This window comes from Apodemus sylvaticus, chromosome 20, assembly GCF_947179515.1.
Source record: "Apodemus sylvaticus chromosome 20, mApoSyl1.1, whole genome shotgun sequence".
Lineage (NCBI taxonomy): Eukaryota > Metazoa > Chordata > Mammalia > Rodentia > Muridae > Apodemus > Apodemus sylvaticus.
The window spans coordinates 16053131-16196718 of NC_067491.1; the positions used below are offsets into that span (position 1 = coordinate 16053131).

The 143588-nt window shown below is 44.8% G+C and overlaps 2 protein-coding genes and 2 long non-coding RNA genes across 7 annotated transcripts; 3 read left to right on the plus strand and 1 right to left on the minus strand.

The window, feature by feature from the left end:
- The first annotated feature begins 13625 nt into the window (after positions 1-13625).
- On the plus strand, positions 13626-38833 carry Mdm2 (MDM2 proto-oncogene). 3 transcript variants are annotated; one of them, XR_007974711.1, is made up of 13 exons: positions 13632-13722; positions 14245-14320; positions 14480-14564; positions 19178-19252; positions 21600-21733; positions 22405-22454; positions 27367-27431; positions 27746-27842; positions 28530-28684; positions 34724-34879; positions 35983-36060; positions 37190-37816; positions 37997-38833. XR_007974711.1 is itself a non-coding variant. In XM_052165996.1 (12 exons), exons 3-12 carry the CDS (start codon positions 14484-14486, stop codon positions 37763-37765), a joined length of 1467 nt encoding a protein of 488 aa, XP_052021956.1. In that variant the 5' UTR covers positions 13632-13722; positions 14245-14320; positions 14480-14483; the 3' UTR covers positions 37766-38833. The 3 variants fall into 3 exon arrangements, 2 of the variants coding, with proteins under 2 accessions (XP_052021957.1, XP_052021956.1); XM_052165996.1 differs by having other exon boundaries at positions 37190-38833; XM_052165997.1 differs by lacking the exon at positions 14480-14564 and having other exon boundaries at positions 13626-13722; positions 37190-38833.
- Positions 38834-41673: 2840 nt separating this feature from the next.
- On the minus strand, positions 41674-100404 carry Cpm (carboxypeptidase M). 2 transcript variants are annotated; one of them, XM_052165998.1, is made up of 9 exons: positions 100370-100404; positions 100004-100166; positions 69154-69251; positions 60966-61138; positions 58893-59077; positions 57091-57261; positions 53189-53341; positions 48513-48661; positions 41674-45768 (listed from the first exon to the last, which is right to left on the minus strand). In XM_052165998.1, the coding sequence occupies exons 2-9, from the start codon at positions 100161-100163 to the stop codon at positions 45526-45528; spliced, it is 1332 nt and encodes a 443-aa protein (XP_052021958.1). In that variant the 5' UTR covers positions 100164-100166; positions 100370-100404; the 3' UTR covers positions 41674-45525. The 2 variants fall into 2 exon arrangements, with proteins under 2 accessions (XP_052021958.1, XP_052021959.1); XM_052165999.1 differs by lacking the exons at positions 60966-61138; positions 69154-69251; positions 100004-100166; positions 100370-100404 and adding an exon at positions 59198-59288.
- LOC127671273 (uncharacterized) lies at positions 60653-65702 on the plus strand. Its single transcript, XR_007974712.1, has 3 exons — positions 60653-60909; positions 64184-64284; positions 65380-65702. It is a non-coding gene; the product is annotated as an uncharacterized LOC127671273 (long non-coding RNA).
- A 1069-nt stretch (positions 100405-101473) lies between the features above and the next one.
- LOC127671015 (uncharacterized) lies at positions 101474-115132 on the plus strand. Its single transcript, XR_007974657.1, has 2 exons — positions 101474-101557; positions 114913-115132. It is a non-coding gene; the product is annotated as an uncharacterized LOC127671015 (long non-coding RNA).
- The last annotated feature ends 28456 nt before the right edge of the window (positions 115133-143588 follow it).

Here is a 143588-nt window from a genome sequence, read left to right on the forward strand (position 1 = left end):
TGTTTGAGAAGACAAGCCTTCTTTTCACAGGCTAGCAAACTACATTCCTGTAGCCTTAGGTCTGATGGAGGAAATTACTCAAGTTAGGAAAGAAGTGAGGCCTTCAAAATAACATATAGAACTTTACTAAATCTTTAATATAAGCATAAGGTTAAATATTACATGTCTTTTTAAAAATTAGGACAATTTTTATTTACATTTATTTTGCATATATGTACATGTATGTGTATGTGTGCATATGTGTATATGTAGGTATATATGAGTATGTATGCATTCTGTATGTATATGTATATGTATGTATGTATATGTGTGTATATATTTGTGTATATGTGTTTATGTGTGTCTATATGTGTTTCTGTATATATGTATATGTGTTTGTATGTATTTATATGTATGTGTCTGTATATATATGTATGTGTATATGTATGTGTGTATGTATGTGTTTTTGTATGTATATGTGTATGTGTAAGTGTATGTATGTATATGTCTGTATGTGTTTGTATATATGTGTATATGTATGTATATATCTATAAGTGTTTCTGTATATATGTGTATGTGTGTACATGATTGTGTATATATACATCTGTGTGTATGTGCATACTGAAAGCAAACATGTGTTGGTCAGAGGAAAACTTGCAAGAGTCAGTCGCCCCTTCCACAATGCAAGTTCTAGGGGTCAAACTTGGGTCATCAGGTTTGGCAACAAGTCCCTTTACCTCCTGAGCCATTTTGTTGGCCTTGAATGAGAACAAATTCAAATAAAAAGATTAACTGGGCAAAATAAATCATAACTGGCACAGTCGGATGCCCAGGCACCCACATTAGAAAGCGCAGCAGGAGAAGTGACTCCGATGCCTTTTGGTGCCTCTCTGTGGCTCATCACAACCCTTAATCACATATTTATTTATAGGTAGGGTAGCACTGTAGACCCTCCTACACAGAGCAGGCTAGCCTCGAACCTTCAGCAATGAGAATTGTAAACAGCGATTGAAATGAGAAACGTTCCTCGTAGGCTCACATCCCCATGGGAAATGATGGGACCTTTAGGAGGTGCAGCCTTGTTGGGGGAAGCCCACCGCTCAGGACACCCAGCCCTCTGGAAATGATAAGCTAAAATATACTGGTCTTTACATTGCCTTTGGTCGTGCTATTTTATCGCAGAAAAAAAACGAAAACAAAGTAATTAATACATCCATCCTCCTGCCTCTGCCTCCCAAGTGTTGGGATTACAGGCTCCTGTCACCATATCAGCTCATGTTTATGAATCTCTGATTGTTTTTTCAGTACAAGGCTGGAACCCGGAGCCTCACAGGCAGTAGATACACCCTCTCCTGCTGAGCTGCTTCCAACTCCATATCTATTAATCCCACTCACTCATTCACTGATTCATTGATCCATCTCCATTCATTCATTTGACTTTTCTATAATGTTGTGATAAAAGCTTTATCAATTCTTTCTCCCAGCCCTTTCTCTCTCTCAAGCCAGCCTCACACCACAGATCTTGGGGCAGACAGTCCAGTCCGAAGACTTTGGGTCACACCTGTCGGGAATTCCAAAGCCCCTTGGAAGCCTTGGCATCATCTAGTCCGACATCTGTATGCTGACATCTAATCAGTCAATGTTCTGGGACATCTTCTGCAATAAGTATTGTAAAAGAACAGAAAGGTTTTTTTCTTCTTTTTTTTTTTTTTTGTATTCCGTTTGTTTGTTTGTTTTTGTTTTTTAGATTTGGTTTTTTTCAAGACAGGGATTCTCTGTGTAGCCCTGGCTGTCCTGGAACTCACTCTGTAGAACAGGCTGGCCTTGAACTCAGAAATCCACCTGCCTCTGCCTCCCAGAGTGCTGGGATTAAAGGTGTGCGCCACCACAGCCTGGCTGTTTTTTGTTTTTTTGTTTTTTTTTTGTTTTTTTGTTTTTTTTTTTTTTTTGTTTTTTCCAAGACAGGGTTTCTCTGTGTAGCCCTGGCTGTCCTGGAACTCACTCTGTAGACCAGGGTGGCCAACTGCCTCTGCCTCCCAAGTGCTGGGATTAAAGGCATGTGCCACCACTGCCCGGCTAGGTTTTTTTCTTTCTTTCTTTCTTTTCTTTTCCTTTTTTTTTTTTTTTTTTTTTTTTTTTTGGTTTTTGGTTTTTCCCGAGACAGGATTTCTCTGTGTAGCCCTGGCTGTCCTGTAGACCAGGCTGTCCTCGAACTCAGAAATCTGCCTGCCTCTGCCTCCCAAGTGCTGGGATTAAAGATGTGAGCCACCACGCCCGGTGGTTTTTTTTCTTTTTTAAATAAGTGTTAAAGATGTAGATTTTAAAAGGTGGGACCTGCCAGGCAGTGGTGATGCATGCCTTTAATCCCAGCTCTTGGGAGGCAGAGGCAGGCAGATTTCTGAGTTCGAGGCCAGCCTGGTCTACAGAGTGAGTTCCAGGACAGCCAGGACTATACAGAGAAACCCTGTCTTGGAAAGCAAAACAAAAACAAACAAACAAACAAACAAACAGAAAAGATGGGGCCTGAAGAGATAGCTCAGCAGTTAAGAGCACTGACTGCCCTTCCAGAGGGCCTGAGTTCAATTCCCAGCACCCACCCAGTGGGTCACAACCATCTGTAATGAGATCTGATGCCCTCTTCTGGTGTGTGTGGAGACAGTGATGGTGTAGTCTCATACAGGAAATAAATAGATAAATAATCGGGGGCTGGGGATGCCGCCCCAGTGGTAGAGTTCTTGCCTGCCTACGGTGCATGAAGCCCTAGCATCACAGAAAGTCTGCTGAGGTGACGCCTTCCTGAAATCATCCAGGAGTTCACAATTATTCTCAGCTACATGCAAGTTTAAGACTAGTCTGGACACTACAAGAGCCTTGTCTGACTAAAAATACCATTTTTTAAAGATTTTTTTTTATGCATATGAGGGCACTGTTGCTGTCTTCAAACACACCGGAAGAGGGCATCAGATCCCATTACAGATGGTTGTGAGCCACCATGTGGCTGCTGGTATTTGAACTCAGGATCTCCGGAAGAGCAGTCAGTGCTCTTAACCACCGAGCCGTCTCTCCAGCCCCATGAATCTTTTCTGTTTTGCTTCCTGTCAGCTCATCTTTGTCCTAACTCGGGGGAAGTGACAGCTGGAAAGGCCATTATCAGGCAAGGTCAGACTTAGACCGTAAGTTAAGACATTCTGTCCTGTGCATTATAGTGGAGCAGCGGACATTGTTGCCTTCGGAGAGACCACCATGTCCAGGGTTAGCCTAGTAACGGACTCGAGCTTGTGTACACCAGAACTCCCGGCTCTGAAACTCGGTGGTTAAGTTATGGGCATACATGTCCCCTTTCCCTCCGACAGAAAAGCATTCAAGGTCTGCTGAGTCTGTATTCTCTTCGTCTCTGACTTCTTTAATACCCATGGAATGATAAGCTTTATGAGGGCACAGCCTGGTCTATTGCTGTTCACCTTTGTAGCCAGCCCTGGAGCAAAGCCTGGTGCAGATATGTCCTCAGTGATTGGCGATTGTCTGATAAATCAGTGTGGGCTTCAACTGGTGTCAAAGTCTGTGTATATGCTTGGGCCAGGGAGGGGCACTACTTGGAGGTGTGGCCTTGGAGTGGGTGTGGCCTTGTTGGAGTAGGTGTGTCACTATGGGCCTGGGCTTTAAGATCTCATCCAAGCTGCCTGGAAGTTACTCTCCTATAGCAGCTTCCAGATGAAGATGTAGAACTCTCAGCTGCCGTGCCCCCACCTTGATGATAATGGACTGACTGAACCTCTGAACCTGAAAGCCAGCCCCAATTAAACGTTCCTTATAAGACTTGCCACAAACTGGGCGGAGGTGGCGCACACCTTTAATCCCAGCACTTGGGAGGCAGAGGCAGGCGGATTTCTGAGTTCGAGGCCAGCCTGGTCTACAGCGTGAGTTCCAGGATAGCTAGGGCTACACAGAGAAACCCTGTCTCGAAAAACAAAACAAAACAAAACAAAACAAAACAAAACAAAAAAGAGTGCCCTGCAATGCTCTCAGGAGTGTTTCTGAGGGTTCCAGGCTTGCCTGGTCTGAATACTGGGGCTACATAGTCAGACCCTATACCAAAAAGGGGGGTGTTACAGGGTAAACTACACAACAAAAAGCCTGTCCCACATGCAGCACGCTGCACTACACCCAGAAAAGTGAAGGTGTGCTCTTGTTTTACTGAGCAGAACAAAGTCACATGCTAATCTGCTACACGATGACACACAGGAGAGATGACACTGACGGTGCCAGATGCTGTGGCTCTGAGTCACCAAGGGAGCACGACTCACAGTGCCTCCAACAGAGTGTTCATTGGTCATGCTGCTTTCTCTCTCTCTCTCTCTCTCTCTCTCTCTCTCTCTCTCTCTCTCTCTCCTTAATATTTTATTTATCTAAGTACACTGTAGCTGTCTTCAGATACACCAGAAGGGGCATCAGATCCCATTACAGATGGTTGTGAGCCACCATATGGTTGCTGGGAATTGAACTCAGGACCTCCAGAAGAGCAGTCAGTGCTCTTAACCACTGAGCCGTCTCTCCAGTCCTAGGCTGATCTCTTAAGAACCCAGTTTCTTTTCTTCAAATGCCTCATTGCGGTGTGTGATTGGATAGCAAGAGAGAGTCAGTTTCCCCCTTCCAACCCTTCGAGCTTTGAAGATCATATATACATATACGTATGTATATATGATCAGGTGAGCTTCCAAATGCCTGCACTGTACCCCAAAATACAAGCAGTATATATAAAAAAGGCCACGGCCAAATTCCTTCTCAAACTCTGTGCTGCCTGGCTAGGATTGCAGAAGCCATTCAAGAAGCGGGAGAGGGGTGTACTCATTACACGACAACCCCATAGGCCATGTGTAGTCATAACCAGACAAGTGACAGTGGTCATGTTTACAAAATAAACCTCCAGTTCAGATCCTCTTAACTTTATTTTCAACTATGATGGGAACTGAAGGTGACTTTTAAAGCAGACTACTGTTTGGTAATATTCGTGTTTTTACGAAATGCATTTGGGTTTGAGCCTTCAAATAGCACAGATCTGACCAGACACACACGTTTAAGAAATGCCAATAGAGCCGGGTGGTGGTGCCCACCTTTGACCCCAGTACTCGGAGGCAGAGGTGGGGAGATCTCTGAATTCGAGGCCAGCCTGATCTACAGAGTTTCCAGGATGTCCAGGGATACAAAAAGAAATCCTGTCTCAGAAACCAAAAAGAAAAAACATGAGCAGAGACCATGAATATGTAGCTATTCAGGAGGGTTTTGGTTTTGTTTGTTTGTTTGGTTTTGGTTTTTTTTTGGATTTGGTTTTTTTCGAGGCAGGTTTCTCTGTATAGCCCTGGCTATCCCTGGAACTCACTCTGTAGACCTGGCTGGCCTCGAACTCAGAAATCTGCCTGCCTCTGCCTCCCAGAGTGCTGGGATTAAAGGCATGCGCCACCACCACCTGGCTTGTTTTTGTTTTTTAACGACATGGACATAGTTTTCAAATCACACAACGTCCCCAAGCATGGGAACAACCCCCCAGTCTGGCTTTGGTGGGCGTTAGGTGGACCCACGACTTTCTAAATCTAAACCTGCTAACAAAGAAACTACAAACTTCCTCTCATGCAGTCATTTTACAACCAAAGTCTCTTTCTCTTCCCACTTCCTCCCTCTCCCCCTCCCCCTTTAAGACAGTTCTCACGGTGTGATCCAGGATGTCTGTAAACTCCCAGGCTCAAGCAATACTCCTGAGCAGCTGGGATACAGGTGCCTATTGCCACAGATGCTTTCTATTTGAGTACTGTCTTTTTTGTTTGTTTGTTTGTTTGATTTAAAGATTAAATCTTTAATCTTTAATCCCAGCACTTGGGAGGCAGAGGCAGGCGGATTTCTGAGTTTGAGGCCAGTCTGGTCTACAAAGTGAGTTCTGGACAGCCAGGGCTACACAGAGAAACCCTGTCTAGGAAAAAAAAACAAAACAAAACAACAACAACAAAAAAACAACAACAGCAAAAAATGGGGTGGGGGGTGGGGGGGAGAGAGAGAGAGAGAGAGAGAGAGAGAGAGAGAGAGAGAGAGAGAGAGAGAGAGAAGTAGCTTTGAAAACCAGAAAAGGGGCTGGAGAGATGTCTCAGCGGGTAAGAGTACTGTCTGTTCTTTCAGAGGTCCTGAGTTCAATTCCCAGCAACCACATGGTGGCTCACAACTATCTGTAATGGAACCTAATACCCTCTTCTGGTATGTCTGAAGACAGCTACAGTGTCCTCACATACATAAAATAAATAAATCTCTGAAAACCAGAGATGGGGTGCATGGTGTGTGTGTGTTCTCACATATATTAAATAAATCTCTGAAAACCATCTGGGTGCGGGGTGTGTGTGTGGGGGGCTTTATTCAATGTGGCTACATTAGAAAGAGGGACTGATCAAGAGACTTCGTGGGGCTGGAGAGATGGCTCAGTGGTTAAGAGCACCGGCTGCTCTTCTGAAGGTCCTGAGTTCAAATCCCAGCAACCACATGGTGGCTCACAACCATCTGTAATGGGATCTGATGCCCTCTTCTGGTGTGTCTGAAGACAGCTACAGTGTACTCACATATAATAAATAAATCTTAAAAAAAAAGAGAGAGAGAGAGACTTTGTGACCGTCTAAGTCCATCTCTGAGGTCCTGTCATGAAGCTTAGGTTTAAATAGAGGGCAAAGTGCATGCGTTGACCGATAAGCAGTCAGTCCTCCTTGTCAGGATGGAGCGCTGCCCATCACCCACCCATTACTGTCTGTCTCCGTCCCACCGACTCACCTATGACAAAATGGTGAGAACATGCCGGAACGGTGGTGGAATCTCTTTCCAGGAGACAAACTCCAGGAGACTTCTGGGGAAATTCCAGCTTCAGTGCTGGTCGGACTCTAGAGTCTCGGGATTGTATTCACTCCTACCAAGACACACATCAGTAAACAACATTCATAGGAAACCCAAACGAAACCCAGCCGGCCAAAGCATAGGCCGCAGCCTGGCAGTTGCCCAGTTAGCTGGTTATAGAGTCAGAGACAGAGGAGGGAATCTCCAGGACCGAATAATGTTGTTCTCTTTTGGTTTGGTCCGTGAGACCCAAGGCAGGTGTCCAGAGCAAAACTGTGAACTCCTGCAGATTTTAATGGCATTTAACATTGCTTTGTAGCGAAGTAAAATCTCTTAAACTGGAGAGGACTGCGAGAAAGAAACACATGAAATGTGTAACCAGACACGTTGCTCACAGGGAATTAAGCTCACTCTCAGACTTATCTGAGAGGCTGGCAGGACTCTGCTGGTTTTAATCAGCACAGTGAGCAGTTAGAGATCCAGGGAGGCAGTTTAGAAGGAAGAAAGGCTGCCGTCTGAAGGTCAGAACATTAAGGTCTGGGTGACTTAGCAGCTTGCAACACGCGCGAATTATCTCTTTTCGGAGAGAAAACATTCTATGTGGCTTTCTCGTCTCAGCTGTAATTGTAACTGCTTTCATTTCCTCCTCTGGCAATAATGGAAGCTGTAGTTGCTAAGTATTTGAAGGAAACATCAGACAGAACAACTATATAAGGAAGTGCACAGGCTGGAGCAGAGCCGGGATGGGAGAGCCTTACTCTCTAATTAACCCTTGCTCAAGATATTAAAAGTGTCTATAATAAAAGTGTCTATGTGCCACCATGCCCAGCTCCAGCCTGGAATTCTTTTCTGTGGTAAAATCCCAAATCGGAGTTTTGTCCGATTGGAAGTTCCAGGAAAAAAAAAAGGGGGGAATGCTTCATATTCCTGGGGGTGGGGGCAGGGGGTGGGGGAGAATGGCACAGGCTGTGCCTGAGTCCCCGTCTCAGCTGACAGGGTGACTCAGCAAGTCCAGACAGTGACCTCTGCCTCCCTAAGGGACTGACACCCTCAGGAGGAAACGTGTCCAAACATGTCCAAGCACAGTTCTCTGGGGTAAAAAACAGAAGTCCTGTTATGGTCAGTCAAATGACTGGCGTGGCCGGTCTGTTGTGGTGTTGTTGTACATCGTAACTACAGGTACGATGCTACACCTTAAAAGAATACACATTAAAAGAATGGGACAAGGAGGTTCTCTGAGCATGGCAGTCTCTCTCTCTCTCTCTCTCTCTCTCTCTCTCTCTCTTTCTCTCTCTGGTTCTATCGTGTTTAGATCTCCAAATACTATATTGCTTCTTTTGTCCAACATGTTCCCTTCTGCTAGAGGCTCAGGCATGACCTGGAGGTCCTTCTGGTAAACCTCACTGAAGAGAAAGACATACCATCTTCTATTCAAGTCCAGCAAACTGCTGCTTTACCTCTTTATAGTCAACACCACAAAATCCAGCTTGGCACAAGGATGAATTTATTAAGTTTACTTATAGAAGTTGGGTGAGATATTACTTATAGGAGAATGAGTGCCCCCCACGCCGCGACCCAGCAGTGTTAGTGTACAGGCCTTATGGATGCTGCCATCCTTGGGTTGGTTGATGTTCTGGCTTCTATAAGACAGCAGCCTGATCAAGTCATGGGGAGCAAGCCAGTAAGCAGCACTCTCCATGGCCTCTGTATCAGCTCCTGCTACCCAGGTTCCTGCCCCCCAGGTTCCTGCCCTGCATGAGTTCCTGACAACTTCTAATGATGAACTCTGGCAGTATAAGTCAAGTAAACCCTTCCTCCCCAGCTTGCTTTTTGGTCATGATGTTTCATCAAAGCAATAGAGAAACCTTAATGAAGACATGTACTGTATATTCTAGCCTCTCCCCAAGTCACTTGCTGCTGAGAAGAGAAAAAGAAGGGGTAACACTCTCCCATCTTCCTGTCTACTAAGGAGTATGGATAAATCCACTGCATCATTATAGACCTTGTGACTTCAGTTAGTTGCCATGGCTACCAGGCGACGACAACGACCCACATTCCAAGATGGTGAACATGTTATTCGTGATGGAAAAATGCCACAGGAAAACATTCTGCCTCCCAAGTGGCTGAGACTACAAGCATATACCGCCAAGCCCAGAAGAAAATCACAAGTTTTCATTATCCAACCACCGCCTTCTTTCCCAGGGTCTGCTTAGATGGGAGGAAGATGCGGGGACAGACGGATGGACTCCAGCAGCTTTTCCATCTTCAAAAATGAGTCTGCTGCCCACACTCACTGTGCTTCAGCTTCTTCAGCAGCTGTCCCTTCAGGGGTGATTTTACGTCGTGGATTTATGGGGCATACCAGAGATTATAGACACTGTTTCTTCAAAAGATGACTTCTGTCATTCCTGTTCCTTCCTGGAGAGGGTTGTGTGAGAGTGGCCCCATCTGTTTGAGTGCTTGATCTCCAGTTATGGCAGTGACTCTCAACTTCATGCTGGGACCCTTTTAATATACAGTTCTTCATGTGGTGACCCCAACCATAAAATTATCATTATTTCTTTTTTAATTTTTGGTTTATCGTGACAGGGTTTCTCTGTGTAGCCCTTACTAGCCTGGAACTCACTCTGTAGACCAGGCTGGCCTCGAACTCAGAAATCTGCCTGTCTCTGCCTCCCTAGTGCTAGTATTAAAGACCGGTGCCACCACTGCCCGGCCATAAAATTACTCTTGCTGCTCCTTTATTTACTTATTTAAGATTTATTTATTTTATGTAAATACATTGTAGGTGTCTTTAGACACACCAGAAGAGAGCACAACGGATGGTTGTGAGCCACCATGTGGTTGCTGGGAATTGAACTCAGGGCCTTTGGAAGAGCAGTCAGTGCTCTTAAGCCTAGAGCTATCTCTCCAGCCCTTTGCTGCTACTTTGTAACTATAATTTTGCTACTGTTATTGTTAGGGCTCAAGAATCACTGAAGGAAGACCTCAGACTCAAACAGTATGCAAAGGCCAAGAGCATTTGTTCTGCAGAAATTCCCCAGCATGCAGGGGTCAGCCGTTCATCAAAAAGGCAACCCTGGACAAAGAAAGGCACACAGGCTTTTTAAATAGGGAACTAAGGGAATTTTACCAAAGGTTAGATAATCTAAAATTTCACTGGCAAGTAAGTGCAGGGAAATTACATGGGTCGGTTTCTGGTTGACTGCTTTATTAGTTACACTACATCGGGTGAGGCCTTGAGATTCCCGGAACTGACTCATCTCTGGCCTTACCCTCACTTTGTCAGAGCCATTGATGGCTGACAGGCCATCCTCAGCAGCTCCCTCTGAGGAGCCCTGTCTGCCTCCCCGGGGAAACCAAGACTTTTATTTTACATAGTGAAGTCCCATCTCAAAAAAAGCCAAGACCTCCCAAGCAAAAGTAAAACAAAAAGAACAACATTTTAAAAATAAGCATCAACTCAGTCCCAGAAGAGCCTCAGGCAAAGTGCTATCGGATGGAGGGAAACAGAAGTGGGTCTGTTTTCCTCCATCTTCCTGGTACTGGGAATCAAAACCAGGTGAGATGTTTCACCTGGGTTTGGGGCTCAAGGGGAGGGGCAGGGGGGGAGGAGGACATTGAGGCAGATTTTCCATTTGGATAAGAGATTTATTAATGCATTAGACAGGTAGATAGCATGGCTAGGGAAGGCAGTGATTTCTGATGAGACTTTGGACCCACTAGACAGATGGGTCTCTTTTTGTCTCTCTCAGAGGAAGGGGAGAATTTCCTGTAGTCAGGCTGTCTGATTCCCTTGTGGGTGTCAGGGGAGGGGAAGGAGAGTCTTGCTAGGGAGAAATGTGTGACTTCAAAGATGGCGTGGGGGTGGGAAGAAAGAGCACATCTAGCTAAAGTGTTCCTATTATATAGGCTAGGGGTATGCATTACCACCTGTAGTCCTCGGGTGTCCCGGAGTCCAGTAGCCTGAGCCTGTAAACTTGTTTGGGGAAGTGAGAATGGCTTCTGCCCTCTTCTGTGATCCTGACACCCAAGAAGTTTGAACTGGTCTACTATGGGAGGGGAGACAGGGGTGGGTGGGTGGGTTGGGCCTTCTAGAAGCAGGTGGCTGACCGTCAGTGGGGACAATTAAAAGGTTGTCTTTCTGTGCAAAATTTCTGTTAGCGTTGCCCTCAGAAGAGCAGTGATGGCCTGTGGCAGTGTCACTACGAGCAAGGATCCTTAGTCTCCAGAGCTGTGAGCTGGTCTCCTGTAGATTGTCTTAGGCAGACATGTCCCATCAGATAATGCCACTGCCTGTCGTCTGTGAGCGGTAGTGTACATAGATGTCCATATATCACAAGAGGGATGGTTCCCAGCGTGATACTGGTGTCTGCCCTCCCTCTAAGAAGCCACCTCAAAATATGACATGAAGTCTATTTTGGGGAGGCAGATTTTGGTGTACCCTTGTATACACGGGTAAACATCGAGAACTAAATCCTTGAAAGACTGAAGACTGAAGCCAGGAATTTACAGGATAAACAGGCACACTAGTCATAACCATTAGGTATTGCCAGCAAGCCTTTGGTGGGTATTAAATCCCCCACCGACCCCCTCATAGTGTTTTGTTTTGAGATGTAATTTTGATATAGTCCAGGCTGGTCTGTGTTTAACTTGGCCTGGGTCTCCTCACCTCAGTCTCTTGAATGCCAGGATTGACAAGTATTACCAGGCCCTGAATTTTACGCATATGTATCTCTATCTGTCTATCTATCTATCTATCTATCTATCTATCTATCTATCTATCTACATTCTATAGCTTTCTCAATGTGCTGACATTACAGGCATGTGACATCACACTCAATTTGAGGTTTTCACTCATCTAGTATTTAGAGTCCGACCATCAGAAATCTGTGTTTGATTTGTTAAAGGCATGATTTAAAAGCTACACCAAGTTCCTGAGGTTAGTAATGCAGGGGAGTTATTTTGATACAGGATTTTGTTTTCTTTTCTTTTTTTTTCTTTTCGAGACAGGGTTTCTCTGTGTAGCCCTGGCTGTCCTAGAACTCACTCTGTAGACCAGGCTGGCCTTGAACTCAGAAATCTGCCTGCCTCTGCCTCCCAAGTGCTGGGATTAAAGGCTTGCATCACCACCACCCGGCCAGGATCTCGTTTTCTTGGCTGGCCTCAAACTCACTGCAGCTAAGGATGACTTTGAACTTCTGATTCTTTGTCTTTACCTCCTGAGTGCTGGGATTGCATGCAGCATCATGCCTGGTCATGTGCTGGGGAGGGGACCCAGGGCTTTACGCATGCTAAGTAAGCACTCTCCTACCAACTGAGGTACTTCATCTCCCAAGGTTTGGCTTTGTTTCTCTTGAGACAGGGTCTCCATATGCAGTCCTGTCTGATCTGGAGCTCACCGTGTGGACTTGTGGACTCACTATCTTGAACTCACTGCACTATCCATCCTTAGACGTACCTTAAAAGGTGGACCCGGCCAGCTGCTGCTCCGTACCTGGGATTACACATGTGCACCATGACATCTGGCCTTATGATGATTTTCTTCCTTTTACCTTCGTCTGTACCACCTAAAGCAGCGTCAAAGGCCCAATTCCAATAACCTAGAATGCTATCTTGGGCACCTATGATAATTACCAATTAGAAAGTTTGTAAACACTGGAGAGTGTGTCTTGAAAAGGCTAGGCTGATTCCATGACAAGCTTCAAATTGGCAGTTGAGACTAGGCCTAAATTTCTGTTTCTAAGAACTGGGCAATGCCGGGCAAGTCCAGGCCTCAGGAGCTGCCCCGCCTGAGACAGGACAATGGGTCAGCAGCAATTTCCAGACTTCCTCAGCCAAGAGTTTCCAGCCCTCTCACCCCGGGAATGGAATGTCCCTAGAGATGTACCCAATAAACACAGAGGTCATTGACCCCCAAATTCCCTAATGTGCTTTCTATCAGGCCTGCAAGCTCACCTGGGTGTCTATCTTGGTAATAGAGATTCCAGCATGCTGGACTTCTGCAAAATATAACATTCTTTGCGTTTACATAGTATGAGTCCGATGTCTCATGGACCCTTACCAGTCTTTGAATTTTTTTTTTAATTTAAATTTTAGTTATGTGTATGTCTGTGCAGTTGCCCATGGAGACCAAGAGTGGGTTGAGTTCCCTGGAATGACAGGGTTTGTGTGACGTGGGTGACTGAAAACGTAAAAGGGAGCAGTATGCACTTTTTACCACGGAGTCGTCTCCTCAGCCCTAGTTTTATTTATCTTTATTATTTTTACTTAATCACTTTACATCCCGCTCTCTGTCCCCTCCCACAATCCTTCCCTCCTCCCCTCCTCTAAGCGAGTGGGCTCCACCCCGCCCCCAGCCCCGTACCCCGTACCTTGCCTATTTTTAAAGTCTGAAACTAATTCATTTGTATACAACTTCAGCTGTTGGAGGGATGGATTTTAAAATACTACCCAGCTGTTTTTCTTGCTTCCGTTTTGGTAGCAGCAACAGTCGGATATGAATTTGCCTAGTTACCATTGAGATTTGAATAGTAAACACAAGAGCGTAGCTCCGGACCGCGACCCCGCCCTGCCTCCTGCGCGCTCACGCACCACGCGGCCGCTGAGCCCGCCCCCCCGTCTCCTATTGGTCGGGCGTGCGCGCGCTCCGGTGCCCGGATGGCCCGTGGCTTCCGGCGCTCTGTCCGGGGGCGGTAGGGGGCGCTCGTCACGGAACTCTGCTTTGTTAACGGGGCCTCCGAAGCCGGTGTAGCCTAGGAACGGCCGGTCCGGAGCCGCCGTCGCTTCGCTGGAGCTCCGGAGCGAAATGGCCGCTCAGGTCCCGGCCGCCGGGCCTCCGCGCTCTCCGTGAAGGGTCGGAGGATGCGCGGGAAGTAGCAGGTACCCGCCGGGAGCGAGGCAACGTGCAGGGCTGGGCGGCGGAGAGTCCCGATCATTCCCTCATTCCCGCGTCCTCCGGGGTCCACACTCGCAGCCCGGGTCGGCTCGCGGGGTCGCGGGGCACGAGGCTGGGCGGCCGTTTGCCCGTGCTGGGCCCTGATGTCATTTTCCGGCTGTGTGTGTGTGTTGGGTAGGGGGAATGGCTCAGTTAACACGGCGCACGCGCGGGACATGGGAGGGAGGGGAGGAGAGGAGAGCCAGGGTTTCCCGCCAGGCCCCGCGCCCGGGACTGGTCCGGGGTCGCGCTGTGCTCCCGGCAGGGGTCGCGGAGGTAACAGGTGCCTGGTCCCTGGCTCGCCCAGACGCGCCTTCCGGGACGGATGGGATTGGGCTGTGCCGAGTTGACTCAGCTCTTCCTGGGGGGCTGGTCGAGTTGGGACATGTTCGGCGTCGGCTGTTGGAGGAGCTAAGTCCTGACATGTCTCCAGCTGGGGCTATTTAAACCCTGCCCTGTTCCCGCAGCGGTCTGCTGGTCAGCGGAGACGGACGCCTCGGGGACCTCTCCGATCGTCACCGCGCTTCCCCTGCGTGCCTCCAGGTAAGGAACAACCCGCCGATGTCGTTTTTGCCGTTGAAAGCTAGTGTTGAAAGACGTTTTCTGTCTCCTTCGTAAAATGCATTTACTTGCCCCTTGCCGCAGACGTTTTGCCATTTCAAGTTTTTATCGTGTGTGTTGTTGTGTTTTTTCTACTTGTAGGCCAATGTGCAATACCAACATGTCTGTGTCTACCGAGAGTGCTGCAAGCACCTCACAGATTCCAGCTTCGGAACAAGAGACTCTGGTTGGTATTTCTGTCTTGAGTGTGTAAAAATAGCTCGTTTTACCAGGTAATCGAGGAAACAGAATTTAAACCTGAATTATCTCACAGTCCTTTTAAGTATTTACCTACAAACTTAAACTTTCTCGGTTGTAATTGCATTAGAGAGTGGTCACTAAGATTTCTGTATTTCCATAGCCCTTCACCTGATGCAGGCTTTAGAAAGAAGTTGACATTGCGTGGATGCTGCCGTTTATGACATATTCTATCACTGTTTAACTTTCTAAATGGTAAACTGAAAGTCATAGAAGTATCTGTGCGGTCTGCTGGTCAGCGGAGTATCTTTTTGTGACGATTTTAAGTATGAGAGGAATGTATAAAATATATAAAGTTCCAGTTTTTGCTCTGTATCTCTAAAGTTTTCTACTTTACATTAGCATAGAAAGTATGCTTAAGCTTGTCTGTAAATTACAAAATTACTTTTAATAGCTGCATAGGATTTGATAATGTGATTGAACCTCACTCAGCTTTGTATGTGTGTGTGTGTGTGTGTGTGTGTGTGTGTATGCAAGTACTGTACTACCGAGCTGAGTGACAGCTTTAGTCTCAACTGGTAAATGCAAAAGTTGCCCATGTTTTTAAATAAAATAAGGGCGTGATTATTCTGTAAGGAAGATAGGGAAATAGAAATCCTAAGTTCTGAATAAAGGCATTTGATCGCAGACTGCTAACTCTGCTCAGCAAAGGTCCTACCAGCACTGAATATCACCAGACTTCTTTTTTTCTTTTTGATGTATTTTCGTACATATTTGTAGAAAATACATGTATGCACATTAAGTAGTTTTCCTTTCCTTTCCTTTCTTTTTTTTTTTTTTTTTCCGAGACAGGGTTTCTCTGTTTAGCCCTGGCTGTCCTGGAACTTAATCTATAGACCAGGCTGGCCTCGAACTCAGAAATTCACCTGCCTCTGCCTCCCAAGTGCTGGGATCAAAGGCATGCGCCACCACCACCTGGCTTAGTTTTCCTTTTCTTTAAACATTTAGCATTTTTTTTTTGTTGTTGTTGTTGTTAGAAATCTTCAGATTTCCAGGCAGTGGTGGCACGCCTGTAATCCCAGCACTCTGGGAGGCAGAGGCAGGCGGATTTCTGAGTTCGAGGCCAGCCTGGTTTACAGAGTGAGTTCCAGGACAGCCAGGGCTATGCAGAGAAACTCTGTCTCAAAAAAAAAAAAGAAAAAAGGAATCTTTAGATTCTAAATATGCCCTAAAACTGTAAGTCAGTTCTTACTGTTCTGCTCTGTAGAGTAAACCGTATTGCACTATTGTTTCAGTGGACATGTCCTAGATCTCCAGTTAAATAGCCTGTTTGTCCTGGGTTTGCCAATATCTGTTTCCTCTCCCTGTTCCTTTCCTCTCTTTCCCTGCCCCCATTCTTTTGCATATTTTTAGTAACTTGCATAAATCTCTTTCAAGTATAGTTAACCTAAGATTTTTTTTTTTTACAAGGTCTATAAATTGATGTCTTCTCCACTGAGGATATTTTTAAAGAGTCAAATTTGTTTATTTAGATACTTTTTGAATTTTCTTATAATGCTTTGGAGGAATTCTTCCATTTCAAGATTATGCACATATTTAAAGCATTTTCATGCAGCATTTTAAAAAACTTTTCCATGTAGATCTTCATTCAGAACTATCTTTGTTAAGTATAAGGTTACAGTGTTGCCTTTTTATAGTAGTTTTTAAAATCAGCTTTAACTTGTAAGCTTTGATAAGAAAACTGGCTTTCCATTGTAGAGTTTTGATTTGAGTTAATTTAATATGTAAAAATTTAGAACTTCTTGCTTTGGCAGTCTGAATGCTAACATTGGTACACTAAGGAGAAGATTATCATGGCCTCTATATAAGTTACATGAAAAAAATTAAGGATTAAAAAGTAATTGTCAGCTGGGCGGTGGTGGCGCACGCCTGTAATCCCAGCACTCTGCGAGGCAGAGGCAGGCGGATTTCTGAGTTTGAGGCCAGCCTGGTCTACCGAGTGAGTACCAGGACAACCAGGGCTATACAGAGAAACCCTGTCTCGAAAAAAGCAAATACAAAAAAAAAAAAAGTAATTGTCAAATCTTGTAAGAGTGAATTACTTAATCCGAAAATAAGGTTCATAATACCTTTTTTTGGTTTCCATTTCTGTTTTAAAACTGATTTCTATAGGCTGGAGAGATGGTATTGAATAACCAGTTTGTGTGCTCTTCAGTAATAAAGAACTTTTAAAGCAGCATTTTAAAATTGTCCTAAAAGTAGTTGTAAAAAAAAGAAAAAAACTTTTTTTTTTTTTTAATCATTTCAAAAGCACTCAACTTCCATTCTCAGCAGTGAAGCGCTTTTGCTGTTCTTACAGAGGACCAGGTTTGATTCCAAGAGTGGATAGGGGGCTCAGCCCTCTTGTAACTCTAGTTGCAGAGGATCTGATGGCCTCTTTGGCCTCCAAGAACACTCTTTGTACATGGTGCACTTAAATACATCAGGTGAAATACCAGTATACATAAAGTAATAATAAAAGTCTTCAAAATACCAATATATATATATATATATATATATATATATATATATATACACACACACACACACACACACACAAAGATGATGGTTTGTGTGCTGGTGTCAGACTAAAACAGTTGAATTTGCAGATCCAAAGAGCACAGTCACATTACATGCCTTCCAGTTCGCCGTCTTCCAGCTTAGCTCAGTGTACTTAGTACAGCATTTTAAAAAGAAACTAACTGTAGCGGTTAGTCCTGTTTGTCCTCACACTCTGTCATGAGGCCACATTCTAGCCATGGAGACAGAGGGCCTAGCATCGTGGGAACTACAACCATTGCAGAATACCTGTTCTGATGACAGAGACAGATGGCTAAGCAGCTAGGAGCATGACTCCTCAGAGGACTTGCTTCTGTTCTCAGTACCTACATGGTGACTCCTAGCCATCTGCAACTCCAGTTCTAGGGGGTCCAACACTCTGTTGTGGCCTCCCTGGGGACCAGGGACACAAGTGGTGTACAGAAGTACGTGCAGGCAAAACATGCATATGCATAGAACAAACGACCAATTGGACATCCGAAAGTTACAGGACACAAGCCAATAGGAGCAACAATCACCAGAGTTGTGAAGCTCGGGCATCTTTAGAGTCTTTATGGCCGAGGTAAGAAATTTAGAATTCAGATTCCAGTGGCTGTAGGAGTTCAGTGCCACTTTATCATGGTATCCTTGGTGTTGGCTGCACTGGCTGCCTGGCTGGGCTCACTCGCAGTTTTGTGGGGAACAGCCTGCTAGTTAGGTAACAGCTGTCCAGTTTTTATTTTTAAAGAATTCATTTCTTGTTTTATATATGTGAATGTTTTGCCTGCATGTGTATATGTGTGCCATGTGGGAGTCTGGAGCCTACAGAAGCTGGAAGAGGGTGTCAGAGCCCTTGGAACCAGAGTTACAGGTTGTTTTGATCTATCATACCGTTCTAAGAACTAAATTCAGGGTCTCTATATGAGCAGCAAGTGCTCTTAATCTCTAAGCTTCAGCTCCATCTACTACCTCACTATTGGGGAAGCTAGATTAGAGTCAGATAAATTGTAGCTGGCTACCTGTTTTTATAACGTTTATTGTTACCCTATAGTTTATGTAGTACTTTGCTTTTAAGTTGGCTAGACATGGAAAAAACACTTTCTGGCTCTTCTAATCTTACTAGCATGCTCTTTAAAGATCATTTGTCATAGTGTGTGTGTGTGAGAGAGAGAGACAGACAGACAGACAGACCCACAGACGGACGGACACTAAGAACTGTATCTAGCCTTTTAGAGTGTATGGTAAGTGATACATTGATTATGAGTGCTGTTGGAGGCACAAGCCACATACAGAGAAAACAGTGAGTTGTAGCTGAGGCCGTGATTGTACTCTTTGAAGTACTCATTACCTTGTGACTTGGGTCTGTTCTCTAGCAGTCAGGAATGCGGTACATGATAGATTGGTGATAGGTTTTATCCTAAGATACATTCTTTTCTCCTGCATTCCATAAGTTCCCTTTCAGTAGTCTCACAGATTTAGTAAGCAAACTGGATCTCAACCAGGTTGTGTGGCAGTTAGCAGATGATAGAGCTGGAGGAAGAAATCCGTGCTCTCTCCCGCGTGTGTGCAGTTCCTGCAGACGCCAAAGTAGGCGTGGGTGTTAGATCACCCAGACTGAGCTGGAGTTTTAGGCAGTTGGAGCTGCTTTCTGGTGTCCCTTGGCATCTGTACTTGGGTCCTCTGCAAAAGCAGCAAGTGCCTTTACTCTCTCAGCCATCTCTCCAGCCTCCTTGGTACTGTTTTGATCACAACAAATTGTATTTGATTATTTGATGTGACATCAAGGATTTGATGACTTCATGATAATTTCATAATAGCTTTTCTCAAAACATTTTCTGCCCTAACTCTTAGTGATATGCACTTGTACTTAGTATAAAACCCAACTTTTTGAAGTACAGCTTGGTAACAAATTGTTAAACATGGCATTTGCTGCCTGTACTGGGTTTCTTTCTGGTCATACTTAAAGGGCTTCTGCTGTAGAGTTCGTTCATGGTGTAACATCAGCTCTGTTTTTTTCTTTTACAGGTTAGACCAAAACCATTGCTTTTGAAGTTGTTAAAGTCCGTTGGAGCACAAAAAGATACTTACACTATGAAAGAGGTGAGCAGAACTGATGTCTCAGTGGTTACAAAGAGGCCCCTGGTGGGGTTTGCAAGTTTGCGAGTGAGATTGGTCATAGAGATTTTGTAATAAATAAGGACGTTAAATTTTGTGATCATTTGAACTATATTTTGAAGCTAAAAATTCTAATTTACATGAATTTCTCCCTCCTTCTTTCTCTATCCCTTCCTTCCTTTCTTCCTTCCTTCCTTCTTTTGAAATAAGGTCTTAGTATATAATATAGCCCTGGCTGTCTTAGAACTCACCAACTGGCCTCAAATCAGAGAGCAACCTGCCTCTGTCTCCCGAGTACTGCGATTCAAGGCATGTGCCACCACACCTAGCATTTCATTTGATTTCTTAACTAGAAACCCAGATAGAATTCTTGGTGTTTTTGTGTTGTGAATTTATTTGGCAGGCTGGTAAAAGTCTCAGGAATAAAAGAATTATATTGATGTGTTTGTTTCAGGCATAGTAGAAAAGCATTTTGATGTTTAATGGTGACAAAAATCAGAAGGCACTACAAATGTTAGACTTTGTTGCCTATTATTCATAATCGAGGAGAAAGCCAACCAGTTCAGATTTAGTGAAATGAAGATAACTTTCCCCCATCCAAATTATTGGATTCCCTCAGTTTTATCTAAGGACTTCTTGGGCACCCCTGGGTCCCAGGTTGGAACTTGTGTATCTGTGCTGGAATGCTCAGGTGGGCTGATTCACAGACACAATGTTGTATTCTTTGCCTTAATGTTTATTAGTGAAGTATTGCTTTCAGCTGGAGGTTGGGCAGTTGTAGACAGAATTTTCATGTGGCTGAGATACAAGTGTCTCTCTCACTAAGCTTAAGGCTTGTTAACTTAAAGCTCTCAAGTTCTATGGCAGGTGAGTGGCTTCTCAGCTACACTTGAAACTTCTCAAAGGATACTTCCTAGGAGGAGCCCAGGTATCCTTTAAGACTGATTGGCTCAAACAAAGAATATAGAAAATAAAGAATTAAAAAAAAAAAAGACTGATTGGCTCAAACAAAGAATATAGAAAATAAAGAATTAAAAAAAAAAGACTGATTGGCTCAAACAAAGAATATAGAAAATAAAAAATTAAAAAAAAAAAAGACTGACTTGCTCCTGCCTAGCTGATTAAAGTCTTGTTATATGTTAAGTGTTTTTAAGGTTATTAACTTTGGATTGACCTTTATAAACGTTAGACAGGTGTTAAACAGGTACGGACTTAGCAGTAGATAGATGAAGGCCGTCAAGAAGCTTTGATGCTCATGCTAAGCCGTGTGCTCAGCAGTCTTCCTTTCCCTGCAGGGTGTTGGTTTTAGGACACTGCCTGCCAAGTCTCCTACTTAAAACATGAAGCTGTCTTTGTGTGTACATAGTCTCTTATATTTTAAATTATCTACCTATAATACACAATATATATAGTTGTTATACTGTATTATTTAAGGAAAACATTTCTACATTTAGGACGGATGTCAGGAATCATAGTCAAATGAATCTGTGGGGGTGGGATGTTCAGATCTTCCTTCTGGACTTGAGACAGTCCCTGTGTGGTAGACAGTACACTGGGATACGGTCAGGTCCTGGGTTAGTTTCTCATCTCTTATGGTTTTTTCCCCTTGTGGTACTGGGTGTCAGACCAAGGAGCACATTTTACTACCGAACAACACTGGTGGCCTTGTTCTCACACAGGAATAACAATTCCCCGGGGTGTCAGGATGGTGACACTGTACTGACAGCACTGCACTGTGCACTGTAAAGTGCCTTGTAGAGTTGTGTTGTTGGTGGGCTTGTTTGGGGATAACAAAGTATGCGGCTTAACTGACGTAATGGAGCACATGGAATACAGTTTGACTTGATAGTGACGGTTCCGGATGTGGACTGTTTGGTGTAGACTACACTAATAATAACTGAGACTATTCCATTGGGAGATGTCACTGATGATGTCCTGTCTCTGTGATGACTGCAGAGCTGTGAAGTATGTGTTCGTGACATGCCACTATTCTAATTCATTGCTGTATTTTACTTAATTTTTTTTTAATCAGTTTTTTTGCATTTTTACCTCTTTTTCCTTTCCTAGTATCTTATGTTAGTATCTTGGTTTCTGGGCAGAGTTAAAATAAGAAAAAGAAGAAAAACTTAACGTGGAGAAACAGTTATTTCTCTTTTCATCAACTTGGAAGTATTATACAATACTTGGAAGCTTATACAACATGTTTGGTCTTGTATGAGGTCATGGACAAGATTGTTAGTGTAATCATGTTCAGATAAGTGTGGTATTGCTAAATGTATATGAAACGGACATGTAATTTCTTTAATACATAGAAACCATTTTTCTATTTCAGATTATATTTTATATTGGCCAGTATATTATGACTAAACGATTATATGACGAAAAGCAGCAGCATATTGTATATTGCTCAAATGATCTTCTAGGAGATGTGTTTGGAGTCCCAAGTTTCTCTGTGAAGGAGCACAGGTAAGCCTTCTGTGTGGTCGGTTAAGAGCAGTGGCTGCTCTTCCAGAGGACCTGGGTTCAATTCCCAGCACCCACATGGCAGCTCACAACTGTCGGTAATGTTAATTCTATAGGATCTGGTACCCTCACACAGACATGCATGCAAATGAACATCAATGCATATATAAAATACATATATAAAAAAAACACATCTTTAAAAAAAAAACCACCAGCTGGGCAATCATTGCATCTCACCTCCATAGAGATAAACTGACCATATATACAAAATGCTAAAATTTGGTTTCATTTTTGGGGCCCTACTACTATTAACAGTAGTTGTAGCATATTGTGTGGGGACCTGAACTCTGGAATTGTAACCTTTTTGTTGTTGGGGTTTTGTGTGTGTGTTTTGCACATGCGCATGCCAGTGTGAGTGTGGCAGTCAGAAGGCCACACTCAGGAGTCAGCCCCTCCTTTCACCATGCGGATACTGGTATTGAACTCAGGTCACCAGGCTTGACCTCTTGAGACAAGCTCTGTCGTTAGTGTGTGGGTGTGTAAATGATTTAACATCCCTGTCTTTAGTGTGTGGGTGTGTAAACTAACATCCCTGTCTTTAGTGTGTGGGTGTGTAAACGATCACGATCCCTCAGCTGTAGGTTCTCTACTTACAATTTTTTTTTCCTTACAAGGAAAATATATGCAATGATCTACAGAAACTTAGTGGTTGTGAGTCAGCAAGGTAAGTTAATTTTGAATATTATAAAATACTATAATTTAAAAATAGTTCTTTTTGACACAAGGTCTTACATATCCTAGTCTAACCTCAAACTCACTATGTAGCTAAGGACCCTTGTGCTTTAAAAAGAAAAACACAAAAAAAACCTTTGAGTAGCTTTTTGTGTGCGTATATGTGTCTGTTTAGGGCGGGACACAGATACCATGGTGTACATGTGAAAGCCAGAGGACAACTTTGTGGAATTCATTCTACCTTTTCCGTGGGTTCTGGTATCCAGCTTAGATCTTTAGGCTTTGGCAGGCACTACCTGAACCATCTTGCCAGTCCCCTAATGTTTTAAAGGCTTGGATGTATCCTTAGTGGTAGAGTGCTTTCTGAGCATGTATGCAGTTCTAGCTTTAATCCTTAGCACTGTAAAATAAAAAGGCAAAATAAGACAACATTGTTATTGTGTGCTGCTTTCATTTCTGTTTGTTTCTGGCTCTATTATTTGTTTGTTTGGGTTTTGTTTTTTTTTTTTTTTTGGTTTTTTGTTTTGTTTTGTTTGAGACAGAGTTTCTCTGTGTAGCCCTGACTGTCCTGGACCTCACTCTGTAGATCAGGCTGGCCTCGAACTCAGAAATCCACCTGCCTCTGCCTCTGCCTTCCAAGTGCTGGGATTAAAGGCGTGCGCCACCACCGGCCGACTCTATTATTTTTTAAATTATCTCTTTTTTTTTTTTTGTAGTTAGTTTGGGAATATTGGTGTTTTGTCTGCATGTATGTCTGCGTACCATCTGTGTGCAATGCTTGTGGAGGGCAGAAGAGGCCATCAGGTCTCCTAGAACTTGTTATGGACGGTTAGGAATGCTGTGTGAGCCAGGGCGGTGGTGGCACACACCTTGAATCCCAGCACTTGGGAAGCAGAGGCAGGCGGATTTTTGAGTTTGAGGCCAGCCTGGTCTACAGAGTGAGGTCCAGGACAGCCAGGGCTACACAGAGAAACCATGTCTCAAAAAAAAAAAAAAAAGGAATGCTGTGGGTTCTGAAATTGAAGGCAGACAGACCCACTGGCCGAGTAGCCAGAGCTCTTAACCTTGGAGCTGGGTTTCCAGCCTCTACTTCTTTGTTGTTTTGAGATCTGATCCCTGTAAATTATCCAGACTTATTTGGAACCCCCATCTTCCTGCTCTCCTCCCAAGTGGCTAGATTTGTTCATTTACTCAGCCCTGCTGGGAGTTGAACTCAGGCTCCCCCTTGCTTTTAGAAAGTCCTGTTAGCTGCCCCAGTCAGTCATTCTCTCTTTAAAAATTAAAGTGACTTCTTTCATTTCACTTTATTTGTATGAGTGTTTTTCTTGTATGTATGTTTGTATGTGCACATACATGTGCACCACGTATGTGCAGTGCCCAGCAGGGTCAGAGGAAAAGAGCATTGGCTCTCCTAGGACTGGAGTTAGACTATTGCGAGTGAGCTACCACCTCTGGAAGAACACCCATGCTCTTAAGCACCAGAGTCATCTCTCCAGCCCCTCTTTGGAAAAAATAATTTAATTATAGGACCTGGTGTGGTATACTCATACCTTTAATTCCAGCCATTGGGAGGCAGAGGCAGAGGCAGATGGACTTGTCCAGCCAAGTTTACATAATGAGACTGTCTCAAAAAAGAAGGAAGTTTTTATTATGCATGCTTCCCTTTATGTGGGTATGTGCACATGAGTGTAAGTGTCCATAGAGAGCAGAAGTGTTAGCTTGCCTAGAGCTTGAGTTACGGTGGTTCTAAGCTGGGACAGCCGGCCGGGAGCTGGGCTTGGCTATGCTGTAAGAGCACTGTGTGCTCTCCGTCACTGACTCATCTTGGTTCCTTCGCCCCACGATTTTCCTTAAAACTAAAAGGAAGCACACATATTCATGTTTATGAGCATTCTTATGCCATGATGTGCATTGGGTAGTCAGAATTGAATGTCCTGCTCTCTCTGTCAAAGCCTTGGGCTATCAGGATTTCTTCTGAAGAACAGATAATGTTAAAAGATGCTTGGTAGAAGCGTGATCAAACCTTGAAATGCATTGAGATGTTTCGGGAAGTAATATAATTAGGTAGGACCTGGAAAGAATGGGGTTTCATCTCTTCTCTTCCCTTGCCCCTCTTTCTGTTCTCTCTCTTGTTGTTTCTCGAGTGGACACTTACCATTTTTAGGTAAGCATCATTTTAGCTCTCTCCTTGGCAGTTCGTTTTTAGTGAATTGAGCACAGGTCCACAAGTACTCTGACGTTTACTACATACCTAGACTGATGTAATTGGGATTGGGATTTGGCCTTTTTGAGAATCTAGTAAAGGTACTTGATTTTAAGTATATGTGCATGGATAGTGTTTTGATACTTTTTTTTTTTTAAGAAAGAGTTTCTCTTTTCTCTTTAAAGACAGGCTCTCACCATGCAGCTATGGTTGGGCTAGAACTCACCATGTCGAACTCGCATCCACCTGCCTCTCCCAGGCTTACACACCGCCATATCTGTTAGGAGTTGTATTTGAGCTGATAGGCATGGGCTCTGAAACACCTTAAACCTTACTGTTTTCCTTAAACTAACTACTGTGTTCAGACGCTTGCTTGTTTCTAGACTGAATCAGCTACTCTGTTGTGATCCCACTATTCCATTCAGGAGTCACTGGGTATGTGCACAGTGTGCTGTAAAAGGCACCAGGATCTTCCCTAAACAAAGAACAAAGTAATGATTGGTTTGGAAACTGAGACCTGTGATTTTGGGCTCATGCTGAGATTACTGGAACCTGCTAAGGCTTCTTATGTTGTCAGATGGCACAATATACAGTTACGGATTCTGATAGTATTTTGATTTTTTTCAAATATCTAATAGTCGGGCTGGAGAGATGGCTCAGCAGTTAAGTACACTGACTGCTCTGCCAGAGGTTCTGAGTTCAATTCCCAGCAACCACATGGTGGCTCACAACCATCTATAATGGGATCTGACACCCTCTTCAGGAGTGTCTGAAGACAGCTACAGTGTACTTACATATAATAAATAAATAAATATTAAAAAATATATATCTAATAGTCATTATTTTGACAGATTATTGGAAGAATTAAAGGATAACCTGTAGATTGCTGATATTTTCTTTTTTGACTTTATGTTTCAGTTTGGTTAAAGTAATTTTGAAAATCCTAGATGAGTTTTGCCAGCCTTGTCACACCTGTTACTTCATTACATCTGTTTTATAACTATTACATATCATAAGACAGCGTTCTCAGATAATATAGCCTATCTATGTATTCACTTTAAAATTCGTATAATGCCATAATACAAGACAATGAACTGCAGTAACTCATTGTTTCAGGGCACTAAGCCCTGGATGGCTTCACGGTTGATGGATGTGCTTAGGGTGGTAGTGATTTTTGAGTAATTTTGTCCACTTCAATTCTGGAACTTGGATGTTTTGAGAGCTTGGTCTGTAAAACTAAGTACAAACTACACCTGTCTATCTGTGTAACTCATTTACATTCATTGTTTTTCCAAGCTAAATCTTTACCTTCCCACAGCCCTCTCTTGGTGAGTGGTACCACACAGTTTTCTTCTAGTTAGACTCTTGGGAATCCTCTTTAATCCTTTTCCTTACAAACACCTGGTCTTAACCAGTTTTTATGTCTTAATTTTTCTCAAGTTGATTGTGTTAGTTAAGGTTTCCATCACTGTGAAGAGACACCATGACCAAGGCAACTCGTATAAAGAAAAAACATTTAGTTGGGCTGGCTTATACTTTAGAGGATAAAGTATCCTCCATTATCCCCATGGTGACATGGTGATGGAGGAGCTGAGAGTTCCCACCCTGATCCAAAGGTGGGAACTGGCTTTGGAAGGCAAACGAGGTGGGTTTCTTCCACCCTGGGCGGAGCCTGAGCAGGGGAGCCTCAGCCCACGACACAATGACACAGTGACACACTTCCTCCACCCAGGCCACACTTCTTGCTAGTACCAAGCACGCACAGAGCACCACGTGCTTTAATACTGGTTGCTTGCCTCTGCCCTCTGCTCTTGGTTTCCCCTGTGGACACGGGGTCCAGGACCTCCCACATGCAACCGAGATCTCCCCAACTGAAGCTCTACAGCTCTTTTTTCCCTTTGTTTGACAGTCTCACTGAGTTGCCGAGGCTGGCCTGGGATTTGTAATCCTGTCTCAGCTTGCTAGGGATGATTGGTCTAAATCACTATGCCCAGTGGGTTTGTTGTTGTTTGTTTCTGTGGTTTTTGTTATTGTTTTTGTTTTTTAAATTCTGTGTTGTCAGAGTGGTTGATGGGTTCTTATTTATTCAAACAGGTTATGTAAATAGCTTATTAAGGAGTTATTTAAAACTCCTTATTTAGGAGTTTTATGATTGCTTCCTGGGGGGAATAGTTCTGTGAGCTGGAAATTAGCTTTATTTCTTGAACTAAAACCCTTTTAATGGTGAGAGGTTGTAAGACGGCCTCAGGCAGGATTATATAACTGTTGAGAGAAGGACATTTTATGCTGTTGGGCTGAGCACACATGGCTGCATTTTATACTGTTTGAGTTCACATGTTGTGCCCCAGGAACTGTGTGCGCATGACTTCTCGCATGCTGCCCCTGCAGTCTGGAGGGCCTCATATACCAGCCTCAGCACAAGCTGTTCCAGAATCCGGCTGCATAGCTCCTCAGAGCTCCTTTCGCCCATGTCTACTAAACAGTTCTTTTGTTTCCTCTGCTAGTATATCTTAAAGTTTGTTTATTTTACTTCATAATTCCTGTTGAATTTATATCTCCAGCATGCAAATGACACTTGACACAGATGGTTAATGCTTGTTAAAAGGTAGAACTTTGCACAGGGCATGTGTTAGACTGGTAAATGTTGACTGCTTCCTTTCTTTGTCTTGATTCAGTTTTTACTTTCTCTTCCAATCCTCAGACTCTGGCCCTGGCTCATCGGTGAGTGAGGACAGATGTCAGCCTGACGGTGGGAGGGAGCTGAAGGTAATACTTGCATAAAGTTCTTACTCTAACAGTGTTTCTTTTTAAAATACTCTATCTGTGTGTACTGTCTGTGAGTGTGAGTGTGTGTACATCCTCCAAACAGAAGAGGGCGTCGGTCCCCTGGAGCTGGGGTTCCAGGAGGTTGTGAGTGCCCAGGCATGAGTGATGGGAACCAGACTCCTCCCAGCAAGAACAGCACGTGCTCTTCATCTCTGAGCCTTTCTTGAAAACTGGGAGGGTTACATAAAGCAGAATTTGGAACAGCCAATATTTTATGTTTATTTTGCAATATTTTACTTTTTCTTATGATTTAGGACCCTGTGCAGGTGCCACAAGAAGAGAAACCTTCATCTTCTGATTTAGTTTCTAGACCGTCTACCTCATCTAGAAGGAGAACAATTAGTGAGACAGGTACATAGGAACATTTATGTGACATGCTAAAGAGTTGCTTAGTGTTTCCCTTTAGGGTCAAATGACCCTTTCACAGCAGTCCCCTAAGACCACTGAACCCCAGATGTTTACGTTGTGATTCATCACATTAGCAAAATTATGGTTGTAAAGTAGCAGAATAGCTTTATTGTTGGGGTCACCACCATGAGGAACTGTTTTAGAGGGTCCGCAGCATCAGGAAGGCTGAGACCTGCTGCACTAGACTCCTGATAAAAGTAGATGAAGTCTTGTTTTCAATTTTGGTTTTTTGTTTGTTTGTTTGTTTGTTTGTTTGTTTGTTTTGGAGACAGGGCTTCTATATAGACCAGGCTGGCTTCGAATATCTTCTTTTTAATGCTTAGTGTTGACAGGAAAAATTGTATACTGTTAGATCAGTAAAAGCTCTAGATGAATTAAATTTTCCTAACTTGTGGAGGCAAAGTTCACAAAGACAGTTGTAAGCTTATACGTAGAGCTTGCACTTAGCTGAACAGATCCAGTGAAACAGATCTGTGAAGCACTGCTGACTTTTGAAACATTAATGGTTGACTTTTCTGTTTAATGTAACTGAAATTAAATTTTGTTGCAAATAGGTGCTGAAGATATTTTAATTTCTAAATCAGTCACAGTACAGGGATTTTTAACTACCCATTTCCCTTTAATATATAGAAGATAACACAGCTGAACTACCTGGTGAACGACAACGGAAACGCCACAGGTCCCTGTCCTTTGATGAGAGCCTGGGACTGTGTGTGCTGAGGGAGATATGCTGTGAACGAGGCAGCAGCAGCAGCAGCGAGTCCACAGAGACCCCCTCGTATCAGGTAGTGCTCGGGTTTAAGAAATTGTCCTTTTAATATGTAAGTAAGTGTCTTGCCTGCCAGAATGTATAACACATGCATGCAGTGCTGTTGGAGTCCAGAAGAGGCTGTGGAATCCTGTGGAACTGGAGTTAGGGGTGATGAGCCACTATGGGGGTACCAGGAATGTAGCCGGTGTTCTCTCCAAGAGCAGCAAACCATCTAAAGTCCTGTATTCTGGTTTTAAATAAAACAATCTAGTCCCTGCAGTCCTGATAGGCCTGTGAGTGAAATGCCTGTGTGATGTGAGAGGTTGCTGAGCACAGTGGACATTTAACCTCAAAGCTAGTCCTGGCTTAGGAGGTAGATTGTAGAGTAGAGGTGCTCTGCTCCTGGAAAAGTTAACACACAGTCAGTCCATCATTGCTGCTGTCACCCTTGGACTAGAGAACCCTGTGAACCATCGAACTAATAGTCAGCTCAGGTGTGTCATAGCAGAATGTGAGCTTAACAGTTAGAACTTACACTTTTTTTGTTTGTTTGTTTTTGTTTTTAAGACAGGGTTTCTCTGTGCAGCCCTGGCTGTCCTGGAACTCACTCTGCAGACCAGGATGGCCTCGAACTCCCACGTGATCCCAAGATCCGCCTGCCTCTGCCTCCCAAGTGCTGGGATTAAAGGCATGCGCCACCACTGCCTGACAGAACTTACACTTTTTGAGTAACAGAAGTTAACTGGAAGTTCAGCTCAATTATATACCATAGAAATCTTAAGCAAGTTTGTTTTGGTTATTTATTTGTTTGATTTCCTTGCCAAAAATCAAATCTAGTTCATATCTGCTAGTCAAGTGCTGTACCACTATACCCCAACCCTGAGTGTTTAAAGATAGAGATTCACTGTATAATCCTGGCTGACCTGGGACTTTCTATGGGAACTCGAATTGAACTTCAGAGACCTGCCTCTCCCCCCCTCTTCCCCTCCCTCTCTCTTTCTCTCCCTCCCTCTCTCTCTTTCTCTCTCTGCCTCCCAAGTTTTGGAATGAAAGGCATGTGCTTGCTGAAGCCTCCTTTCAAACACTCGGAGAGTTACCTGAGCTGGAGTTCTGTTTCAGTAAAGACAGTGCTGGTATTCATTTCTGTCATAGTAAACCTACACTGCATAGAGGCTAAATAAGCCTCTGATTTCTACATCTATGTATGACATATTAACTGTGTGTGTATATACATATAACATATCTCTGTATGACAGATAATAAATTCAGACTATGCTGATGTATTTGTTGAAAGCTGGGCTGTAATAAGGGTTGTGCTTTTGTGGGACTGAATAGGGGGCCCTGGTTAAGGACACGTGGAGCCACACCTGTTCTAACAAGACCACACCTCCAATTAGTGCCCCTTCCACAGGCTGAGCATATCCCAACCATCACAACATCCACACACATACAAATAAAAACAAAGAAAAAAATTTAAAGGGTGATTTTGTTTGATTTTTATGTGGTGCTGGACAGTGAACTATGTCCCCAAACCCCTGCCTTCCAGCCTGTGAGGCAGACTTCTATTTAAAGGATGAAGCTTTAAGGATGTCAAACAAACAAACAGAACCAACCACCAACATAACTGTAGCCTTGGTTTCTTTTTGGTTGCTGTGATAAAACATTGTGACCAAGGCAGCTTACCTAAGCAGGAGCTCATTTTGGCTAACATTGCAGTTAGCCGGGTCCATCATGTTGGGGAGGCATTGCAGAAGGGAGGATAGTTTACACAGCAGGAAGCTGGGATCTTGGACCCTTAACTTGAAGCAGAAGCAGAAAGACTAAAGTGGAAATTAGCAAGGCTTTTTAAATCTCGGAGCTCTCTCTCACTGACGTGTTTATGGTGAGTGCACTCTTCCTCAGCCTTTCAGACAGCACCACCCACGGAGCACCAAGCACTCAACACCACACTAGCTACATGGTCACTGTTCTGGATAGTGTTACTTTCATGTTCTTAAAGATCTTTTAATTCTGCATTTTGAGTATGCACAAGTGAGTGCAGTACCCTCAAGTCCAGAAGAGGACTTCTGATCCCTTACACTTACTGTAAACCAGCCAGAGAGAGTGATGGAGAGAGTGATGGAGAGAGTGATGGAGAGAGTGAGGGGAACTGAACTGCAGGAGTGACAGGTGCTCCTTAACAGCCGAACTGTTTCCAGTTTTGTTTTTGTTTTTTAAAGAAATGTATGTGTGCGTGTGCATATGTGTGTTTGTGTGTCTCTGTCCCCCAATTTTTCTTTAATGTTTTTAATTCTGTGAGATTTTCTTGTGTGTATATGGTGTATATGTGTATATGGCGTGTGGTAGCTGTATTTACCTCCACCCATCTTGCATCTCTTCCCAGATCCTTTGGGTTCAGCTTGTTCAGTCATGTGCACATGCATATAGGGTCATCCATTGGAGCCTCACCGCTAACGAAACCCACCCGGTCCTCAGCTAGGTGTTAGTGTAAGCTCCCACCACCCGTGCTGGGCCGTTGACTGGCATCCACAATTGCTGCAATTCATGGTATATGGAGTGTGTCAAGTCCAGAAGAGTTTCATAGCACACCTCACCACCTTTGATTCACAATCTTTCTGACCCTTCTTCCCGTATGTTCTCTAAGCTGAGTGTGTGTGTGTTTTACACAGATGTACTGTTTGGGGCTAAGTACTCCATAGTTAACTTAGTTTTTGTACTTTGAGAGTCTGTATTAGCCACTAGCTACTTCAAAAAGAAGGTTCTTTAAACAGCGGGCAAGAGTTGCATTATCTGTGAGTATGAAGATAAGTAATTAGTTTGCTACTATGTCATTTAGAAAAGTGATAATAGTAAATTCCCTGCTAGGACTCTTCCCTCCTAGCGACAACTGTTGGGCAAGGTTTACAAGTGTGACTTCCCTCTGTTGGCTGGCTCTTCAGTTCCATCAGAGTTGCTTATTCCCATGACAGCTGCCACTGTAATACTAATGGGTGCAGTTAGCTAGGCCAGTTGTAATGTAGGAGCTTACAGCTCCGCAAGCCTGCCGACGGCTTCTCGGCAGCAGGCCATGTCGGCAGCAGGCTGCATGTCGGCAGCAGGCTGCGTGTCACCTTCCCCCATTAGGAAAGCTAGGCAGTTTGAATATTTTTGTATTAATTCTTTAAAAATTAAAGAATAGCCAACCAGTTGTGATAGGAAACCTGTTGTGCTTGGTTTTGTGTCATGTTTATGTTTTTCTCCCAGAGCAGTGAGTGCAGAGAGCTGCCCTGCAGAGGGTTGAACAGAAGAGTACTGCTGTGTGTAATCCATTAGCTGGCTCGAGAGTGAGTTGCTGGATATATGTATTAAGTCATGTCTTGTCAGGCGTGGTCATGTAGATGGGATTCCTGTGCAGCAGACCACCAGCAGTGTAATAACAAGGCATTGAATAAGTGTTAGGAAGAGTACGGGGCTCGAGTGACTGTGTGGCCTGGAGTTGGGTCTGGTTAAAGTTTGATGGAGATACCAGCTTAGGTTAATTTTATTCTTTACAGATGGCTTTTAAAAATGGATTCACTATCATCTCTCTGCCTTATTTTTCAGTGCTGGAGATTGAATTTAGGGCTATCTGTATGCTAGGCAAATGTTCTACCAGTTAATTACATCCGCAGTCAACCAACCAGGCAACCAACCAACCAACCAGTCAGTCAATCCCTCAGTGTCTCTGTGTATCCTACCTAGTTTAATAGAATCTGTTCTTGCTGTGTCCTCAGAACACGACCTGCTACCACAATAGAATGTCTCTCTTATAATTGTATATATACTCTTCTAAAAGTCTTCCTTCCATTTAAAAATTTGTTCCTTTTTAAGCTTAAATTTCTTTTTTTTTAAAAGATTTATTTCATATTTGTGAATACAGTGTCACTGTCTTCAGACACACCAGATCCCATTACAAATGGTTGCGAGCCACCATGTGGTTGCTGTTAAACTTTAATTTCTTAAGTGAAAATGCTTTTAGTACAACTGTTTTTTGCTTTGCTTATGAGAACATTAGTCTCAGTAGCTTTACCCTTTAATTACAGGGAACACTATGCCTTATAACATTTCAAATAGTTTGTTAAAGGTTCTTACAACTAATTACTACATCTAATAAGACAGGAGCTCGAGAAATGGCTTAGTGGTTGAGAGCACTGACTAATGATTGCTCTTCCAGAGATCCTGAGTTCAATTCCCAGCAACCACATGTGGCTCACAACCATCTGTTATGGGATCTGGTGCCCTTTTCTGGTGTGTCTGAAGACAGCTACAGTGTACTCATATATATAACGTTAATAAATCTTAAAAAAAAAAAAAGACGAAACCTACTTCTGTGATACTTTTTGTACATTAGTTAACACTTTCAAAACAATCTTTACATTACATTTTAAAAAGCCATTTTTGTGTATGCGTACAGGTGTTTATGCCTGCCACAATTGGTCTTTTGGGTATGGTGAGGTCAAAGGACAGTTTGAAAAAAATTGCTAGTTCTTAATGAGTTTTTTTTTTTTTTCTGTTTTATCATCTTGGAAATCTTAACTTAGAAATTTATGAAATACTACACTTTATTTTTGTTGATTGTATAGGCCATTTAGTTAAAACTCCTTTTATACATCAAGCTGAGTGTATTTTCTGGAAGAGAAATGATGTGTCTGAAGTTAAGCAGCATCTTAGTAGCAAATTGAGACTGCCTGTGTCCTGAATTCTAGAGTAAATGTATTAATTGTAAAATGGTTCATTTGCAGATCAACTTAGTGAATGATTTGAAGTTGACTTTCTTTTGTGTTTTTTGAGACAGGGTCTCTCTCTGTTTAGTCTTGGTTCTTGGCTATCCTGGAAGTTACTGTGTAGACAAGGCTGGTCTTGAACTCACAGAGATCTTCCTGTCTCTGCTTCCTGAATGCTAGGATTAAAAACATAAACTACCATGCCTGGCCTTAAAGTTGAATCTTTTTTTTTTTTTTGTTTAAAGATTTATTTACTTATTATATGTAAGTACACTGTAGCTGTCTTCAGACACACCGGAAGAGAGCATCAGATCTCATTACAGATGGTTGTGAGCCACCATGTGGTTGCTGGGATTCAAACTCAGGATCTCTGGAAGAGCAGTCAATGCTCTTCTCTGAGCCATCTCTCCAGCCCTGAAGTTGAATCTTTTAATCTCACCACTCAGGAAGTAGGGACAGCAGAGCTTTCTGAGGTGATAGCCAATATGGTGTACACATCAAGTTCCAGGTCAGCCAAGGCTACATTGGAAAACCTGGATGGCAGCTTCGTATTTGTGTGTCTCAGCTAGCGTTCTACCACACCAAGAGTGTGCGTAGGAGAGGCCCACACCGTCTTTATTTAGTAGGAGGAACTCCTCACAGTTGTGCTTCATATAATTAATGGGTGTGTATGTAATCACACAGGTAGGAAAGGACATTAGATGTGGAAGAACCTTTATTTATGGTATTGTGAGAACCTTAGCCAAAGAAAGATGAGGGACTTTGAAACTCAGATTATCTTATTGAGGAAAAGTTAGTGTGTGGGTTGATTTAGGAAATAAGATCTGGCTAGAACATGGGTGTGGACTAGGGTGGAGGGTGTGTTTAGCTGGACGTCTGAAAAATGTTAATGCAGTCATTCTGAGTTTAACCTGGGGCTAAGGGCTTTGACTTATTTTCTTCATGAAGTCGAATTTGAATAGGGAAAATTCAATATTAATGTAGTAACCTTGAACCATAATCTAGAGCCAGTCACTGTAGTATGAGGCTGAGAAGGAAATAGTGGCCTGGGATGAATACAGAAGCTCTAAATGGGGGGCTGGAGAAATAGCTCAGTGGTTAAGAGCACTGACTGCTCTTCTGAAGGTCCTGAGTTCAAATCCCAGCAAGCACGTGCTGTCACAACCATCCGTAGTGAGATCTGATGCACTCTTCTAGGGTGTATGAAGACAGCTACAGTGTACTTAAGATACAATAAATAAATTTAAAAAAGAGAGAGAGAGAGAGAGAAGGAAGCTCTAAATGAGGCCCAGAGGCAGCACATTCACAGGCACTTTATTCTTTCTCCATAGGATCTTGATGACGGCGCGAGTGAAGAGTCTGGTGACTGCCTAGATCAGGATTCGGCTTCTGATCAGTTTAGTGTAGAATTTGAGGTTGAGTCTCTTGACTCAGAAGATTACAGCCTGAGTGACGAAGGGCCCGAGCTCTCAGATGAGGATGATGAGGTGGGTTTCCATGGTTATTAGCTTTTTAATAAGATGGAGAAATGAGCTATTCACATTCTCTTGAAATTCTCATTTGTTCAAGACTATTGCTTTGTGGACTTGAGGTGAAATTTTATAGTTTCTTTTCATGATTTATTTATTTAGATTTGTTATTTATACAGCATTCTGCCTGCATGTGTGCCTGCAGGCCAGAAGAGGGCACCAGATCTCATTATAGCTGATTATTAGCCACCATGTGGGTGCTGGGAATTGAACTCAGGACCTTTGGAAGAACAGCCAGTGCTCTTAACCTCTGAGCCATCTCTCCAGCCCTTTGCTTGATTTATTATAGTTTCATATTACTAAGTAAAAAGCTAAGGAGAATTTGAACAATGTTTTAAAATGTTTTTTTGAGTTGATTGGGTGTTTTTGTTTTGTTTGTTTTTTGTTTGTTTTTGAGACTTAGTTTCTCTGTGTATCCCTGGCTGTCCCCGAACTTGCTTTGTAGACCAGGCTGGCCTCACATCTGCCTGCCTGTCCTTCCCAATTGCTGGGACTAAAGGTGTGCACTACCACTGCTCTGCTAATGGCTTGCCCACAGGCTTCTCCATTTGGTCCTCTCGTGTGTGTGTGTGTGTGTGTGTGTGTGTGTGTGTGTGTGTGTTTGCTTTTGAGACAGAGCATCACCATGCATCGCTGGCTGACCCTGAACTAGCTCTCTAGATCATGCTGGCCTCGCACTCACAGGAATCCTCTTTCCTCTGCCTCCCTTCTCAGTTGTTTCCCACAGATGTAAAGCATGCGACAGCAGTGTCACATAGAGCCTGAGTCTCCCCTTCCTGGGAGTAACTGTACCGCTAACATCTCTAATTGTTTTCTGGCCAGTAACTATGAATTTATAAAATGTTTTCTTGAGTATTTTACCTGGTATTAAGTATTTAACAACTCTTGCCATGTCGAGTAAAGATTTTAACAGCCTGCTTTTCCTGCTTGACTTGAACTGCATTTACCTTTCTTTCAGATCTTCTCATGGGCAGTTGATAGTTCAAACTATTTAAGATTTATGAAGAATTCAGGCTTCTTGGTTGAAGGTTGACTTGATGCCAATGAATTTGTCTTCTTAGGTCTATCGGGTCACAGTCTATCAGACAGGAGAGAGTGATGCAGACTCTTTTGAGGGAGATCCTGAGATCTCATTAGCTGTAAGTATTTACTTCTTCAAGTGAGGTAGTTTCATACTGTTAAAACTTTTAAACCCATATGACTTGAAGCATTTCTTTGTTGTAGTGGCATATGTTGCTACATTTGCTTGGCTTTAGGGGTGGAATTTAAACTTGAACATACTGGAAACTGGAAGTGTCGTCAGTTTATGCAAGGATATAGATATGTTCAATAATGAGGCGGGGATGTGGAAGAGTTTGCCTTTCCAGGTGTGTAAAGTGAAGTTGGCGTAAAGAGGAAACACTGAGCAGTTAGAGTGTAGGGAAACTGACGGGGCGTGGGGGTGGGAGGCGGCATATATTTTGGATTATGGTGAGAAGAATAGGTTTTAGTTCCAGTAGCTGACCGAAGTTGGGTGCACTTCTCTTATGGGTGGGATGGGGTGCTGAGCTGCACTGGGGCCTTCAGAGCATGTTTTAAAGAATCCTAGCAACTGGAGTCTCCAGGAAGAGCAGGTTGCATTTGGATTTATCGTGTAATGTCTATGCAGTGTCCAGGATTGAGCTTTTGAAGGAGGTGGGTACAGACTTTAGATACAGAGGAAAGATGTTGTGCCATTTACTTCAGCTGAGTGTCCTCAGGGGCAGACCTTGACAGGTGCATTTTGAGGGCATATAAGTTTTAAGGGTGTCCCTGCCCCCCCCCCCCCTTTTTACAGTGCTAGGGCTTGATCCCAGGCTTGTAGTCAAACATCTGTCTTTTTACATGTTTTTTAAAGAATTATTTAATGCATATGATCATGCACACTCACTGTCATGTCCTCAGACACACCAGAAGAGGGCGTCGATTCCCATTACAGGTGGTGGAGCCGCCATGTGGTTGCTGGGAAGAGCAGTCAGTGCTTTGAACCTCTGAGCCGTCTTTCCAGCTTGAAACTATTCCCATAGTTCACCTTTTTGTGTGTATATGTGTAGGGGAAAGCACCTGAAGTCTACTCTATTAGCTACTTTCTGCTACACAGTATTAGCTATAGTCCTCATGTTCTTTGCCTGTTTGTAAAATAAGAAATGCTGAAAATTAAACTACATGGTTTCCTTTTACGTCAGCCATATTGAAGTTCTTAGTCTTGCTGTGAATATTAATTGAAGGGTCGCTGTCTCTGTATTGAAGGACTATTGGAGATGCGCCTCGTGCAACGAAATGAACCCTCCGCTTCCAGCACACTGCAACAGATGCTGGGCCCTCCGTGAGAACTGGCTTCCCGAAGACAAAGGGGGAGAAGAGGAAGTGGAAACCTCTGAAAAGGCCAAGCTGGAAAACTCAGCTCAGGCAGAAGAAGGCTTAGATGTGCCTGATGGCAAAAAAATGGTGGAGGACGACGCGAAGGAGTTCTGTGTTGAGGACAGCGAGGAGAAGGTCACAGACATGCCCCTGTCGCAGGAGAGCGACGACTACTGCCAGCCGTCTACCTCCAGCAGCGTGGTTCACAGCAGCCAGGAGAGTGTCAGAGAGCTGAAGGAGGAAACGGAGGACAGAGAGGAAAGTGTGGAACCTAGCTTCTCCCCAAATGCCATAGAGCCATGTGTGATCTGCCAGGGGCGGCCTAAAAATGGCTGCATTGTTCACGGCAAAACCGGACACCTCATGTCGTGTTTCACGTGTGCAAAGAAGCTAAAGAAAAGGAACAAGCCGTGCCCGGTGTGCAGACAGCCGATCCAAATGATTGTGCTAACTTACTTCAACTAGCTGACCTGCCCACAAAAGGAGAATTTTATATTTCTAACATAACTGGACAATGTGGGTATTATTTTTATACATTAAACAGGAATCTGTCTTAGTCTACATAAAATTCTCTTGTAATTTATCATTGAGGGTAAAAATATTGAATGTTTTCTTCCTTTTAGGAAAATTTCACTTGATTATATTCGTGTTTTAATATAATTTTCATTGGCTGTTTTCATTTTCCTTCCATTTTAGTCCCCAAACTGTGCTTTGTACAGTGAGAGGTCCTGTCCATCTCCTGCAGATGATGCCTTCCTCATGAGGAGCTACAGAAGAATTGCTTGATTTCTAATTTTTTTGTTAATAATAAGAGCATTTAATTTATTTAGTACCTTTCATGTAAAGAGTTAAAGACTGTGAAGGATTGTATATTTAAGTTATTAAAATTATGAAACTCCACAGTTCTACAAAATGTGTGAGTTGTGGGCTGCAGAGAAGCGTCAGCCAATAGAGACATCTGCTATGTTCGCCCAGTGACACACATTTGATCCTTGGAAAGTGGTGTCGTTCTCTGGTCTCCAAATGGACACACATGCGTATGAACACATCATTTAAAGGCATGAGTTGCATGTGATTCATAGTGAGTTTCAGGCCTGTACTTCCACTAGATTTAGAAACCAGTCCATCCGAAAGACAAAATCAGACGTGGATGGAGCGAACTCATTTTAAAATGACACCTCTGTCCGTGTAGATTAGCCTCTTGATCCATGAGCCTTCCCCTTTGCGTGAAGGGTCGTGTCTCTTTCACATGTCTAAGTGTAGAAAGCACAAGCACCTGAACGGTAAGTTTAGTGTAACCAAAGGGTTGTATTGACGTTGACTTGGTGCATCAAGGACAAGCACACTCCTCCCCCGTGCTCCAGCGAGGAGGAGGCATCGTCAGCCGTGGCATCCAGACGAGGAGGGGCTTCCTTCCCGATTCACAGTAGAATGCTGTGGTTATATCCTTGTGCATTAGTAGTTATTAAATGTTTACTTAGGTGTGGCATATTTATTTGCAAATAAATGGTTTATTGAAGAATTGTAAAAAGATTTTGGTCCTGCACATTTTTCTGTCAGTGCTCTTTTTATAATTCGTTTTTATGTTCATTGGTGTTATAGCTATGTGTCTGTGAGGGTGGCAGAAACCCCGGAACTATAGAGTTACACACAGGTGTGAGCTCCCATGATCCATTGCTCTCCACCTTTTAAAAATGTAATGTGTATGAATATTTTGTCCACATGTATGATATGCATATACTATGTGCATGCAGTGCCTGAGGAGGCCAGACAAGTGTATCAGATCCCTTAGAACTAGAGTTCGGATCACCTGCGCAACATCCTGTCGATGCTAGGAGCGTAACCCTGTCCTCTGCAAGAGCAACTTGTGCTCTTGACCACACAGCTGTCTCCATTCCACCTTATTTTGAGACACACTCTCTTAACATCCCCAGTGGTCACAGATTGGGCTAAGCTAGCTGGCCAACACTCCAGGGATTTGCCTGCCTGTTTCTGCAATCAGAGTACACACTGTGCTGGGATTCAAACTGAGTCCTCGTGCCTTCATCTAAGCCCTTGATTGACAGCCAGTTGCCAGCCCTCCCGTGCTCTCCCAAGGCTAGCTCCCTTAAAAGCTTTATCAGGAGTTAAAACAATTTTATTGGGAATTTCATACACAAGCATGGTGTATTTAGATCATATGCATCCACCCTTTCCCAATCCCTCACAGATACCTCATAACTTCCCTGATGGCTCATGTGGATGTTGATAGACCAGTACGTAGACTGGCTATTAGTGCTGCTCGAGCAGTTTTACTATTTTTGTTTCAATCGGTATCCCCCTGCCTTCAGTGTGAAGTCATCAAAATAGTCTCTCACATTCTAAATTCCCAAACTTTGCTTTTAGATTTATTACCTTTATACTGGATGAATCTCCTATCACCTGTTTACAACTCCCCAAGCCTCTATGAAACTTGGGGTTTCATAGAGGGTTATAATAACACCCCATTAATTGACTTCAAACTTGATACGTAGCAGAGACCGGCCTTCAACTTCTGATCTTAACTGCATTCCCGAGTGAGAGGACAGGTTTGAACCATCATGCTTGGTTTCAGTGACTTGTTGGTCTTAATAGTCTCACACAACCCCAGCTGGCCTCAACTCTCTAGTCAAAGAGAGCCTTGTATTACCAGTCAGCCCCTTTAGCACTCAAGTGTGAGGTGGCCTGTGTGCTGTGGAGCCCAGGACTGTGGATTCTGGGCAGCGCTTGCCAGCCGAGCCTCACTCTCTGGGAGGGCGGATCTCAGGAGCCCAACAGCAGGAGCCTCTGGGCTGCTAAGAGGACAGTTCAAGAGGCTGATCACCAACAGAGAAAGGAATTTGAGTTCCTTTTCATTTTCAGAACACCAAGCATTCAAAATATGATACTTTTTTGTTGGGCACAGGCCTTGATCAGCTAGGATGTTATTTTGATATGTTAACGAGTTTCCCTTTTTCTTTTTCATCATAAAAGCAACATATACAGATTTTGGAGGCTGGGGTTTTAAGCTGTGGAGAGAAAGTCTGTTCTTTCACATTCATTAGAGAAATGAGAGACATCTGCTATTCAGGAACTGTTTATGCTCTCACTCTCTCTCTCTCTCTCTCCCTCCCTCCCTCCCTCCTTTCTCTTTTTTTTCTTCTAACTTTCCCTTGTGTCTAATACTTTAAAATTCTAGTTCAGGGTTGGCTCAGTAGGTAAAGTCCCTGCTGCTAAGCCCCAGGGACTGTTTAGTTCCAGGACTTGGTTGAAGGAGAAAACTTGACTTCTGCAAGCTGCCCTCTGCCCTCAATGGGTGCACCATGGAATGTGGGTGTGCAGGTGTGCATTGTGTGCACGAAGGTCATAACGTATTTCAAACTTACTTCATCTTACAACTACTTTGTTCTCCCTGAGACTGGCGGATAGAATTTTTTGCTGCTATGAACATGTACATGAATTTTAAACCTTCTTGGGCTGCAGCTCATATCCATCAGCCCATTTACTTTAATAGCTACAAGGTTTGTTTATGAGTGTTCTATCTGCATGTACGCCTGCGTGCCAGAAGAGGGCAGCAGATCACACTATACAGATGGTTGTGAGCCACTGTGTGGTTGCTGGGGATTGAATTCAGGATCTCCGGGAGAGCAGCCAGTGTTCTTAACCACGGAGCTATCTCGCTCCAGCCCCTAATAGCTACAAATTTAAATACTTAGGTCTAGGCATGGGGTAGGTGAGTCATAAACACATGGCCACGAAGGATGGCCAGTTGGAGTTCAGAGCAGCCCGGAGGGAACATGGCAAATTCTAACTCAGAGTTATTAATGAAGACGTAGATATTAATAGCATAGAGGGTAGATATTTGCCCAGCTCTAGGGCATTAAAGGCTTACAAAGTTGTGTGTCTTTTATCTGGGAACTGAATGTTAAAGGCAGGGTGGAAACCCCTGATTGAGATTAAATAATTATAACAGGAAACAGTTCCCTAAAGTCATCCTCTGACAACACACATAATGCACATGCTAGTTAAAGAGGCATGCTTAAATATAGATATTTACTTTTATTTTTTAAAGAAATTGACGAGTGTTTCTATTTATTTAGGGGCTGAAGGATGGTTCAGTGGTTAAGACTTTAAATTTGATCTCTCCTTTTAAAAAATGTGAATACACTGTCATTCTCTTCAGATACACCAGAGAGCATCAGATCCCATTATAGAAGATTGTGAGCCACCAGGTGGTTGCTGGGACTTGAACCCAGGACGTCTGGAAGAACAGTCAGTGCTCTTAACCCATGAGCCATCTTTCTAGCCCCGTCTGGTATTTTCTGGTTCATAGATTTTGTTGTTTGCAAACGAAACAGTAATGGAAAGAGACAACATTCACTATATGAATATTCTTTATTGATAATCAGATAATGTAAATAAAATAAGCTCAGAGGTAGTCATGGTCCCTCCCAAGCAAATGCTATATAATCTTAGATAATCTGAGAATTTATTTATTCTCCAAGACAAGATTTCTCTGTGTAGCCCTGGCTGTCTCGGAACTCACTCTTTAGACCAGGCTGGCCTGTAACTCAGAACTCCATCTGCCTCTGCCTCTGGAGTGCTGGGATAAAAGGCATGCACCACTGCTGTCCCCACTCAATCTGAGCATCTTTAATAGCTTTTGCTCCTGTGCTTTTAATGACAGGAATCACTTAGAAGGCTCGTAAAAACAAAAACCAGAGTGAGGCCTCTCTCAAAGAGATATGGGTTGTCTTGTGAGCTAAAATACGATTAAAAGACCCGTGAGGCAGAGCACAGCGTCTGCTTATTAGTTATGCAAGCCTAAACCATATGCATCAAGAACACCATAGCGTTCACCTAATCTAGCATCTTTCTCTCCCATACCTGAGGTCACCAGGAAGGCAGAGTTGAGCTCACAAGCCTCCACTAGATACCCCCTCACAGGATGAGAAACTCCTGGCGCAGTAGGAAAACAAGTGTGCTGTCAACACCTTTCCTAGAAACAGATACTTGGCAAGCCCCGCATCAGCGCATACACTGGGAAGCAGAGCTCAGGTACACCATTTGAATACAGGCAGAGTTTGAGACAACCTGTATTATTTCTGCTTATTTGAGACAGGGTTTTTCCCATGTAGCCCTGGCTGTCTCGAACTCCGTAGAAAAAAGACTGGCCTTGAACTCACAGAGATCCACCTGCCCCTGCCTCCTGAGTGCTGGGATTTTACCATCTCAATTCAAAATTGGCACACACGTAAACTAGGCACTTTGTGAAAGTTTCCTTGAGGACAGGATTCCTGGTAACCGGCATTTCCGTTTCCAGGTCACCTTTAATAAGGCATGCTGCCTTCAAAACAGTTACTAACCCAAGTAACCTTGTGCTTTCTCTACCTGGCAGAGGGCAACAGAAGTCTTGAGGTCTCTGGCCACAGAATAATGTCCTGGCCATCTTTTGTCTTGTGTTGGGGATAGTTAATGGAGATTGTGTACACTGAGCACACCGCCGCCGAGCTACACCCCTCACCCTGTTTATTTAAGTGATTTTACCCTGGGCCTTGATACAGATTTCCGTTTTAAGTGACGTTACCAGAAGATGGGCACAGCAGTCCAGGCCTGTAGTGGCTACTCCGGTGGCCAAGGCTGGTAGATCCAAAGCCAGTTTGGATTACGATGAGTTCCAAATCCAACCTCCACGGTTTAGTGAAATGCTGTGTCTGAACAAAAAGTACCAAAATAAAAAAACAAAAACAAAAAACAAAAAAGACCTAGCTGTGGCTCGATGGCCGTGTGCAAAGCCCCGGGCCAGCCTCGGGTAAGACGCGTGCACATGTGAGTTATTTCAGTAACAAGTCTCCTTCCTCTGAGGCCCATGAGCAGCTCAGCAAATAGCTCATTTCCTCTCACACGATCTTAGGAAAAGGGTCAGCCAGAACTCAGAACACCCGGCTGATGGCAAACCAAGTTTGCTCTTATTTTATTATTTTACTGTTTTTATTTTTATAGATGGGTCTCACTTGTAGTCCAGGCTAGCCTTGAACTGCATCAATCTTGCCTCAGCCTCCCAAGAGCTGGGACAACAGGTGACCAGACACCACACCTGGCTTTGTCTTATATACTTCAAATGTAATAAACCCAGATCCCCTCTGAACTATTAATACATGCTTTCCGGGATATAAGTTAATGCTTATTTAAATAAAATGATCAAGATACTCATGCTATCTTCAAATTTAGAAGCGGTTAAAAAGCTATGCATACATACTATTGATATTAAAATATCGACTAGGTTTGGCACCAAGAAAGGGCACCAGAGTGCTGATGTATCTCTTTAGGGTCGCAAGCCTTCATCGATGGCCTGTCGACCCCTGCATGTTCTCACTTCCTGTGGAAAATGCCTGGCACTCAGAAACCTGCACCTCAGAGTTCCTGTTGATTTTCCTGTTCCATATTTATCGTTTTTTATTTACCTTTGAGACGGGGTCTGGCTGTATGAACTAAGACACCCACCGGCCTCTGCCTCCTGAGCACTGGGATTAAAGTTGTGAGCCTCTCTGCCCAGCTTTCTCTTCTTACCGTTAGAATAAAGTTACCGTCACGGGGACACTTCTGCTTTGAACTGATTGTAAGAATTTGTTTTCTGGTCTAGAAGGCAGTGCGAATGCTGGTTTGCAGGTAGCGATGCCTTTCTCACCAGCCTGACAGTCTGCTCACTCACATTTATCTTTGGATTTTGTTTTTTGACACACACAGGAAAAGTGTGTGTGTGTGTGTGTGTGTATGTGAATGTTGCCAAACATAAAGTTTATTTTCACAAAACTGCTCAAATCCTTAGAGTTCTGGAAAGGTCTGTAGCAGGTGTCCTGTTTTCTGCTAGGCTCTGAGAAATGTTTCTCAAGTAGATCCCCATCTTCAAGAGCTCATGGAGGGTTAGAGAAGGCCAGCGTGGAGTGGTTCCACACCGCAGTGCTGCAAACTCACAAGTCACGAACTCACGAGTTCTCTGAAGGATCAGCCTTGAACCTGACCACTGGGAACTCCACAGGCTTCCAGATCGAAGACGGATGGATGCTTGGAATTCTTTTTTAAAGATTTATTTATTTTATGTGTATGACTACACAGTCACTGTCTTCAGACACACCAGAAGAGGGCCTCGGATCCCATTGCGGATGGTTGTGGTTGCTGGGAATTGAACTCAGGACCTCTGGAAGAGCAGCCAGTGCTCTTAACCCCCATGGAATGGAGTTTTACTGAGCAGGAAACAAGGCGTGGCACTATCAGAAGAGCATCCAGACCGGGGATTGTGAGCACAGTGTTGTGTTTGGGGAGCAGAGGAACTTTTGGCAGCCCAACTCCCCAGGTGCTGTGTGGAAGATGGGCTTGGCAAAGATACCCACGGGAGCAGCTGGGTCAGCGGTGAGGGGCTCTGACTGGCCTCGAGAGGCTGGCTGGGATCAATATAGCAGCTCTCAGCGACTGAACATGGGAAGCGAAGAACATGGCGTCTCAGCTGTTAACAGGGTGAGCCCCAATTCTTATGCACTGTATTGAGGTGGTCGTGTCTGAGGAGCAGCTGGAGTCGCATCTGAGGCGCAGGCAAGAGGCTAGGGTTACATTAGGAGGGGTCATCTTCATAGGACTGTGGCATTGGGTGCAGGGAGGCAAGGGCAAAAGGCGCAGGAGACGGGTGCTTCACCTGTAGCCACATCAGCCATGTTTGCCCATTTTCTCTCATTTGTCCTTAGAACACTGGCAAGAGTCAATGTTCTTAGTCCTGTTATCTAGAAATTTCTTCCTTTGGGGAGAACCACTTATAGGCAGTATCAACTCCCTACAAATAACACTCATGAAAGGTTGTACATAGCAGGTGATCAGAAAGTGCCCATCACTGAGGCTTTGAGCCACGCGGCTCTCTCTGTATACAAATTGATTTTCTGGTAAGGATACCGCTTTTGCTTCTGAACTTTGTTACAAATGTTTGGGATTCCCTCGGGGTGGAAGACGTGAAGTCCGTGGGCGGCAAGCATTTGCTAGGCGGTGACCTCCATTTTATCCAGAGTGAAGATGGATTTTGTCCTTACAGGTTGCTCTAGGCCAGGTTTGGAAACATCCGGTTTTCTTCTTCTTAAGGGAAACAGTGGAGTCGGCCCCACTACAGTCTCACAGGAGGGCGAGTTGCCACAACCTGGGGTAACCAGGTTGTGATTCCAGGGTGTCGAGTTTCACATTTTGCTTTATTTGAAAAATATGTGCAAAAGAGTCACGAAAAACACGAACAGACCGGGTTTTGTTGCAGCAGAGTGGCTTGGCATTAATTTGTACAGAGGAATCATTGGGCATGAAGGATTTGATACGGAGATGGAATCCGGCCGCCATTGCAATGGGAGGTGAAAATCCTTTTTAAGAGCACTGAAGGGCTGGGATTTCCTTGGAATCGTAAGCTTCGTGAGGTATGAGTCATGTCCGGGGACTGTAACCTGAGAAGGAACGAGAAACAATTACTTGGGTGATTTCAGATGCGTGTGGGGTCGATGCTGAAGACAGATCTTCCTACTCCTCGTTTAGCCTTTGAGTGGTGCGTGAGTGGCTGGAGAGCAGCCCACGCCTCGGGGCTAGCGCCCGGACAGTTGCCAGCATCTCCTGATGTAGGTGCAAATGCTGCTACCAAGAGTTAGAACAGAGACAGGTTCAGCATCTGGTGAAGGAAACGACTAAATGGAGGAAGCAGCGACGGATTCTGCCAGAGTGTGTCCAGGTAAAGATGCTTTCCTTTGTACTAAGCCTAGAGTATCCTTAACGGATATCAAGATGGTAAGGAAATTCTCTCTCCAGCTTACTCCTATTCTCCTTGCCACTGACCTAAGGTATATAACTCTACTTCTCTCCCCGCCCCCTCCTTTTTAAAAAGAAAAACAAAAACCAAAAACCGTGCACGGGAACACTTTGCCTGCACGGGTCTATCGCTTGCATGCAGTGCTTACATAGACCAGAAGAGGGCAGCAGATCTCCGGGAACTGGAGTCGAGGCTGGTCGCTTGTGAGCTGCCCTGTGGGTTCTGGGACTTTCTTTTAAAACCTTCAATCGCTTTAAAAATTAGGTTTTTTTTTTATTTTTATTTTTATTTTATTTTTATTTATTTATTTTTTTTTTTTTGGTGAATCTTCACGTAGATTGAGATTGTTTTGTGTTTTGAGGCCTTTGCTGGCCTGGAAGTCCCTATGTAGACCAGGTTGACCTTAAACTCACTGAATCCACCTGCCTCAGGGCAGTGCTGGCATGAAGGGCTTCCTTTTGAGCATTCTACTGACTTTTCCCCCCATATTGATTTTATTTTCAATCTGGAATTTGCTAGACCTCATTTGTAAGTCTCAGCTGCTCTTTGATGAAAGTTAGGGTTTTTCCCCCTAAGCGCAAACCCCAGGACATTTGTAAAGATAATTAACTTTTTACTTTCTAATTCTTATCCCCATTGTTTCTTTTCTTGCCTAATTGTGCTTGCTAAGACCTCCTGTTTTATTTTCCCTGTTTCTGACTGGAGAATAAATGTTTTAGGCGTTTCCCCAGTACATATGACACTTCCTATGAGCCTTGCACATACAGACTTTGCTATATATATTCTCTGTATGTGTCTGTAACACACACACACACCCCTTATACTTAGGAGAAGCTGAAACCGGCTTCTGCATCTGCGGCTGGGAAGAGTGAGTGGCGGGTCTGGACCCACCTGGCAGCTCTGTTCCTGGAGCTGTGGACCTGGCTGGCACCACCCTCCTAAGCTCCCGATTGACGGGTGTGCTGAATCTGTGGACTGAGGAGCAGGCTCGCTACAGTGCCAATGCTGTGGTTGGCAGGGACTTCCCTAGGTCTCGAGGGGAAGACTGGGATGGCACTTGGGCCTGTGGCATGGTAGCTACTGGACTAGGAGGGGTCTGTCTACCCAGAAATATGTTCTGGGCCACGGCTTCGGCCAGAGTCTAAGTTGGCTACCAGTTCCTGCACCAAGACGGTGTTTGGCAGTGGCTATGGGATGGCAAGGGAAAGTGACGAAGAAAGGTCACTTTGGGGCTGGAGAGATGGCTCAGTGGTTAAGGCTACTGATGGCTCTTGCAAAGGTCCTGAGTTCAAATCCCAGCAATCACATGGTTGCTCACAGCCATCTGTAATGATATCTGACGCCCTCTTCTGGTGTGTCTGAAGACAGCTACAGTGTACTTACATATAATAAATAAATCTTTAGGCTGGAGCGAGTGGGGTCGACCAGAGTGAGCAGAGGTCCTGAGTTCAAATTCCCAGCAACAACATGATGGCCCACAATCATTAGTACAGCTATAGCGTACTCATATACATTAAATAAATAAATAAACAAATGAATCTTTATTTTAAAAAAGTCACTTTCAGAAGAGCTCTCTGAACTGGATTTAAAGATTGTGATTTCTCATTCATGCCCCCTGCCACATGGTTGCTGGCTGGCACTTCCCCACCGTCCTCAGTTCACCAGCAGGCCTGGGTGCCAGGGCTGAAGTTGCCCGGTGCTTCCCTCTTTCCCTTGGGATCACGTCTAGCCACTCCTTTTCTTGTCTTCTTGGTTCCTTCACTCATTCCTACCGTATGGCCAGATGTATCTGCCCGGACGTCTCTGGCAGGGCTACAGGCACCTTGACTTGCATTGGCTTTCTCCCGGTCTGACTTATGAGGTTACCTGTGCTCATTATAATAGCCATCTTGAGCTGGCGGATGGTTCACCGGGGGAAAGCACTTGCCCAGCCAGCCCAACAATGTGATTCAGCCTCTGGAATGTTTGCTGGAAGGAACAACTGCCCCTGAGGCTGTTTACTGACTTCCGCTATAGCACACAGGCACAGACATAGTTGAAAAAACATGGTAGCTACTCGGTTAGGAAAGCATGTGACTTTCCTCCCTGAGACAAGGTTTCTCTGTATAGCCCAGGCTGTCCTGGAACTCACTCTGTAGACCAGGCCGCCCTTGAACTCAGATCTACCTGCCTCCGCCTCCCAAGTGCTGGGATCAAAGGTGGACGCCAGCATTCCGAGGCTATAAGCCATGTCCCTCCATGGGTTTGTTTCTGTCTCCTCCTCCGCTATGGAAGGTCTGATGTTATTAACCTTTCCTCGTGCCTTGCCATCCCCACGGTTAGATTTCCCACTTGGCTTTGGCCATGACAGGTGAGCAGTCTACATAACACCAGGCCTTGTTCACTTACGTTTATCACGTAGGACCCAGGCAGGAGAAGCAGATAATACTCTCCAAGCTTGTTGGTTCTGAACGGGCAGATGTGCTTTCTGTCTTGGACTTCCACAATTACGCTCGGTAATGGGTTTCCACTCTGATCAAACACTTGACCCTTGACACCTGCAAGGCAGGAACGAAAAGTAAATATACCGCCCTATTTTGGGTTGGTGAGATGGCTCGAAAAGGGCGCTCGATGGAGAAGCCTGAGGACCTGCGTTCGATCCTTTGAGCCCACAGCGCAAGGAGAGCAGAGATTCCCTAAAAGGCTGTCCACTGACCTCCACATGTGTCCCGGCACATTTAAAAGATAAAGTAAATAACATGTTTTACGGCACACGACACATGAAAGACATTCCCTTTAATGATTTAAGAAACACATCCCTAGTATGTTATCTGTCTTAACAGTGCTCAAGAAAGGAGGGTAATTTTGATGCCTATAAATCACAGTTGAGCTACCGGCCTGATTTATAGCTAAAATGGCTGGTTATTGGCTATTCAGTGTTATAGCACATTTTTTTTTATCATAATGGAAGATCAGAAATGACAATAATCCATTCCTATTATTTCCAGGTTGTTTATTTAATCATCAAACCACTGACACAGCATGGTGGTGAACTCCTTAGGACCCCTGAACAAAAGCCATTAGCCTACAAGACAGTTGTCAATATATAAGGATTTTAAAGGCTTGGCTTCACAGCCAGCAAGCTGAGAGGGAAGCGGAGTTGCTTGTCTTCTAATTAGTAAGAGCAGCCAACGTTTATTGAGCAATTAATACGTTCCAGGCTGTATGCTGAGGGGTTCTTCGGGTGTGTGCTCTCAATGAATCCTTACATCAACTCTGCAAGATGACAATGTTACCAGAGTTTCACGGGGCTGAGGTGGTACTAAGTGGTAGAATTTCTGTTTAGCATTAAGCACATGGCCCTGGGTTCAATCCCTGAGATTGCAAAAACCAAAATAAACCCTTGCAAAGGTGACGAATAAGGCTTTGTATGATTAAAAGAACTTTCTTCTTTTTTTGATGGGTCAAGGTCAAATCCATGCCTTAAATAACTTCCTTAAATTTTCAGCCAGCTATATACCAGATCTGAGATCCACAGCAGTCTCTGGAATCCACACTAAAGCACTACATTGGACTTGCCCACTTCAAGACTTCAACATCCCAGTGCTGGAGATGGAGCACAGGGCTTCCCGCATCCCAGGAAATTCTCTCTGGTGAACTACACCAGACGCAATTCCAATTTGTTTCTGACAAACTGGACTGAAGGTGATGTCATTTATGTCTAAGGACATGAATGAAAAACAAAACAAAACAAAACCCAAATGGTAACAATCTCCAAAGAGCTACACTCAGCCATTGTTCATGATGAAAGAAAAACACCAGGCACTACAGAGTTCGTGACAGAGTGTACTCTAAAAAAGACTGAGGGGGAGATGAAGGTTTTGATATAGCAACAAAATCGCTTTATCTCAACTCAAACAAGAGCTTATCTCAACTATTAAGCAACCCCAGGACCTAGACCCCCTGGTGCCTTTCTGGTTCAGTTCCTGGGTTATCAAAAGCCATGTTTTTCCTCTCTGCTCTATCTATGGAGGTCAACTCCTCAAACTTATCTTCCCTCCCTTTGCTTTTTGTTCAAAGTCTCATTTATATTTATATATCTAGTAAGGGTGCTGAAGTCAGGCACTGAAAAGAGACCAGTAGACCCTAAGGCTCAGAAAGAACTGCTATAGCAAGAGAAGGAAAAGCCAACACTGGAAAGAAACACCAGCCAGTACACCAAGACACCAAATTCTCTTGTCTAGTCGGAAGATGGTGGAAGGCACAACCTTCCCTCAGAGATGTACTGAATGTTCCGTGGGAATTAAAAATGGAATCTGGTCACCATTCAGAGTGGGAGCCAAGACAGATCCCTGAAGAATTCACCTTTAAGCTGAAGGGGTTTGCAACCTCATAGGAAGAACAACAATATCAACTAACCAGACCCCCGGAGCTCCCAGGGACTAAATCACCAATCAAAGAGTACACATGGAGGGACCCATGGTTCCAGCCGCATATGTAGCAGAGGATGGCCTTATCTGACACCAGTGGGAGGAACGGCCCTTGGTCCTGCAGGGGTAGGGAAATGCCAGGGAGGGAAGACAGGAATGGGTGAGAGGGGGAGCACCCTCATAAAGGTGAGGGGGTTTGGGGAGTGGGGGGGAGGGGGGAGGGATGGGGATGGGATAGGGGGTTTCCAGAGGGGAGACCTGGAGAGGGGATAACATTTGAAGTGTAAATAAAGAAAAATATCTAATAAAAGAAAAATAGAAAAATAAAATAAAAAATAAAAATCTCCTTATTTAACAACAACAACAACAACAAAAAGAGAATTCTAGTCGGGCGGTGGGGGCGCACGCCTGTAATCCCAGCACTTGGGAGGCAGAGGCAGGTGGATTTCTGAGTTCGAGGCCAGCCTGGTCTACAGAGTGAGTTCCAGGACAGTCAGGGCTAAACAGAGAAACCCTGTCTCGAAAAAAACCAAAAACAAACAACCACCCCCCCAAAAGAATTCTCCTTTAAATTTGATGATCATGTGGTGCTCTGCTCTGGATCAGGTGAAACATCTACCTATTGGCCCAGCAGGATTCTGGCGCTTGGTACCTACCCAGTTTCTTAGGGACACTTTGCTTAGTTATCTATCTGAGGGTGATGAGCCATTCCTCAGCCTCTAGACTCAGGGTCCAGGGGAAGCTGGGGCAGAGGCTGCCTCATCGTGTTTTGCTTCTCAGAGATGAGACCAGAATGAGACAAGATACTCTTTACCAGCCCAGGCTGAGTGCAGCCTCTCGCACAGCCACTGGTGCTACAGAGCCCAAGTCTCGACTGAATTCTTCTGAGAGTCCCTCCCGGGAGCCCCTCTGGAGCCCCTCTGCAGCCCTAGAACAGGCTGGCAAGCAGCAGGGCAGATCTTACTCCAACTTTTGATCACACCGAATGCTTCCGCGAGCTTTTAAAACAGGACACCAGCCTAACATCTCGGCGCGTACAGTGGCTCCCGTTTTCTGGCCAGCCCTGTGTGCCACATGGGGCAGGTCTGAGCCTTCCAGATGAGTCACCGTCTCAGCCACAGGAGCCTCCTGATATGTGGTGAACTATATCAGTGAATGAACAGTGTAGCAGAGACCAGGGAGTGTCTATACAGGAGTGTTTGCCTTCGTTACCTACAGACAGAAGTTCTCTCTGATAGCGGACAGGGCACTAATGACTTTCTATTAAGTAGTAACCAACCACATCAGTATTACAAAATAGGTTTTTTTTTCCTTTTTTTTTAGTCAGAAAAAAATTCGTGTCTTAAACCACAAGGGGGCAGGATTGATGCGCTAATAAACCTACCGTTAAATGAGTTTACATCAGATTACCGGGACAGGCAGATGGAAAGTTATTCTTGATACAGTCTAATTAAATGGACTCGTAAATTCAACGAGCCATTGCTAACAATACTTATGCTATTATTTGTTACTTATTATTACTATTATTTACTACATATGCTATTATTTATCGGACTTCGCAGCTCCTGCACACTAACACGGTATTAAACATGCGGAGCCGTCCCTGATTCAGCACTCTGTGGGCCACCCCGATGGCTAGTTTAAAAGACATCACTTCCTTGATGACAGTGACAAAAGACAGCTTCAGTATACTTACATACAATAAATAAATAAATCTTAAAAAAAAGTTTACAACCAATCACACATACTTAAAAAAAAGAATTCAGAGTAGCTCATTAAAGGGTGTGTATCAGGAGGGCCATGATGGAAAGGTTCATTTATTCCAGGACTTACGGGAAAGGCCAGCGGAAACTGAAATGTTAGAATAACAACCCAAGGACCAGAACGGCGATTGCGTAAGGGAGCAGAGGGAAGGCCAAATGATTCCCTTGGTTTTTTGTTTGTTTGTTTGTTTTGGATTTGGTTTTTTCGAGACAGGGTTTCTCTGTGTAGCCCTGGCTGTCCTGGAACTCACTCTGTAGACCAGGCTGGCCTCGAACTCAGAAATCTGCCTGCCTCTGCCTCCCAGAGTGCTGGGATTACAGGCGTGCACCACCACCACCCGGCCAATGATTCCTTTGTAATGTTCTAAAGGTGTTGGCAACACTCGGTTGTACTTTGAGATTTTGACATTTGCTTATTTTCTTATTGCTGTCTCGGGGAGGCACCCGTGCTCTAGGGCATTAGAGTTTGGAGGCCAGAGGATGATTTGCAGGAGGAGTCAGGTTTGTCCTTCCACCCTGTGGACTCCCAGGATGAACCCCGGTCAGCGCAGGCGCGGCTACCTGCAGAGCCGTGTAGGGGGCTCCAACGAGGCTTCTAATTGCAGTTGTTGCAAGACTACATCCCGTTTTCCTGATCTTTTTGCCAGATTTACATATCACCCCATATGTAAAATTGGGGGTGCTCTGAGCTTTTACACCCTCAAATCAAGTGAACCCGAATCATCCTCTCTTACGGACAGCTAAGCACAGCATCTCTCATACAATGTAGATAATACGTAGGGAGGAATGGAGAACGAGGCCCAGCCCCAGGCCCCGGGAGGTTTTGTATATGCTCGACCCAAAGGTTCTACCCACACCGTGTGTGTTTACAAGAAGATATAGGGACACAAACCTAGGTGCACCTGTTTTATGTATTCGATCAAAGAGGCTTTGTTATCGTTCCAAAAGAACGGCAGCTTCTCCTCCCGAGGGTATTTACAGCACGACAGCTCCAGGGTGATTTCAAAGCACTGGGACCAGATGTAGTTGTAATCTTGCATTCCCCCTGCAAAGCAAGCACAACTCATTTTGTTAAGGACCAATGGGGGAGGGGCGCCAAGTATCACGTGACCGGGAAACCTGTGAGCGAGTCAGTCAGGAGAAAGCGATGGCATTGGCTGTATGAACAGGTCACGTGGGGGGGGCATATCTCATCACGTGATCGGATAAACCCACAGGGTCCCACGAGGTCTCACTGAAACTCAGATATGCACCAAAATTAAGGGAGAGATGGGAAAAGATCCCCCGCCCCCTATAATCAATACGTTTCAATAGCATTTTCCATCTTTAAACTGCATTCTAAGTAGAGAATAATAGGGGTGTGGATGGATTTTATACAGATACGGGCTGTTTTTAAGAAGCGGTTCGGAGGAGGGCTGGAGACCGGGTAAATGCGGCACATATGTTCTCAGAAACATTTTAAGTTAAAAATATCGCAAAAAGGAAAAATTAGTTTATTGACTATACCGCAAAAAGGTAGTGCGATAAACGGGCTGTGCAAGACCGCAGAATAAGATGATTTTTTAAAAGTAATTCTATAGGGCTGGAAAGATGGCTACTGGTACTTTCCCAGAAGACTTGAGTTCAGTTCCCAGCACCCGCCTCAGGTGGCTCAAAATCACCTATAGCTCCAGGCCCGAGGGACTTGACCTCTTCTTCTGGCCTCCTGCACACACGTGGCATACACTCACACAAACATACACACATACAGAAAAAAAAACAAAATATTTCTGCAAACTCTAGAATTAATTAACTAAAATCAGGAGCCCTGGTTTTTAGAGGAATACTGATGTTTATATTTAGTGAATTTTCAGGGTTTGTTTAGATTCTTTCCTAAGATCTTTGTGCCACCTCATGGAATCGCGACGGCATTATCACTCTCTTTAGGGAAGCAGCTATAGATATTAAGTCACACGGGTCCAGGGACTCTTGCCCATGGGTGGCAGCGAGCAGGGTGCAGCCATCTTGCAGGAGCCTTGTGGCTTTGGCCTTCTTTATGACAAGATGTTTCTGAGGCTCGGAGAAAGGATATTATTGATTCTAGGAAGACTCAGACACAGGTGCATGCGGTCCAGCTGCCACCACTCATGCGCGCTTGATAATTCTTTGACAGTAGGAGACCCTAACTTCAGAGGGTTATAATTACTGCATATTTTATAAAGCATGGAATTTCACATGTGACATCTCTGGATTTATGTGTCTTAAATTTCCATACTTGAAAAACATGTATTTAACTGAGAAGATTTTATTTCCTGGTGGTATGCTATATTTTATACGAATGACATCTTAGATTTGATGAAAAGCATTCCCTCCTCCTCCCCCTCGTCTTCCTTCCACTCCTCCTTCTCCCCTTTCCCTTTCTGTACTTTACTAAGCTCCAGTCAGAATCTCATCCATCCCAGTTCAGTGGTCCACCACTGAGTCACGCCATTGGCCCTGTAGTAACTTTGAAGGAAGTAGATTTCACCTTGGTACACTCAGTACCTGATCTGGTTTGAATGTGAAATGTCCTTCCATAGGACCCCTGTGTCTGAGCACTTGGTCCTCGGATGCTCCTGGCAGAGGCAGGGCCACAGCGATAGGGCTAGTGGGTGGCATCTGTCCCTGGTCTCCCAGTGGCCTCTGCTTCCTAATCTGCCAAGTCCCCCCCAACCCTGTCCCTACCTCATACATCACACAAGTGTAAGGTAAATGATGCTCCAGTTGGGCACTTTGTCTCAGCGATTGTAACAGTAACTAGTAAAGTATCTGCCCCAGAGAATACTGGTACTGTCTGGTTCTGTGTGTCAACTAGACACAAGCTGGAGTTATCACAGAGAAAGGAGCTTCAGTTGAGGAAAGGCCTCCATGAGATCCAGCTGTGGGGCATTAAGGGGGAAGACCTCTTGTGGGTGGTGCCATCCCTGGGCTGGTAGTCCTGGGTTCTATAAAAGAGCAGGCTGAGCAAGCCAGGGGAAGCAAGCCAGTAAGAAACATCCTCCATGGCCTCTGCATCAGCTCCTGCTTCCTGACCTGCTTGAGTTCCAGTCCTGACTTCCTTTGGTGATGAACAGCAACGTGGAAGTGTAAGCTGAATAAACCCTTTCCTCCCCGACTTGCTTCTTGGTCATGATGCTTGTGCAGGAACAGAAACCCTGACTAAGGCACATGCGTTCTCAGTTCCAACGGGCACGGGAGAACTCTAAGTTCACCATAATGCTCAAGGAATGGACAGATGGCTCTCCGTTACTTAACATGTCAAAATGTTAAGTAATCTATATAGACCTAGGTTCTAGTGACAAAGATTGTTTTCTTTCCTTTCCTTTCTTTTAACCCTATGGATTTTGTATTTCTCTCTGAATCCATTTTTGCGCGCGCGCGCGCGCACGCGCGCGCGCACACACACACACACACACACACGCGCGCAAATAACTTGGAGCAACTTTGGGAGTTTCCACACATCTGGATTTTTGCCTTGGCAGTTATGGATGACCGTGAAGGACAGTTGTGCCAGGGAACAGAAGGTCCTTTGTAGGGATGAGGATGGAGGAGTGGGGCTCTGCTGCGGACCCGAGGTGAGTGGGAACAGATCTGGAGCAGCAGAGTGAATTTCCCGGTGCCTCCGTGTCTAGCAGGGCTCCCGGCCTGAGCCATCAATTGTGGTCTGTGCTTATTTACTTCATCTGGAAAACTGGCCGTGGGCCACCCAGACACAAAAGTACCAGTTTGTGCTAGATCACTAGACAGCCCGTGCACCCAGTGACAGCTGGGGAGGGCGCTCATGGGAGGGGCCAGTGTGTGGAGATGCAGGCTGCAGCTTGCTGTCAGAGGCCCGGGCTGATTAGCTGCTCACCTCTAGCACCAGGTCACACCTCTTCCCTTTCTCCCTAAATCCCTCCTCAAGATTTCAAGTTTCCAGATGAGTCCCTGTTTCTCTGTGCCCCGGGGCTTCTGCTGACATTACTTGTTCCATTAAGAGTGAGCTAAGCCTTATGGGGGCAGGTCTGGCTATAATCCCAGCTACTAGGAAGGCTATGGCAGGAGATTTGAAGGTTCAAAGCCAGCCTGGGAAATTAGGCAAACCCCTGTTTCAAAATAAAAGTAAAAAAGAGGGCTGGGGATAACCCAGTGATAGAGCGCTTGCCTAGAATGTGCAGAACCCTACAGTCAATCCCCAGTATGGCCAACAAGAGGAAATGACAGCATATATAAGTTCAGTGGTCTACCACCGAACAGCCATCCTTCTGAGTGACCTTTCCCCTTTGCCTTGGTCCCGCCCGAGAAGCATTTGTTCCCAATACCCAACTCCTTTTATACTTTGGAAGCAGCCTGGCCACACCATCTCCATGGCTGCCTGGTCATAAGTGGTGGGAGCTTTGTGGTAGCTGTCCTTGTAGCAGGGACTTAAGTACCACCTTCCTCTAAGATCTACACGGCTCGCTCCCTGCCGGTGTCCATCTGCTGCAGACTCCTTCACACCCCATGCCTTTCCTAAATCTCTCTTCCCACTCTACTGGCACTGTAACCCAGTTCCTTATAGTCATCCCACTTGAGGGCGAGGTCTCTGTGTCTTCCTTCCTTCTCAGCATGAAGGAAGCCACGGGCAGCGAGGAACACACCCCTGCATCTTCCAAACCATCAGACACCTTCACTGCTGCTGTGATATTATGGGATAGAGACCTGACTGAGGGACTACGTTGTGCCTTGGAAGTCTTTTTGGCATTCTCTGGTGCTTCTGGCGAAAGCAACTGGAGAATATGAGGGAGAGGAGCTCACCTTGCAGTGGGTACCAGGAGTAGCCGTTGATAATCCCGTTGGGGAAGTTCCTCTTGTTTTTACATTGGTCTCCCTTGGTCATGTTGGGATTCCGGGATGCGTAGGTGTACGCCAGGTGTTGGAAAACATCGTCATCCGGAGTTAAGCTTCGGGACAACAGTGTCCCTGTGGCTGTGTTTGAAAGACAGGGAACGTGTACAACACACATCAGCAGACACAATCATGGCACACACAGATGGTACACAATCACAGCACACAGACTGTCTCATTTCCCACCTCCGGGAACACCCCCTCTATCCTCTTTCTGCTTTTTAAAAAATTTATTTATTTATTATATATAAGTACACTGTCGCTGTCTTCAGACGCACCAGAAGAGGGCATCGGATCTCACGGATGGTTGTGAGCCACCATGTGGGTGCTGGGAATTGAACTCAGGACCTCTGGAAGAGCAGTCAGTGCTCTTAACCTCTGAGCCATCTCTCCAGCCCTTCTTTTGGCTTTTTGACGAACAAGGGTGTCAGTTCACAAAATAATCAATCTAGAGATGAAGGCAGTTCTTCCTCAGGTTTGTCAGCCTCTGGAGTTTGGCAATTTTTCTTAGGTGCTGCCAGCAGTTAACAGGTACCCTGGCCACACTTTCAGTTATTGTTTTGTGTGTGTGTGTGTGTTTTGTAATTTTTTTAAAGATTTATTTATTTATTATATGTTAAGTACACGCTGTAGCTGTCTTCAAACACTCCAGAAGAGGGAGTCAGATCTCATTATGGATGGTTGTGAGCCACCATGTGGTTGCTGGGATTTGAACTCAGGACCTTCAGAAGAGCAGTCAGTGCTCTAAACCACTGAGCCATCTCTCCAGCCCAATGTTTTGTATTTTTGAGACAGAGTCTCTCTCTATAGTCCTTACTGTCCCAGAACTCACTTATGCACATAGGTTGGTCTCCACCTCCCATACACACTGGCTCTTATATGTGAACAAATCTCATCCTACAGAGTTTGAAGCAGCAGTTCTCAACCTCCCTAACGCTGTGACCCTTCAATACAGTTCCTCACGTGGTGGCGACCCTCAGCCACAAAATTATCTCCATTGCTACTTCGTAACCGTAATTTTGCTACTGATATGAATCATAATATAAATATCTGATATGCAGATGGTCTTTGGCGAGCCTGTGAATGGGTGATGACTCACAGATTGAGAAGAGCTAGAAACAGTCCACACTGTTCACATGACTCAAAAACAAAAAGGTAGAAAGGTAAATCATCCTGGTTTTATTTTCTTGTAGCCACAAAACCTAAGTCTGTGATGGAAGCCACATCTGGCTGTAGGGTTTCACCAATGGCGGTCATGTAACGGGTTGTCACTTCAACCTCACTGCCCATCACTGGTTAAGAATTACAGAAAGAGCTGGCCATATAGTGCAGGTTGCACGGTGCCTGCCCAGGATGCATAAAGCCCTGGGTTTGACTTCCAGTATTTCATAAACTTCCTGAAGGTGTGTGCCTGTGAGGACCAGAAGTTCAAGAGCTCACTCAGCTACATGGTCTTTTTTAGGAGCCGTGGCACACGTGAGATTCAGTGTTATCCCCCTTTCCCCCCCAAAGAAAACAGTCACAGGAAAGACTGTGCAGGGTTGGGGAAGTTAGACTTCTTCTAGTCCAGTGAGAGAAGTGTGGACTGCAGAGTTCACCCTGATTCGGAGGTGCAGTGTTTGCAGCTCAGGTCTGCCAGAGCAGTGTGTGTGTGTGTGTGTGTGTGTCTGTGTGTGTGTGTGTCTGTGTGTGTCTGTGTGTGAGTCACTTACCTTGCACACCATTATCAAAGGGATAACTGGCCACCAGGGCACCCCCGTGGAGATTCGCAGAGAGGACAAATGTCTCTGTTTTCAGCCACGCCATGACTGCCAGAGTCTCAGGCTGCTTTGTCACGTTGTTATTTTCAAAGGCATCAGGGAAATTTCTATTCAGGTCATAATTGTTGTAGTTTTCCCTTTAAAAAGAAAAGGAGTTTGTAGGGTTTATTAGAGTGTGTGTGTGGGAGTGTGTGTGTGTGTGGGAGTGTGTGTGTGTGTTGGGGGGAATGGGGGGGTTGGTCTTGCTGCGCACAGACCTGAGGCTTAGGTTCCAGGTGTTTCCCAGATGTGACCACAGTTCAATGGATAATTGCGTTGGAGGCCTCTCGGGAATCATAGCTAAAGTCCCCGTCCCCTACTGTGTGACTCGATTTGCTGAGAGGACATTAGCTACTGGGACACATGCAAAAGCTGGGCAGTTATTTGCATTTTGGGACTTTTTGTTCTTGGAACGGTGCCTTTTAGACTCTGAGGCACCACTGGTAGCCACGTGTGGGTTACGTAGAACAACGAGGAACCCAGGTGACAGGCAGACAGCCCAGACACAGGGCCCCACGCTGCCTCAGACCTGAGTCTGACACCCACCCTGCTTTGCCCTTCTCAAACTTGGGATTTTAGAACCAACAGTTAATGAAAAGGCTCTGGTCGCCATGTTTGGCAGGGTTTCTTTTACTGCAGCCAAGGTCAGAAACAAGCTACCTTCTACAGACACGCTCAGAACACTGGCATGACTGTATCTAGCTATGCTAGAAAGGTTAAAGAATCCAGTGGTGAGATTTTATTTTTGGCAAACTCCACAAATTTATAATCTGTGCAAATATATGTGTATATTAATCACTGGAGAAACTCTCAACTCCCTGAAGCAGTTTGAAACCAAATATACCATTAGACCACACGGTAAGAGCCAGACTTCTTGGATAAACCAACCAATTTTGGAGGGTCTGTATATATTGCGAGGCCAGTGATTCTCAACCTATGCCTTGAAACCCCTTTAGGGGAAGGAGAAATTGAACAACCCTTTCACAAGGGTAGCATTATCAGCTAGCCTACATATCAGATATTTATATTACGATTCATAACAGTAGCAAAATCACAGTTATGAAGTAGCAGTAAAAATAATTTATGGTCGGCTGTCAGCACATGTAAAGAAATGTGTTAAGGGGCTGTAGCGTCAGCAAGGTTCAGAGCCACTCTGCAGGGCAATGGGGAACTAAGAAAGATAAAAAAACACAAAATGATAGACTACCCTAAGTAACTTGCAGTTGGGTGGAGAGAAAGACATTAAAGAAATTAGACATTAGGGGCCCATGAGATGGCTTAGCAGGTATAGGTACCGGATGCCAAGCCTGGTGACTAAAATTTGACTCCCAAGACCCATGGGGAGAGGAAAGAATCAACGTTGCCATGGAAGTGTTTCTCTGAGCTCCACAGTCCCACTGTGGCATGCCGTATACCACGTCCCACGAATAAATAAGTAAACATATATATTAAAAAATGTGGCCCGGCAGTGGTGGCGCAGGCCTTTAATCCCGGCACTTGGGAGGCAGAGGCAGGTGGATTTCTGAGTTTGAGGCCAGCGTGGTCTACAGAGTGAGTTCCAGGACAGCCAGGGCCACACAGAGAAACCCTGTTTCGAAGAAACAAAAACAAACAAATTGTGCCTTGAAGGGACAGTCCCAGAATATGAGAAAGCACACAGGAGGCTAAATATATGCTACATGGTCAAGGCAGGGGTTTTCACAGGAATGCTCTTTGGGCAATCGATGCGGGTGAAAACGGATGTACACAGTGACTGAGCGGAGAAAGCACCCGGGGAGTTCCAGGAGGAAGATCAGAGAGGCTGAAGCAGGCAGAGTGAGCAGTGGTCAGCAAAGGCAGAGGGGCTATGCCGGCGCCATGTTTCACCCTACAAGACGGCAGTCTGGGCGAGCCTGTGCTAGGCACAGGCTCTGGGGGGCTTGTCTGTGAGGTGAGTCCTCTTGCCCGGAGGAATGGGAGTATCAGGAGAGACCAGCCGGTCTTTACCTTCCGTTACTGTAGTAGCAGTCGGGCTTCTTGACGGCTTCGAATCCGTCTGGGTTCATGGAAGGCATGATGTGGATCCGGGTGCTGTCGATGAGATGCGTGATTTCGGCGTCTCTTTTGTAACTGGTCACCAGATAGTCGATCAGGTGGAGCAGCAGTTCTCGCCCCACAGTCTGCACGCAAAAGAGGAACGGGGCTGTCCTTATTAAGCCAGGAATAAGGAACCGATTCCCCAAAGCACAGATCCCTCTCTAGGGGGTCTCCTCATTTCCTATCTTAGATCAGAATTTGTGAGACCGCTGGTGGCGGGGGGGGGGGGGGGGGGGTTCTTTCTTGACAGTTCAGGTATTCGGCTGTAAATCATCTCTCTGCTCTTGGTGTGTGTGTGTGTGTGTGTGTGTGTGTTTGTAAAGGAGCGAGCCCAGAACAATTTAGACTTAAAAGAATTAGAAGTTCTTATCTTGGTGGCCTTCATTTCCTTGCCTTCCAAGAGACAAGAACACAGCGAATGTGAAACCCAGCACCAGGTTAGATACTAGATTTTAATGTGATTAATTTTATTAGTTGGCCTCAAGACTTAAGCAGGTTTCAGCAATCCATACTCTTCTTTTGCTCTTGCACATCCGTGTTATTTGTCTGTATCTGTATATTCCTGATTTCTATATTCTTATGATCATGGACCGAAATAATTTGTATATCATCCACAAATAATTCGCAGTTTCTGCCTTACGGATGCATTCTGCACACGGTGTTATTTACATTTTCCTTAAACATGCTCATTTTTTGTTTACTTTAAAAGTAAAACTTCAGGGCTCAGTGGCTAGGAGCACTGGCTGCTCTTCCAGAGGTCCCAGGTTTGATTCCCAGAACCCACACGGCAGCTCACAAACATCTGTAACTCCAATTTCAAGGAATCCAGCAGTCTTTTCTAGGCACTAATGTGGTACACGGACATTCGTGCAGGTAAAAGAGCCACACATAAACTAAAACTAATCATTAAAAAAAAAAGCAAAACCAATTGATTCCAGTAGGCTGTCCTCTGACCTCTACATGTGAGTCCTCTGACATATATGTGCCCCCCAACATGTGCACACACACACACACACACACCCTCTCTCAAGTACACAACAAATAATAACATATAATAAAGAAGCTTAAAATATCAAATCTCTATCTAGTTTTACTCTTTGGCTAATGCATTACATTTGACTAAATTAAATGGGTTTTGTATGTTGGATATGACACATATTTTATTCTAGATTCTTAACCTTTTGTTTAATTTAAAATTTATTTTATATGTATGGCTGTTTTCCTTCCATGTATGTCTGTGCACTGTGTACTTGTCTGGTGAAGCCAGAGGAGGCCATTGGATCCCCTGGAACTGGACTCCGACAGTCGTGAGCTGACGTAGGTGCTGGGAATTGAACCCTGGTCCTCTGGAAGAGTGGCCAATTGTCTTCACTGCTTAGCTATCGCGCCAGCCTCCCCTACCTCACCAGATTATTTTAATTCCTCTTATTCTCTTTCCATAGAAATATATGAATGCTTAGAGGGATTTTTGAAAACACTAATAACAGCCATTTTTGGTGATAGCTGCTGGCTGGCTTCCCTCTGCTTATTTTTCTAGTATCATTTCTTTTAAATGGAAGAGAACCCATGTTGTCCTCATGGCATAACAAAATAACATTTTTCTTTCAGAGGAAGTAACCATGTAACCCAAGAAGTATCTGTCTTAATATTTCAAAATAAATTCCCAGGGCTTAACTACAGACAGTTTAAAAAAAAAATCTCATGAATATAGAGAAACAACCATGCATCATTTAGCTTTAAAAGGCCGAGGCAAACACACACGTCTCAGAGGGAGTTAAACAAAATCCTCTTTTTTTTTTTTTTTAATTGGGCTGCATTTGCTGTCTGTGTGATTTATGACAAATGTTATTCAAATGTATTCTCTGCAGCCTGAGAGTAATTGGCGAAGCTACTTATTCATCTTTTATGTATAAACCTCCCTTTTTCCCCCCTTAAATTTAAGACTTGGAGCATTAAACCTCAGGTGCTCAAACTTAAAGAATTTTGTAAAAAGGCTTCTCTCGGTGTAACCACACCGACTTCCTAGACAGCTCAGACTTCTCATCAGGGTCCCCAGGAATGATGGCCACCCCCCCCCCCACATGCCCCAGCCCTGACTCAACTCAGAAAGCAGAAGACAAATTTCTTACCTGCTTGGTTCAACTCAGACAAATGGAACTGGTCAGATAGGTACAAACAGGCGTGAGTCTCAGGCTACAAAGACTCTCCGTGACAGATACCAGGGACAGAGCAAGTCTCTGTGTGTGTGTGTGTGTGTGTGTGTGTGTGTGTGTAGAAGCTGAACCCCTGGGAGCTGTTTTTAAATTGATCACTGGGTGGGGCAGGGCACACCTTTAACCCCAATGTTCCTGAGGCAGAGGCAGGCCTTTCTCTGTGAGTTCAAGGCCAACCTGGTCTACATAGTCAGTTCTAGACCAGACAGAGCAACAAAGTGAGACTATGTCTCCAGAAAAGAAAAAACAGAAACAAAACCAAAACAATGCTCTGCAGCAAGGCAGCTCAGGGTGGCAATAAGTCTTGTGAATGTGAGTTGTTACAGATTTAATTCATTTGTCTGATTGCCCAGTCCTTCTTGTTCAAATGCTGACCCAAATATCTTACATGCTTTCTCTGGCCCCCACATCTGGGTTCTTGTGACCTCACTACACTTGACATCTGTGTTGCTAACATGGGCTACAGTCTCCGGACTAACCAGTCTTCCCATTCCTGTGAGGCCTCCAGAGTAGCTATCCTGTTTTCCTCTTGACCCACAGACCCTCTTCCGGTCTCTCTTGCCTAGCTTCTGACACAACGGACATCCAATAAACATTTGTTAATACAATACTGCTGATAAATACATCACGAGATCAAGATTATTCTTTATTGTTGTTGTTGTTGTTTTTTTTTTTTTTTCCAAAACAGGGTTTCTCTGTGTAGCCTTGGATGTCCTGGAACTTACTCCATAGACCAGGCTGGCCTTGAACTCACAGAGATCGCCTACATCTGCCTCCAAGTGCTGGGATTAAAAGCATGTGCCACCCCTGCTCTGCTTGAACAAGACTATTCTAAGAAACAACAGGGTCTAAGGCGCTGAGGGGAAGGTACAAGCGATGAATTTAGTCAAAAGACTTTTGGTGTGTGTTGAACAGGTTTTGCAGAGTGAGAGCGGATTGTTCCGCTTATATAAGGCAAGAATTCCCGGATATCCGGTCATGTTAGCCCAAGGAGAGGCGGAGAAAAGGCTGGTCAGGTGAGCAGTTTAACTGACACATAGTAAAAATCAGATACTCCACCTGGAAGAATCATTAGTTCTGCCTAAATCCCCAAAGAATTTAACTCTCCGAAGCCACATTGCCTACATGAAAACACAGGACAGTAATAAGGGGAAAATATCTGGGAAATGACATTTGGAAGGACAAATTTTACTTTTTGGTTTTGTTTTAATAAATGTGGAACCCTGAACATTGATATACACATATTCCAGGCTGTCATAGTTTATTTTCTGTTGCTCTGATAAACCCCGGAAGACAGTTTGGGGAAGAAAGGTTATAATGTGTCCATTTTGGAAGAAGCCAGGGCAGGAATTGAAGGCAGGAACCTGGAGGCAGGAACTGCAGCAGGGGCCACGAAGGGGTGCTGCTTACTGGCATGCTTATCCATCCCAGGAGCACCTGCCCAGGGGTGGCACCGCCACAGTGGGCTGGACCCTCCCAAATTGGTCATTAATAACATCAATGATGCTTCAAAACTTATAGCAAACAATCATAGTACAAAAATTCATTGCTCTGGATTATGGAAAGATAGAAAAGACATTATATAAAGCTTTAGAAGAAAAAAGCCCAGTACTCCCCACTTATAAAACAAAACTAAAAACTCCAGAAGTGCAGTTCAGTTAAACTTAATGAATATTCCCTGAGTATTCTTTCTACAGGAATCAGGACACGGCCCTGAGGTCAAAGATTCCGAAACCTGAGCTGGAGCTCAGGCTCTGGCCTTCTCCTTGCTGTTGGCTGTTGGCTTAGCAGAAGGATCGGTGCTGGATTCTTCAGCTGCCTGACTTGCCTTAGAACTCCCTCCTAATAACGCGTGGGGATGGTTTATGAAACTAGAGACAGCATGTCAAACTTTTTTTTTTCTCCACAAAAATTCAAAACAGAGCAGAAAGAGCTTGTGGAAAGAACAGGAGTCCCTTTCCCCTCCTCTCTGGTGTGTGTGTGTGTGTGCATGTTTTCGTGAGTGTGTGCATGCATGTGTTTATGCACATTTGCATGTGAGAATGTGTAAATGCATGTGTATGTGTGCATGTGTGTGTGGGTAATGGTGGTAAAAGTCCTACCTCTGACAGTCCCTAGGTGCCAGGAACTACATCAAGATTACCATCTGGAAGGAAAACAACTGGATTTTTTGGGGATGCCTGCTTGTACTTTAGCTCAGTAGCCCAGTGCAGAAGAGAGCCTCCTGGGCTGGAGGGGTGGCTCAGCGGTTAAGAGCACTGATTGATTTTCCACAGGTCCTGAGTTCAATTCCCAGCAACTACATGATGGCGCACAACTATCTGCAATGTGATCTGATGCCCTTTTCTGGTGTGTCTGAAGACAGTGACAGTGTACAATAAATAAATAAATAAATGTTAGAGAGAAGAAGAAGAAGGAGATTAAGAAGCAGAGGAGAAGGAGGAGGAGGAGGAGGAGGAGGAGGAGGAGGAGGAGGAGGAGGAGGAGGAGGAGGAGGAGGAGGAGGAAGAGAGCCTCCACCTGGCTGCCTGTGGAAGAGTCTCCTGTCTGTCTGCCTTCAGATGCAGCGCCATGCCTGCCCGGATGCTGCCATGCTCCCACCTTGGTGATAATGGACTGAACCTCTGAACCTGTAAGCCAGCCCAATTAAATGTTGTCCTTATAAGAGTTGCCTTGGTCTCCGTGTCTCTTCACAGCAATAGAAACCCTAAGACAACTTCTAAAGAAGGGTAAGTAAGACCCATTGCCCAAGCTACGTTAGCAATGTTGCTTTTTAGAAAAACACAAATTGCCGGATGATGGTGTCACACACCTTTAATCCTAGCACTTGGGAGGCAGAGGCAGGCAGATTTCTGAGTTTGAGGCCAGCCTGGTCTACAGAGTGAGTTCCAGGACAGCCAAGGCTACAGAGAAACCCTGTCTTGAAAAAACAAAGCAAAACAAAACAAAACAAAAAAACCAAAAACAAACAAAAAAGAAAAAAAGAGAAAAAAAGAAAAACACAAATTGAAAATGTTTTTTGTTCCAAAAGATCTAAGAGGAACCCGGTGGGGCTTCATGCTCAGAATAATCCCTTTGTCATCAGGTCAGGTCATCCCTGTCTCCAGCTCCTGGTGGCTCCAGAGAGGAGGGCAGAATATACAAGACCTCAAGTTCAGAGTAATAAATTTCTTTAATAGACCGGCTCATGGTCACAGCTGTGAGCTGGGACATAAAAGGCCTTGACTGCATGTCAGATCCGCACTCGGAACACACCAGATCCCCTCTTGGAACACACGAAGGCTTTCTCTGTCACCCCCCCCGCCCCCCCCCCCCCCCGTCTGTCCTCAGCATTCCTTAAAGACTCCGGATGGACCAGAGAGACTGGGTTTGATGGGACACAGTGAGTCCCCAGAGACAAATGTCAAAAGTTTGTCAAGGAGCACGGACAGGGCCAGCATAGCTGGGCAGGCAGGGCAGAGACCTCTGCTCCTCTCTGGGAGTTTTGGATCTGACGAGTCCTGAGCAGCAACAACTTCTGAATCCTCAGGAAGTCAATAAGTAACTCTGCAGGTTAGCATTGCGTCTAAGCTCCGCCCCACAGTTACCTGGCAACAGCCAGGTGTGCCTGACCACTATAAACGGGGCTGCTTACTCCCCTCTTCGCTCTCTTGCTTTCTTTTGCTTTTTGCTTGTTTTTTCGAGACAGGGTTTCTCTGTGTAACCCTCGTTGTCCTGGAACTCACTCTGTAGACCAGGCTGGCCTTGAACTCAGAAATCCGCCTGCCTCTGCCTCCCAAGTGCTGGGATTAAAGACCTGAGCCACCACCGCCCGCCCAGCTCTTTCTTTTGCTCTTGCTTTCCCTCCCCTGCCATCCCTAATCCCATCCCCCTTTTTCCAAGAGCTCATGGCCAGCCTCTACTTCTCTCTCTCTCTCTCCTCCCTCTACTACCCTCTTAACCCCACTCCCCATGCCCTAGACTAAACTCTATTCTATACTATACCGTCTGTGTGTCTGGTCCCTTAGGGGGAGGGGATGCCTTGTCATGGGCTAGCCGAGGCACCCTTCCCCTGTACCTCGCCACACCGCCATAGACCATATCCCCCCTCTCTTTATCTTTTTATAAACACATCACTGTCTCTTATTAAAACTGGATTCCAGGGGGGCCCTTGATCCAATGACTAGATGTCAAAAGGGAAAGGAAGTCTGGGCTGCTGTATGTCACACAGCTGTTCATTAAAAGCAGTTTTGAAAAGATTCCCAGCAACAAAGTCTTTTAAAGAAGCAGTCCACTATGATTAGAGACAAAACGAAACAGAATACTTAAATTCTCTACACACCCCAAATCGGGTTCCTTTCTTGCAAGCATGTATTTGCATTTTAACTCTGGCTGCAAGAAACATTCTCTCAGCAGGACGGGTCGGGCGACATACTTGGCAAGGGCTGGCTGTGTGTGTCACAAAGGGTGGGGCTAGGTCCTATGGAACCAGAGGCTTGAGGAGGTGAAATCAGGTTAAGAGGTTCAGCACTGACTGACGCATCCCACCCCAGCCACCGCAAAATTGCGAAGGATTTGGCAACCAGCAGGTTCTTCTTCCTGCCAAATGCACCGACTCAAATTCCTAAAAGCTAAAAAGCACCTTAGGTAGGGGTGCTTTATATCTCCCCTGTCAACTTCCTCCGCTGTGGTACAGCGAGCTCCCGATCCTTCCTCGGTTGTGTGGTGTCTTGGGACATAGAAAAGACTTCAAGTATCCAGAGGAAACAGAGAGGAAGACAGCCTCTCCAGCCCCCGCTGTGCCTGCTTGTTGGTCCTCTGTCAACTTGACACAAATTAAGGTCACCTGGGAAGAGGGAACCCGAGAAGAGTAAGGGCCTCCATTGGGCTGGCCTGTAGGTAAATCCGCCTGGCACTGTCTGGATTAATGATTGACTGTGGGAGGGCACAGCCCACTGTGGGCGGAGCTAACCCCTAGGCCGGTGGTCCTGGGAAGAACATGCTAGGGAACTGTGTGCAGGAGAATGCAGTGAGCAGCTTATCATACTTTTGGTCTCTGCCCTGACTTTCTTAAGTGACATGAAATAAACCTCCCCCCTCCCCAAGTTCTTTTGGTCATGGTCATTATCACTGCGAGAGACAGCAAACTAGAACACCAGCCAGATGTTTTGTTTTTATTTTTGTTTTTGTTTTTTTTTTTTTGGTACGAGTGTTTAAAAAAAGTATTTTGCATAACAAAATAAAAACAGGGTTCATCTCCTCTATCTTGGAAAAGGACCATACTACGGAGCCAGCCGTGTGGCGATCCCAAGATGGGTTGGAAGCACACTGTGTGCATCTACACTTGAATCCTGAAAGCAGTGGAGTTCCGACAGACGGGGGTGGGGGTGGGGTGGGGGTGGGGGTGGGGGAGCCACATTCACAGGCTGGAGTGAATGAAGTGAGCCCAGGAATGAAGTGCTTCCCTAGAATGCATGAGACCTGGGGTTCCCTCCCCAGCACCATAAACGATTAAATTGAGATTAAAATTGAAAATTAAAAAGTGAGGGAATAAGCCAGCTGCTGGGAGTCCGGACAGCTATTTGGTGTCTTCTCGTCGTTTTGAGTTCAAGAACAGAGCTCCGGTGCTGGATTTCCTAAGGGCCGACAGGAGACAGGAAGCCAACCCAGAAGGGAGCGGGGGTGGGGGCGGGGGGGTGGCGGGTGGGGTGTGTGTGTGTGTGTGTGTGTGTGTGAGAAACCAACGTATGGTCACGTGATCTGACGCTGTTCGAGCTGGCTCCCCCAATTTTGTCTCGGGCCCTCGCTGCTAGACTACAGAGCATGATGCTCGTCCAGGCTTTCTTGTTGGGGTTGACACAGACCTGAGGGGAAGTTTCTTTCAGACATCCGTGCGGGGCACTTACCTCATCTCCGTGCATATTCGCCACGTATTTGAATTCTGGAATCCCAACTCTGTGTTCCCTTGGAGACTGCCCCACAACGAGAACCCACAGGTTTCTACCTTCACAGGGAAGAAGGAAAGAAAAATAAGTTATCTCGTAAAATGGCAAATGAACTCTTGAGAGAACGAGAAGAGAGGGACACTTCGCCCTCTGGGCGACTTTATGATTTCAAGGTGACTTACGTTCACGTGACTAACGTTTTTTATGCTTCAAATGCTCATTATTCAGAGTGAAAAGAAACTCAATAGAAACGTTTCTTATCCTAGAATGTAATAGAAAAGACCAGTATACTAGGTTACATTGATTTTATTTTCAAACAGTTTATATACCAGAATATTATATATTCTGGGATCTTAGCATAGGACCAATCTTGCTAAACACACAATTTTATAGCTTAATCAGAATTGACAGTTGTGCCATGTAAGGGAAAAAAAAAAAAAGAAATAAAACCAGAAAGAACAAAACTTGTAATTCAGGAGGGAGATTATTTTTTAAGTAACAAATCATAGGTCTATGCATTCAATCAAGTGCTGATGTGGCAGACGCTGGCTGCTCCTTCTGTGTTGTTTTTCCTGTGGTGGGGAATTCAGCCCAAGGCTCACACCCCAGCCAGGCAGGTGCTTCGTCTCGAGGTCCACTGAGGTACACCCCTTCTTCCTCTCTTCATGGCAGTTTCTTAAGGCTTTGTTAACTTTATGTGTATGAGCATTTGCTTGCATGTATGTTTGCATGTGTGTGGTGTGTGCCTATGCATGTATGTGTGTATGTATGCATGTGTGTATGCATGCATGTGTATGTATGTATGCATGTGTGTATGCATGCATGTGTATGCATGTGTGTACCTATGCATGCATGTATGTATGCATGTGTTTATGTATGTATACATGTGTGTATGTATATGCATGTGTGTGTATGTATGTGTGTGTATGTATACCTCTTGTCTGCCTAGTGCAAGTCAGAGGAAGGTTTTGGGTCCCTGGAACAGGAATTACAGATGGTTGTGAGCTGCCATGTGGTTGCTGGGAATTGAACTCAGGACCTCTGGAAGAGCAGCCAGTGTTCTTAACCACTGAGCTATCTCTTCAGCCCCTCTCTTTGGTATTTTGACCCTAGGCTGGCCTCAAACTAACTTGTCTTCCACCGAGGTCTCCCAAGTGCCAGGATGACAGGCATACCTGGCTTTGGCTGCGCCTTTGATACTATTGAGCTCTGTGCCAGAAACCACAGCCCAACCTGACAATGCCAAGGAGAGAAAGCTTGCAAGTCCCCTTTAGGCCACAGCCCGGCGAGCAAGGGCTGAGTATCGAGGCAGGCCGTGCTCGGGACAGACATTACAGCGGGCACTCGGCTTTCAGTAATTGTAAATGTTTTCTTGTTATGAACCACTAATATGAACTGCCAATCAAACTTTACAACTGGGACAGTATTATGCAATCTTCTACGATCACACAGCCAATAAGAGGCTATGATCTGATTCCCAGAGTGAAGAGTTGAATCCTGTGGCCTATTTGACTCCAATTCTAGTATTCCTCCTACCAACAAAAGACTTGTCTTTCAAGGGGCTTCATTTCCAACCTGGTGACATGAAGTCAGGCCAAGCATGGTGGTGCATGGTTGAAATCTTAGCACTCTGGAGACTGAGGCAGGAGAATTGGCATGAGTCTGAGCTACATAAGCGAATACCAGGCAAGCCAGGGTCATACAGCAAAGCACTTCCTTAACCCTCTCTGCTACCAATAAACCCAAGTGAAGAAGTTCCTTTTGATTTTAAAATTGTCTAGCTCTTTTAATACAGTCTCAGCAAACACACACACACACACTTCACATATGTGTGATAACTGTGCTATATGTGGAACTTAAGAGTCTAGGAAAGGAGTTTAACACCCGCTAATGGGCTAACGTGGAGGGAGCAGGTGTCTGCAGATTTCCAGATCTATCCTTCAGTCAGGGACAGGTAGGGGCCAAGGGAAGCTCACGGTCCTCAGGGGCTGAGGGGAAGGAAACACACACTGGATTTATTGTTTTCAGCATTTGTTCATAATTAATGAGAATAATGCTGTGGGGAGCTCTGTTACAACGAGGCAATGCTTTAGACAATCCTCGGAATATGGTTTAGCTCTCTCTCTCTCTCTTTTTTTTTTTTTTTGAGTCTGCCTGTCTCTGCCTCCTGGGCTCTGGGATTAAAGGCACACACCATCACTCCCAGTTTTTTTCTCTTTATTTCAGTGTCCTCATTTGTTTGTTCATTCATTCATTCATTCAATCAACTTGTTGAAAACCACTCTATCCAGTCACCTACCCTAAGTAGAGTGTATAAGTCATGCTCTATGTTAAGAGGGTACTGGGAATTAAGTCCAACATGCTAAGCCTGTGTTCTCCGATTGAGTTATGCCTGCAGCCCCTAAATGTTTGATCTAGTGAAGAAAGCAGGGGATGGAGAGATGGCTCAGCAGTTAAGAGTACTGACTGCTCTTCAGAAGGTCCTGAGTTCAAATCCCAGACAACCACATGTTGACTCACAACCATCCATAATGAGATCTGACGCCCTCTTCTGGTTTGTCTAAAGACAGCTACAGTGTACTCACATATAATAATAAATAAAGCTTTAAAAAAAAAAAGAAAGCACTATATAAATATAATCACACCTTTATGGAAATATATGCTGATACAGAGGTGTATGGGGTCCTGTTCTTTGTGTGGACTCAAAGAAGAAAGGGTTAACTTCTCCCTGCAGGAAACTGTAACTCACTCTACAGAGGTGGGGCTTCACACACCAGGCTTCTGAGCAGGGTTCCAGAGAATGACTCTGGACTTGCTGTGTGGAGTGGGACAAACTTCTGTGCATCATCTCTGCACCTGAAATCAGTTAACCAGATTCCCCCCCACCCCATTCCCTACTGTACCAACCCTAGGCATTTGGAAATTAATCCTACAAAGTTAAAACATCTTTATGGGAAACAACTTTTTTTTTTTTTAAATGAGCTGCTAACCATGGTTCTTTGAGTTTGTTTGGGGAAACTTTTTTTCTGTAACTATTAATGCTTTCAAAGCCAAATAATAACATTTATATTGCGTATATATATTCTTGTTCTTCATGGTCAAGGGGAAAAAAATCAGCACCATCTCAACAACATATTTGTCAGTTGTTGATGATTTCAAGTCTACACAGCCGCTGGCTGGTTACATGCAGGATGACAGATGACAACAGACTTCTATTGAAATGGAACCCCAATATTATTTACTTTAAGGGAGGAAGGAAGACAAACCAGTCAAGCAATTAGGGGGGTAACATACTGTGGGAAACTCGATCCTCCTCTAGCATGGGTGACCTCTGAGTGAACTATAAGATAAGACGTTGACTTCGAGCGACTTCAATGGCACCAAGTCGGAGACTGAAAACCAAGGGTCCCCTGAAGAATGCACAACCCTGTTGGAAATGAGGGCCCTCTTAAAGAGCTTCAACCACACTCTCTATCATTACCAGCCTTCTAGCTCGGACTCAAGTAAGCAAACCAAAGAGAGGCCACTTGCTTTTAACCATATAGTTGCCAAGGTAAGAATTCATTTAAGCAAGATCATGCTTTTTGACGTAAAACTCGAAATACTTTATTTCCCAAAGTTCTAGCTAATAACGGCTGTGCAAGAGATCTGAAGCTAGGCGGGCAAGAGAGCGACTACTCTTCTGAGTCCTACCTAATCCATCCCTGGGGCGCATGGCGGGAAGGAGCGACCGCCAAGCACGAGACCTGGATTCAAGCTATTTCTTAGTCTCTGTTTTTCCTGGGCTCTGTTCCATTTGACTATGGTGTCCCCAGCTCCCTCTCACTTTGGGCCTACAGGTAACCTTATTGACTCCCACAGGGAAGTGCTCCAGAGCTGTGGAACCAGGGGTGGCTCTGCTTACAGGGTCTGCTTGAGCCTACTTCCATGTGTATTGTTCTTGGCCTAGTAGGGCAACCACGAGATTGCCTCTTTTCAAATACTGTAATTCCACAAAAAAAGAATTTTTTTAAAATGAAATTTCTTCCAAAAAAAATTACCTCATAGATATCGCACCTCAGAGTTTACACACACACACACACACACACACACACACACACACACACACACACACGAACTGGACAGCAAAGATGTCGGCTAACTTACAGCTATGAGACCAAGTTGCAAGCAGCTGCCTCGGCAGTCAGTGAAGCCGCTGGCGGGAACCAACTCATTTATGAATCCTGATATGAACTTCGAAATAAAATCGGACACACATTCATCATGTAAACAATCACCCCGGACACAGCTTCACTCTCATCTTTGCTCACCCAGCAAGGGTTTGGAGCTCTTTCTCTCCAGCCTGGCATCAGGTCGGTGAGACAGAGGAGGGCCACTGACTGACCCCAGTGTTCGGAAACACTCCACTGTCTCACACACCACTTCCATCGCTGCATAAAACGATTCAAGGTGCATCATGTCTCATGTCACTGTGACTTGGGGGAGGAGTCACGGAGACTGGATCACAAGCGCCACTTGCTTTATCTGCTATGACTCTTAGGGCATCAGGAGAGAGGGCCCATGTCCTTCAACAGCAGATCGGGGCTACCAAGGTTCTGCTCCAGGAGTCAGCATGAATGGACAGATCATGTGACCGCTGCGGCCGGCTTCCCCTCAAGGCTCTCGAAGAACTCCCTTTCCACTTAACCTCCTCTTCTCTCCTGCCTTCTCCTTTCTTTCCCATCTCCTCCCTTCCCACTGTTTTAATTTTTTGAAACAGGCTTTCTCTGTGTAGCCCTGGCTGGCCTAGAACTTGATACGTAGTGATTGAATCTGTGGCAATCATTCTTCCTCAGCTTGCCCTGAGGGCTGAGACTACAGGCTCATGTCACCTGACCTCCATCATCTTTCTTACGCGTCTCCTCCACAGCCCCATCTCTCCCCAGCCAAGGTTGCATGTTTCCTGTGTAACTCTCCCCACTTACTGGACCACAGGCAGGGTCTATGCAGGCAAGGGACCATGGCTCTCTGTGCTTGTAGAAGTTAGCACAGTCCTGGCACATGCACTGTAATAGAGGATCAATAAATACTTGCTGAATACAGACAAGCGACTCAATTAAATCAGGGGAGGTCAGCTGGAGCTGAGGTCACACCCCCGTCCAGAAATTAGATGGAGGATTTTGTTTTGTTTTCCCAGTATGATGGAAACCCCTGAGACCTGCCAACACTGTGGCCTCTGGGTTGGGCTCTGGAAGGAAGTCAATTTTCTAGATCAGTTCCAGAGTAGATGAACCTTCTTAGAGTACTTCCATATAAGAAAGTCCAAAGCACACATCTGGTTTCAGGTTAGACTCTGCCAGTTGAGGGCTGGGGTTTCATCTGCTGCCACATCTGTCCCCATGGGTGGAATGTTTGTGTATCAGACCAGAGGAACATCAAGGCTAGGCTCCATTTTTTTTTTTTCAAGACAGGGTTTCTCTGTATAGCCCTGGCTGTCCTGGAACTCACTCTGTAGACCAGGCTGGCCTCGAACTCAGAAATCTGCCTGCCTCTGCCCGGGATTACAGGCAAACGCCACCACCACCCGGCTTCCATTTTATCTCTTGCTGAGCAGGTGATAGGGTGGTTTGGAGACTTTTCACTCCTAAATGAAACGCCTTTCTATTTTTATCTGTTTATAAAAAACAAAGCTAGGCATCACACCCAGGGCTTTGGGAGGGCTCTACCATCAAGTGGTTAGTTAGTGGCAACCTCTGAGCTGCTCCTCCATCCTGGCTGTACATTTTTAATTGAGGAAGGCAAAGAGAATATCTCGGGATGAATCGGGTTGGGGCGTTCCTTTTCTGATTTCAACATGGTGAAGAGCCCGAGCACACAGGAGAGTGTGTCAGTGAGCGGCAATCCAAACAGGATCCTGTCTTCTTCACTACTTCCCCCCAGCCCGCGCCCCGTCTCCTACACACAGCAAACTGAAAACTATACACGTAAAACCAAGTTTTAAAAAACTAGACACAAAATCATCACATCTCAACCACAATTTCTCTGTTTTTTTTTTTTTTTTTTTTTTTGCTAGTCTTTTTTTCTTCACATAGAGACAGGAAACTTGTTTTTAAATCCCCAAAGCTAAAAACAATCTCTAGAGGTTTCATACTATAAAAAGCCCCAGCTTCCCTTATTGGTCCCTTGGGGGAGAGATAACAACGTGGTCTGCCTGTCTTTTTTAAAGGACAGGTCAGTAATAATAATGAGAAGTTGGGCTTTCTCTTGAAGTGCAGACAAGTATGTAAAGAGATTTCTTAAATGTTCCTTTGATTTCTTTTTTTTTTTTTTGGTATTGGGGCTGAACCCCGGGCCTCACCTATGCTGAACACACACTCTACCACAGGTGCTCCTACACCTCCAGCCTCTTGGATTTGAAAAGATGCAGTCTCCACGGGGGCGCTACAATGTATCGTCCTTTGGGAGTTCTCTTTTATACAGTAGAAGCTGTCTCAGGCAGGCTGGATCCAGCACGTACTAACCAACAGACCTCCAAAGATACAACATAAAGGACAATCGACAGGCCAACTCAAGGTCCTGAGTCAGAGTAAGATAATGGGGATAATTAACTGGTAGTCAAAATAGTTAAACATTTTTGAGAATCAATACAAATTACATCATTTTTCTCCTCCTACTTCTTCAGAACCTCTAAGACCTCCCATGTGTCCTCCCCCACCCCATTTAATCTCAAATCCATGGCCCTTTTTTCTTTGACTGATATTATAATCCTATAATGCTTGTAATGCACACCCTTTCACTTGATATGAATACCATACATGATATGTATACCATATCACTTGGTATTAGATAACCAATAGGTTCTTCCCTAGGGAAGACTATTCCTCCCATTCTCAGCATTTTAGGTTCCTTGTCCAGCGGCATTGCTTGGTGAGATTTCTCCCTCCCAAGTTAGCGTGTCTATTGGCGTCATCCTTGTACAGGTCTCAGCTGGGCAGCCATATTGCGGAGATTTCATGGGGACTGCTTCCCAGTCTCAAAGCAGGTTTCTTCCAGCTCCTACAATCTTTCTGCCCCCTCTTCTGCAATGATCCCCCAGCCTTGGGTGCAGGAGTTGCCATGGAGATGTATTGGTTAGGGCTGGGCACCACAGGCTCCCTTGTTCTCTGCATTCTGATTGGTTGTGGTTTTCTATAATGGTCTCCATCTGTTGCAAAGAGGGGTGTCCTTGATGATGCATTGCTCCTTTGCCTGTTCTGACTAAAATCTCAACTATTTGATTTGACTACTGCTTCTATTCTGTTGGATTCTTCTCCTGGGGGATCACAAGAACTGAGAGACTACTGTTGAAGCTGAGATCAGAAGAAACGGGATCTCCCCTCGGCGGTGAGGCTGTGGGCCTTCTTAGCTTGACTGGCGTTCCTCTCTGCTCTCTCCCCTCCCCCATCTCTCTCATTACTAGAGTGACGGACAGAGACTTGCATGCATGCCACAGTGCGTGCGGAGTCCGAGGGCAACCCTGAGGAGGTGGCCTCCCTCCATCTTTCATGGGTCCCAGAGATGGGGCTTTGGATTTCAGGCTTGCACAGCAAGTCCCTTCACCTGCCGAGCCGTCTCACCAGCTGCACGCTGGGGCTTGTATTTCATATCCGTGTCTATAGGCGCATACTGCTGTAATTTATGATTTGGTTAATTTGAGGCCACTTAATCCTCCCTGAGAGTCTAAAGTTGCCAAAATGAGACTCCTTCAAGGACCAACCCAGGACATTTGATAGATTAACAAAGATAGACTTTTTTTTTTTTTTTTACTATTTTTATTTTGCTGGATTGTGTTTGCAGTGCCGAGGAAGGAACCAGGGGTCACGTGCATGTTAGGGGAGCATCCCGTCCCTGAGCCTTATCTCCATCCCTGTTTGTTTTTGAGACATGCTGCCTGTCATCGTGCGGCTCAGACTGGCCTGGGTCCTGGAACCCTCCTGCCTATCCCCACAGTGCTGAGGGTGTGGGCACTCACCACCGTGTCACACTCCCTCTGACATCTCCATCTTCAAATGGATCAGTTGTTTGGTAGGTACGTCAAACCTGTATCAGGGTGGCAAGCCACCTGCCTCCAAACAGCGACTTTGATCTCTTAGATACTACGCAGCTAGGCATGGCATGTTCCTGAATGAAGCACACTGGTTCTAAGCCTGAACGGCCAGTCTGGAGGACCTGCTGTCACTTGTTAGCCATGTGACATGCGACAAGATGCCTCACCTTGATGACCGCTTTTCTCATCTATGTCGTGGGATTAGGACAACTGATACTTTATGGAGTTGTGCTGCTTCACCTAATCCTCCCGATCCTTGAAACACTTCAAGGAAGCTGAGGAGGTGTCTCGGCGGTAGAATACATCCTGAGCATGCTCAAAGTTGTGAGTTCGAGCCCCAGCACCGCAAAACCAAAGCAACTGTGACAAAGGCAGCAAAACTACAGTAAGCGTGTGCAACCTCAGGGCTGGAGAGACAGCTCAGTGGTTAACAGCCCTGACTGCTCTTCCAGAGGTTCTGAGTTCAATTCCCAGCCACCACACAGTGGCTTGCAACCATCCGTAAAGGGGGCTGATGCCCTCTTCTGGTGTGTACTCATATACATAAAATAAATAAATCTAGCCGGGCGGTGGTGGTACACACCTGTAATCCCAGCACTCTGGAAGGCAGAATCAGGTGGATCTCTAAGGTCAAGATCAGCCTGGTCTACAGATTGAGTTCTAGGATAGCCAGGGCTATACAGAGAAACCCTGTCTCGAAAAAACCAAATCCAAAAAACCAAAAATAAAATAAAATAAAAAATAAATCTTAAAAAAAAAAAGACAAACCTCAAACCCCCCTGGATAGTGCCTCAGAACAATGAAAGCAAGATTTCCAATATAAATAGTATCTAAATCCCGGGATGGAGACCTTGGCCAGCAGTCAGTGGAGTCATGTGTACTCCAGGAAATCTGCCATTCACAAGAAACCAACAGTCAATGAAGTGCACAAAAAGGAAAACAGAAGGGGCTATTCTTTTAAAACCAAAGCCTTGGGCCTGGAGAGATGTCTCAGCAGTTAAGAGCACTGACTGCTCTTCCAGAGGTCCCAAGTTCGATTCCCAGCACCCACATGGTGGCTCACAACCATCTGTTTTGGGATCTGATGCCCTCTTCTGGTGTGTCTGAAGAGAGGCTATATACATAGAATAAATAGATACGTCTTTAAAAAAAATGAAAGCCTTAGCAAAACAAATGTTGCAAAAGCTAAGGACACTAGGCATCAACTGAATTTACACTTCAAAGTCATTCATAATTTCCAGGGCATGATGCCCAGCCCAGGAGAGGTGAGCACACACCACCACCAGGGCAGAGCCAGAAGATAAGCCATCTTCACTAGCTGTGTTGGACCATTAACCACAAACATCTTACACAACATGTTCTCACGAGGCCCACTTCTGAAGTGATCGAGGTGACCATGCAGATTTAATGATCTCAATGCTAATGAGTGGGAAGCCCAAGCTGAGGGCTTGTGGCTAGGAGTTGGCTCATTAGGAATTATTAGGAAAGTTGGGTCAATAGGAACTGCTCATCGTGGACACAGAGCCAAGGGATTGCCCCAGATTTTGAGGCTGGAGAGATGGCTCCTAGAGGAAGAGCACTGGCTGCTTTTCCAGAGGACTTCCATTCTCCAGCCCCACATGGGCCCTCAAGACTGAACTCTAATTCCAGGGGATCCAGGAATTAGTGTTCCTGTGGTTGTTTGTATATGCTTGGCCCAGGGAATGGCATTATTAGGAAGCATGGTCTTGGAGTGGGTGTGGCCTTGTTGGAGTAGGTGTGCCTTTGTTAAGTAGGTGTGGCCTTGATAGAGTAGGTGTGTCACTGTGGGCATGGGCTTAAGAGCCTCATCCCAACTGCCTGGAAGTCAGTATTCTGCTAGCAGCCTTCAGATGAAGATGTAGAACTCTCAGCTCCTCCTGCCATGCCTGGGGGATGCTGCCATGTTCCTGCCTTGATGATAATGGACTGAACCTCTCAACCTGTGAGCCAGCCCCAGTTAAGTGTTGTCCTTATAAGACTTGCCTTGGTCATGGTGTCTGTTCATATCAAACTCTAACTGAGATATCATGTCTCAAAATAAAGCACGTGGCTAACAAGTGGGGGGAAGATTTTGTAGAAACGTCACAAAGGAAATTATCGCAAAGGTCAAGTGATTAATGTAAGAATTAAGAGGACCCTGTGCAGTAGGGCAATCCCAGCTTCTTGGAGACTAAGATGGGAAGATCATCTGATCTGAGGAGCTTGAGATTGGTCCGGGGAACATGGCAAGATCCCTATTTCAAAAAGCAAGGCCCAACAAAACAACAACAACAACAACAACAACAAGGAACAAAAAGGTTAAGTAGAGGTGCTGGGCAGCTCTGTCACAATCTCCCACACCTTCCTCCAAATGTGATGAGGAGAAAATTGATGAGGGGAAAATTTTAAGTGGTGTCTACTCTTCGGTTGAGGCTTTCACTCTTGTGTGTGACAGGGCTTCCTGTTACCACCCGAGATGGAAACGATGGTCACCTTTCTCGAGGACAAAGAATTCGAGGCTCTGGAAACAAAGTAGGAACCTCATCCCTTTCCCATCCCACAGAAGCAAAGATGGTGACGTCAACATTAAGCCACTGCTTTGTGGAGAGTCGTGAGATTATTTTCTTTTGTGTCTGTAAGAGCTTGGATACCTTCTTACATCTGTAATAAGCTGCCCTAAGCGTCCTAGACAAAACCCAAACTTAACTCTGGTAATGACCGATCAGACCGTAACTTCAGTGACACCAGCCATCAGGCTGCAATTGTGACTTTTGCTCTGTATGTCTAACAGAGCAATGCTTCATGCTAACGCCTTGAACCATCGGCAGGAAGACCCAAGGTGACACAGGCCACCCCCACTGAGGCTTTAAGGTCAGAAAAATCTGCCAGGCCCGACTCGGTACCTTCATGGTGTAATTAGTTGTATCTGAGGTCAGCTTCTGCCTTATAATGTGTTGAGTAATGCCATCTCAGGAGTGAGGTGCAGGCAGGCGGTTGCTGTCAGCCTGCAGAGCTCCGTCCCTCACTCAAGCATCTTATCTTCATCAGAGCTTTTACTCATTTAATTAACAATTCACACAGTCAATTTCACGAAGGGCAGGAGGCGCCTTGGCAGCACGCAACTCATAGGCAAGCTATTCTCAAGAAAGAGTGGGCCTCGAGTCAGATCTAAGGCCTATCGACCAAGTCAGTGGTATAAGTCAGGCCTCTGGAACGATAAAGAAACTGTGGTAGAAAGTCTCCCAAATCATAGGGAACCATTCAAGACAAACTCTTAACCATGCTAGATTTTTTTTTTTTTTAAATCATGGGCTAAGGGAGTCCTGGTTTGTGTCAAATTCACTGGCACAATCAGAACTTTTATTATATTGGGACAAGGTCTCACTAGGCAGCCTCGGCAGGCCACAGACTCACGGTGCAGACCAGGCTGATCTTGAACTCATGATTCTTCTGACTCCATCTCCTGAGATCACAGGCATGTGCCATCATGCCTGGCTCAGTCACAACTTTGTACCATTCCTTGAAGTCCTTGGTGGTCAGTCTTTATCCACTCATCGTGACTCTTGCCTCAGTGAAGTGGAAGATATCTGTGAACCCTGGCCACATCAGGCTGTCTTACAGCACCACTCAACCACATGGTGGTCTGCAAGGACAGGGCAGATTCTTGGGGACAGGCAGGCAGGAGGATCTGTTAGGGTTTTCTTGTTGCTCTCCAAGTTAGCAGGGGTCCCCAGCAGCATTCCTAACAAAGCAGTTCCTGGTGGGATGGTTTATATATGCTCTGCCCAGGGAGTGGCACTATTAGGAGGTGTGGCCTTGTTGGAGTAGGTGTGACACTGCGGTGTGGATTTTAAGACCCTCATCCTAGCTGCCTGGAAGCCAGTATTCTGCTAGCAGCCTTCAGATGAAGAGGTAGAACTCTCAGCTCCTCCTGCACCACGCCTGCCTGGATGCTGCTGTGTCCCCGCCTTGATGATAATAGACTTTACCTCTGAACCTGTAAGCCCAGCCCCAAATATATGTTGTTCTTTATAAGACTTGCCTTGGTCATGGTGTCTGTTCACAGCAGTAAAATCCTAACTAAGACACATGGAGACACACCTAAGCATCCTGCAGAAAGAGACCAGCTCTTAAAAAAAAAAAAAAAAAAAAAAAAAAACAGGGATGAGATATTGTTCAAGCTATCATCTATATCCAACATGCTTCAAAGTTGGCATGAAAAGGCATGAGAAGGCCCAGAGGGAAGGCTGGGAAACAGTTTAACCACAGCTTTTGCATTTACAAAGTGGAGTGTGAGGGAGACAAAGTAGATGAAGGCTAATGTGATAGCTGTATACGCTTGATTCCCTCTAATGGAGACACAATCCTATAGAACTGTCAGACCTCGATTTTTAGCTCCCTTGCGTTTGAAAGATGGGAAGGACTCTCACCTCTCACGTGTTGGCATGAAGAAGATCCCAAGAAATGTGCTTTCAGGCATTTTTATGTAGGGCTTCCCCACTCTTGAACCTTTCAAATCACGAGTGAAATGATACAGGAACAGATATTCTGTAGCCTGAGTTTAGTCTTTCTCGGGCAATTATTCTCTCCTTACACAGCCCTGTGTATACTCAGGAGCAAGCAGATCTGTGGGAGTTCCAGTCAGCAGCAGCTGTATGGGTTCATTTATTTTATTAAGTTGCTGGTGGAGGGAGATACATTGGAAGTACTTGAGGGGCCTGGGATGGATCCTGTTTCATGTTTGAAATTCTCTAAGAATAAATTTTAAGACCTGAAAATTCAAAATATATCATGGAGCAATGAAAATTTTAATCTACCTTTGAGAGGAAGAATGAGTAGAACACGACAAGATCTGAGAGTTTACATTTTGCTGATTTAATGTATACATCAGTATACATTTTAACTTGCACGTTAAGAAAGAGAGGTGACAGAGCTAACATTCCAAAGGCTCCTAGCGTGGGACCTGGCACACACAGCGGTGAGCAAACGTGTTGCCTGGGGCCTCCAAACTCAGTGTCCCAGATACTAAGGGTCACAGGGTCCAGTGCCAGCGGAAGAGGGGAAGTGAGGCTTGGGCAGGTGAGAGTCGGACTCAGCCACCTTTAGAGCATCTCCTGCGCGCTTGTCTTTCATAACTCTGCTACAGGATGCTATCTTTCTAGGATCTAAAGAAAATATTAGTTAGCATGTTTAAACACTCTCACAGATCACTGCCTTTTGAGTCACAGTGAATGGTTAACGTGGGCAGGGATTTTTTTCTTCTTTTCTTTTCTTTTCTTTCTTAAAGATTTTATTTATTTATTATATATAATATAATATATATTATTATATTATATACTGTTGCTCTCTTCAGAGACACTAGAAGAGGGCATCAGATCTCATTATGGATGGCTGTGAGCCACCATGTGGTTGCTGGGATTTGAACTCAGGGCTTTTGCAAGAGCAGTCAGGGCTCCTAACCGCTGAGCCACCTCTCCAGCCCAGGGATAATTTTTTGAATAGTGTATTATCTTAAGCTCATTTTTGTCCCAGGTGATGGACTGAAAGTTCCCTTACAACCCAGGCTACTTCCTTCTGACTTGTCATCTGGCTCTCGTAAAGCTGTGACATTTATTTACGCTTCCTTTATTTCCTGGCATCCCTTAGTTCCCGGACACAAAGTAAGCCAGGGATGCTCTGTTGGCCTCTTGTCCCTCCCTGGAGCCATTACAACCTCAGTCTACCCCTTAGAGCACAGCCTCATTCCCCATCCCTCCCCTCCTCTCCCCTCCTCTCCCCTAGATAGCATACCTCACCCCTTCTCTCTCCTAGACACCGTTCCTTGCATTTCTTTTCTTTTTTTTTTTTTCTTGTTTTTTTTGAGATGGGGTTCCTCTGTGTAGCCCTGGCTGTCCTGAAACTCACTCTGTAGACCAGGCTGGCCTCAAGCGCAGAAATCCGCCTGCCTCTGCCTCCCAAGTGCTGGGATTAAAGGCGTGCGCCACCACTGCCTGGCTTTTTTTTTTTTTTTTTAAAGTATTTGTTAAAGGATTTTATTTATTTATTTATTTATTTATTATATGTAGCTGTCTTCAGACACACCAGAAGAGGGCATCAGATCTCATTACAAATGATTGTGAGCCACCATGTGGTTGCTGGGATTTGAACTTATGACCTTTGGAAGAGCAGTCAGTACTCTTAACCACTGAGCCACCTCTCCAGCCCCTGTATTTCTTTTCAAACTCCTCATGGTTCTCTCTGCTGATGAAAGTTACAGATACTTAAGAATGTGAGCATTCACAATCGTATGCTATGGGATGTGAAATGTGCTGACAATCCACCCTAAGAGATTCCAGATGGACTTTATAGCTTTAAAACAAAGCTATAAAAACACTGGAATACGCTTATGACCTTGGGGTGAAGGTGACTTCTTAAAACGATACACGGAATGTAATAGCTTAAAGAGAAAGCCTGCTGAATGGGACCTTCTGCAAATTAGAAAACCTATGCAGGGCAAAAAACAGTAAAAACAAAATTCAGTAGCCAAGTCAAAGAATAGATGAAAATACCCGCTGCATTTGTAATGGAGGGCCTAAAAAAGTGTACAGGTTAGTATATAAACAGGAAAAAAAAATCACGAGAAAATGTACACGGGCAACAGACTGAGGGTTGGGTCCTCAAGGGAAGCAACTGTGCATGTCCTATTAATGGATAGTGAGAAAACCCACCCATTCTCACGTTCAGTCATAAAAATGACATTTAAAGGGCTGGGGAGATGGCTCAGTGTTTAAGAACACTGACTGCTCCTGAGTTGAATTCCTCTGACGTCCTGGGTAAAACAAGGGCTAGATAGAGTCTATAGTCTGTATAAGTAACTGTTTAGAGGGATTTCTAGTAAACTGAAACAGACTTTCCTATAAGAGCAATAGAAAACAATTGCTTTCTTAATAGTTCCTTCCAAAATAGGTCCTTAACATGATTACCAAGAAAATAAAACAAAACAAAACACCCCAAGGAGACGATAACTGTACTAAACCATGTAACAAAATTTGCTGTCTTTATTTTAGGTGTAGGAGTTGGTGTTTTTAACCAGATGGTTGCATCTTTGCCTTTTACTGTTGAATCCAGGCAGGGACTCTCCATCCCCTTTTTGCAGCCCATGCAAAGGTTTCCTTGGGATAGAAAGCCCATGATGAGGAACAGTGGGAGAGAGAAGACAAAGGGTGGATTGGAAAAATGGGTTTGTCTTTCCCTAAAATAACATTATTCCTAAATGCGATTTTAAGCCTTTGAACAAGATAGTAATTTTCCAAAGCAAATATAAAAGTATGTGTGTGTGTGGGTGGGTGGGTGTGGGTAAAACCCCACCCCCTGCCAAAAAAAAAAAAAGCATTTTTCCTGTGTTTAATCACACTTCCAAGCACATAGCCAGGTGTGCACAGCTACTGAAAATAAAGGATGCTTTGCTACCTGGAAGTGTTCACGTGGAAGACGGGTGTCAGGACTTATTTCTATTTTATGTGTATGGGTTTGAGTCCTTGCCTGCATGTGTGCATATGCATTAGATGCATGCCTGGTGCTCACGGAGGAAGAGGGACCTGGGTCACCCAGAACTGGGGTTACAGACAGCTATAGGCTCCACATGGGTTTTGAGTTTTCTGTAAGAGCACCAAGTGTTCTTAGCTACTGAGCCACCTCTCCAGCTGCCCTGAGCTGTTTCTGTTTGTTTCTTTTCTTCTCTTCTTGGTACATCCTCGAGCAGTTGGGTACCCTACCTAAAGCCTCAGCTTTGGTGTCAGATCTGCTGTCCTAACCCAGACACCATAGCACTTGCTTAGGATGTTATAACACATGTGGCCCAGGTCTCAGTGCGTGCCGGCATTTGAGAGCAAACCTGGAGCTATAGAGAGAGCCAGGCTCTACTGATGGGGCCCTCCAGGCCCTCAAACTGCTAGGAAGTCACTTGGGGCCCAGGGAGGCTTCTTGAACACCACAGGGCAGACTGTGAAGCTGTAGTACTTCATACAGCCTCTAAGGCAGCTGTGCAGGTTCAATGGAGAAGAAGCAGGGCACTGCCTGGCACCAAAACCTTGTCCTTGGTGAACCCGGAGGGCTTTAAACAGCGCCATGCTCCAGAACTGACAAGAAGCACATGGAACAGGAAGATGGATAGTGTGTAGTTCCTCGGTGTCTGTGTGCCGACTGCGGTCTGTGCACTTGGCTTGGCTTAGCCCTCTCAGCAGCTTATGAAGCAGAGACCATTATATCCACTTTGTAAGAGAGGCAGCAGACACAGGCATGGGAAGACACCTGGGCTCAATCACTGTAACTCAACTGCAGACAGGCTTGGAACCCAGGCAATTAGTAAGGTCTGTATTCTTAACCACTACTAACCACTTCATAGCCTACACTTACCTGTGAGTTTGGGGTGAGCACACAAACAGCCATTTCCCCTTAGTCTGATAGTTTCCCAGTTCTAATAACTGATACGAAGACCTCTCTCTAAGTTTTCAAAACTCAAGATTGGATAGTTTGGGGACAAATCTCAGTGATACGGGACTTGTCTGGCTTACAGAAAGCCCTAGGCCTGATCCCCAGTTAGTTACAGAAGCAAATAACATCAAGATGAGTTTGTAAAAAAAAATGAGTTTATCAGTTGTTTTCATAATCCTGAACTAGTTCAGAAACCTCTTTCTTTCTTTCTTTCTTTCTTTCTTTCTTTCTTTCTTTCTTTCTTTCTTTCTTTCTTTCTTTCTTTCTTTCTTTCTTTCTTTCTTTCTTCCTCCTTCCTTCCTTCCTTCCTTCCTTCCTTCCTTCCTTCCTTCCTTCCTTCCTTCCTTCCTTCCTTCCTTCTTCTCTCTCCTTTTCCCTCTCTCCCTCCCTCTCTCTTATTTTTTCTTTTTGAGATAGGAGCTTGTCTCCGCCCCCCCCCCTTTGCATACCTCAGGCTAGCCCAAATTTTAGCCTGTAGGGACAGACCCTCCATGCCCAGTTCCTAGAAACTCATTTAAAAAAAAAAAAAAAAAACAACTACTAGTTGATTACTTATTAGGGTATGTCAAAATAAGAAGTAAATCCATTATAAAAGTTCTCATTGGTCACTTAATGACCCCCCAAATCCCACCGTGACCTATGAGCCTAATGTAGTTTTTGGACTCAAATGCTTGGCCCATTGCCTGTCACGCTGTGGTATCGCTCCATTAGCTTGCTGTTTCCCACGTTTCCACCTCCACGTTGAACAGGTTCTCCCTAGATCACACGCGCCTCTTTTGTAGCTTGGAATGTGTCCTTAGAGGAAATGATTTGAGCTGCTGGCAGAGCAGCCTGTTTTTGTTTTGTCGTTTTTTCCTTCCTTATTTATTTATTCTTCTCTCATATATTTCTTCCTGCAGTTTCCCTTCCCTCCCCTCTCCCCAACTTCCTCCACCATCTCCACACCCTTCCTCTACCTCCCCTCAAAAAAGAGCAGACCTCCCAGGGACATCATATCACACCAGGCACATATTCTCACATCAAGGCTGGATAAGGCAGCCCAATAGGAGGCAAAGGTCCTGACGGCAGGCAAAGGAGTCAGAGATAGCTCTGCTCTCTCTCACTGTTAGGGTCCCACAGATCACCAAGCTACACAACCATAGAACATATGCGGAGGGCCACAGTCAGACACGTACAGGATCCCTCATCTCCGTGAGCACCCGAGAGCCACTGTTAATTCTGCGGGCCATGTCCTTGTGGCGTCCTTGATCCCTCAGAGTTTTGTCAGCAAGAGGTCATCTTACAGTTTTCTCTTTAACTCGCTCCTGTCTCTACCTGCAGTACACAGGCAAAAGTTTTCTCCCTCCAGCTAACCCCACCCCCACAGTGATGAGGACTTAGCTACTTGTGTGAATGGAAACCCCCTTCCCAGGATGCAGAGGGGCTCCTGCACCCCAGCACTGCACTAGTATCGTCTCCCAGACTGGGAAGGGGTCGGGTAACCTCTGTCCTGTCTCTTAGATGGGTTTTGACTTGAGCACCGCCTTGCCCCAGTGGACCGGAATTTCTAACATCTCAGATGCCGCTGGTTCCTGGTGTCTCTTAGAGTCCTTCCTGTTCCTCTTCATCCCTCTGCAAGGCTTGTCTGAACCAGGAAGCTCAGCTGAGAGCAGAGAGGCCCCTGAGAGCAGGCCGCTTGAGAGAGGGGGTTACACGGGTGAGAATGTGGGCGTGGTCAAGAATAGGGTCTTTGGCCTAAGGATCCCAGGTGATCTCTCCAGTCCTGTTATTTGGCTGGGTATATAAGGCTACATTCAGTGTTTTCTAAATCTCTTGTTTTGATCTAGTTCGGAGGGCTCGGCTTCTTGTTACATGTCACATGGACTGTCTCAGTCACATAGACTGTGCTACATCTCGAAGCACAGGGACTCAGATCACTTGGGCAGCCTCCGGGATGTCTCCACTCCTTAACTTGCTGATATAACAGCACATGACCAGTTTGCTCCTGAGAACAAAGATGCCAAGTCAATGCAGTATTTTTCAATTTACTCATCCCGGGAGTGGAGCCGATAGCTCAGTAAGGCTCAGGTGGAAACCCAGTGTAGACTATAAGATGACCTGCTCTGGCTTGGAGAGAGGATCCTTAGGGGCTTCTGGCTCCTCATCTAGGAAGGAGTCCAGCTCGCCTCTGTGGAAGCCTCCAGGTCCTAGAGACTTATTTGAAAACTGGGTCTGGGGCTCTAAAGCCTGACAAGACTCTGATCATTACCCTGAATCACTTTCCCTAAGCCTCAGTGTCTTGTCTGGAAAATGGGCATGGCGGTATCTCATTCACAAGAATGGGGATTTAAGGTCTCCTACACACACTCAGCATTTTCTGAAGCAGGCCAGTCTCACTGCTAAGCATCACATATCCAATTTCTTCCTACGGACATCATTTCCCAAGGGCAAAGAACAGAATGTCCGATGGAAACAGTTCCCCGGGGACCACAAATATAACCAATTTTAGCGAGAAGTTACAGGAGTCAAAGACCTTTTCTGTACCTAACCACTGTTCTTTGGACATTTTGTTTTCAAAAATAAAGCACGCAATGACAAAAACACCCCAGACATTCCAGTCAGTGCGGATTAAGATGCTGTGGACACTAGGATGCTCTTGAATAAATCCTCATCCTGGACACATCGTAGAAGGGCAGCGTCATCTCTTGGGCACACGAAATGGGACCTGCCTGCCTCCTGTGTTGTTGGTCAGGCCTCCGTGTCAGCACCGACCAGCTATGTAAGCAAGCGAGGTTTCCAGTCTCCCTCACGTGGGATTCCTCTGCCCTGCAGGTCTGCCTAGGGACTGGTGTTCAGGTATCCACTTCCCGAGAAGCTTTCTGGCCTTTACCAAGCACCTCAGGGGCCAGAGCTGGGATCATAGTCAGTCAACAAGGCTTTCCCACCACAGGAGCAGGGTTCGAGCTCCCTCAGCTGGAGGTCTGAAAGGAAGAAGCCAGGTTTTGTTCATTATATCTTCGAGATAGCAGAGGTTTGGTTGGTGAACAGATATGGATTAAATGGATGCATAAGTGAATTACTAAAAGGCAGATATGGGCTAATAAACCAAATCTATTGGTAACTAAGATCTAATCTGGAGCTACTGATTTGTTTCTTCATGTCTGTTTGCTTATACCTGTAGAATATAGGTATATATATATATATATATATATATATATATATATATACACACATGTAGAATATATATATATATGTATATGTGTATATATATATATACATGTAGTATATATATATGTATATGTGTATATATACATATATACCTGTAGAATATAGGTATATATATATATATATATATATACCTCTATCTATCTATCTATCTATCTATCTATCTATCTATCTATCTATCTAATATTCTTATAAAGGGCCAACTGAGCTTGATCCCTAGGGTCACATGGTGATCCACATGGAGGAAGGAAAAAAGTAATCCTCCAAAGTTGACCCCTGACCTCCGCACTAACACTGGCACACATATGCAGAGTGGGGAGATAAATGTAGTTCTAGAAAATATCCATTTAAATCACAAAATTGCTAAAATTTTCCGATCAAGGAAATGAACCTGTCACCTTCCTACCAGGCATAAACGCCCCAATGGTTGTGTCCCCTTTGGCTGAAGCAAGGACGGCTTTGACAGTGCGGTTAAGACCCTCAGTCCACACGCCTTCCTTTGTCTCCTCTTGGCCACAGTGAGCTTCTTTTGTACATCCGGCTTGATGCTCCTTCAACCCCAGGCCCACGGTCTGCCCTGCCTTTTCCTGTGGCACCTGGCTGAGTACCCTTCTGTCTTTCGGAGTTGCCCTCTGTTCCCTGCACAGAACTAACCATATCTGTTTACCGGCTGTCTCGCTTTTCTCCTGTTCTAACCCTTTCAGGACAGGGGTCATGTTTAACTTCTTTACCTCCACATTTCCAGGCTAGTATACACTACCAAAATTTTAGGCACTGAGCTGCTAAAGCAACTAAGTCTGTCTACAGAAAAGTGGAATTTCATTAGCTATAGTTTGGGTCATATTACTTAAGTTTATGGCTCCAAGTTTTGACTCCCAGCAACATTTAATATTAACCACAGCCTTGAAAGGAAACGATTACCACCGCCAGTCAGCCTTTCTTGGTTCTTGCTTATCTCTGGGAACACCTGCAGTCTTGGCAACAACCCTGAACCAAACACTGCGCTCCTGAACTGCTTGCTAGTTAGCCCATTTCTGTATTCGGTGCCCACCCTGAGGAAGTGAATCAGGATAGAGCGTAGTTTAAAATGATGTGGTGCGTAGCTGGTGCTCGGAGGTCTGTGCTCCTGCTGACAGTCAAACGGAACTATGAATTCCGAGGCTTCGGTGGCCTTCCCTGGATGGAGGGATCATTCACGTGTTTCTGTGGTTTACGGCTGGTAAGGAACAAATCCCTGAGAGGGACAGAACCTGTGCTCACGCTCTCCCTCTCTCCACCATAGCCTCAGCCTGCAGCTTCTGCGCTGAGCCCTTGCTGCAAGTTCAGCCTTGGGTAGGAGCTTATCTTCTTGACTTACAGAGCCCGTCCAGAAAATCTTCAGAGGAAGTCACGGGACCCTGCGTGCCTCCTGCTTCCTGTGGCACTACTCTCAGTCCCTCACCACCCCCACCCCACGCCCCTCTCCATCCTGATTTCATTTCCCCTCCTTGGTTGGCTCCTAGCTCTCCAGACTGTAAGTGATAGACTAGCCTTCAGCTCTGTTCTATCTTTTTAATCGGTCCCCACTCTCTCGTGCATGTGTATGTATTGCATGTATGTGTCTGTGTGTATGTGTGTACGTGTGTGCATGTGTATGTATGTATATGTATGTGCATGTATGTTTGTATGTATGTGTGTGTGTGTGTTTCAATGTTCCCAGGGTTGCCAATATCATCAGTAGTGGATGATCTCCAAGTTCATTTTCACGGCCAAGTTTCTCCTGAGTGCCATTTACCTTAATACCCACTAAAGTCCTGCCTGGAGCTCTACTGAGGATTTGAAAAATAAGAGAACTGTTTAAGGGCTGGAGAGATGGCTCAGTGGCTAAGAGCACCACTGACTACTCTTCCAGAGGTCCTGAGTTCAAATCCTAGCAACCACATGGTGACTCACAACCATCTATAATGGGATCAGATGCCCTCTTCTGGCGTGTCTGAAAACAGTGACAGTGTGCTCATATACATAAAATAAATAAATGAATCTTAAAAAAGAAAGAAAGAAAGAAAACTGTTTAAATCAGAGACTTGTTTTATGTGGTTTTGAGTAGTGTAGCCCTGGCTGGTCTGGAACTCGCTGTGGAGATAGAACTGGCTTTGAATTCACAGAGATGTTTTCCGGCTCTGCCTCCCAAGTGCTGCTGGGATTAAAGATATATGTCAGCACACCTGGCCTTTGTGTCAGAGCTCCGGATTCCAACACTAAATGTTCTAACTAAACAGATAACAGGAGTGCTCTGAGCGGCCAAATCGTGAAGCCTCGGGGTAAAAGCACACGGCCCCTGTGCGCTCGTTCATCTTTCTCTCTTCCTCACGTTTCCACACCCAGTCCATCTGGTAGCACGTGCCGCTGGTTCTGTTTTAAGAACAAATCTCCAGTGCTTCTGCTTCTTTCATTTTCTCATTGTATGTGTGTATATGTGAATGTGTATGTGTGTGTGTATGTGTGCTTGCATATGTGTGTATATGTGTGCATGTGTATGTATGTATTGCGTGTATGTGTGCGCATGTATGTTTGTATGTATGTGTGTACATGTATGTGTTTAGACATGTGTGCAACTACAGAGGCTACCCTCCAGTGGTGATGGTTCTTGGCTATCACCTTGTTTGAGAGACGTCTCTTGTTAACCCACTGCATATGCCAAGCTAACTGGCCCATAACCCCCCAGGGATTCTGTGCTCTCCGTGGCCCCCTCACTGTGGGTGTGCTGAGATCACAGCAGCATTCCTGGCTTTAGTGGGGTCCAGGACGGCCTCTGACTTTCACAGCAATCACTTTACAGAGAGCTCTCCAGCCCTGGCTTTAAACCTTATGCTCTTCATAGCAATTATCAAGACCTACCCTTACGATCTGTTTTGTTAGCAAGTGCCAGAGATAGCCAGGCGGACATAGACTCTGCAGCCATTCTTGGCCTATTGTACGGGACTGCACAGAGAGGACCGGCCCTTGCTTTCCATCAAGAATCCATTGGCCAAAGGGCTTTCTGCATAAGAGGCCTGGGAGTCTGTGACTGCCGCAATGTGCTAGGACATCTTACCTCCTCCTGAAAACCTTTGCAAGTAAGATTTGCTATGAGGTAGGAGTGCGTCATTTCTTCATTTCCTTTCTGTTTCTCACAAGTAGGAGGCAACCATGCATACCTGAAGATTATCATTATTACACTTGACTCCAGAGGAGTGAGAGGAAAAATAAAATTGTCCTCAACTGAACAAGCCCTTTGTGAAATCTGACTCTGCCTTTGGTGTTATCAGTAAGGTGTAGAAGAATCTTCTTTTAAAATACAAGAAAGCTCCGTGACCCTGCCACACGCTGCACATGTTATCTGGGCATCCCACGTAACAATGCCTACATTCTCTCAAAAGCAAGTGTCTCCTGTTAAAAAAGGACTTTTAGAATAGTTATCCTCTTTGCTTCTAACATCCCTCTGGTCAGTGTGTGGGGGAGAATTAAGGGCAAAAGAGGGAACTGAACCGCTCCAGTATTGTTCTGAATACCAGTTGGTGAATAATTCAGTTATATTGTTTACTATCCGAAAGACACTAAGAGTCCTTTGGTTTCCTCCTATATCCAGAGATGTGACTATGGTACTCAGTTCCTCCAAAATTATATTACTGTAACTGTCCTGCAGGAGCAATGATATTCTAAGACACCTGGGCCCCTCCCATTGGCTATCGGGCTGTTGAAACCAAGGACTCCAAGAAATTGCAATTTCTGAAGAACCTTATGATGGTGATAAAATTAAAAAAAAAAAAAAAAAGGCTGATGCTGGTGCCAGCCAGAGGAGGAGCTCATCTCCAGGGAAGAGAGTTCAAATCCCTCTATGCCCCAGAGTTCTTCCCTTGGCTCTGGTCCCTCCATTGCTGGGTCCAGTATTTTGAATGTCCCCTCTTTTTATGCCAGAGTATGGCTCATAACCCATTTCTGTGCATAGGTTCTAAGAGAGCCAATCTAACATCCAAACTGCATTAAAAAGAGAAATAAAAGAGAAATTATAAAAAATATGATGCTGCCGGATGGTAGTGGCACACACCTTTAATCCCAGTACTTGGGAGCAGAGGCAGGCAGATTTCTGAGTTCGAGGCCAGCCTGGTCTACAGAGTGAGTTCCAGGACAGCCAGGGCTACACAGAGAAACCCTGTCTTGAAAAACAAAACAAAACAAAACAAAACAAAACAAAACAAAAACTATGATGCCAAAATTATAAAAGGCTCTTGAGGTGACTCCGCCAAAAGGCAAAGAGAAAGTCAGACATATGTAGAGGTAACAAATGGAGAAGGTTCATCTCCGTAGACACAGGGGACAGGGCTTGGAGGATGTGACAATCTCTCAATGAAGCCGAGAGCAAATCAATGTAAGTTGCTGTCAGTTTATCTACATCTGACTCCTGGAAAGTCCAGTATACGTTAAAACTTCGAGGAAAAGTACTTTGTTTTGTACATCAGCCTTGATTTGGGTTTAGACACTGGATAGGCCCTTCCTATGTCCCCATGTGTAACTGTTCCAAGCTTCACTGGTCTCCCATACCCCAAGCTGAGATCTAAATCTTCCCTTCACTTCCCCCAAACTCTCTCCAGGGGGTGGTGCTGCCTTCAGTGAGAATCCTCTTCAGCTCAGGTCTCAAGCTCAAGATGGCAGTCCCCAGACCCTGTGCTGGTCACAATGACCCTCTTCCTTCTGCTTCATCATCCGAGAACATGCGCACATGAGCTAGGAGAGCGGACCAGCTGTACCAAGAGAGGGTGCTTGGATGAGACCATGAATACCAGAAAGGGATCAAGGAATTCTACTGGGGCTCATTCCACACATGAGGAATGTGTAACACCCTTGTCAACCCTTCCAAATCATAGGGTTCAAGAGTCAGTGGGGACAGGCAGAAGATCAGGATAGAGACAAGACCAGAAGAAGAGAGTGGGGGAAACCTTGTAGCAAAAAGGTTGCTGAGTCAGACCTTGGCCCAAGGTAGGTTTTGACTGTAGTATAGCCTCTGTTACAAAAATGGATATTTTATTTAATCCCAATTCTTATCTGTAATGGATTTGTTTTAGTTTGTGTGTGTGTGTGTGTATCATATTATGTAGGCACCCTCAGAAGCCAGAAGAGGGCATCATATCCTCTAGAGTTGGAGTTACAGGCAGTGTGAACCATCATGTGGGTGCTGGGAACTGGGGTCTGATCCTTTGGAAGAATGAGCCGTTTTTCCGGCTCCATTTCTTTACACATAAATTAAGGTGGAGATTTTTTTGAAGGCATTCTTAAAACTTGTGGACACGGTATAGAAAGATCTTAGATGAAACAAGAAAAGTAATACCAAGTGTACCAGGCCACACCACAATATTCACTATCTGTGTGTGTGTTTGTGTGTGTGTGTGTGTTCATGAATTGCATAATTTGTTGAGCAAACAGACAGGTTTTGCATGCCATTGTTAGAATCATTAGGCCTTTTTCTGTCTCTCTGTGTCTCTGTCTCTGTCTCTGTCTCTCTCTCTCTCTCACACACACACACACAGAGTCTCTCTCTCATACACACACACAGAAGCAGGCAAACATAAAAGTTACTTACTGTGGCTCTCATTATTACTTTTTAAAGTCTCGAAAGTATTTCTGCCTAGATTACTTGTGATTTAGAATGCAAGTTGATAGTAGCTATATATAAATGAAGCAAAATAAGATGCTCTCTTACTCTTTGGATAGTCTCTGTCTCAATTTCCACTTTATTATACTAAAAATCCAAAGGACATATAACACATTTTCTTACATTTGAAAAATCTATATATTTGAGACTCCCAAATAGTTACAAACAAGATTCTGTTAGATTTCTTAAAAAGAAATACCTTCTAAATTCAGCTGACTTTAAATCATACATGTGGACAGTGAGACCCAAGATTCCAAGGTTTTAGGGTTTGCTCTGAGATTCAGACCTGGATCTGTCAATATTTCCATCACTTCATAAAGGAGCTCAAGCAAATTGGTTTGGGGAAGCATATTTGGAAAATGAGTAGAATGTGAGGAAGACCAATTGTGCCACTCAAATCTTACATACCTGGATCATCCCCCCTGACACTCCCAGGAGAAACCACTAGCTTAAACCTATCCAGTCAAAGGCAGGAACGTGAGAGAGAGGGCCATATGTAAGCTCACTCTCCACTCTGTGGGAGCAAGAATCTAAACCAATTCTAAGATTTCTGTACACCTAAGAAGGCACACAGGCCCCAGCCGAGCTGTGGAAGTAAGTTCCTAGAGAAACAAACAAGAGAAAGAAACTCTTCCTTATGTTTCAACCACAACAAAAAGCCACTGCAATGCTATTATAAACAGTGTTTTAGAAGTCGTCCCCTTAATGTACATTTTTTTGAGAAATTATAAAGCAATGTAATAGATTAAATTTTTGCATTACTTTTAAATTTTGTGTGTGGTCCATGCACGACACATATGCAGAAGCCAAAAGACAATCTATGGAAGGCGGTTCTTGCCTTCCACCACTGTCGGGTCGGGCTTGGCAGTAAAGTGCAGTTACCGTTAAAGACAATAAATTCTCTTTAAAAGGCACATATGAAAAGCTGTGTGTGGTGCCTTGCAAATGTAACCCCATCTGTGTAGGCAGAGACAGGAGGATCACTGGGCTCATTGCCAGATAGTCTTGCAAAATAACGGTGAGCTTCAACTTCAGTGAAAGGCCTGCCTCAAACATAAGGTGGAAAGTAATAGTGCGCGCACACACACACACACACACACACACACAGACACACACACACACACACCCTGATTCAAACTGAAGTCGGCTACTCTTCCAAACATATCCTTTCTCTTTAGAGATGCATCTTGCCACAGATGTTAATGGTTAGAGGGTATTTAGCTTATTTATAAATCTTTTCTGTTGTGTGCAGTGCTGTGGTGAATGTCCTCATGGCTGAGACAGCAATGTTTGAGCACAGGCTTTGCAACCCTGGTGCCCAAGTTCAACTTCTAGAGCCTCAACTTTGTAGCCCATTCTTATAATTCCAGTGCTATGATCCTGAGGTAGGACCTTGAGATTGGGCAATCCTGTATACTCTATAGTGAGTTCAAGGCCAACCTGAGCTACTTTTAAAAACCTGTTTTATTGGCTGCTAGTGGTGGTGCATGCCTTTAATCCTAGCACACAGAAGGCCAAGACAGGCAGATCTCTGTGAGTTCAAGGCCAGCCTGGTCTACAGAGTGAGTTCTAACCCACCCAAGGCTACAGAGAAACCCTGTCTCAAAACAAAACAATCAAAATTCCTGTTTTAAGATGGTCTTGGTGTTGGTGGCATATGCTTTTAATTCCAGAACTTGGGAGGGAGGCAGAGGCAGGACGATCTCTGTGAATTCAAGGCCAGCCTGAGAACGTGAGTTCTGTTTCAGGACAGCCAGGACTACCCAGGACAGTGAGATCCCGTCTCAATATAACAAAGAAACAAACAAATGAAAAACAAAACAACAACAAGAAACCAAAAGCCAAAACCCTGTTTCAGGAAAACAAAAATAAAACAAAACAACGCCCCCAAAACCATCAAACAATCATCCTAAACTGGTTTAGTAAGATGCAGATAGGCAAGCCTGAGGAATTAATAATGAATACATTTGTATCTGAAGGAAAATACCTGATAGCAAGCAGCAGGTGGGACCTGTCCGTTTGCTCAACAAATTATGCAACTCAAGGACACACACACACACACACACACACACACACACACACAGAGATAGTGAACATTGTGGCCTGGTACACTTGGTACTACTTTTCTTGTTTCATCTAAGATTTTTCTACACCATGTCCACAAGTTTTAAGAATGCCTTCAAAGCCTACAGTCAAATATGGTTCATCTACTATGTTTGAATCTACATAAAAAGTGTATTTGTGCTCAAAAGTGTAGGTTTCAACTTTTTTTTTTTTTAAATAAAAATTCAGGGCTGGAAAGACGGCTCACTGGCTAAGAGCACTGGCTGCTTCTCCAGAGGACCCATGTCCAGTTCCCAGCACCCACAAGGAGGCTGCTCTTGTTGGAACCCAAGTTCCAGGGGCTATGATGTCCTCTTTGGATTCTGCAGGCAATGTATGCATGTATACTAATACATATAGAACGAAATACACATAGAACAAAATTAAATAATCGTTTCTTAAAATATCCACAATTGGGGCTGGAGAGATGGCTCTGTTGACTGCTCTTCCCCAAAGGTCCTGAGTTCAATTCCCAGCAACTACATGGTGGCTCACAACCATCTACAATGAGATCTGACGCCCTCTTCTGGTGTGTCTAAAGACAACTGCAGTGTAGTATACTCATTAAGTAGAATAAATACATCTTAAAAAATACAATGAATAAAAAATCTGCAGTTATAATAGAAGTATGTAAGATATGTATTAATGGATTTGTATCATCATTTATATTAGAATCAGAAAGTATTCCATGTCCTAACATGGGGAATGACTCACAAAATACACATAATCAGAGTATAAAGTCAAGAGAATTCATCAGTAGTCCAAATCATATTTCCTAAAAATAAATAATAAAAAAGTGTAAAGTAGGGAAGGGAGTAGAATTCATAATTGCAGTAATGGAAACATGACGGAGACTCACAAAACCCAAGATGTATTTGCCCAATTTGCCATTATTTTCTCGACTGGGTGAGACTGCCCATATTTACAGCAGAAGAAAGTAAATAAAGACAACAAGAGTAAATCTTGTTCGTGGGCGGAGTACACATACCTCACACCAGAGGGCAAATGTCCAGGGAAAACTCCTTATCCAGTGGAAAAGAGCACCATCAAGAATCACCACGCCTCAGTTATCACACAAAATTCAGGGATACCTTGGCAGCCGGGTGTCAATCACAGGTGTACAGTTTAACCTACCCTGGAACCTAACGGTCGATTTGGGACTTTTCCCCACCTAATCCAAGTAATCACTTAGAGATTCATACGCAGCATGAATATGTGACTGACTGCTGCCACAGTTATTTCTTACATCACAGTCCCTTTATCCTTCAACCCCTGAATCGCATACAAGGTTAAAAACAAAGGCCCAAACAAAGTTAAAAACAAACTAGCTTTCAGTCTTCCCTCGGCTTGAGTTCAGGTGAGTCGACAGCTTGCGTGAGGGCAGTCTCATACATCTGTCATATGAACCTTGTGCTTGAAAACACAGAAACACACAAGCCATGTACAACTTGTACTAAGAGCATCCCCACCATCTTGGTAGTTACAAAATGATTGAACAGTAACGGTAGTTGTGCTGCACATTTCTTTTATATTAATTGGTATTCTTTTGTTTTGTTTTTGTTTTGGATTTTTTTTTTTTTTGAGACAGGGTTTTTCTGTATAGCCCTGGCTGTCCTGGATCTCACTCTGTAGACCAGGCTGGCCTCGAACTCAGAAGTCCGCCTGCCTCTGCCTCCCAGAGTGCTGGGATTACAGGCATGTGCCACCACCGCCCAGCTATTAATTGGTATTCTTAAATCTTTAAAATTTGCTCTACTTTAACCCTTGGGATAAATTATTTTAAGAGTTTCAATCTATATGCTGATTCAGGATATAGTTTTTCACATAACTAACCTCCACAGTTGGGTTCTGTGGAGACCAGATGATTTCAGATTCCCCCCCCCCCTCTCTCTCTCTCTCTCTCTCTCTCTCTCTCTTTCTTCAGGCACACCAGAAGAGGGCATCAGATCCTATCATGGATGGTTGTGAGCTACCATGTGGTTGCTGGGAATTGAACTCAGGACCTCTGGAGGAGCAGTCAGTGCTCTTAACCACTGAGCCATCCCTCCAGCCCTCAGATTATTTCTGAGGCCAACTCTGGCACTGCCGCTTCAAAAATAAAGCTATTACACAGTCCAAGTATTTTTTATTGCATTTTAATATTTCTCTATAATACAACAACCATGATATTAACCATTATGAGAAGTGACTGATTAGTTAGTAAATGTGCTTACGAGATTCCCAGCTGAGTCAAAAGATGAGTGCTAAAACTGCAGGTAAGAAGAATCTGAACACAACTTCCACAGCTGAGCCAAAGGGCATGAACTTTATGACTCTTTTATGCTGGGCACTAAGTGTTCTGGTGACCACTTTTGTGAAAATCAATGTAGTAACAAAATATGAAGAAATGATGATAGATGCTAAATTCGTTTGCCCCACCCAAAACAATCAGGTGCCAGTTCTGGCTAAAACTTCACCCTCTAAGGCTAGTAGGCTCGGTTAACCATACAATGTTTGCGGAACACAGATGAAGTCCTGACTTTTATCTCCAGGAGATAGGTAGGTAGGTAGGTAGATAGATAGATAGATAGATAGATAGATGATAGATAGATAGATAGATAGATGACAAAGAATCACCATCTGGGTAATTTGACCAAAATCCTTAATTTCTTTGATCTCCATCTGATCCCTCCACTGAGAACATATAGTTTCAAAATTAAAGCAAACTAAGTGATACACCTGAAAATGCTAAGGATATCATTCCTTGAGACTTACTACCAAGCAGGTGTATCCTTCAAAAACAGCCTTTAGTTATAGACACGCATTTTTCTCATAACTTTCTCATAACTTCAAAGGGTTAATCACACATGCACAGAACTCCGCAAAAGTACAGTACTGTCTAGTTTTGAAGCGACCTGAGGAAACAGTCACAATCAGTATGCAGGGAAGCAAACAAAAAGGGAAAATGAGGAAGATGTTTACCCAGAAAAGGAATGAAGATACACCTCTTAGATAAATAAAGCCCTCCCGTATACCCAAAGGTAATAAAACTAAGCGATACTGACCCTCGGTGGAGAAACTGCAATATACATGCAGTTCCTCCTTACTGTTCTCCAGATCTAACAACATTGAAAAAACAAAACAAAAACAAAAAACCAATCAACAACAACAAACAAAAGCAGAAAACCACTGACTGGGTAAGGTATGCTTTACCTGCGTGGAGCGCGTCGGGGGAGCCCCATCAAAAGTAAGCTGCCTTTCAACTTTTGAACGCAGGTTGAGGGTTAGGGGGTGAGGGACGTGCGCAGGAGGTCACTTACCTCTCACAGATTTCCCGATGCTGTGCAAGTGCGTGATCGAACTGTAGTTCTGAGCCACGCTCTTTAGGAACGCCTCCATCCCTTCCTGGTGGTGGTACTGGAAATCCAGGGCGGCCACCACGGGCAGCAGAAGCCCCAGCCACAGGCGCGCGCGGTCCATGTCCTAGAAGAGATGGAGGAGAAGGAGTGAGCAGCTGAGGACCGCCCCGGGAAGCGCGGACACCGCCAGCCCGGAGTCCTCTCCGCCCTCGGGGACACCTGAGCTCCACCTCCCTGCTCTGAGAGGCCAGGTGAAGATGGTCCCACTGGAGCCCCGCAGCCCGCCCGAGTCCCCCCAGCAACACCCTGCCGCATGTCCCATCTCACCAGTGCCAGGCGCGCGTCTCCGCCCGCCGGCTGGCGCCGGGCGCTCCGGGGAGTTATAGCCCGGACAGAGGGGCGTGTCTCGAACTCCCCGCCTGCCGACACGCCCACTCCTCACCGCGCCCGCCCCGGGGGCGGAGTCACCGCCCTCGCTCCGGGGACAACACACCCCGCAGGGTATTGAGGACAGCAAGCCTGCCTGGTGGGCGGTGGGGCGCGACCTGTCCAAGCCCGTGTTGGACGTGCGGCCTGGCCTCCGCCACCGTGGTCCCGGGGACGCTGCGCAAACGGTGCCCACGGTGGGCGGTGGGCGGACCACCTGGAGTCCAAGCTGGGCCAGGCTTTCAGCCCTGTGCTACAACTGGGGAAGCCAGGGAGCTTTCAAGAACGGACGTGCGTTTTTGAGCTTTACGTGCCAAGTGTGAGGTACAGGAACATGTCCAACAAAAGTGTCTAATAGATAGCATTAGACTGGATCAGAGTTAAGTTTGTGACCAACTCGCAGGACAAAAGCAGAGCTGCTGTCGTCTGTAGTAGTCCTCAGGCCAGTTCCGGTGCTTCTTCCTAAAATTCTGCTTTCTGGGAGCAGGGGGTGGGGTGGGCTGTGTTTGCATTAAACAGAACACAGACCGTGACTGGTGAGAAGTGGTTCGTGACAAGGGGCCATCATGTTCTAAAGGGCACCAAACACACAGTCTCTCTCTGTCCCACGGATTAACATACACTGTTAAAGAAATACCGACGCCTGCAAGGGTCTGGTGCAAACAAACTCTACCGATTTGTTATAGCACATCTTGAACAGATTTTTAAAATAGCGACGGCAGGGACCATCCCAGGGGGGATGGAATTTTCCTTCCCAGTGCACAAAAGGAGGGTGTTATTCTTAAAAGGACCCTTGAGGAGAGAAGAGATGGGCTTAGGGGGTAAAGATGGTTGGGCTGCGAATCTGGCCACGGGAATTCTAGTCTCTGAACCCAAGTAAAGGTAGGAGAGACCATACTCCACAAAGTTGTCCTGTGACCTCCACAGGCACAACGTGATCCTTGCTGCACAACTCCCCACCGTGCAATACATACTACTAATAAAAGAATTAATGTTCTAAAGCAGCGATTCTCAGCCTGTGGATCGGGACCCCCTGAGGACCAACCGACTCTTTCACAGGGGTTGCATATCAGATATCTGGAATAACAGGTATTTACTTTGCATTTCATAACAGTAGCAACATTACAATGGAGTCACAACGAAATAGTTTTATGGTTGGGGGGGGGTGTCACCACACCATGAGGAAGTGTATTAAAAGTTTGCAATATTAGGAAGGTTGAGAACCACTGCTCTAGAGGTTGTGGTGGAGGGACAGAATGGAGAACCTGGGTGAAGACTGCCTGTCCTCTCTTACAAATACAGATGGTGCAAGGTTATGAGTTCTGGGGGATCTTCAAGGTCTCTTGTGATTCCAGGCAGCAAATCCTTCCTCTGACCCCAGGGCTATGAAAATTCACTGTGCTAGGTGTACTAAGAGCTCTGTAAAATGGAAGTCAGTCTGACACCTTGAATAAGGTTGATGGGCACATCGTTAGAGCCTTGAGGTGTCTATTAAATAAACCCAACTTAGCTGGGTGGTGGTGGCGCACACCTGTAATCCCAGCACGGCAGAGGCAGGCAGATTTCTGAGTTCGAGGCCAGCCTAGTCTACAGAGTGAGTTCCAGGACAACCAGAGCTAAACAGAGAAACCCTGTCTCAAAAAAAAATCTAATCCAATAAATAAATAAACAAACAAATAAAATAAATAAATAAAAAATAAACCCAGCTTAATTAACACATCTTTAAGGAGAATTTTCTGGTGATTGCATTAATCCAGCGCTTGCATTTTTGAACGTAGTTGTCGCTGTGCCAAATGTGAATGCCACCAGTCTTGGGAGAGCTTCTCCTTTCCCCGATCATGGGCAGAACCGACCGGAGCTGAAAGGAGGGGAGAGGTTTGAGGACAGCCATGGAGTTATGCAGTCGTTATGTGGGGCAGGAAAGATGAGCAAAGTGAAGAATTGCCTCACTAGAGATCACAGACAGCTACAGAAATAAATGGAACAGATGTCACTTCCTGGAGTGCAACACTTATTAACCTGTTGGTCGAGAACAATTCTTGCACAGGGGTCTCCTATCAGATATTTGCATTACATTTCACAACGGTAGCAAAATTGCAGTTATGAAATAGCAACAAAACAGTTAGTTTATGGGTGGGGGTCACCACAATGTGAAGGACTGTATTAAAGGGGTCGCAGCATTGAGGAGGCTGAGGACCGATGTTGTAGTCAGTGGCTCTGTGGCTGCAGACTGGGAGATGGTGGGTTTGCCCACCCTATTCCGGGAAAACAGGGGGTGAGAAAAAGTTGCAGTTGCTGCCCTGGAGATTGGCACCAGGCAAGGACTGGATAGGGACTCAGAGGGCTGGGGTTCTAAAGGTTTAGTGCGCAGTGACCTTAAGTGTGATTTAAGGACAGTGATGTCACCAGGGGTGTGCAAAAATTCTGGCTCTCTCGTCACATGGCAAGCCTTAACAGAGTTCCAGAGATCCATCCTACATTTGGGTGTGAGATGCACTGTTCTAGAGGAAGAGAGAGGAAGAGGGAGGAAGAGAGGAAGAGAGGAAGAGAGAGGAAGAGAGAGGAAGAGAGGAAGAGAGGAAGAGAGGAAGAGAGGAAGAGAGAGGAAGAGAGGAAGAGAGAGGAAGAGAGAGGAAGAGAGAGGAAGAGAGAGGAAGAGAGAGGAAGAGAGAGGAAGAGAGAGGAAGAGAGGAAGAGAGAGGAAGAGAGAGGAAGAGAGGAAGAGAGAGGAAGAGGAAGAGAGAGGAAGAGAGAGGAAGAGAGGAAGAGAGAGGAAGAGAGAGGAAGAGAGGAAGAGAGGAAGAGAGGAAGAGAGAGGAAGAGAGAGGAAGAGAGGAAGAGAGAGGAAGAGAGAGGAAGAGAGAGGAAGAGAGAGGAAGAGAGAGGAAGAGAGAGGAAGAGAGAGGAAGAGAGGAAGAGAGGAAGAGAGAGGAAGAGAGGAAGAGAGAGGAAGAGGAAGAGAGGAAGAGAGGAAGAGAGGAAGAGAGAGGAAGAGAGGAAGAGAGAGAAGGCTCAGTGCAAGAGTATGAAAGCTGCAGAAGAATGAACCCCCTCAAATTTATGGTTTTAGAGGCAACCTTTCTTTTTCCCCCCTATTTATTTATTTATTTATTTATTTATTTACTTACTTATTTATAGGAGGGGAAGCACCCCCTCCCCTTGAGTTCCACCCTTCCCTGGGACATCCAGTCCTAGCAGGACTAAGCACATCCTCTCACACTGAGACCCAACCGGGTAGTTCAGTTAGGGGAAGGGCCACAGAGTGAGAGACAGCAGCTTCCCCCACCCCGCTCCAATTGTTAGGGGACCCATATGAAGACCATGCAAGGGAGGCAGCCTTTCTTTTCTTTTCTTTTCTTTTCTTTTCTTTTCTTTTCTTTTCTTTTCTTTTCTTTTCTTTTCTTTTCTTTTCTTTCTTTCTTTCTTTCTTTCTTTCTTTCTTTCTTTCTTTCTTTTGTTTTTTTGGTTTTTTTTGGATTTGTTTTTTTCGAGACAGGGTTTCTCTGTGTAGCCCTGGCTATCCTGGAACTCATTCTGTAGACCAGGCTGGCCTCGAACTCAGAAATCTGCCTGCCTCTGCCTCCCAGAGTGCTGGGATTATAGGCGTGCGTCACCACCGCCCGGCTGGCAGCCTTTCTTCTGATGAAGCACTTAAAATAAGCTGACATAGTCTAAAGGCTGATAACTTGGCAATACAATAGCATATGGTGCCTGTATGGGTAAATCTGGTAAAAGAAAAAAAAAGACAAATGATATGGTTTGGTTATGAATGTCCACACAGGGTCCTGTGTTAAAGACCTGCTATGAGTAACAGTATTTGAAGCCGGGTCATGACAGCTGACGTCAGTAATGTACGGACCCGTTGTGTGTGAGAACCTATTAGAGAGGAGGAAGTAGGTCATTGGGCACATTGGTCGAGGATGTATCTTGTTTCTAGCCTTTCTACTCACTCTCTACCTCTGGCCTCTAAAGAGGTGAGTGGTTTTGTTCTGTTATGTTCCCATGGTGATCTGCTTCACCACAGAGTCTATGGACTGAAACTTCTGAACCTTTGAACCCAAATAAATCTTTCTATCTATAAGTTGTTTTTCTCAGATGTTTTCTCATAGCAACAAAGGCTGGTTGACATAGCAGAAGACAGAATTAACAGCTCTTACAAAATCAAGAGTGGGCCACAGACATTAATATGCAGGTCCTAAAGCAGCAATATAAATAGCCAATAAAACAGAATGAATGTTACCAATGCGGCTAATAAAGAGTTATATACATAATTAAAGGGAAAGATTGTGGCTTTGTTTTGCTAATCAGTAGACATGATTTTAAAAAGATTGACAATGCCTGGAAAATGGATGGGATCTGGAGAAACAATATGTATGTTCTTTCAATTGTATTATAAACAGTTACACTTGCTGGGAAGGTGGCCATTGGAAAGACAACAAAGTTTCCAGTGTGGCATTTCTACACTAAAAGGAACTTAAAATGTGTTGTATTTACTGTGAAAGTTAGAGTTTCCAAATCAGTGTTGTTTTCAAGTTGTAGGAAAAAGTGACCAACACCTGAACTTCTAAAACAGGCAGGCTGTTGCCGTCCATGACTCTCTCTGGGGCAATATTCCCACAGACAACCTTGGCCATATCTGGAGCCATTTTTGATGATTATGATTTGGGGAAAGTGTTGGTGGCTTCTAACCCTGAGGCAGAGGGCATGGAGGGCTTGCTGCTGAAGACTCTCTAGCAGTGGTTTTCAACTGTCTTAACGCCTTGACCCTTTAATACAGTTCCTTGTGTTGTGGTGACTTCTAACCACAAAAATTATTTTGTTGCTACTTGTTGTCTTTTTTGCTGTAATATTGTTGCTAGTTTTTTGTTGCTGTAATTTTGTTGCTGTTATTAGTTGCAATGTAAATATCTGTGTTTCCCAATTGTCTTAGGTGAGCCCTGTGAAAGGATTGTCTGACACCCCCAAAGGGGTTGTGGCTCAAGGTTGAGAACAGCTGCTTTTGCCTCAGCAAGGAACCATCAGCTGAAAATGCCAATCATACTAGGGTTGAAGCATCCTAAATCAGGTGAAGAATATTAAGACCACAGTGCAAGTTATTTTTCAGACATAATAGTGAGGATATAGTTTCCACTTATTAACTTGGGAAGACCGATCAATCAGTGGGAAAAGGCAAATGATAAAAGTAGGGTGTAGGGGCTTTGGAGGTACAACAGATAATAAACCAATCCTAGCAACATGCTGAGCGGGTTTCAAGCAAGCTGAACTGTAGTCCTTGCGTTGCTGTGTCTTGACTTTATTTTCTTTAAAAAGAAAATAAAAACATGTATTTATTTGTGTATGGGTATGTATGTACACACATGATGCTTGTGGAGATCAAAGACAACTGCCAAAGAGTTCTTGCTATCCTTCCACCATGTGGAGCCTAGGGATCGAACCGAGGTCATTGTGCTTAGCCGCAAGCCCCTCTATCTACTGAGCCACCTCATTGGCCATTTTTTAAAAAATGATATATTTTCTGAACAACTTTTTTTTTCTCTCAACAAAACGTTACTTCTTTTAATTGAAAAGAGGGGATATTTTTCTTTTTCTTTCTTTCTTTTTTTTTGAATGTAGAATCAAAGCTGCGCAGAAAGCACAGAAGGAGAGATGAACAGATCTGAAGGAAGATGACATCTAAATGTCACTGGCATGAGTCATGGGACTGGAGAGGAAGTAAAAGGTCACTGGAAAAGTGGGATAGTAAGGAACTGAAAAGCTAAGGTGTTGGAGAGTTCATGCTAAGGACATCAGACCCCCCTCCACCCCTTCCCCCCTGAAATAGCAGCAGGAATTGGAGCAGAGAGAAAAACCACAGCCAGGGGTTAAACAGCCCAGCAGATGCTGACAAGAATGAACAGTGTGAATAGACTTTGTGACTTCCCCTTCCCCCTTTTCTCCCTTCCTCCCTCTTCCTCCCCTCCCTCGCTCCCTTCCTTTCTTTCTTCATTTTATATTTATTTTGTGGTGTGTGTGTCTGTGTGTGTGTGTGTGTGTGTAGTGTGTGTGTAGGTGTATGTGTGTATGTAAGTGTATGTGTATGTATGTGTGTCTGTGTGTGTAGGTGTGTGTGTATGTGTGTGTATGTGTGTATGTGTGTATATGTTGTGTGTGTCTGTGTGTGTGTATATGTGTAGATGTGTGTAGGCGTGTGTATATATGTGTATATGTGTATATGTATGTGTGTAGGTGAGTATGTGTGTCTGTAGGTGTGTGTGTATGTGTGTGTACGTGTGTCTATGTGTGTGTGTCTGTATGTAGGTATGTGTGTATCTGTGTGTGTATGTGTGTGTATGTGTGTATAGGTGTGTGTGTATGTGTGTGTACGTGTGTCTTTGTGTGTGTGTGTGTCTGTGTATGTAGGTGTGTATGTATGTGTGTCTATGTGTGTGTATGTGTGTATAGGTGTGTCTATGTGTGTGTGTGTCTGTGTATGTAGGTGTGTGTGTATCTGTGTGTGTATGTGTGTGTATGTGTGTATAGGTGTGTGTGTATGTGTGTGTACATGTGTCTATGTGTGTGTGTGTGTCTGTGTATGTAGGTGTGTGTGTATCTGTGTGTGTATGTGTGTGTATGTGTGTGTATGTGTGTATAGGTGTGTCTATGTGTGTGTGTGTGTCTGTGTATGTAGGTGTGTGTGTATCTGTGTGTGTATGTGTGTGTATGTGTGTATAGGTGTGTGTGTATGTATGTGTACGTGTGTCTATGTGTGTGTGTCTGTGTATGTAGGTGTGTGTGTATCTGTGTGTGTATGTGTGTGTATGTGTGTATAGGTGTGTCTATGTGTGTGTGTAGGTGTATGTATGTATGTATATGTGTGTGTGTATGTGTGTGTGTGTGTGTGTGTGTAAGTTTACACATGCAGAGTCCAGAGGACAATTGTAGTAGTCAGTTTCAGTTCTCTCCTTTAATCAAGTGGTTTCTGGGGATTGAACTCAGGGCATTGGGTTTGCTGACATGGGTTTGGCCCTTTTCCTGCTGGGTGATCTTTACAGCTTTTCAAAAGTGTCACAAGAAAATGTAACTAAAAGCAAATAGGGATGCTTAAGAAGTTTTCTCTTGGACTGGAGAGATGGCTCAGTGGTTAAGAGCACCGACTGCTCTCCCAGAGGTCCTGAGTTCAATTCCCAGGAACCACGTGGTGGCTCAAACCATCCATAATGAGATCTGACTCCTTCTTCTGCAGTGTCTGAAGACAGCTACAGTGCACTTACATAAATAATTTTTTTAAAGGATATAAGGAGCCAGGGAAATGGCTCACCAGGTAAAAGCACTAATTGCGTAAGCCTGATGACCCCCCCCCCCCTTTGATCTCTAAAGCCAGATGCAGTGGTGGACATCTGTAAGCTAAGCTCCTCCTCCAGACAGATGAGGCAAAGTAAACTCCCCGGAAGCTTTGTGGCCGGCCTGAAGGACACAGCACAGCAGCAGAGACAAAAGAAAGCTCTCCCCAAAGAAGACGGCAGAGGAGAAATGACACCTGAACAAAGGTGTCTGTCCTCGGACCTCCTCATGTCACCCTGATGTTGATGTGTTCCCACTAACACACACACACACACACACACACACACACACAGCATTAATTATTTCTAATTTAAAAGGAAATTATAAGCCGGGAGGTGGTGGCGCATGCCTGTAATCCCAGCACTCTGGGAGGCAGAGGCAGGCGGATTTCTGAGTTCGAGGCCAGCCTGGTCTACAGAGTGAGTTCCAGGACAGCCAGGGCTACACAGAGAAACCCTGTCTCAAAAAAAAAAACAAAAAACAAATAACAAACAAACAAAAACAACAACAACAAAAAACAAATCCAAAAAAACCAAAAAAAAAAGGAATTATAATAAAAATGATATTAAAATCATTCTTAACAATTGATAAACAATTTAATTTAACTAAATAATTGATAAACTGATTTATGTCTTTAGGAAAATTCACCACAACCCCTGGTGCTGTTCTTCTTTTACAGCACAGAAACCATCTTCATGGATGCAGGTTACAACTTACTGGACAAACATATTAACATTTTTACACTTATAAATCAGTATTGACTAATGTAGTTGTTTGGGCCCTATAGATTTGCATTTCTGAATGCTTGGCCCACAAGGAGTGACACTATTCAGAGGTGTGTGTCCCTGTTGAAACAGGTGTGGCCTTGTTGGAGGAAGTGTGTCACTGTGGGTGGGCTTTGACTTCCTCCTCAGAGCTGCCTGGAAGACAGTCTCTCCTGGCTGTCTTCTGATCCAGCTCCTTCTCTAGCACCATGTCTGCCTGCAGGCTGTCATGCTGTCTTGCAATGAAGATAAAGTACGAACCTCTGAAAGTCTAAGCCAGCCCCAATTAAATGTTTGCCTTTGCATGAGTTGTGTTGGTCACGGTGTCTCGTCACAGCAACTGAAACCCTAGCTAAGACAACTAACAAATCAAAGTTCAGTTTTCTTGGCTCCTCTGCTCCCTGTGAGTTTCTTAGGCCTTAGCATGAAGTACAGAGTAAGCAATCATACTTTCTCTTCTAAGTCTGGACTTTTTTTTTCTCTTTTTCTTTTTCTTTTTGTTTTTTTCAAGACAGGGTTTCTCTGTGTAGCCCTGGCTGTCCTGGAACTCACTCTGTAGACCAGACTGGCCTCAAACTCAGAAATCTGCCTGCCTCTGCATCCCAAGTGCTGGGATTAAAGGCGTGTGCCAACACTGCCCAGCTTAAGTCTGTCTTTCTTTAAGAAAAAAAAAAAATCAAAAAAATCATCCCAATTTATAGTCCTTAGTCATGATATCTGGGAGTGCCTTAGTCTTTGCTAAGGTCACAGGTAAAAATGGAATCTCATCATTTTAAATGAATAATACTCTTGGTGATCATTTAATGATATTCAGGGGACAAACGTTAATCTTGGTATCACCAAGGGAAAAGGCAGGCATAGCTCTGTAAGTTCAAGACCAGCCAGGGTTACATAGTGAGATCCTATTTAAAACAAAAAAAAAAGTTTATTTGAGGCTGGTGAGATGGTTGTACTTAAAGGCACTTGTCACCAGTTTGATGACCCTAGTTTGATCCCTGGGCCTCACAGTGGAAGGAGATGACCTTCCACAAGTTGTCTTCTGTCTTTCCCTGTGTGCCCTGTGGCATATGTACACTCTAACGCGCTTGAACTCATGCACATGCGGATAATGTTCTTTTAAAAATAGATTTGCTAAAAATAGCTTATGTATAATTTTTGCTCATTTTTTCCTGATTTGTTTTTAGTTTTTCATGCTTAGTATTTTTTTTAAATTAATTACTTCATTATTTATTTACTTATTTACTTGTGTGTGTGTGTGTATGTGTGATGGCACAAGTGTGGAGGTAAGAAGAAAACTTCTAAGAGTTGATTCTCTCCTTTCACCCAAACGGCCTTGGGGGATGGAACTCAGGTCATCAGGTTCTGTGGCAAGCACTTTTCCCCACCAACCCCCTCTCTGCCTGTATTTTTCTTCCTGAGACCCAGTTTCCTTATCTAGTCATTTTTATTTATTTACTAATTTGTACTTTCTTCTAGTTTTTGATGCCTTTAATTTTTTTAAAAAAAGTTCACTTTTTTTTTTCTCTGCTTTGGACCCATTTGAATGAAATAACTGACATTTTTAGAGCAATTCCAGGTTTGTAAAAATACGGAGAAGAAAGTACACAGGGTTCCCACGCATCCGGAATTTGCATATACCCCTTCCTCCCTCTCTGCCCCACTCCTGACCAGTTTCCTATTCACATCGTGAGCATGGGGGTGGGGAGCAGGGCGTGATGTGTAGCCTAGACTGTCCTCAAATGTTAGATCCTCCTGCCTCAGCCTCCTGTGCCCTGACTTTCTAGGTGTGCACTACCACACAGGGCTATTTTTTACACATCTGTTTGTTGAGATGGGGGTGGCATCTTGCCATGTAGCACAGGCTAGCCTCATATTTGCACATCCTCTGGATTACAGGTGTGAGCCATCAAGCCTGACTCTCTGTGTGACTTTAATTAGATTTCCCATCGACTAGTAACGGTATTTGTGTTTTCTTGGGGGCTGTTTGTGTATATCCTTTAGAGAATCGCCTCTTCAAGTTCTTTGCTTATGATTCAGTAGCTGGCGATTACAAGCAATCCTTCTGTTCACATAGGTTACCTTTCACTCTGGGCACTGTTTCCCATTGTCTTAGGGTTTTACTGCTGTGGACAGATACCATGACCAAGACAACTCTTATAAGGACAACAGGAAATTGGGGCTGCCTTACAGGTTCAAAGGTTCAGTCCATTATCATCAAGGCAGGAACATGGCAGTATCCAGGCAGTCATGGTGCAGGAGAAGCTGAGAGTTCTACATCTTGCTCTGAAGGCAAACAGAAGACTGGCTCCCAGGCAGCTAGAACAAGGGTCTTAAATCACACACACACACACACACACACACACACACGCACACACACACACACGGTGACCACACCTACTCCAACAAGGCCACATCTATTCCAAATAAGGCCACACCCACTCCAACAAGGTCACACCCACTCCAACAAGGACACACCCACTACAACAAAGCCACACCTCCTAATAGAGATACTCCCTGGACCAGGTGTATACATATCACACCTTCTGTGCTGCACAGAAGTTCTTTTTAATTGTTTTTCACCTAGTCTTGTGTGTGTGTGTGCTCATGTTGCAGTGCATGTGTGTAGGTCATAGGATGACCTGTGGGACTCAGTCTTCTCCTTCTACCATGCAATTTTTGGAGTTCAAACTCAAGCTGGCATCAGACACTGAGGTGTCTCACCCCTCTCCCACCCCCATGTTCTTAAGTGCGAAGCTTTTGCTTTTCCTTTTGTTACCTGTGTGTTTGGTGTCCTTTCCAAGAAACCCCTGCCACATTCAATGGGTCTCTGCTCTCTTCTACTTTTACGGTTATAGGTCCTAAGGTTACATTGTCAATTTCTTTGAGTACATTTTTGCACACGGTGTACAGTATAGCGCTACACACTGAACATGATGTAGTTTTGGATGTGGAGATGTGGTTTCCCCAGCACCATTGTGGAGGGGCTATCATCTCCCCAACACCGTGTCATCTTTGTTTCCTGGTCACAGATAATTTGACTGTATGGATGGGGGTTTCTTTCTGGCCTCTCTGCTGTGTTCTACTGCTCTTGTGTCTTTTGTTTATGGCTGTCTCATGCTGTTTTGACTAATAGCTTTGTAATATGTTTTGAAGCCAGCACATCTACAGCGTTGGTTTCCCTTTTCAAGTTCATCTTGAGTATTTGAGTTTTAGGATTTTTTTTCTATTTTTTTCATTAGGATTTTAATTGAGATTGTATCGAGTATATAGGTTGTTGGGCCTTATTTGGCTATATGCTGAGGCCTAGTGTGGGAGCCTGAGCATTGGCTCGATTTTAGAGACCTGTCATTTGCTTCCACTTGAAAATGACTCAGCAGGACCTGCTTAAGCCTACACTTGCCTAGCTACCGCTGATGTCCAATAACTTTATTGGCCCTGTCAGTCACCCCATACCCTCTGTCACCCCTCCCCTCCCCCTACATCATCCCACCTCAGCAAAAAACTCACCTCCTCTCTCAGCCCTTTATAAACAAAAGACTGTCACAATTAAATGAGTTCCTGCTTTGACAGACTCCTGGCTCTGGGTGGTTAATCTCTGGACAGCCTGAGGTCCCAGCCCTGACTCTCACCATCCTGCTTCAGCCCCAAGAGACCCAGCTGGACCTGGTTCCCTCCTCTCAGCCTAGACCTGTGGGTAGAGAGCTGGCAATAGCTGGCTTTGGCTAATGCAATATGAAACAGACTTTTAGTGACTAGTACAGAAGTTGATGGTTGTCCTTTGTAAGTCTGTCTTAGCTTGCCTCCTGTTGCTGTGATAAACACCATCACAGCTTGGGGAGGAAAGGTTTTATTTCAGCTTACATGTCCTGGTCATAGTCCATCCTGGAGAGAAGTTAGGGCAGGAACTGCAGGCAGGAACTGGAGCAGAGGTCGTGGAGGAACACTCTTTACTGGCTTGCTCCCCATTGCTTGCTCAGTCTGTTTTCTTATTCAACCCAGGCCCACATGCCCATGGGCAACATAGCCTACAGTTGTCTGGAGCCTCTCATATTAATCATTAATCAGGAAAATGCCCCACAGACTTGCCTAAAGGCTGATCTTATGGAAATACTTTCTCAAATAAGAGTCCCCTTTCCCAAATGACCCTGGCTTGTGTTAAGTTGACATAAAACTAGCTAGCATGTCCCATGTTTAATAAAATGGTAGCAAACCTTAGGTCTGTTTCCCATTTGCTGATCTGAGTAGCAGAGGTGGGAATTCTATGTGACTATTCCAGTCCTATGTCAGGGATATACTGGCCTATTATAGAAGGAAGCAAAGTTTATCTAAGTTGTCCAGGGGCCAAACTAGATCTTCAGGACACACTGAAGGAAAAAGCACCTCCTTACACACACACACACACACACACACACACACACACACACACACACACACACTTATAACCATTTTGCTAAAGACCTATCTTTTACATCCAACCATAGCAACAAATATTTAAAGTCTAAAGTCTTTGTAGAGATAAACTTTAAATCCTGATTTCTTTATTGTTTAACTTTGGGGACTATAACTCCTTTGAGTGCCTCAGTTTTTTAATCTGTGAAATAGGAAAAACTGTTATTTTTGGTTTTTGTTTTTCTTCAGGATTGAACCTAGAGCACTCACTGAGTTGCACGGCCAGCTGTGTGCACTGCACAGGGCTATTAAATGAAAGAACACACACGAGGGAACAGTGACTCACAGAGTAAAATCTTGGTAATTATCCCCTTCTTGGAGTATGCTAATATTGTTCCCCTATAGCAATTCAGCAACATTAAAAGGCACCCATGGCCCATCTGTAGCAGCAACACAAGGCCTTCCTCTCCTTACTCACGTTCGTGCCTGGTATTGCTAACTTGTTTGAAGTGTTCTCGTTTCCAGGATTTTTGTCTGTGTTACCCCAGTTAATCCTCACAGCCATGAGTCATGTGAGCTTACTCTCCCTGCTTCTTGGATGAAGAATGTTATTACAGGCAGTCCCCCATAAGCCTTCAGTGCTCCTGCACGTCCTGTCTGAGTGTGCCAAGAATTTAACCCTGAAAGCTGTTCCTTGCTGTCTTTGTCACCTGCGGCTTTGATGTGAAGTAATGCCTTCTTCTAAGACAGAGAAGTATTAGTCTCTGCTTTTTATAAAGCAGAGAAAAACTAATGAGGGGCTGGCTGGTTGGCTCAGCAGGTAAAGGGGCTTGCCTCCCAAGCCTGATGACTTGAGTTGGGTTCCTAGAACCCGTGTGATGGAAGGAGACGCTTGACTGGCTGTCCTTGGCTTGCACAGGTGTTTCGTGGTGTCTTCAAGGCTAACAAGCAAACCCTGAGTTGCCGAGCCCGGGTGTACCTGTACCACCCACTTGGGTCCTCCCCCTACAGGACTCCGTAGACAAAGCAAACTGCTCAGTTGCCTGGAGAAAATGAGTAACAGCATTCTCTGTCACACCTTCTGCTTCTTCTGGTGAAGCAGTAAGGGGCTGGTTAACTTATTAACTTCCAACAAAGTCTCAAACCCGGACAAGAAAGTAGCCTGATCACATCCGGGTGTTTCCGGGAGATTCGAGCCCTGCGGGATAGAAACTTTCCTGTCTTCATTGTTACCTGTAGAGAAGACCGAAGAGTGCCTGATGCAGATGGAGCCCCTACCAAGCCCTTGTGGGAGGAAAGTTTCAGATAATTAATTATACAACTTCCTGAACTCATAGAGATCCATTTACTCTGCCTCTGGAGTGCTGGGATTAAAGGTGTGCCTCACCTCTGCCAGGCCACGATTTACATATGCAAACATATAAAATAATACATATGTATAATTTACATACATGTTTCACAAGACCCTTCTGAAGTGCTTAGAGGGTAGAGGGCATTATTTCCATTTTTTCAAATGAGAATGTGACGCTCTAAGCGCTAAAATAATGAGCCTGTGGTCCCTTGGCCAACAAATGGTGTAGTCAAAACTGAATCTCCCATTAACAAAAATCCAGAAGTCCATTTTTCATGAATAATGCACTCTGTATGACAAGGAAACTTTATATATATATACATACATACATATATACTTAATATATAACTTAAAATTATACACATATATATAATTTTAGGACCAGTTTTTTGTTTGTTTGTTTGTTTTTTTGTTTTTTGTTTTGTTTTGTTTTGTTTTGTTTTCACAGACAGGGTTTTTCTCTGCAGCCTTGGCTGTCCTGGAACTCAGTCTGTAGACCAGGCTGGCCTCGAATTCAGGAATCTGCCTACCTCTGTCTCCCAAGTGCTGGGATTACAGGTGTGCGCCACCACTGACTGGCTTAGACAGTAGTTTTAATCTATCTGCTTCTTCCTGTGTAGCATTAAAAAAACTCCAGGATTTGGAAGTTCATCAGAACACAAGTGCTATCTGAATGCCCCAGGGGAAAACTACAGTAGTAACAGTTGCTCATCCATAAACGGAAGAACTGCTCTGAATTTTGACAGACAAGTTGCACAGCAAGCAGAAAACCTTCAGAAATCCTTCAGAAAGACAACACAACAGTATAAAACGACCATAAAAAATAAAGGAGCAACTGTTTGTTGTTGTTGCTTGTTTGTTTTTTTGTTGTTGTTATAAAGCACAGCAATTATAGGTAGGGTTCTGGTCTTAAATAGAGAAGGCTTGAGTTAAATTGTGTTCCTCAAACATCTGATCCACAGTATTCAGAGACAATGCTCTGGAAGTCCCAGGAAAAGACAGCCCCTCGGTCGTGATGGGAACCTGCTAGTTTCACGAATAACTTTCATCTCTCTGACCCCAAATAGCAAGTTTTCCATTCTCTAGCACCATAAAGACATGTTCCTCTTCTCCTTCCTATGGAGAACTAACAGATCTGGTTTTGATGGAGGTGAAGATCTGAATTGGGGTCCTTTTAGGAAAAAATAAAACCAAACCCCCAAAAATCCCCACTACTGTCTAAGTCACTTAAAAAAAAAATCACAATTAGTTGTGAAGTAAATTAGTAATAATAGTAGTGGTGGTGGTGATAATGATGATGGGTGTCTTAGGGTTCCCATTGCTATTTAGAGATACCATGGCCAAGGTAACTCTTATAAAGGACAACATTTAATAGGGCTGGCTTACAGGTTTAGAGGTTCAATCCATTATCATCAGGTCAGGAAGCATGGCAGCATCCAGGCAGGCATGGTGCTGGGGGAGCTGAGAGTTCTTTATCTTGTTCCAAAGTCAAACAGTAGAAGACTATCTTGCAAGAAACAAGGAGAGGGTCTCAAAGTCCACCCCCACAGTGACAGACTTTCTCCTAATAGGCCACACCTCCCAACAGTGTCACTCTGGATGGGGCAAGCGTATTCAAACCACCACAGTGATGTTGCCTAGCAGTGATGGTGAAAGCATCCATTGCTATCATTCTGTCTGTCATTTCCCTTCAGTGTTACATCACTGTAGGAGTACAGCTATTTCTGCTATATATCTCTCTTATATCTTTCTTATTCATTCACCAATTATTTATCACTTACTTTGTGCTCCATACTTTATTAGCACCTAGGGAGCACAACAGGCTGAATCCCTGCCCCTGTGTAACTTCCAGTCTTCAAGAGCCAAGGTCTCCTTAGATTGCCTCACATACTTTAAGAAACCCATGGTCTGGGGCTGGAGAGATGGCTCAGCGGTTAAGAACACTGACTGCTTTTCTGAAGTTCCTGAGTTCATATCCCAGCAACCACATGGTGGCTTACAACCATCTGTAATGAGATCTGATGCCCTCTTCTGGTGTGTCTGAAGACAGCTACAGTGTGCTTACATATAATAATAAATACATCTTAAAAAAAAAAAAAAGAAAGAAACCCATGGTCTTTCTTGGGTAAGTGTGCTGACCTAACATTACTTTCTGCCTCTATGTGTACGTGATGGAGCACAGAAGGATCCAGACACAACATTTTATCTATTGGCAATGGAGCAAAATTCAAATTTAATCACTGTTCGGTCTGGCAATTGCTGAAAACCTCTCATTTAATTCTGAAGGGTGTCCAAGTCAAGAAAGCATAGGCAGCCGAGTTATATTGTTTTGTCCATAGCTTCTCTGTCAGAGGTTGGAGTACCCACACCAGCCTGTAATTGCTGGAGAAAGGATACAGAGTTATACATAGTAACTGAATGGTTCATTGTTAAAATCTTTGCTTCTCATGAAACAGCAGGAGATTATACATAGTAACCAAAACAGATCATTGTTAAAAGCTAAGCCCATGGATACACATGGCTATAGGTTAAACCCCAGCTCTGTCTCTGACTGCCTGACTTGAGTAAGTCATTTAATTTCTGTGTTCTTTCATGTATTTATCTATAGGATGGAGTGAATTGTGATATTGATTTTATAGAACTTAGAAATCATATAGGATTGCAGATATTAAATGACTTCATGTATGCAAAGAGTTTAGAAGGCTCAGTTTGACATATTATAAACTTACAGATCCCAAACTGTCACTATATTGACACATAGTAAAAATGAAGTATTGGTAAGAGGGAACTTCAACTCCAATTTCCTTGTCTCCTACTTATTGATTAACTGATTCATTCAAGCTGTTGATAATTATTCATTGAACATCAGATGCTGTCTTAGTCATTGTTATACTTCTGTAGACACCATGATCAAGGCAATTCTTACAAAAGGGAGCTTTTAATCAGGGGCTTGCTTACAGTTTCAGAAGGTTAGTCTATCATCATAGTCTAGTCATCATGCATGGTGGGGAGCGTAGCAGCACACAGGCAGGCATGGTGCTGGAGGAGGAGCTGAGAAGCTCTACACGTTGCTCTGTAGATAAGAGAGAGAGAGAGAGAGAGAGAGAGAGAGAGAGAGAGAGAGAGACAGAGAGACAGAGAGAGACAGAGAGAGACAGAGAGAGACAGAGAGAGACAGAGACAGAGAGACTGGGCCCAGTATGCACTTTGAAACCCACCCTAAGTGATACCCACTCAGACACATCTCAGTTCCATACATTTTTCCAAGATAATACTTACATAGAACAATACAAAAACTTTTTTTGGGGGTGGGGTTGGGTTTTGGGTTTTTTTGTTTTTTGGATTTTTGGAGACAGGGTTTCTCTGTATAACCCTGGCTGTCCTGGAACTCACTCTGTAGACCAGGCTGGCCTCAAACTCAGAAATCTGCCTGCCCCTGCCTCCCAGAGTGCTGGGATTACAGGCGTGCATCACCACCACCCAGCACAAAAACTCTTAAAAGAGTATAGAAGAAAGCAAAATGGAAACACCACAAGTAGCTCACATTACAGCTATTGGTGCCACACCTACTCCACACAGCTCTCAATCCTTCCTAGAAATCCCCACCAACTGGGGACCAAGCATTCAAACATATTAGCCTACGGAGACCATTCTCATTCAAACCACCACAGATGCCAAGCCCTATGGATGCCATGGTAGAAAAGAGAAACACAGCCCTCACCTGAACAGGGTTCAAATTCTCCCCTCAGAGCCATGAGGATTACAAGCATTCAGTTAACCGATTTGGCAGGACCAGATCTTCCTGGCTCAGTGGGGAATCCCTACGAGATGCTAAACAGGCGAGTGTCTTAATGTGGGCCTGAGAGGGAAGGCTTCCTGAAGATGCTTCTGCTTGAGATGAAACTGGAAGGAAGGAGAAGTACAGGGTCCAAGTACAGGGAGAACTGCACCCTTTGTCTTATGGATTCACATATGTAGCTTTTATCGTATATCTTCACTCACATTAGAAATGATATTGAGGGGTTTTCATGGGGCTGGGAGATGACCCTTTGTCACAGGGCACCATACCCAAATAGTGCCAGGAGAGAGAGAGGGCTAGCCTCCCAGGAGTGCAGGTCAAACTACCACTGCTGCTCAGAGGGACCCTCCAGGAACCCTCAGGACACAGGACAGGAACCCTCAGGAGTGGCCTGGGACAGGAGCCTTCCAATTTCCCATCTGCACCCAGAGCTGATCCTGTGCCACAGCGCTACATACACAAATACCTACAGGAGAGAGCTTGTCTCCCAGGAGTGTCAACACACCTGTGAGCACAGGTAAGACCATCACTTCTGCTCAAATTCCTGGCCTACGAGAGACCCTCCCAGAGCCATCAGGTCACAGGAACCAAGGAACAGCTGGGGACAGGATCTTTCTGGTTTCTGTCTGCGCCCCTGAACTGACCTTGTACCACAACTCTTCATACCCAAATTCCTCCTGGAGAGAACTGGTCTTTCAGGAGTACTGACACACACAGGCTTGCCGGAGGCACAAGCTACAGTCAGAGACAGCAAGAACGGCTAACACCAGAGATAACCAGATGGTGAGAGGCAAAGGCAAGAACATAGTCAGCAGAAACCAAGGCTACTTGACATCCTCAAAACCCAGTTCTCCCACCATAGCGAGCCCTGGAAACCCCAATACACCAGAAAAGCACAACTCTGATTGAAAATCACATCTCATGATGATGATAGAGGACTTAAGAAGGACATAAATAATTCCCTTAAAGAAATACAAGAGAACACAGGTAAACAGGTAGAAGCCCTTAAAGAGTTACAGGAAGAAATGATATTGAGGTGCTGACCCATTTTGTATTGTGATAGATGTATGTGACCATTGTGAATTTAACCCAGGCCTAGCATTTCCTTTCCTCTAGCCACTCTCATGTCCCAAAGCCACTTAGAGGGCCCCAAGGAGACTCTAACAGACAAGCAGGGCCAGGACTCCCCGATGCTGAGATTCAGAAGGTAAGCAAGCCTTTATCAGCTGCTCCTGGCTTTGACCTTCAGACTCAGCCACGGGGTTCCAGCTTTGACATCCTGGGATCAAAAGAAAATTTGAAACTTTAGTTTTATGAGTGAGCCATTGATCTGTGCTCCCAAGCCTGTGGACTTACTTGTCTATGCTTGCTGGAAGATGAGAGTTGGATAGATACCGCCAATAATTTACCTTCTGGAGTTTGCATTCAAAGTGTGAAATATTTTCAGGTGGCTTGAATCAATCCTTCATTTAAGCAGATGAACAAGAGAAGAGGCAGGGCATAGGAGTGGGGGGACCAAAACTGAGTGATGGACAGTGCAGTTGAGGAGGAGCTGAAGATGCTCAGGGGTGAAGAGCGCTCGCTGCCCTGCCTGAAGAGCCAGATTCTCAGCATTTATATCAGGCAGTTCACAAAAGCTCCAGGCTGGGGGCACTCACATTCATCACACATGAGCACCCATGTATGTGCATGCACACGCGCACACACACACACATAAATAAGGAAAAATAAATAAATCTTTAAAATATAATTTTAAAAAGGAACTGAAAAATAGTCCCAACCTAATGCTGGAAACATAGCTCAGTCTAGTGATCCATCCCATATACAGTTACAAACCCAGACACTATTATCGATGCCCACAAGTACTTGCTGACTGGAGCTGGATATAGCTGTCATCTGGGAGGTTCTGCTAGTACATGACAAATAGAGAGCGGGACACTCTCAGCCAGCCATTGAATTGAGCACAGGGCTCTCAATGGAGGAGCTAAAGAAAGGACCCAAGGAGCTGAAGGGGTTTGCAGTGCCACAGGAGGAACAATGATATGAGTCACCTAGTACTCCCAGAACTCCCAGGGACAAAAACATCAACCAGGTAGTACACATGGTGTTACCCAGGGCTCCAGATGCATAGGCAGCAGAGGATGGCCTTGAGGAACAACAAAGGGAAGAGAGGCCCCTGGTCCTGGAAAGGCTTGATACAGCAGTGTAGGGAAATACCAGGACAGGGAAGCAGGTCGGGGTTGATAGGGGAAGGGGGCGGAGGGGAGATGGCTTATGGGACTTTGGGGGGGGGGGACCAGGAAAGGGGAAATAATTTGAAATGTAAATAAAGAATATATCTAATAAAATATAATTTAAGAAAGGAACTGAAAAATAGTCAACCTAATGCTGGGGACATGGTTCAGTGGCAGCGTCTTGCTAAGCATGCGCAGGATCTGGGCTTGAGTCCCAACCACTACAATAAACAAAGAGTAAATATTTTTTAAAGACCCAAATACATATTTTCACCCTATATCTTCTAAAAAATGTTCACAATATAAAACTTATAGGCTGCTGACCAAGTTACCAGATAATTTAAAATTGGAAATGCTTCTGGTTTCGTAGGAAGGTGGGCAGAGTGGTCCCTACTCCTAGTTCATGCTTTGTCTGGATCTTCAGATTTGAGTTTTGAAATATGAGCAAGTGTCATTTGTGCTGGTGAGTTGTCAACTTGACACAAATTACAGTCGTCAGTGTTACAGGATATTTGGTTATTATACACAGAAAATCTACTTGTTAGCAAAATATAAAAGCTTAAATAGAAGTCGCTTTGGTCAGATGCAGTTAGGTGTGTACGGCAGAGATGCAATTTGGGTGTGCCTCTAAAAGCCTTCACAGATAAGAATGCTAAAGAATGACAAGTTCCCGCCTAGTTTAAGGCAGGTTGCTTGGGAGAAGTCTTGTGTTCTTTGCTCTATGACCCGAGGCAAAGTCCCCTGGGTGGCCTCGATCTACCTCATCATAAAGGTGAAATGGTTCAGCCCCCTACTGACTTGGCTGGGAGCCCCAACTATGACTGAAGTAGTTCAGCCTGCCCAGGGTGTGGGGGAGGAGATAGAGACTTAACAAGCAATTGGACCTCTGATAGAGTTCTCTCTTTATCTCTTTCTCTTTTGGCTTGGGAGAGCTTTTATGGAATGAGCTTCAGGTAAGAGATAGGGCTTTCTCTTTGTTCTTTTTGCAGGAACAACAGAGGGAAGCTGCTGACCCAACAAAGGTAGTACAGTGTTCTAGGAAAGAGAGATAAGGAGCCCTCTTGGGTTTTCTGGAGCTCAAGAGAAAGGTAGATTAGCTTGGTAGAAAGATGCAAGATAGAAAGAGATTTCTAAAGAGCTAGTTGTAGAATCAGGTTTGTAAATAGTATGTAGTTGAGAAAATAAAGTTACCTCCTTGAGCTAGCAGGTATTTTCCTCAGTTTGTGCCTCCTGTGTCTTCATTGCTATAAATATTAGATAATTAAAATGGATACACATCAGGAATGAGAGAACCTCACTTGAGAAAATGCCTCCACCAGCTTGGCCTGTGAGGATGTACTTAATTAACGATTGATGCAGGAGAGCCCAGTCACCCGTGATCAGCACCACCCTTGGGCAATTGGTAGTGGGTTGCGTAGGAAAGCAAGCTGAGCATTCTGCTGGGAGCAGGTGAGTAGACAGAGTTCCTCCAAGGTCTCAGCTTCGGTTCCTGCCTTCAGGTTCCTTTCCTGTTTGAGTTCTTGCCTGGGCTTTACTCAGTGAGGGACTGTGATTGAGATATGTAAGCCAAATTAAATCCTTTCCTCCCCAGGTTGCTTTTGGCCAAGGTGTTTTCTCACAGCAACAGAAAAGCAAACTAGGACACATTCCCAACCTGAATAAAGCAGTTGTGATTTGACTCTTCACAAGGATGGGAAGCCTAATTCTGCAGAAGTAAGATGGCCTTTGCCAGTTGGCTTGGGGACCACTTACAACTGAATGTGTGTGATACTTTTACCTTGGAGCCACTGCTTTGCAGCAGAGGCAGATAAGATGTGGGGGGGTGGGGGGGGTGAAAGACCTTTTACCTAGTGTTCCACAGATGTTATAATCTGAATATAAAATGCTCCCCAGAAACTCATCTACTGAAGGCTTCATTGCCAGTTGATGAACTATTTGAAAGTGGCTAGATTGTGGACAGTTCTGACTTAATTTAGTCATAGGATGGACTTATAATATTGTCTTAGTGTCCGTCTCCCCTCCCTCCCCCGACAAAATGTTTATTTTGGCCTACAGTTTCAGGTTACAATCTATCACAGCAAGGAGATACAGAACAAGAGCTACATTGTATCCACAGTTAAGAAGCAGAGAGCCCTGAATGGTTGCTATTGCACAGCTCACTTTCTGTCTTTTATACAGTCCAGTATCCCACAAACAGGAAACAGCCTCATTCACAAATAAGATGGGTCTTTCCACAGCAATTAATATTGTGACAGGGCAAGAAAGTGCAGAGGTTCCTCTATCTTGTATTCTTGCTGGGGCCATTAGGCCTAACTACAATTTGATCTCTTAGAATGTAAGGCCTATGAAAAATATCCAACTCAATTCTAGGAACCAGAGGTAAATTGTCCCAGATAATTTAACACAGGTCAAACTGCCTGCTTCTGCAGAACTCCCTCCAACTAACTGCTTATCTTAGCTTCTGTTAAACTGCTTGCTTATACAAAATCTCCTTCAGCTGCCAAGAGAGATAACAGGATGAGGTTTTTGCCTTTAAAAGCTTACCTTACTCTAAATGCTCAGTGCTACACTTGGATCCCAAATACCTAAGTATAGTCCCAGCTGGCTGGAATAAAGACTCAATTGGCTACAATTGTGTCTGAGTGGTCATCTCTGGTGAGTTCCCCATAAAACATAGAGATATTTCCCCATAGACACACCCAGAAACCCATCTCTCAGGTGACTCTAGATCCTGTCAGGTTGACCACACTAACCATCACAAAAATGATGGTTTGGTTGAGAGATGATGAAAACTAGGTGGGGCTGCCTTAGAGGATAGAGGTCCCTAAGGGTCTTGACAGTGGCTTGGCCCCTTCTTATATTCCTCAGCTCTGCCTCATGTCCACCATGATATGGGATTTTCCACAGTTCAATCCCAACCATGGTAGGGTAAAATTATGAGCAGAAGAAATTCTTTCTCCCTTAAGTTGTCTCTGACCAGTATTGGTCCCAGTGATGACAAAACAGACTAAGGTGGTAATTGTTTGTAGGCACACATATCCCTTTAGCAACTGGTAAGCCACCAAAGGCAGGAACCAGACTATTAATCACCTTATCCTCCATCGGGTCAACACATTCTTTTGTACATAATAGAAGCCACTCTGGTTTTGAGAACAGGTCATAGAGTTAAATAGATAAGAATTCAAAACACAAGAGCTGGACATGTGAGTTTGGTGTGCAGAACTATAATTATGCATTCACCATTTGACATATATCTGAATTTCTGAACTTGTAACGTCTGGCTTTTAGTCCACTGTCAACTCATCCTTTCAAGGGGGGGGGGTGATTGGCAGCATGTATATCATATGGATGCTATAGGGTTATGTGCATTAAGTGCATTTGTCAATCAAAGCACTCAACAATACATTCAGGCATTAGGAGATGCTATCAGTGGGCTGTGCAACAGGTGCTTGGAGAAGCGGGTTGAATTGTTGAATTATTCACATGCTCAGGTAAGAAGACATGGGTGAGTACAGCAACTGTGAGTTCTAAGGGGAAGCTGGCTTCAGGAGGAGGCCCCCGGGGGTGGGGAGACTCAACTTGGCTCATGTCAGCTCCATCCTCAGACAGGCTGACCTTCCCAGACTCAAGCCCCGGAAGAAACACACTTTCCTCAAATTGAAGTTCCAGAATGAGCCTCATTGGCTCAGATGGGGCTGCGAGGACCCGGAACCTGGCTCTGCCCCACTGCTGGGGCCGTGGGTGACATGGATAAAGCCAAGGCCCTGTTCCAATGCCCACCCAATGCTGTGGCCATGGGTGCAGTGGACTCATTGGCTCTGGACTTGTTAAGTTCTGGAACAGAAAGAGATAGCTATTTTTTTTTTTTAAGATGTATTTATTTGTCATATGTAAGTATACTGTAGCTATCTTCAGACACACCATAAGAGGGCATCAGATCTCTTTATGGATGGTTGTGGGCCACCATGTGGGTGCTGGGATATGAACTCAGGACCTTTGGAAGAGCAGTCAGTGCTCTTACCCACTGAGCCATCTCTCCAGCCCAAGATAGCCACTTTCAATCCAAATGAACCAAAATTGGAGCTGGTGCATCAGAAAGAGATCTGAAGCATGTGTTCCAAAAGGTTGACCGCCCCATGCTGTCAGTATTCTAGATCCTCAGTTCAGTGCTATATGATGAAATCCCAATTCTGGAGGATTCTGGGGACTTCTTTAGTTCAGGCTGAGCAAAACTGTGATTACAATGTCCTGGGGGTGGGGTCTCTGAAAAACCAAACAAAAGAAAAACTGAGCCAGGCTGTGGTGGCGCACACCTGTAAACCCAGCACTTGGGAAGCAGAGGCAGGCAGATTTCTGAGTTCAAGGCCAGCCTGGTCTACAGAGTGAGTTCCAGGACAGCTAGGACTATACAGAGAAACCTTGTCTTGGAAAAGAAAGAAAGAAAGAAAGAAAGAAAGAAAGAAAGAAAGAAAGAAAGAAAGAAAGAAAGAAAGAAAGAAAGAAAAACAGACCTAGGTCCAAACCCGTTCCATCCAGAATTGTGGAAAGCAGCTGGCCAGTTATTGAGGAGATTAATGTATCATATGCCATTCTATCAACGGTATAAACATTCTGTATCATGGAGAGGAAATCTTGGCTTTTTTTGGTCTGTTTGTTTGTTTTGTTTTGAGACAGGGCTTCTCTGTGTATCCCTGGCTGTCCTGGAAGTTACTCTATAGAGTAGATTGGTCTTGAACTTGCAGACATCTACCTACCCCTGCCTCCCACACCACCGCCACCAGGCAGAAATTCTGTCTTAACTTGTAATAGTAAAGAAACTAGGAAAGGGAAGCTGGGCATGGAGGCAGAAGCCTTTAATCCCAGTATTCAGGAAGCAGAGGCAGGCAGCTAGCAGGATTCTGACTATCTAGGGCCACATAGTGAGGGACCATGTCTCAACAACAACAACAACAGCAACACACACACACACCCATGGGTGCACGCACCCCCCCCACACACAAAACAACTTAGAAAAGTAAGGGGATGAAGTAGGTTTACTGTCTATTTAGCTAACAGGAACTGGGGTTTGCACACTTCTCTGCAGAGTTGTGTGTTGCTTGCTTCAGGAGAGACACTGTGCTCATGATTTGAGAGATGGGAGTGCAGCATCAGGGGAGGGCTTTGGGGTTGTAGCAGCTGGGCCACTGACATGCCTTGTGTGGGGTGTGGGGGATGGGAGACGGGGTGGCAGTCCCTGTACATCCTCCCAGACCTCCTTTCAGCAGCTAGGACACTGGGCCAAGGTGCGTTTGCTCCTGACAAAGCGGTCTGTAGCTCCTGAAAGCTACATTCAGACGGAAGTTGGAGATGAGGAGATGCCAGCCCAGCCCCTCATGGAGAGCTCCAGCTGGTCCCTGTGACCCTGGTTCTTTTTGGAGTTCACTTCATGCCTGGCTCTCCTTGCCAAGTATCTGCCAGGCTCACTGTGGGCTTTGGTAGCAGACAGAGAAGCAACAGACGTGCGGAGAACATTGAAGAAGTTCCTACTGTGACACAAAGTCCAGTCCTTCAAACAAATCACCTTGAATCATCCCAAGTGGTTTTGTGTCTCGGATTAAAGTCCTAACGAAGTCAAACATACAGAATTCAAAGCTGATAAGAACCCGGATGTACTTTTCCCACTGTGTGACCTGAGGCAAAGTGTGTTCACACAAGAATGCGCCTCTTTTAGGAATATTGAGGTACAACAAAGGAAAAATCACTGAACAAAGACCAGTCTCCTAGAGAATTGCTTCTCCAGGAGAATTGCTTCTTTCCTGGCTGCCAGGTTTGGGGAATTCAATGGAGAACAAGGCACATAATCCCCATTCTGATTCTACAAATGCTTTAGTCGGGGATAAAAGCAAGTTAACAGGAGTGTCCTCAATGACCTCTGTCTGACCTTACTAAGGAAGAATGGCTTTACCTTGGTGCTGTGTAGGGGAAGGGTAGCACGCGGAAGTGGGGTTTTCTTACTTTAAATCTGAAATGATTCTCCCCTGTTTTAAGCACCTGCACCTCAGGTGTTGGTGCAATTTGGGAAACCCAAGGAGCCTTTAAGGAGCAGGGGTGCTGGGGAACTCTGATACTTTGTTTCCAACTTATGCAGGCTCTCTGCTTCCTGGTCCCTGTCTCACCCCTGCCTGTGCCTGCTGCCGCAGATAGAGCGCTCTGCTGAGACTTTCTGCTATGATGGGAGCATACCCTCTGAAACAGCGAGGCAAGATAATAACAAACTTTCCCCGAACTGGGTTATTTTGGTCGGACATCTTGGTCACAGTGGCCCAATAGTAACTACTAATAATACAATGGCCGGCACACTGAGACATAGGACCAGGCAGGGTGCTTACGGATCTCTCCAAGAAAGCACCTTGTGCGTGCCAACACAGGAGGTCGGAACCTGACAGTTCTCCTCTTTGTTCCAGGTCAGATCACTGAGGCCAAGCACTGACCACCTTTCTGACATCGGTGGATCTTGTGTCCAAAGTGGCAAGAACAAAAGAAGACCTGGAGAAGGCCAAAGTCTGGCCAGAGAAGGAGGCTGAATCAGAAGCCGGCGAGACTCCCAAAGACTTCTGGGCTGGAGTAGAAAGGAAGTGTTTTGCTGCTAGGGGCAAGGCAGGAAACAGAACAGACTTGTGGTGTTAGGTGTGAGCCAGTGGAGGCCCCAAGAGCTCTGTGAGAGGAGAGGAGGCTGCAGGCCCCCGGTGGGCCTCGGTGGAACCCGCGCTCCTCTCTGCCCTACAGTGCATGCGTATTGGGAGGGCCTGAAGGAAGAGCTCTGTGAGAGGAGAGGAGGCTGCAGGCCCCCGGTGGGCCTCGGTGGAACCCGCGCTCCTCTCTGCCCTACAGTGCATGCGTATTGGGAGGGCCTGAAGGTCGTTTAGCCCAGCGATATCCTGACCACGTCTTTGTGAGGCGTCAAAGTTCCTTCAAGGCTGCTTGGAGGGTGGGTACGGTGTTTTGACAATGTGCCTGGCAGATCAGGAAACAGAACCCACATGTGCTTTTTGTTGTTTGGTTTGGTTTGTGAGGCAAAGCTTCATTATGAAGTTTTAAACAGCTTGGAAAACTAGTCTGTGGCCTATTCTGGCCTCAACCTCAGTTTCTCCTGCTTCTGCCCCAGGCGTGCTGGGATTATAGGTGTAAACCACACCACATCTGGCCTTGGAGCCTATTGTTTCTGTTAATGTTCTTGTTTGCTTGTTTGAGCCTAGGGCCTTAGGAATGCTGGGTGAGCCTTCTATCAACGGGTCAAACCCCTGGCCTTGTGATGTTTTTCTAAAGGATAAAATCTGTTTTTAAAGCTTCCTGCTCCTCCCTCAGACCCAAGTCCCGGCAGTGCCGCATCCCTACTTCTTAACGTTGGGTATGCTTGGGAGGAAAAGGTGGACCAGGCCCTAGGTGAGGCCCGTGACTCCTTTGCCCTGGAGGCCTGCTCTTGCCCCCTTCTTTTTCCAGAGAGTGGGTGGCAAAATGAAATGATTAAGGCTTTTGAGATGACGTCAGTGGAGCTTTGAACCAAGCACGAGCTAGCTCTTCTGGGGTCCAGGGCCCTGAGTACCATGTGACCAAGGTGATCTACCCTTCCCCAGTCGTCTCTCATATGGGGACATTTCTGAGGCAGAGTACCAGCTGAAGGCAGGAAACGCGCAGGGTCTTCCTCCAGACCCTGCTCTTTTTCTGCCTCTCTGTCTTTGTCTTGTCTGTATCTCACAGGAAAGGAGTCCGCAGAATAGCCGTCCTGTTAGTTAGCATTCAGGTGTCCTTGAAGCCTGCCTAGGATTTCCCATGAAAGCACACAGAGAGGCCAGGGGTGTGGTTTGGTGGTAGAACATTAGCCCACCACACACATAAACATAAATCTTAATTTGTGTGTGTGTATGTGTGTGTGTGTGTGTGTATTTGGGTTGTATGGAGGTCAGAGGTGTCAGCCCTCACCTGTTACCTGGTGTGAGACAGGGTCCTATCTCTGCTGCACCCTCCAGGCTGGGTAGCCTACAAGAGTCCAGAATTTTCTCCTGTCTCTGCCTCCCCTCTCACTATAGGAGTAGGGGGGGATTACAGATGTGTGCCACAAGTCTGTGTTGGATCCCTAGCAAGGCGAAAAACTAACCAACCGATAGGCCAAAGTAGGAGGGGAGGGAAGCTGTCTGTGGTACACCACGAGCACTTCCTGTCTTCACAGCAGGGCAGAAGAACTTGGAGCTTGTTGAATCTTGCTGAGAGTGGCTGACAGTCTCCTTTTGTGTATTCTTGGACAAAATTTCCAGGTGACCCAGCTCAAAGCATTCTTTCTTGAGAAGACAATATCAAAGGAAGAAGGAAATGAAGCAGCACCCCCCCCCCATTACTCCCCCACTCCCACAACCCCACAACTCCCCCACCCTTCCTGCTACCTGCACCTCCCTCCCAGGTTAACCCTTTCTCCCCTGCAGGTTAAGCTAGGCATACATACACACTGGTCCTGTGGAATACTTGGCTCCGTGGTAGGGATTGGACTCCAGACAGTACCGACTCAGAGGTATGAAGGATGGCCTTGTGCAGAGAGATTTGTGTCAAGAGCCCAAATACCCTTCTGGTGGATAAATACCTTACGGAATCACCTCCTTCTCATCTCTGAGCCCAATGTAGTTTTTCATCTCTTCCTTCATATTGAAAGTCTATTCAGCTATCAAGGCTACAATTTTTCACTAATATTTATTTATTTATTTATTTATTTATTTATTTATTTATTTATTTATTTGACAGTGTTGTTTCTATGACCCTTTGCTACTCTTTTCTTATTAATTCCAATGTGTCTTTTCACTAACTCACTCATCTGTTTAGCTGTGCGCCCGATAAGCCCATTACCGTCATTTTGAATCTGATCCCACGTTCTCTAACAGGGACTGCCTCTGCCTCCGCGTGTAGATTACAGACAGATGGAGTCACAGTTCTTAGTACTGTGGCAGCCAGGCTGGTGGCAGAGAGACTTCTTTTTGCTAACTTCTGAAGACACGGATTGCTTGTGACTCATTTCTGTCTCCTTCGGCAGCAAGGACAGCCTCCCCCTGTCTTCTCAGTAAAAATATCTGCGCCGAAATGGAACACAATGCAAGTTCAGTAGCAGCCTGCGGACCAGTGACATAAAACTCGGGATATGATTCTGGACGGGCGTTTGTCAAGTTACGGGGTTTGTTACAGTAGGAATTTGGTAACCACAGACGTCATCGCCCTGTGTTTATGGAGGCTTCCTGAGCATTACAACATAGATCTTCACCAGGCATGAGTTATTCCCAGCCAGTTTTTCTATTTCTGTTCGGCTTTTTACAATTGCTTTTATTAGTTATTCTTTTGGGATGTCTTGGAGAGCTGCCCCATAAAATTATTAATGCCAGTCATTCAGGAGCTCTTTGCGGTTTATGAGATGCGTGGGTGGCAATGAAGTTTTTTTTTACAGCATCTTTTTGTTGTCCTCTTGTGTCTGTTCTAAGTGCCGTTCTGGTTTGATGGCGGGGGTAAAAAAAAAAAAAGACAGATTTCTAAGAAGATCACACACTCCAGGCTTGGCAAGGTGCTGTGGGTGTGGTCTCACCTGGAGGAGAATGACCTCTAGCCCCTCCTTTGGTCCACTGCCGCTCCAGTGACAGTAGCTGAAGCCCTCCAAGGCCACACACATCCGTCTGCCTCTGGCTCGGCTCTCATTAGGACTGGGCTCAGTTTCTCCTCTCCCACCTTTAAACCGCACCTCTCGTGTCCTCTGTGTCTCACACACACAGACTGGATTTTCACCCTGCTCAGTAGTAGCATTACCTGAGCGCTCCCTTTTCCTCCTCCTCCTCCTCCTCCTCTTCTTCTAGATTTGTTTATCTATTATATGTAAGTACACTGTAGCTGTCTTCAGACACACCAGAAGAGGGTGTCAGATCTCATTACGGATGGTTGTGAGACGCCATGTGGTTGCTGGGATTTGAATTCAGGACCTCGGAAAGAACAGTTAGTGCTCTTAACCACTGAGCCATCTCTCCAGCCCCACTGGGTTCCCTTTTTGACTTGTTGGCCAGGGAATGGTGTCTTCAGTCTTCTTTTCCTTTGTCTCTTTAGATGATGGCTGGATGCTAGCACACGCACACACGCACATTCTGTTTTTGACTTCTCTGTGTCCCAGACTCACACGCTTGGATGTGCCCAGGACAGTTTGACTGGGATATCTGCTGGGCACCTTAGATCTTCAAATATCTTAATTCTTAAGTTCTTCCTCTCAAAAACGGTTGTACTCAGTTTCCCCAACCCTGTCATGAGAAATGACACTGTCTTGCATTCAGTTACTCAACCCCCAAACCCTAGGCGGGGTGTAAGACCCACTTCCTGCTGAGGCCTGGGTTAATCCAAGGTTTTCTCTGAGGCCCTGATGTATAGAGAAGGAACGTGGCTCCTTCTCTAAACCAGGAACACGCAGAGCCAGTGATGGCCTGGGCCCTGGGGAGCTATGGCTTCTGATACTGATAACTTAACTCTTCTCACCACAAGGAGCTATGGTTGTCAGTCCCAACGCCACTGCATGATTGGTTGGTAAAGTTCTTGAGATGCCCTGTGTTCTTCTTGTGTAACATTGTTTGGTTAGCTTCCCATTACATCGTCCTATGATACTTTCTTCTGACCTTGTCCGTTTCTCCCCTCGAAGTAGAATATAAGACACCATACTGCTTAATAAGCTTGCTGGGCATTAGATACAGCGCGTGCGAGACTTCCGGAGCCTGTGTGTTCTATCTTCTTTATGTCTGGTCTCTTGAACCTTCCTCCTCAGGACCCTGTCACTGGTTTGGGTCAAGCTGGCATCTGCCTACAGAAGAAGAGTAAGTAAGTAAGTAAGGCTGTAAATAGACAGCTAAGAAGGGACAAGCCAGGGGCTGGAGAGATAGCTCAGTGGTTTAGAGCACTGACTGCTCTTCTAGAGGTCCTGAGTTCAATTCCCAGCAACCACATGGTGGCTCACAACCATCTGTAATGGGATCCGATGCCCTCTTCTGGTGTGCCCGAAGACAGCTACAGTGTACTTACATAAATAAAATAAAATAAATACATCTTTAAAAAGAAAAAGAAGGAGCCGGGCGTGGTGGCACACGCCTGTAATCCCAGCACTTGGGAGGCAGAGGCAGGCAGATTTCTGAGTTCGAGGCCAGCCTGGTCTACAGAGTGAGTTCCAGGACAGCCAGGGCTACACAGAGATACCCTGTCTTGAAAAACCAAAAAAAAAAAAAAAAAGACACTGGGAGGCAGAGGCAGAGCAGGGCAGCTGGATCCTAAACAGTACTCTTAACTTCTCAGGTGCTTTGCTAGTTTCTAAATTCTAGTTCTTGTAGTGTTTTGCTAAAGTACAAGTAAAAACAAAAATTGTTTACTTCATTTAGAAAATCTTCCCTAAAACCTGGCTCTAAAAGAGGTTCCGTAGGCTTAAAAACATGGAAAAGTGCAGCTAAACATTTCAAAACAGAATATCACCTCCAAGGGCTAAGTGGTTTCCTGTTGATGGCTTTGCACTGTGAAGTTGGATTAGAGGTTGTTTAGATCTACAGTGTAACGTTGATTCAGTTGTGACTAAACCGCCCTGTAAATACCGTCACTCTACTTCAAAACAGACACAGGGATCAAAGACAAAAATAAAAAGCAAAAAAAAAAAAAAAATAGATAAAGGGCTCAGAGGACTAGCAATGGTGTCAGGACTTACATCACTTTCAATTCTCGGGACCTCAGAGGATGAGGAGAAAGTTCTCTCTCTTTTTTAATAGTACAGTTATAAAAATCAGTAAAAATGGCTTCTACCCATTTAGCTGTGTGTGTGTGTGTGTGTGTGCACATGTGCAGCAGGGAGTGTGACTGGAGAGGCCCCAGATCCAGAAAACCTCCTGATGCCTCTGCTGGCTGCTTTTGTGTGTCAACATGTCACAAGCTAGAGTCATCAGAGGGGAAAGAGCATCCGTTGAGGAAATGCCTCCATGAGATCCAGCTGTAAGGCATTTTCTCAGTTAGTGACCAATAGGAGAGGGTTCAGCTCTTGTGAACTCATGGGCAAGAAGTCCTGGGTTCTATCAGAGAGCAGGCTGAGCAAGCCAGGGGAAGCAAACCAGTAAGCAGCATCCCTCCATGGCCTCTGCATCAGCTCCTGCCTCCAGGTCCCTGCCCTGCTTGAGTTCCAGTCCTGACTTCCTCCAGTGATGGACTAGGATCTGGAAGTGTGAGCAGAACAGACGCCTTCCTGCCTGACTTGCCTCTTGTCCTCAGCTTTTCCATCTCGTTTCCTCAGAGCAATCGACCCCAGACTGAGACAGTGACCAGGCATCTCAAGTGTTCCCCACCTTCAGGTCTTTTTTCTCTTTTCCCTCCCGTGCTTCCTTTCTACACACCAGGCTTTACAAGCTCAAACATCCAAACCTAATTCCTAAATTACTCTTATATACTGACAGGGCAGTGAGCCCCGTCTCAGTTAAGACAGAGCAGCTGCTGCCAAATTGTCCTATGGTGTTTTATCCCAAACGGCCAACTCTGGAATGTGGGATCTGGCCCTCCCAAAGGAGCCCCAGTATGTCCTTAACCCCCATCCTGGGTCGGATGGACCCTCTGTGTGACAGGAACGAGGACAACACAGCCTGAGATATAAATGCAAAAGGTAAAAACTAAAATCAAGCTGGTGACGTTCCTTAGTGAGACTTTGAAGGTTCCTCTGTTTTATCTCTTCTCTCAACTTCCTGGAGCTACGACGATGTTTACAACGTTGTGATTTTAATGTTTTGTTGTGTTTTAATTTAGTAGAGTTTATACGATACACAGCACTAGCATACTAACAGAAAAGGCTAACACTTTAAGGCTGACAGATTTCAGCAATAACAGCACCAAGGGTAGTTAGAGCTGCTGCCTCAGGGGAACTAGCTGTTCAGGCTGTTCAGGTTTCTGTTGAGTTTTACTGCCTCAAAAGAGCCTGCTCTTCCCTTTAGATAAAAGTTACTTATCTGTATGCCTTTCTACACTCAAACACACACGCACATACATACACATACACACACACACAAAAGCACACACAAAATCACATGCACACATACACATACATGTGTACACATGCGTGCACGTGCACACACACACTCTTAAAGGATTTTCAAGATATGTTTGACCTCTTACAAGACCCAAATACAGGGCTTCCGACCTCTCTTCCAAAATAATTGCTATCTTCCTCCTTCCAGCTGTGCTGGCCTAAAATCACAAAATAATGGTGAAATATTAATATTTTTTCTTTTTACAATGAAAAAGCTCTGCAGGCCGCCTCAAACAATTTTATTTTAAAAAATAAAGAAGTGGAAGACCTCTCTACATGATTATTATGTCTCATAATATTAAAAAATGAAAAAATTATAAAGATAAAAATAATTTTAATAAATAAGGATTTTTTAAATAAAGATTAAGACAAATATGTGTTTACACAGTGTGATGGTTTATATATATTCTTGGCCCAGAGAGTGGTACTATTTGGGGGTGTGGCCCTGTTGCAATAGGTGTATCACTGTGGGTATGGACTTTAAGACCCTCATCATAGCTGCCTGGAAGTCAATATTCTGCCAGCAGCCTTCAGATGAAGATGTAGAACTCTCAGCTCCTCCTGCACCATGCCTTCCTGGATGCTGCCATGGACCTGCCTTGATGATAATGGACTGAACCTCTGAACCTGTAAGCCAGCCTCAATTAAATGTTGTCCATATAAGAGTTGCCTTGGTCATGGTGTCTGTTCACAGCAGTAAAACCCCAACTAAGACAGATGAAGACAAATATACGTTTACACAGTAAAAAACTAAAGACTTGTTTTAAGTGATAAAGAGCCAAATAGTTTATTTAAGGTAGACAGAAGATGGTATATGGTAATATAGAGAATAAGAATTAAAGATAATGTGTATGATATTTGTTTCTAAGGTTTAAGATTAGCAATTGCAAAATGGCTGGCTAACTATGTCAAATCAAGGCTTATTTTAAAACATCTGGCTATTAAAATATTACATAATAATTATAAGTATCAGACTGATCTTCTGGATGCTTCTCAGATGATGGCCTACATGACTCTCTTTAACTCTACTGGGATATCACCCACCATTCCTATTTGTCTGACATTGGTGGCTGCCTTCCTTAGGGTTTCTATGGCTGTGATAAAACACCATGACCAAAAGCAAGTTGAGGAGACTTGCTCCCACATCATTACTGAAGGTAGTCAAAAAAGGAACTCACATGGGGCAGAAACCTGGATGTGGCCCCTGATGTAGAGGCCACGGAAGGGGGCTGCTTACTGGCTTTCTCCCCATGGCTGCTAATAAGAAACCACCAGTCCAGGGATGGCCCCACCCACAATGGGCGGGGCCTTATGCCACTGATCACTAATTAAGCAAATGCCCTAAGGCCTTGCCTACAGTCAGCTCTTCCTGGAGGCATTTTCTCAGATGCTATCCCCTCCTCTCAGCTGACTTTAGCTGATAGTCAAGTTGATATTAAACTAGGCAGCACAGTGGGTTGGTATGCATGTGTTCTCTTCCCAAAGATGGGTCCATAAAGCCTGTGGCTTTGGGGTCCGGCAGGGATTTACTGTACAGCTTTTCAACACCAATTCATTCATTACTTGAGTCTCCTAGTTTCTAATCATCTACAGGTTACCCCACTGGGTGGACATTTTCTAGCATACAGTAAACACTGGTGCCCTGGTTATAGAATAAACTGACATCCCCATTGGGTGGGGTGCGCCATGATTCTGAAGAACTCTGTGCCCCCTGAGTGGACGTCCTGAGGTCCTGGTCTCCGTATAACAGGCTAGCTCTTGTTTTAAATGACCCCAGGAGTAAGAGTTTTCTTTTATGTTGTACTATCCCAGGTTAGTCCCTTTCATACTGCCAGGGAAGGGTCCTCAAGAATCTTCCCTTTCTTTTTTGTTTGTTGGTTTGCTTGTTTGTTTTTTGAGACAGGGTTTCTCTGTGTAGCCCTGGCTGTCCTGGAACTCATTCCATAGACCAGGCTGGCCTTGAACTCAGAAATCCACCTGCCTCTGCCTCCCAAGTGCTGGGATTAAAGGCATGCACCACCACTGCCCAGCACTTCGCATTCTTTCTTCTATACACATGGCCTTTTGTTTGTTTCCTGGGGTCCCTGAGCTGTCCCTTCCACACTGAGGGGGAGTAGGAAACTGCCATTCGACACTTAGGAAATGCTTACCACATGTGCATGGGGACCACAGTTTGGGTTCCCAGCATGCATATAAATAAGCACACATCTATAAACCCAATGCAGATGGGCCAGAGATGGGAGGCCAGTCCTACCTCCTTAGTGAGTTCCAGGTTATGTAAGGGACCTTGTCTGAAACAAAACAATAGAATAGCAGGGCGGTGGTGGCACACACCTGTAATCCCAGCACTCTGGGGGCAGAGGCAGGCAAATTTCTGAGTTTGAAGCCAGTTTGGTCTACAGAGTGAGTTCCAGGACAGCCAGGGGTATACAGAGAAATCCTGTCTCGAAAAAACCAAATCCAAAAAACCAAAACTAAAATACACACACACACACACACACACACACACACACCACACACACACACACACACACACACACACACACACACACACACGAATAGATACTAGATAGATGTCTAAGATAAAAGATACCCAAAGACAGAAGTGTGCTGGAGAATGACACCCAACATGTGCGCCATATTCATCCATCATCCTCTGTTGAAATATCGCTATTGTATGAGATATCTTGGGATGAAGAAGGAGTTGATGATTCTGAAGCTCCCTGTGCTAGCGCTTTGGCCAGTGCCTGGATGGGGAAGCAAAGCTCAAACCTGGGCTCTGAGAACCCAAGAAGGTGGACTCTACTGTGGCTTCAGCGAGATCAAAGATGGGTAATGTATGAGGCACCAGCGTTTCCCCTCTGCTGCACCCTTTCTTTCCTGATATCAGTTTCTTTCCCTACATGCACAAATCTGCTCAGCCCTGGGTTTATGAAATTCAGTAAAATATACAACTGTAAAAGCAAATGCTATTCTGCCCATTTGGAATGGATTCTGGCAAGCGTTTGCCTCAAAGACACAAATGTGTTCTTTGTTTGTTTCCATGAACAAGCATTGTACTGCTTTGAGACCCAGTCTACATCAGCAAAAGTAAGAATGCGTGTCTCTGATAGGTGTCGGTGTTGCAAAACTGGGTAAATAAGACCCACATCTTCTATAAGCTACGAATGCACAAGCAACTCATTCTTCAGCTCAGGATGGAAACATTTATTTTTTTTGGTGTTCTCGGTTCTTTCTGCATTAGCTTCACAGATTCTTCTCAGTCAGATGTCGATGTCGATGGACCTAAATCACAAGAAGTATCTAGATAAAGGGAGTGACTGATGTCCAGCTATGAATCCCTGTAAATACTTATGAGAAAATTATACTGTCTTTGGAGATTTATTTCAGAAATTGTGTGTGTGTGTGTATTGCTTCTCTTTAAATGCTGGATGATGGTGTAGGTTTGGTTTTTGTGATGCTACACCGAAACGCAAAGAGAATGGTCCTTCTTTATCAGTATGACTCCTCCCCTTGCAGAACAGAGCCTTGTACTGTGAAACCCGTGACATGGACACCACACTGGATGGGTGTTCTACAGGGCCAAGCAGGAAATGAAGACAGGAGACCCTGCAACACTGTGCTCATGATTTGTGTTCTAAACCCGTTGGCTTTTGCTCTCCACGTTGAGATATTGGAAAAGATTGGTGCTCTGTGCCCTTGGGTGGACCAACCTAGTCACGTGACTCTTTTCATAGCAGACTTAGCCTGGTTGGGGCCTGTACCACCTTGAGGTACCACAAGGAAGAAGGCCATTGCCTACTGTGGTCCCCTCAGCCTTCAACGTCTGAAAAACGTGAGGTTAAATGAACACCTTCTCTTCATGTTAGCTTGTCTGCATAATGGAGTCGTTATCATCAGGGAGTGGCGAAAGATGGGCTCCTTGTTTAAAAATTAATCATTGCAGGGTGGCACCGGCAGAATATTGAGCCAAGCATGGCAGTGCATAAGCCCAGGGCCTGGCTTATGTCCTTTTTTTATTTTTATTTTTTTTTTAAGATTTTATGTCTATGAGCACACTGTAGCTGTACAGATGATTGTGAGCCACCATGTGGTTCCTGGGAATTGAACTCAGGATCTCTGCTCGCTCCGGCCCCACTCACTCCAATGCAAAGATTTATTTATTATTATATATGAGTATGCTGTAGCTGTCTTCAGACACTCCAGAAGAGGGCGTCAGATCTCATTACGAGTTGACACACAAAACCAGCCAGTACAGGGTTTCCCACAACATGAGGAGCTGTTTTAAGGGATCACAGCATTAGGAAGGTGGAGACCCACTGGTCTTAGTCACTGTCCTATTGCGGTGAAGAAACACCATGACCAAAGGAAATTTTTACAAAAGGAATCACTTAATCGGGGGAAATTTTTATGAAAGGAATCACTTAATCGGGGGGGCTTGCTTAAAGTTCTAGAGACATAGTTAACTATCATGGCAGCAGCCTGGCAGGCTCGGTGTTAGAAAAGCAACACAACAACACCCTGGTCTGCAGGCAGACAGAAAGACCAAGTCTGGCAAGAGCCTTTGAAACCTTAAAGTCCACTACACGTCCTCCAACAAAGACACACCTCCTGAACCTTCTATTCCTTTCAGAGAGTTCCATTCCTTGGTGACTATATAAGCTTGTAGGGGCCGTCATTATTCAAAATGGCACAGGCATAGGAACTTTTTGTTTTGACTTGTTTTTGTTCAAGATCTCTCTGTATAACCCTGGCTGTCCTGGAACTTGCTCTGTAGACCAGGCTGACCTCAAACTCAAGAGATCTGCCTGCCTCTGCCTCCCAAGTGCTGGGATTAAAGGCGTGCACCACCATGTCCAACTTGGCACATACATTCTAATCTTCACTCTCAAAGCAGAGTGGACTCTGATGAGCCTCCTCCCCTCAATCTAGAATGACATCTTGGAATCGTAGACTATTTCCCCTTGGCTAATCAAAGCAGAGATTCTTCTAACCTCTTGCCTGGATGGTGGGGATCCGACTTGGAACTGGAGTTTCTGCATCCCTGGTAACAGTGTGCCAGTAGCTCCTGTACCTCAAGGCGCCATTCCTCCAGTTGCCCAACTCATTGACCCTGCTTGATCTTCTGATCGAAGAAACTTCTAATCTCCAGGGATCTGTAGCCTTAGACACTCCACGGGCCAGGAGTGGAGCAGAAGACAGAGTTCAGAATTCAAGAACTCTAAAGTCTCACCCCAATCCCCAGGAGGGTGAAGGAAAAAAAATCACCTCTCCCCCCACACCACCCCATTAATGTATCTGACCCAACAGGAAATGAATTCCATGTGTGTTTCTTTCTTAAATTATTAATATACGCCCCGCCACATTAGCTCAGCCTATGAAACCATGGAAGCCCATTGCAGGGCTTTACCATCCATTAAGGAATGCCTTCATAAATATTTGTCTTCTTTTTGATGTAGTTTGTAGTGCATGCCAAATAAGGAGCCTGCAGCGAGACAGTAAATGCTCTGCTGCCTAAGCCCACAGTGCGGGGAGGAGGACTTTAGCTTAAGTACTTGACAACTCACATTTGCAAGGCATTTCACGGCACTTTGATGACAGTAATTATATGTCTGATGGCACTTGGAAAATTTTATATTATCTGCGTTTAGGAAAATATTTGTGAATTTCTGAGGGGCACGCCATCACTACTGTCAACTTAGGATTTTAGTTCTCTTAGGAATACGAAGGACTGAAAGTTTGCCCATCTACTTAACTTTCGAAGAGGCGGTTCTGTACAGGCTCAGCCTTTTCTGAATACTCATCTAAATATCTCCTTTTGGTGTTGTAAAGATTTTTATTATTGGTGTGTGTGTGTATGCATGTATGTATGTGGGTCTGCGTATGGGTAGGTACACATGTGTTGGGTGTGCCCAAGGAGACAAGAGGTTTCCAATCCCCTTGGAGCTAGAGTGACAGGTAACTCGGGTTCTGGGAATTAAAGATGGGTCCTCTGGAAAAGCAATGAACACTCTTAACTGCTGAGCCATCTTCCAGTCCCACAGACACTTGGTTTATGAGACTATCTTCTGTGCTGAGGAGGCAGGTCCAAACACTTCTTTTAAAGAGGTCCAAATTGAACTAAAAGTCTACTAGGTTTTTCAACCAGAGTGTCTCTATACTTAAAGCCCAGGGTGTTGCCTAGTTAAGCACACTTGCCTTGAGAGTATTTGTAGCTTCTGCTATGGAAAAGATCTAATGTCTTTTGGAACTGCTCTGAGACACCACTAGATCTTAGGGTTGCCGTGTCTCCTACCACTGTGACAGTACAGAGAGTCCCGCCTCACTGTCCCCTTCCCAATGCATGTGACAAAACAGCCTAGCTTGGACATTCCTCATTAAGAGCCCATGTATCTGTTATGGGCTTTTCTGCATTGCTTTGTGGTCATGAGTACAAACTCACATCCCAATTAACTCCATTCAACTCTGCTTCCAGGTCCTGTCTCTTCCCTTCAACAGTCTACCACTCTCTACTAAGTCCTCACCAATAAACCATCAATACGTGCTATGTCTGTTCACTCGATTTCTATCCATGAAGTGTTCCACTTCAATCTCCAGTGGGTCTCTCCCATTGTTATGTTACCCCCAAATAAGTCATGCCTTCTCTTCTTAACCAGGACAGGAAATGCTCTGTACAGGACAGGTTTTTATCTATTTCCTTTACACAAAGTCTTCACATAATCATGAAGTCTCACACACTTCCAACCAAAGTAGATGAGGTGAAGCAAAAAAGGAAGCAAAGAACTAAGAAATAAGGAGTTATGAAGCAGGAGACGTTCCTGAACCTTGTTGCCACTATCACTTAGACATAAGGACACCATCTGAACTCCATCAAACTCCATGAATTCCAAGAAGAATTAACAAGAGTCAACATGAATTAACAAGAAGTCTGGGGTGGGGAGGCAGAGAAGGCTTCGCAGTTAAGGGCATGCACTTCTCTTGCAGAGAACCTAAGCTCAATTCCCGGCACCCATGTCCAGTAAGTCACAAAGGCCTGTAAGTCTAGATCCAGAGGATCTGGACTCTGCAGGTACCTGTGCACTCAAGCCATGTACTCACACACACACACACACACACACACACACACACACACACGATAGCACATAAACAAAAACAAAAAATAAATCTTTAATAAAAAAATGAAAGAAAAAAATTTTTTTTCAAAATCAAATATTTGCTTGCCAAACCTCTTATTACTGCTCCTGTTTCCAAGCTAGCATGCCGAAAATGAGCTTCTAATCAAGATCACCGCTCAGCTACCGTTAGAGGCGGAGCCCTTAGACCTCTTAAGTGTCATGATACCTTTCTCATTGAATTATAAATTATCCTGTTGATATTTTATTTTGCTTTCAAAGCATAACAATATTCTGATGCTAACAGTGGGCACATTTTTACCCAGAAGGACTCCTTTTGGAGACATCATTGTTCTTTTTCTTGGTGGGTCTGGTGGTAGGGAGTCTTTTTTTTTGTTTTTGTTTTTGTTTTTGTTTTTTTCAAGACAGAGTTTCTCTGTGTAGCCCTGGCTGACCTGGAACTCACTCTGTAGACCAGGCTGGCCTCGAACTCAGAAATCCGCCTGCCTCTGTCTCCCAAGTGCTGGAATTATAGGCGTGAGCCACCACTGCCCGGCAGCAGGGAGTCTTGATGGTCCACTTTGGAAGAACTTACGAAGAAGGGAAGGAGGAGGAAGGGGAAGAGGAAGAAGAGGAGGAGGGGGAAGACTACAAACTGTAGTGTCCATTAGTGATTAAGCATATTAACAAAATCTGGTAAAGGTAGAAAGAATGTAACACCTGCCAGGCAGTGGTGGCTCATGCCTTTAATCCCAGTACTTGGGAGGCAGAGGCAGACAGATTTCTGAGTTCGAGGCTAGCCTGGTCTACAGAGTGAGTTCCAGGAGAGCCAGAGCTACACAGAGAAACCCTGTATCGAAACACCCCCCTCCCAAAAAAAAAGAATGTAACACCCAAAATTTGCCACTTTAGTTTAACATTATTCTCTGCTAAAAGCCAGGCAGGGATATAGAGTAGGATCTTGTGTCAAAAACAGAGAACAAAACAACAACAACAAGAACCCTCTGACTTCTTTCTCCAACATTCCATCTACCTCTGTGGCTTTGGATTCCATTTGCAGGGGAGCCAGACACTTCATGGTGGCTGTGGACTGACAGCTGGGTCACATTCTGTCTGCCATGCTTTATGCCTCTCTTGAAACAGATTTGCCTTTCAGTCTTCCCCTTCTTCTACTTTTAGAAGGGCTTCCATTTTACTTGTCTATCTGGCAACAGGTGAAAGTGGGGGTAAACTATGTAAGAAAGTAAATAACTGTCCTGGCTGGTTTTATGTCAACTTGACACAGGCTGGAGTTATCACAGAGAAAGGAGCTTCAGTTGGGGAAGTGCCTCCATGAGATCCAGCTGTGGGGCATTTTCTCAGTTAGTGATCAAGGAGGAAAGGCCCCTTGTGGGTGGTACCATCCCTGGGCTGGTATTCTTGGGTTCTATAAGAGAGCAGGCTGAGCAAGCCAGGGGAAGCAAGCCAGTAAGAAACATCCCTCCATGGCCTCTGCATCAGCTCCTGCTTCCTGACCTGCTTGAGTTCCAGTCCTGACTTCCTTTGGTGATGAACAGCAATGTGAAAGTGTAAGCAGAATAAACCCTTTCCTCCCCAACTTGTTTCTTGGTCACGATGTTTGTGCAGGAATAGGAACCCTGACTAACACACCCCCTAACCATAAAATTATTTTTCTTGCTGGTCCATAACTATGATTTTGCCACTGATATGAATCATAATGTAAATGCCTGATATGCGGGATCTAATGTGTGACCCCAGAGAAAGAGTGATTTGACACCCCAAAGTTGAGACTCACAGGTTAAGGATCTCTGGACTAAGACAATGGTAAACAGTAGTGTAGAATCCCTTTCCTCCGCAAGTCGACTAGGTCATGGTATCTCATCACAGCAACCCTAACACCGACAGTGCCTATCTTTGACTTTAGGGAACACGTATAAGGAAAGTAGAATTATTTTCCTCTGTGAGCTTACAGTTCAGCCTAAGTCACAAAATAAAATACAAAGTATACAGTGCACTGAGGAATTACAAATGCTTTCGATAAAAACTGGATGGAGGTTATGAAATACATTTCAGGAGAGTATTGCAGTGGTGGATTAAGGTCAGATGGGCTAGATGATAGCACCACCTGCTTCCACGCAACCTCTGCACCCAGAAGCCTCTCACCGGAACTGCTCTCTGTTCCTGAAACTAACCTGCCACTTCTGTCCTTCCCCCTTTGCTGTGTGCATCCCCGGACCTGGAACACTAACTAGTCTCCCCTGCACCCCGCAGACAGCTTCTGTAGAGATTCAAGTCACAGCCTTAGCCTCCCTTATTGTTTATACACGCTGTGCAGGGAGGGGACACTTCGGATACTTTCCCCATGTCAAGAAAACCCAGTCCTTTGTACTGCTGGCCTCATAAACTCAGCCCCAGAGGGCTCTCACTGGTTAATGATTGCAAGGCTGGTGTGCAAGCTTTAAGCCTGCATGACAAATCCGGCTTGCAACTTCAAGGGAACAGACTTGATTCTCTCCAATGTTCTACCGCACAGATGCCATCTTGCCACCCAGTGGTGCCAAGTCTTCAGGTTGCAGAGCCCTTCCAACCACAGAAACAGGCTCTCGATAGTGTAGAAACAGGCCCGCCCTTCTTGCTAAGCAGAGGGAAATTTAATTTCGTGATGACAGGGATGATGTCAGAAGTAAGGTAGATTTAATGATGGTGAATAAGTATTATCTAACTACCTGTGTTTAGATCAGAGAATGACTAATGCAATAAGGTTAAAAGCATGTTTGTCCCAACCTAAAGTTTCTTCTTATTCAAAGTCACTGAAATGCCTTTGGTCTCAACTGCAGTTTAAAATCAGGATATGGGGGGGGGGGGGGAGGAAGACAGACATGGTTGTATATACCTTTAGCCCCAGCCCTGGAGATGGAGAAGCAAGTGGGTCTCTGGGAGTTTGAGGCCAGCCAGGGCTGCTGCATAGTGAGACATTGTCTTAAAAAGAGAAGATGGCAGCCTTTAATCCCAACAGCAGGCGGATTCCGAGTTCGAGACCAGCCTGGACTGCAGAGCCAGTTCC

Excerpts from the sequence above, each read along its gene's own strand:
- Mdm2 (XM_052165996.1), top strand. The coding sequence starts at position 14,484 with ATGTGCAATACCAACATGTCTGTGTCTACCGAGAGTGCTGCAAGCACC. Across the intron at positions 22,455-27,366 it reads AGTGGTTGTGAGTCAGCAAG|ACTCTGGCCCTGGCTCATCG; the intron begins GTAAGTTAATTT and ends TCCAATCCTCAG. Across the intron at positions 27,432-27,745 it reads ACGGTGGGAGGGAGCTGAAG|GACCCTGTGCAGGTGCCACA; the intron begins GTAATACTTGCA and ends CTTATGATTTAG.
- Cpm (XM_052165998.1), bottom strand. The coding sequence starts at position 100,163 with ATGGACCGCGCGCGCCTGTGGCTGGGGCTTCTGCTGCCCGTGGTGGCC. Across the intron at positions 69,252-100,003 it reads CATCGGGAAATCTGTGAGAG|GTAGAAACCTGTGGGTTCTC; the intron begins GTAAGTGACCTC and ends TTCCCTGTGAAG. Across the intron at positions 57,262-58,892 it reads CTTTGATAATGGTGTGCAAG|CCACAGGGACACTGTTGTCC; the intron begins GTAAGTGACTCA and ends TTTCAAACACAG.